At 51.9% G+C, this 117,304-nt stretch overlaps 6 protein-coding genes and 1 long non-coding RNA gene across 8 annotated transcripts; 1 reads left to right on the top strand and 6 right to left on the bottom strand.

Moving 5' to 3' along the window:
- Positions 1-5,080: 5,080 nt before the first annotated feature.
- On the top strand, positions 5,081-8,709 carry LOC124090421 (alpha-1-antitrypsin-related protein-like). The gene is made up of 5 exons (XM_046441114.1): positions 5,081-5,334; positions 5,503-5,818; positions 6,299-6,618; positions 7,535-7,682; positions 8,518-8,709. Exons 1-5 carry the CDS (start codon positions 5,081-5,083, stop codon positions 8,707-8,709), a joined length of 1,230 nt encoding a protein of 409 aa, XP_046297070.1.
- Positions 8,710-11,122: 2,413 nt separating this feature from the next.
- Positions 11,123-14,081, bottom strand: LOC124090420 (ewing's tumor-associated antigen 1-like). The gene is given in 2 exon segments (XM_058577688.1): positions 11,123-12,776; positions 12,779-14,081. Coding segments are annotated over 2 exon segments (1,311 nt in total). The 5' UTR covers positions 13,635-14,081; the 3' UTR covers positions 11,123-12,321.
- A 16,465-nt stretch (positions 14,082-30,546) lies between these two features.
- LOC124090167 (alpha-1-antitrypsin-like protein GS55-MS) lies at positions 30,547-41,014 on the bottom strand. The gene is made up of 5 exons (XM_046440563.2): positions 40,883-41,014; positions 35,706-36,340; positions 33,693-33,963; positions 31,640-31,787; positions 30,547-30,823 (listed from the first exon to the last, which is right to left on the bottom strand). The coding sequence occupies exons 1-5, from the start codon at positions 40,987-40,989 to the stop codon at positions 30,632-30,634; spliced, it is 1,353 nt and encodes a 450-aa protein (XP_046296519.1). The 5' UTR covers positions 40,990-41,014; the 3' UTR covers positions 30,547-30,631.
- A 9,572-nt stretch (positions 41,015-50,586) lies between these two features.
- Positions 50,587-52,787, bottom strand: LOC131424006 (uncharacterized). Its single transcript, XR_009226353.1, has 3 exons — positions 52,500-52,787; positions 51,244-51,279; positions 50,587-50,868 (listed from the first exon to the last, which is right to left on the bottom strand). It is a non-coding gene; the product is annotated as an uncharacterized LOC131424006 (long non-coding RNA).
- Positions 52,788-63,027: 10,240 nt separating this feature from the next.
- Positions 63,028-71,667, bottom strand: LOC124090161 (alpha-1-antitrypsin-like protein GS55-MS). 2 transcript variants are annotated; one of them, XM_058577687.1, is made up of 5 exons: positions 71,554-71,667; positions 67,128-67,762; positions 65,117-65,387; positions 63,769-63,916; positions 63,028-63,303 (listed from the first exon to the last, which is right to left on the bottom strand). In XM_058577687.1, exons 1-5 carry the CDS (start codon positions 71,658-71,660, stop codon positions 63,112-63,114), a joined length of 1,353 nt encoding a protein of 450 aa, XP_058433670.1. In that variant the 5' UTR covers positions 71,661-71,667; the 3' UTR covers positions 63,028-63,111. The 2 variants fall into 2 exon arrangements, with proteins under 2 accessions (XP_058433670.1, XP_046296517.1); XM_046440561.1 differs by having other exon boundaries at positions 71,547-71,652.
- Positions 71,668-90,348: 18,681 nt separating this feature from the next.
- Positions 90,349-97,984, bottom strand: LOC124090162 (alpha-1-antitrypsin-related protein-like). Its single transcript, XM_046440562.1, has 4 exons — positions 97,345-97,984; positions 95,744-96,014; positions 94,682-94,829; positions 90,349-90,540 (listed from the first exon to the last, which is right to left on the bottom strand). Exons 1-4 carry the CDS (start codon positions 97,982-97,984, stop codon positions 90,349-90,351), a joined length of 1,251 nt encoding a protein of 416 aa, XP_046296518.1.
- An 8,195-nt stretch (positions 97,985-106,179) lies between these two features.
- On the bottom strand, positions 106,180-115,098 carry LOC124090160 (alpha-1-antitrypsin-like protein GS55-MS). The gene is made up of 5 exons (XM_046440559.2): positions 114,959-115,098; positions 110,672-111,306; positions 108,616-108,886; positions 107,264-107,411; positions 106,180-106,455 (listed from the first exon to the last, which is right to left on the bottom strand). The coding sequence occupies exons 2-5, from the start codon at positions 111,300-111,302 to the stop codon at positions 106,264-106,266; spliced, it is 1,242 nt and encodes a 413-aa protein (XP_046296515.1). The 5' UTR covers positions 111,303-111,306; positions 114,959-115,098; the 3' UTR covers positions 106,180-106,263.
- Between the last annotated feature and the right edge of the window lie 2,206 nt (positions 115,099-117,304).

Raw genomic sequence — 117,304 nt, 5'->3', positions numbered from 1 at the left:
CAAGTCACAACCAGTTAGATCCTGTGCCAGGGCCTGACCAAAGAGGTGGAGACTGTCCCTGAAGCCTTGGGGTAGGACTGTCCATGTCAGCTGTTGAGACCCAAAGGGTGTACGTCTTCCCACCTGAAGGCAAAGTGGTAAGAAGGGTCAGGATGGAGGGGCACTGTAAAGAAGGCAGCTTTAAGATCCAGGACAGTAGAGTGAGTGGTCTAAGGGAGAATATGAGAAGAGGAGTGTGGGGGTTGGGAACCACCGGGTGGATGGGAATAATCACCTTCTTAATTAGGCGAAGGTCCTGGAGTAAACAATAGGCTCCTGAGGGTTTGTGCACTGGCAATATGGGGGTGTTGCAGGGGGAGTCAGTAGGGATGAGGAGTCCCTGGGCAAGCAACCAGTCTATGATGGGTGTAAGTCCTTTCCTGTGGGTTTTGGAGATGGGAAATTGGGGACACGAAGGAAATTTAGTTTGAGGTCCAACTGGATACGAAGTAGCTTATGGTTGGAGTCTATGACGGGATTGGAGATGTCCCAGACCTCGGGATCGAGTAGGTCGGGGGCAATGGCATGGTAGGTACTGTTGGGTTATTAGAGAGGGTAAAGATGAGAGGCAGAAGAAGATGGGTGGTGGTATTCTTGGGGGCTAGTTGGAGGGTGGCTCAGTCCTCCAGCGCATCCTGGCTCCTCGTCCACCTGTCCTGCACCACAGCAGAGCCGAGGCTCCTCCCAGGGCTCTCCCAGTCACGTGCTGTCTGTGCCAGGGAGGCAGAGGTTGCTGTGCCCAGTTTCCTGCCAAGACTCCCGAGTAGCTGCACACTGGTTACCACGGACTTTGGCGGGTTCTTTGTCCCTGTGTCTTAGACACTATGTCCTCCAGGCTGTCAGAAGCCCCCAGTGAGTTGTGGGGGAATGACCTCCAGTCCCCCAGGCGCCCGGCTTGGACTCTGTCTTCCTCTTCGACCGTCCTTACAGGCCTTTGCCTTCCTTGGACTGAGATGTGGTTATAGCACCCATGATCCCACAGGAGAGGACACACGCAAGAGGCCAGGTGAAGGTGACTGGGTATGATCTAAGTCTTGTCCAGCTCTGAGTCAGCAAACCTGAGACACTGACAGAAACTGCACCACCTACCCAGGACAGGCAGGGATAGTAAAGGGACACTGTTGCTCCAGGTGCCCATACATTCATTTTGAAATACTTATGGTGTGTGCCTCCTGCACCGTGGAGAACATGGGACAATCGGAGCCACTCCTGCTTGCAGACTGCTTGGTGCAGAGTGTTGGCGTTTTCAAAATACTTCCACCCTGATTATCCACCCACTCAGCAGCCTCTACAAAAACCCCTCACCAAACAGACTGCATCTCAGAGACCCGGGCTCTGCCTAGTAATTGGAGAACATCTCTGCCTAAGACTGGAACCAGACAGGATCACCAGAAAAGAGTGCGTGAAAGGATGTCCCTCCAGGGCACAGGCCAGCTTAGCAGTTCCGTTTGGGAAGGAGGTTTGCCATCAATCCCCATAACCAAGACCTGGGAAGGAGACAGAGACCCAGAGTGGGCAGGCCAGATAGAATAGGTAATCCCCCATGTCCACAAGGAAGGTTATGGACTTACCCGCTACCTGGAGCCTTATCCTAGGCTCGGCAAGGGTTAAGGGGGTCCTCGAGTCTGGGCTTCTTCAGTCTTCTGCGAACCCCAATAGTTCAAGAGAAGGAACCTTATGCTGGTCATGCCCCATGTGGAGATGCCAAAGAAGGGCCAGCCATGGGGCAGTCCTCTTCTAATGTCCTGTCTGCTTACTGGTGGGGCTCAGCCTGGAGGGGGCGTGGCTTTGGGCATTGGCGAGCCCAGTGACTTCTCATCCACATTTGAAGCAAGCCCCTGGTGGAGAGGGATGCTGGCTTCCCCCGTGAAGCTCTTGCGGGAGCCGTGGGCCTCAAGGCCGCAGCCGAGGCCTGGGTTTGCAGTGTTACCTTTGTCTGCAATGGAGCCTGCCTGGCTGGTTCAGCCGATTCCTCCCGGGCATTACAGACTTTAGAGGCCGTTTTCACCAGATCTTGGATAGGGGTCTGAGGGCCCTCCTCAGCTTGATTGAGCTTTGGGTTAGCTGGTAAGATGACCTGGTGGGACCAGGTGTGGGCACTGATAGGAGAAGAGAGGATTGAGTGGGGGGAGGGATCCATTGAGGGGGAGGGGGAAGGCTTGTATCAGTAGAAGAGGTGGGTGGAGGAGTCATGACTGCAGGACAGGAGGAGGGAGAGCAGGGGGAGAGGGATGGAGGAGGGTTCTGCAGCAGGGGAGGAGGAGCTGTGGTAGCAGGAGGAGAGGGAGGGGAGGGTGCAGGTGTGGGAGGGGAGAAGGTCTATTTCCTAAGAGTGTCCGTTCAGCCTTTAGGTGGTCACTGGGACAGACGTAGAGATTAGGGACGAGGGCTCAGGAACTCCTGAGGATTCGTGGGACTGTAAGGTTGATCCTTCCCCAGTTGAACCCTGGGGCCTCTGTGCCACCTGGCACTGGGCTGTTATCTCCTCCTATGGCTTTAGAGCCTAGGGCACAGGAAGCTGGGGCAGGAGCACCGCAAGGTCCAGGCCAGCCTCAGCATCTTAGTGAGACTCTGTCTCAAAATAAAAAGTTAAAAGGACTGGGGATGTGGTTCAGTGAGAGAACATCCCTGGGTTCAAACCCTGGTACTAAAAAATAAGAAAGGAAACAGCCCTGCAACTTCAGGTGAGTAAATAGGTGAATGTGGACACAGATCAGGTGCAGGACAACACTGATTTGTTTGTTTGTTTGTTTCTTTTTTTTTTGTACCAGGGATTGAGCCCAGAGGCATTTAACTACTGAGCCACACCCCACCCCCACCTCAGCCTTTGTGTATTTTATTTAGACACTGGATCTTGCTTAGTTGCTTAGAGTCTTCCTAAATTGCTCAGACTGACTTTGAATTTGCAATCCCCCTGCCTCCGCCTCTTCGGCTGCTGGGATTACAGGCTTGTGCCAGCCGTCCAGCAGGACATGACTCTGAGCAGGACGTATCTGCTGCTTTCCCACACCTCTGAGGTGTGTCTCAGCAGAGGGGACCCCCAGGTCAGGGAGGGCCACTAGGCTCCTCCCACCTCCCCCTCCTGATGGCCTGGCACCAGCTGGTTCCACTGCAGCCCAGTCAGGGAGGACAGCAAGGCCTCAGGTGACAGGGGCACCTTGCAGGCAGACACCTGGCCAGCTTCAGGAGGTGCCCCAGGCTGATGTCCAGCACAGAAGGCTCCTGCTCCCACAGGAACTCAGTGTCCCCACACTCCTAAGGTGGACTATAAGTCCCCGAGGGGTGTGTGTGAGTGAGGGACAGCTCATGGTGCAGGGCATCCGGTGAGTCTCCCTGTGGCTCCCTGGGCTGCACAGTAAGTCCTCCCCCATCACCTCCTGAGCTGACTCGGGAAGTGCTCGCGGCCTCCTGCCTGCTCCAGCACCCGGGGTCCACCCAGGAGAAGCCGAGGAAGGCACAGCTCAGGACCACGGGCAGGTCTCATCTGAGCCCTGGTGCCTGGCCTTGGCCCTGCTGCTGGGAGACTCGGGGAGGGTGAGGGCCTGGCTCTGCCACCCCAGCACACAGTGGGCCTCGGGGTGAACACTGGGGCGGGAGCTGACCTGGTGACTTCTCCTGTGGCCCCTCCACACGTGCACTGGCTCTGAGCCTCCTGTCCTTGCTGGTCTCTGCCCTCAGAGGGTGGAGGAGGCGACCTGGGCAGCCCCTGCCCTCTTCTCCAGCTGGGCCTCTGCCCCTGACTTCTTACCCTGCTGCTTTGGGAATCCAGCCTGAGCCAGAGACCCAGACCAAGGCTCCTGCACTGCATGTCCCCAACCCCCTCATGGAGAAAGGGGGCCCTTGGAGCTCAGCCCATCAAGCTGGCTCCTCAGACCCCGAGGAGGTCCAGGGTCCTGTCCCCTGCACTCACTGACCCACCCTGCGGCCCCAGTGGCCTCTGCCCTTCATCTCCTGCTGGAGACCCAGGAGAGGTGTGGACCTAACTCCTCGGTGACCTGGCTGACCTTTCAGCCCTCTCCTTGCGCTTTCTCACTAGGTTCATGGCTTTGTGTCCCATGCGCCAGCCCCTCGCCATTCTGAAGGCTGTGGGTTCACAAAGCCCACCACCTCTGCCCCTAGGAACTGCCCTCCCAGGTCCTATCTGGATGTAAGTTTGGTATCGACCTTTATTTCATTTAATTGTCCCCATCCTTTTTGAAAGATAAGGTTCAGAGAGGTTCCACTGTGCCGTGTGGGTGGCACAGCTGCTCTTGGCAACCTGGATTAGAACTCGGGTCTGTTTAAATCTCTTCGTGCCCCAAACGCTGATCTTCCAGAGAGAAAGTCTCATCATGTCCCCAAAGGGTCTGGGACAATATTGGTGGCCAGGACAGAGCATTGGGCTGCTGATAGGACCTGAGCTATGTATATGCAGGGCCCTGACCCCTGGAGGCAGGTGCAGAACTGTGACAAGAAAGCCAAGCGTGAACACAGGTGATAGCTGGGCCGAGGTCACCAGAGGGACAGCATCATGTTCATTTTGATATTTGTCTGATTCTTTTCTGTGATGAGGACTGAGTGCATTCTGTGTTGGGTCGATCCTGGTGAGGACAGGTTTATTGGGACTCACGGCTCAGGTTCATGGCCAAGGGTCCATATCTACTGAGGGCTGTCTTGATGGCCAGATGTCATAAGGCGGCACGGGGGTCACGTGGCCAGACTCAGGGAGCAGGTGTGTGTCTCCCCTGGTGTCTCATCTAATTAGACCCCCAGATTCAATCGTGGGGCTGCACCCTGGTGGCCTTATCTAGACCTGCTCACCTCCCCAGGGCCTGGTCCAGGCTCTACTCTCTTGATAGCTCACCGTGGGGGTTAGACCCTGCTGTGCCTTTCAGGTGCACCATCATCACTGCTGATGAAGAGGTAGGCAGCACCTGTGTGGGCTGGGCACCTGGCACACGGGCAGTCAGCTGACTCTTTTGCTTGGTGTCCATCACTGGGCAGGGGAGTCGTCTTGGCCTGTGCTCAGGACATGGCCCTCCCTTCTCTGTCTTGCAGGACGATGCCATCCTCTGTCTCATGGGGCCTCCTCTTGCTGGTAGGCCTGTGCTGCCTGGCCCCAGGCTCCCAGGTTCAAGATCCCCAGGAGGCCCAATCATCTGATCATGGCCACGAGCATGAGGAACATTCAACCTGCCACAATGTCTCCTCCAAGGTCATTGACATGGCCTTCACCTTATACAGGGAGCCAGCCACATGGTCAAGACACAGCAATATCTTATTCTCCCCAGTGAGCATCGTGATGGCCTTTGCCAAGCTCCATCCAGGTGCCCACACAGGAGCTGCCAGTGATGGCTGGGGAGGGGACTGTCCCCTGCGCAGGGCCCTGTGCTACAGGCTCAACAGCTGTGCTTCCCATCAGTGTGAGCCAGGCTCAGGGAAGGGTGAGTGACAGGGGAGTGCACACCCAGAGACTGGCCTGAGGACTTCACTGCCCTCCAAGACTGACACTCACAACCAGATCCTGGAGAGCCTGAAGCTGAATCTCAGGGAGACTCCGGAGGCTAAGATCCACGAGTGCTTCCAGCATCTCCTCCAGAACTTCCAGAAGCCCAGCCAACAGTGCCAGCTGACCACGGGCAGCAGCCTCTTCATCCACAGCAGCCTAAAGCTCGTGGATCAGTTTGTCCAAGACACCAAGAATCTGTACCACTCAGCGATCGTCCCCGTCGACTTCAGGACCAACCAAGAAGCCAAGAAACAGATCAACAGTCACGTGCAGCAGAAAACCCGAAGGACAGCACCACCTCCTCCTGCCCAATGAGATATCGGGGCTCAGGCTTCCCTGTGGCACCTGCCACTCTGCTGCTAGTGAGGGTCAGGCACTGTTGTCCAGCACAGGGGGAGCTCTGGGCTTCACATAGGTCCAGGACGAGGACTTAGGGGTGTCCTGAATACAGACAAAACCATGTATCCACGAGGGACAGGGAACCGTTGGGAAAGAAGCACCCAGGGGCGATCCTGCCATCAGTGTTCTTAGCACCTCCGGGTACTATTAAATCCACATAAAATCCACCTAGAGCCATGTCTCTTTGGAGTCGGGTTTTCACATTAAGCCTGACTCTATCCAAATCCTAAAACCCCCTCTGGCTTTCCATTGTATCCATATAAACCTTCAGCAGCCTGTTTCCATCTTCATCCCATTTGACAGACACTGAAGCTGAGGCTCAGAGAGGAGCTTCACAGGAAGGGGGCTCAGGGCACCCTGGTGGCTGCCTAGTGCCCAACCTACATCTCACCCCCTCCCTCCCTGCCTCCCTCCCTCCCTCCAGGCAAATGGAATGAGGAGCCCAATGCTGAGCGGCACATCGTAGAGAACTTTCACGTGAACAGGAAGATGACCATCAAGGTGCCCATGATCCACTGCCTGGGCAACTTCTTCCTGCACCGCGACAAGGAGCTGTCCAGCTGGGTGCTGGTTCAGCACTACCTGGGTGACACCACCTTTGCCATCCTGCCGGACCCAGGGAGGATGCTGCAGGTGGAGAAAAAACTGACCCCCAAGCACTTTGAAGATATCCTGAGAAAGAGCGACCTCAGGTGATGCCCCGTCCAGGAGCCCACACAGGAGCTGCCATGATGGCTGGGGGGGGCCTGTCCCCTGCGCAGGGCCCTGTGCCACAGGCTCAGCAGCTGTGCTTCCCATCAGTGTGAGCCAGGCTCAGGGAAGGGTGAGTGACAGGGGAGTTCGCCCAGAGACTGACCTGAGGACTTCACTGCCCTCCAAGGTCAGCTCCCTGCCCCCCACCTGGGGCCATGAACAGCAATGCCAGCACGTTGTGTCAGGACCAAGGACAAAGGCCTCGGCCTGCAGGCTAGGGCAGCATGAGAGAGGACTTCCCGGAAGATGGGATGTGGTGCACAGGGGAAGTGCCTGCATGGAAAGGCCCAGAACAGGAACAGGCAGAGCTGGGAGCTCAGGGCACGTTCCCACAGGCTCCGTTTCTCTGTCGCATCTCAGGCTGCTTCATGGGCCCCAGAAGCCACAGAGCTGGGGCGTGAGGCACAGAGCAGGGCACAGGGGCACGGTAATGAGCCCAGCCCTGGCGCAGATGCAGGAGGCGCTGCAGGCAGACGTGACACCCGAACCTGCAGGTTAACAGCCCCTGGGTGGTCACCACCACTGGCCCACCCCGCCCTCCTGAAGCCACCACACCCAGGCTGGGAACAGAGCACAAGGCAGCCTGGCACTGGTCCCTGAGCTCAGGTGCCAGTGTGTGGCCTCAGCACAGTCCCTGGGCCTCACCCCATCCCTGGGGACAGGAGCCAAGCCTGCAGCACAGCAGGGGTCCAGGAAGCTAAAGCACACAAGCCAGTGACTTCCTATTCTGCTGAGGGTGGGCCAGGGCACTGAGTGGGAGAACCAATCAGGAGAGGAAACACTTTCACAGCACCGTGGGGCCCAGCAGAAGCCAGAAACCCTGTGAATCGCCCTCATTTCCCACCTTCATACCAGGCCAGCCAATTTACACTTCCCCAAACTGTCCATCTCTGGAACCATCGATCTGAAGCCCATCCTGAGAAGTCTGGGCATCACCAAGGTCTTCAGCCATGAGGCTGACCTGTCTGGGATCACGGAGGACGCTCCCCTGAGGCTCTCCCAGGTGAGGATGGCCGTGGTCCAGGGGTCTGCAGGCCAGAGTGGTGGGGGCCTGCTCAGGCCTGAGGCTGAGGGAGGGGCCAAGGGACTCAGCAAGGGCCAGGTGGGTCCTCCTGAGGATGCAGAGATTCACCAGCTCTGATGGGGAGGAGGACAGGGCCAGGGAGGTGGCCTCCGGTAGAGCTGGCCTTGCAGGGACCTCCCCTGAGGGGCCCCCTGACCCTTGGCCTCTTCCTTTCCCAGGGCCATTGAGTCCTTGGGCTTCTGTTTACCCACATTTACTCAGACAGGCTTAGGCTCAGTATCTTCAGAGAATGTTCTGGAATCTTCCACCTGTGACATTTAGAGCTACTTGTGATCTAGCAAATCTAAATTATTACTGAGTCCACTCAAATGGGCCACTTGCTCAGGAAAACAGGAGGGGACCAAGGGAAACTGCAGGTTCATGTGGGTGGCTCCCTCTTGGGTATCTGTGCACTGGGAAGGTCACCACCAGTGTCCCTGTGCCAAGGACCTCCTAGCCCTACAGGGGGAAGGGGATAAACGTGGAGGTGACACGGAGGCCTATGGTCTTCCTCTTGGGCCCCTGAGGTCACATCCAAGGGCAGAAGAGATGGAGGTCAGGAAAGGAGGGGGAGGGGAGCAGGCTGAGTCAAGAAGAGGGTGAGATGGGGTTAGGGGGACCTGAGTGACCCACAGGGAGGCCTAGGACAGGACAGGCTGGTCCAGCAGGAAGGCCCTGGTGAGGTCCTGTTGGTAGGAGGCTCCCACGTGGGGCCTTGCTGCAGCCTGGGGTGGGGCAGCAGGACCTCAGAGCCCTCTGCTTCTCTCCCCTCCAGGCCCTGCATAAGGCTGAGCTGACCTTCGACAAGGAAGTGACAGTGGCCACAGGGGATGCCAAATGGGAAGAAAACACCTTGTTTGAGGCCCCCACTGTCCAGTTCAACAGGCCCTTCTTGCTCATCGTTAGGGATGAGTACACCAACTTTCCCCTCTTTGGTGGCAAAATAGTGAATCCCATAGAGAAATAGCTGGTCTCGGGCTTCAGCCCCTCCCTTCCTGGCCAAGCCACCTACTTGGTGACATTAAACAGGTTGGTCTGGGCAATGTCTGCAGGTGGCCTGCAAATTCTGCACCTGTGGTCTCTGTGTCTCCCTGTGTCCTGAGGTCCCGTGAGGACTCCATGTCACAGCATCTCTCAGTGACACTGTGCCAGCTGTGTGACTGGCTAAGGCCATGACCTGTGAGCCCTGGGAATGTCCATGCCTCAGATTTCCAGTCCTGCCTGGGAATCCTGAGGGGGTCTGTGGCTCAATAGCAGCCCAAGGCTCAGGGTCCACCCAGCACTCCATGCCCCCTCCCACTATGTGGTGGCCACACTCACCCAACAAGCCTCTTCCTGTTGGTCAGCCTTTGTGCTCCTCTGACTAAAGACCCGACCAGGACAATTTCAGAGGAGGAAAAGTTTACTTGGGGATCACAGTGGCAGATGTCCATTCCTCAGGGCCCAAGGTGAGGCTTACCCACATGGAGGAAGGGTGGGGGGAGGGAAGCGGTCACGTGGGGATCAGGAAGCACAGAGAGACTCCACTGGCCAGACACAAATATAACCCCAGAGCCTTGTCCCCAGTGCCCTCCCCCTCCAGCCACACCCCATGTCCCCAGTGCCCTCCCCCTCCAGCCACACCCACCTCCCTCAGTGACCCCCAGGTAACCCCCTCAGGGAGGACTCACTGATTGGCTTTAGGTCCTCACAACCCTCACTTCTCCTCTGAACCTTCTGCAGTGTCTCCCTCATGAGCTTTGGGGACACCTCACATCCAACCATGACCCTCTGAGCCCCCAGACCTGGCCGCTCACACCCTGGTTTTGAGTAGCTGTGACTACTGCCACAGCAGGGAGGTGACCATGCCCCCTCTCACCACACTGTCCCCTCACCAGACCTGGCCGCTGGCCTCACAGGGCATGTCCTAGGGGGGTTGGAGGAGGTGGTGAGGAGCCTTCCTCAATGGGCTGGGCCAGGACCTGACCTCTGTCCTTGTCTTTCCATAGCTGCCCAGGAGGCTCACACGTCCCCTCTTGGAAGAGCCCCTGTCCCCAGTGAGCAGGAGGGGCTCTGTGTCACTGTCTCTCCCTCAAGCCCACCAGGCCCCCAGGTCCCCAGGCCACTTACCCTGTGTCCCCTCTCCCTAGTCCTGTGCCATGTCCCCAGGGATGGCTCCTAGAGGTCACGGCAGGCTGCGTTGGCTGTGGCAGGGCAAGGACAGCCCCCTGGAACCCCAGCCCTCCTGCCCTGCCTGGGCTCTCACTGGGGTAGTGCACCTGGCGCCTCCTCTAGGGTCCCCCTGGGTCCTCAGGACAGCAGGAGGTCTGGTGGGTGGCCAGGCTGTCCTGGAGCAGCCCTGCCATGGGGCGCCCTGGCCCCTTCCACCCTCAAGGCTGCTGGGCTGAAGTAGCGGGGTGCCCAGGGCTCGGGGTCTCCTTCTCCTGTGGCCACACTGACACCCCAGGGCCATCTCAGCATCACCCCCTCACCTTTCATGGGAGGAAGGTGGACATGACGCCCTAGGTGGAGTCCTGATGCAGGGTCCTCTTTACAGTCTGAGGAAACACACCACCTGTGCTGTCACAACAGAAACAGGACTGCATCGTGTAGGAGGCCCAGTCAGAATGGGTCAGACAGAACTGGACTTGGGCCAGAGGATAGGTGAGACTGTCCTTTGTTCCTTAGCAAAGGAAACCCAGAGTTACAGCAGCTATATTGGGAGGGTTTAATTTGGGTAAAAGTACTTATTCAAGGGGTACATTGGAAAGATAGGGCTAAAGAACCCACAAAAAGCAATACTATGCAAACCGAGATACAATCTGTCAAAATCTCTCCAACAGTATGAAGGAAGTTCTAAGAAAAATGTTTACAGCACCAAGTGCCTATGTTAAGAAAATATAAAAATTCCAAATAAATACTTTAATGTTGTACCTCAAGTCCCTAGAAAAGCAAGAACAAAAGACTTCCTAAACCACTAGAAGACAGGAAATATAATCAGAGCTGAAATTAATAAAATTGAAAATGAGAAAACAATATAAAGGATCCATGCAAAAAGAACTGGTACTTTGAAAAAATAAATGAGTTTGATTTTTTAAAAATTAACCAAACTAACAAACAAAAGAGCAGAACTAAATTTAAAGAGAGAGAGAGAGAGAGCGAGAGAGAGAGAGAGAGAGAGAGAGAGAGAGATAGGTGATAAAGGAGATATCACCACAGAAATCCAGAAAATCATTAGGAAGTATTTTGAAATTTTTTTTAAACCAAAGTGTTTTTATTTCTAAACCAAGCATATTCCTAGGAATATGGAAGTCTTAATTAAAAATTAGAAATGTATAAAAACCTTAAGCAATAGTTACTGAAAATGCCATAGACTATTTAACAAAAAATATTTGAAGCTTTGTATTAGAAGACACATTTTTGTAATTACATATTTTTGATGCTCTTCTGAAATCATGAAAATACAACCAGTTTCCTATGTATAATCTTAGTCCATAATTGCTAACTTTTCCAAACTTTCGTATAGATTCTCAAGGATAGGTTTCATCTACCATTGCAAACAATCATTTATTAAATAATAAAGTAGAAGTCCATGCTATATAAATAAGAATTCCTCACAGAGAAATCAAGAAAAAAATATTTCCTATCACAGAGAGTTATCATTAACCTATAAGTCTTCAAACCAGTATCTCATTGAAGAAATTAAGTGGGAGCTGAATTTATAGGTGATGCCTGTGCTTTGGCCATTCTTTGAGCCAGTGCTTCTTGTCTTTTTCTCTGAATTTCTTCAGAGGAATATTTCCTATTTTTTTCTTCTTCCTCTTTTGAAGATTGTTTCAAAGATTCAGAAATTTTCACCAAAGACTTCTGCTGATCAGCTTCCCCAAGTATTGAGTTCACAGTTTTCTTTTTCTCCAAACCCTGTGTAATTTTGGTAGTAGACATACTTGTTTCTATACAAATCTGATTAAGCTGACAAGTAACCTGAGGATTTTTTGTCTTTGCAAAAGTATACTTTGAAAATCTAACAGCTTTGTTAAACTCACTTTGTGCTTCATCTGTTTGTGGCCTATGGGAAAGTTGCTGAGTATTCAGTTTCTCATTACCAGCAATTACTGGGCTCACGTGATTTGAATTCACATTCCAACTTGAACTTCCTGCACAATTGATTTGGAACTGGGCACTTGCATTGGAACATCACTTTTGTTCCTATACACATGCAGATTATTCATCTGACAATTTGAGTTCTTACAGTACATAGTCAAGTTTGTTGTAGTACCCGAAAATTCTGAAGAATTTCCACTCATTTCCCTTTTCTCCATCTTCACTGATTTATTTATTTGTGTGCCAACTGTCAAGGAGGACGTCTGCACCTTAATGCTGCCCAGATTTAAATGATTTGATTGTGCCAACTGACTTCCTTGTTAAGATGTAGTAGATATATTTTTCACTCCATGTTTGGAACTATCATTGATCTCAAGTAAACTTTCTGATGTTTTGTTGTCCTTTAAAATGTCCGGTTGCTGAGTTAGTCTTTCAATATCATCACATGCTTGATACAACAAATCATCATCTACATTATCTGCTTCCCAAGAAGTCTCTAATCAATGACATGTTTCCAAAATTTCATTGGCAAGTGATGGATCATTTCAGTCATCAAAGAAAGAACCTGACTTTGATGCATTAGTCTGATCTGGTTTATTAACAACTGCTTCACAGTCCAAAGTTGAAGAGCCAAAGGGATCAATATTAACAGGTGCTTTGAAAGACTGATCAAAAATGGGCTTATTTTTTGTTCACTAGAATGTTTTGTGTTCAAAGCAGACTTCTTTTCAGAAGTATTTACATTAGAAGTAAAATTGATACAGATATCTTCTTTTCCTTTTGTCAGATTAAATGTAACTGCACAATCTTGAGTTTTGTCTTGAAAAACCATTTTACTTGAAGATTTCATTTTATTTCTAGTGGATGATAATTTGCTTGATTTATCATTTGGATTTGATGAAAATCTGTATTTTCCAGCATCTTTTAGTTCTCTGTTATGTGTTTTGGTAATACTTCTGAATCTCCTAACTTGGCATCTAGACTTTTATTTGTTCTTGATGTACTTCCACCATATTCACTAGTAAAGGTATAAATTCCTTTATGATCAGTAACCTGGGCAGTTTTAGAAGGGAAAAGTTCAGCTTCAACATTTTGCATAACAAAAGGTTCATTACTTAGTAGTTTTTCTCAATTGTCCTCAAAATCACTGGTGGTAAATGTACCAATGGGCTTACTAGAAGCTTCTGGCTCTTTACTATAGGGAGTCACGCATGATTTTGTCATTATGGGAGGATCTACCTGTAGATAAAGTGAATCTTGGGTTTTACTTGGCAGTTTTTCAGTGACCAGAGTACCATTAATAAAGATTTTCTCCTCTTTCAAAGCATTTTTTCTAGTGTTCAAAAGAGCATCTGCCAGATATTGGCTTAACCGTTCACTACATTTCTGGGTAGAACCATCAAAAAGGGCATTAAAGGCTGCTTCAGCATTTTGGTCAAATGGCTTCTGACTGTTGCTTTGATCATTTGCCACAGATATGCTGGTGTTTCCTTTCATTGGTTTCTTTATTAAGGCATTATCTATAATTGGAACTATGTCATGTAAGGGATGCATCTGTACATAATCATTACAATTATGTGAAGTCTCTGCTTCTGAAATCTCCTGGATAAAATCATGATTCCTCTTGTTTTGCTCTTGAGCCACATCTAGCTCTTCCATATTTTTATCAAATTGTTCAGCTAATTTCATAAGTTCTTTTTCTCGATATTGTGTTTTTAACTTTGTATGGCTAATTTTTACTCTTGATTTTTCTTTCCCTACACTTAGAGTATAAGGAATAGCAGCTGCACCGATCCACATGCCCAGCATGGAGTTTCTAGTGTTCAAAAAAGCATCTGCCAGATCTTTGCTGGCTTCTCATCCTGAGGAGCAACACGATTAACGATGTCTGATATCTCATCACTACCTGTGGTGTAAATCTGTTTTTTTCTTCCTTTACCTAATTGTTTTGTCACTGGAGAATTCTGATCCCCAAAGATATCATTCTGTCCATCTGGATCATTTGGAGAACTGAAGGTACATGATAACAAATCCATTTTCAGCACTCTCTTTGGTGCTTCCTGCCTTTCCTCGGGGTTACTGTTAATGCATGAAGCGGATGCTGGACGCTGCTCTTGCTGCCACACCCGCCTGGGAGGGCCTTCCCAAGCCCCATGGAGAACCAATCCACGGGTGGACTTCAGCCCTGCTCCCTGGCTCTACCACGGAGCTGCAGTCCTCAGTCGCCGCCTTTCTACGCGGCATGTTCTTCGGGGCAGTGCTGTCCCCATATTTCCTCTGCAGACTCATTCCTACGACCTCCTCCCACTCCACCAGACATTTCTTTCACATTTTGCTGTATTTTGAAAATTTATATTCCAATAAATTGGAAAATATAGAAGTCATTGATGAATTTCTAGATACACGTGACCTACCCAAATTGAACTGAGAAGTCATAGAAAGCCTAAACAGATCCATGTCAAGCAAGAAGATTGAAGCTGCAATTAAAAGTCTTCCAATGAAGGAAAGCCCAGGACCAGATGGAGTCTCAGCTGAATTTTACCTGATCTTTAAGGAACTAACGGCAATCTTCTTCAAAATATGCCATGAAACAGAAAGGGAAGGAACACTCCCAGATTCATCCTATGAAGCCAGTTTCACTCTGACACCAAAGCCAGACAAAGAAACATGACAAAAGGAAACTACAGACCAATATCCCTGATGAACATAGATGCAAAAGTAATTTGGATGTTTAGCGTTCCATTCTGAATTGTCCAGGAAAGTTTAAGAAGCCACTCTGAGCACCAGTTGGGATAGTTTCCCTGGAGCCAGCTCAGGTTGGTGGAACCACGTTATTATGGAAGGAGATGGAATTCACCAGGGAAAGAAGCTGTGTCTTTCCCCAGACGTCTTGCATAAAGATTTCTCTTGCATGCTTCGGAGCATCGAAGGCCTGGGTTCATCCTGCCTCCACTTCTTAGCTCTTCTATTGGACCTGCCTTCTCACCTCCTTGAAGTGCTACTCCCTTATCTAATTGTGGAGAAAACAATACCATATAGCTAGGTTGGAAAGGCATAGCCAACTTACACAGAGCTTGGGACTGTGGGGGCAAGTCACATCACAGCCAAGCAGAGGGTGTGGGTACTCTGCCTGCCCACCTGCCAGGTCATAGATATCACCTCCTGCAATCTCTGGAGCTTCTCACTCATGCTCCCTAGCAGCCTGATGCTTTCAGCCTCATCCCATTTTGCAGACGTTGAAGATGAGGCTTAGAGAGGAGCCTCGAGGGACACTTACTCAGGCCTTACTTGCTCACTTACCTGAACCTTCACTTTGCCCCTGGCTGATGGGCCCCCTTCCCTCTCTGCAGGCCAATGGAATGAGGAATTCCAGGCCGAGCACTTGAGGTCCCCAAGATCTCTCGCCTGGGTGGACACGTGCACTGGGACAGCAGCTTGCCAGCTGGATGCTGGGGGAGCACTATGTGAATGACATCATCGCCTTCTTCATCCTGCTGACCCAGAGAAGAGGCAGCAGCTGGAGGAACAACTGACCCACAAACACCCCAACAGCATCTAGAAGAGCATTGATGTAAGGAGATTCCCAGACCAGGACTCCCCCCAGCAGCTGCCCAGATCTCTGAGTCACATTAGGACCACGGCCTCACCAAGACTGGCCAATGTCTAGTGAGGATGGATCCTATCCCTTGGGCCAGAGCTACTGGGCATGACCTTGCATTTCCACAGAGTGCTCACTGCTCAGTCCCTCTGCTATTGTCCAGGTCCTGTGAGGTCCAGTGCTCAGCCCAGCGAGGCAGAGATCACATCCTTGGAGACTTCCCTCTTCAGCACATTCTCTTCCATAGATAAGTGCCCAGGCAGGGACAGCTACACCAGCACTTCCTACGGCATAGCCAAGAATGAGGGTGTGGACTTTCAGGCAAAAAGTTTCATGAGAGTTCAAGAACAGATTGTCCATGGATGAAGCCAGCTCAAATAACAACCCGAGATTCTCCAAAGAACAGTGGTAACTTCGAGAATAGCACAACACTGCAGCCACAGGATGCTTGACATGTTCATCTATGGGCTTCTTCAAGGAGGTTGAGGAAAGGGCAAGTTTTCAAGGGTCACAGCCTTGACTGACATAAGCTTCTTGGACACAGAAAATGGAGGAGGCCTGAGGCAGGTGTTGGCGGTGGATGCGTCCTTGCTGGGACAGTGTTCTGTGGAGAGCACCTTGTCTTGATTGTTATAGTCTTAGAAATGCTAAAGACCTTTGTTTCCACCTGTGTGCATCCATGGGAGGCCCGCAGGCACCGTGGAGAGAGGAGGAACATCCTGTGGTCTTTCTGAAGCAGGCAGGAGCCCTCCCTCTCCATCCCTTGCCAGCCCTAATTTTCTCTGGGCCTGAGAACGATTTCATCTTGGTCTCATGAATATGAACAGCGGAGTTGAGGGAGCTCTGGTAGAAAGGCCCAGAATAGGAATGGGCCAGCACTGGAAGCTCAGGGCACGTTCCCGCAGGCTCCATTTCTCTGTCACATCTCAGGCTGGTTCACTGGGACCCAGGAGCCACACAGCTGGGGCACGTGGCACAGAGTAGGACACGCTTGCACTATAATGAGCCCAGCCCTGGGCGCTGGTGCAGGAGGCACACTGCAGACACATGTGACACACCCTTGCACCTGTGTCACCACCCTGGCCCACCCTGCCCTCATGAGATCCCTGCACCCGGGCTGGGAACAGAGCACAAGGCAGCCTGGCACTGGTCCCCAAGCCTGGGTGCAAGTGTGGCCTCAGCACAGGCCCCTGGGCCTCACCCCATCCCTGGGGACAGGAGCTGAGCCTGCAGCACAGCAGGGTTCCAGGAAGCAGAATGGATATTTCCAGTTTTTGATGAGGACTTTTAGGCAGAGGCATCAAAGTCAAACTGAAAGGCTCCTATACCTTCTGTCCTATGTGACACTGCAATAGTCACCTGCCCTCTGGCAACTTGTGACCTTGCTGGGCAGTGGTCTGGCCATGGGGAGAGCAGTTTCCTCTGACTCCTGTGCTGAAGACCCACCAAGCGACCTCCAGGAAGCCACTCAGGTCCACACAGAGGCCGCCCTGGCTGCGTGTCTGTGCGCTGGACGGGCTGTGGGGCCCGTGGACACTGACCCAGGTCGACAGCAAGAGTCCTCAGCTGGGTGCTGGGGTTGGTGTGGTCTCTTGGTGATGGACTTTTTGTAGGGACACACGAGGCAAGGCACCGAAGACACCAGGAAACCCTTTTATTTGGCTGCAGCCAGGTTCAGAGGGCACAGCTTTGGCTGTAATCAATCAATCCCCCGAACCCCGAGTTCAGGAAGTCTCAGAGTTTTACACCCAGCAATTAAGGGGAGGGGCTCAGAAGTTCACAGTCTGCAGAAGTTCACATAAAAGCAGCTTTTTCTCTCACTGTTCTGAGCAAGTTAACCCTTCAAGGACCACACCTGAGAAGGGGGGAACTTCTTCTCCCCTTTCTTTCTTCCCCTGCCAGCTGTTACCAGGGAGCCCAATTGTAACTTATCTTCAAAATGTAGACATCTCTGTGAAGCCCAGCCCCAGGCCAGAGGACTTGTTTGCACATTTCTACAAACCATTATACTGGATATGTTTGTGAAATCTAGTAAGCAGAAGTCGAACACCCGGAGTGCTGGTTATCTTCCCGGCCAGTGGCCAAGAAAAACAGGGCAACACAAAAATAGGAAGTTTATCTACATTGAACTCTTTTTCAGAGACTCTTTTGCTAAGAATCCCCAAATAAGCCATGGTGAAGACTTCTGGAGAAATCCACGTTAGTCTTTTCTGTGGAGAAACGGGGTGTCATTATAATTTCCCCCTTTAATGATGCTCCCCATAATTTAATCCAATAAATTTAGAGCATTATTACCATTATCTTGGCTTACAGCCTTATATAATGCCAAAACCGTAGTTGTTGTCATCCTTTCAACAGCAGCTTCTATAGTGGACCCAATAGTTTTAATGCACAGTGGAGCCAAACATGGGAGCAATAAACAGGTTAACAGCAGAATACCCACTACACCAGTTAAGCTTTTAAATCCACCAAGAGTTGAAAACCTTCTCTGGTAAAGCATGGTTGGGACCCAAACTTTAATGCCCTTCTAGGTATGAAGTAGCACGTGTGCTAGTTGCTAGTTTTCTTGTGTTGTTGGCTATATCCTTAACTGTTGTCTATTGTCATCATTTGGATGCAACAATCTGCGCTGTTGAACTCTCTCTCTCTCTCTCTCTCTCTCTCTATATATATATATATATATATATATATATATATATATATATATATATATCTCAGCCAGTAGATAATCTAATGCCAAGCAATTTTGATAGCTAGCCACTCACATCTGGGTCTGTTGTGTGGTTAGGAGGTCAAAGTCTGTGGCATTCTGATTACTAATCATTTCTAGTGCAGCTTGTAAGTGAATAATTCTGTTTAGCATGTAAATAGAAGTTTCATAGCTCCAACTGCCATTTTGTGCTCAGGTAGCAGGATCATTAATGGCAATATTCCTCTGGGGTGGTCATTTACCTTCATCTCAAGTTTGGTGACCTTCTAAATTATGTTCCTTCCCAATGGACCTCTTTTTTCTTTCCAAATAGTCATCCATCTATAGCATTCCTCTGGCAGGACAGTCCTAAATATATGTCTTACCACCTCTTGGTTACAGTAGATTGTCTTGACACATGGTCACATGATCTCCGTGGATGGAATAGGAGTAGGGCAGAACCCCTTAAGGTTGTCAAAGGAAACCAAACTGAGTAATAGACTACCATTTTGGTTAGCATAGGTTAAACAGCATAAATCAACAAATCCAAACTAATAACATCCAACAAATCCTAGAAAACTTATATAAGATAAAAAAAATAAGTATAAATAAAATTTTGTTACACAGAGTCCAGTCAGTACAAGATACTGTTATCAAACCAGTAGCAAAAACAAAACAGACAACTGTGTATATATTAGAAGCAAGGGGTGGCCATGCATTAGAGTGTAAGAAGTATCTTAGAGGTTGAAAGAGTCCATTAGTCCTGGTGGGAAATTGATCTTTCACCATGCATTGATCATGTATTGAAGGCTAAAATGGAGGTGGATCGACGCCACCATCTTGGTCGATTTCCTCCCCTGCCACGTGGTCTCTAGCCCTATAATGGCAATGATGTGAAGCAGGAAGAACCCCGGCCTTATAATGCTGGGTTTCGTAGTCTTGCGCAAAATGACCATTTCTCCTAGAATTAAAACACTGTCCGCAGGATTAGCATACTGGCTACTGCAGTTGAAATGCTTGTTTTAAGGCGGCCCCAAGGGAAAAAAACTTGTAATTGAGCTGGGCCAATATCTGAACACAAGCGCATAAATTCTGAACTGTTCCTTTTTCCTCTGGGATCTCAGAACATCCTGACAAAGTTTATTTGCATTTTCAAATGCTGTTTAACGATAAATTCACAAGCACCTGGGTCTCGGATTGATCTGTTAGCCATTTGATATAGTCTGTCTATAAAGTCTGAGTTTAACTCGTCTGCACCCTTTTTAACCTTAGTTATAACTAAACTAGACTGGTGCCTGGAGTTAATTTGACGGCATGCGCTTAGCACATGCAGTTATTTGATTGTAGACTGCAAATTCGTAATTCAACTTTCTTTACAAATCCACAAATTCACCTGTCCCCAAAAACATGTTTATGGTGTTGTAGGGACAAACGAGGCAAGGCACCGAAGGAAACAGTTTTATTTGGCTGCAGCCAGGTTCAGAGGGTACAGCCTTCGCTGTAATCAATCAATCCCCTGAACCCCGAGTTCAGGGAGTTTCAGAGTTTTATACCCAGCATATAAGGGGAGGGGCTCAGAAGTTCACAGTCTGCAGAAGTTCACATAAAAGCAGGTTTTTCTTTCACTGTTCTGGATGTTAATTCTTCAATGACAACACCTGAGAAGGGGGAGAGCTTCTTTCTATCCTCCCCCTGCCAGCTGTTACCATGGAGCCCATTTGTAACTTATCTTAAAAATGTAGACGTCTCTGTGAAGCCCAGATCAAGGCTAGAGGCCTTGTTTGCACATTTCTTCAAAGTACTATACTGGATACGTTTGTGAAAAACTAGTGAGGGGGTGTCCAGCACCTGGAGTGCTGGTATCTTCTCTGCCAGTGGCCAAGTAAACAGGGTGACATGAAAATAGAAAGTTTATCTACAATGGACTCTTTTGCTGACAGTCCTAAAATTAGCCATGGTGAAGAGGGCTTTTCTGTGGAGGAAGGGGGTGCCACTTCAGTGGGGGTTTGAATAACCTGCCTTTGATTTCTTTCTGCTTGCTCTGAACAATAATTGGACCAACATGACCTCCAAAGCAAAAAATCTCCACTGCTCAAACAAGAGCTCATGATAGACACCCAGTCACTGGTAGGAAATGGCTGATGACAGATTGTTTTGAGTAAGCTTTGCACAAATGGCTAATTAGGTCCATATATATCACAAGTATTTTTTAACTCCTTAATAGTGTTAAATGGAATTACAGCATGGAAGCAGACATGCTGGTCTTGGTCGTTAACCTGTACAAAAAATGGGAAAAACTGAAATCCACTAAAGTCCTCCTAGGCTTCCTGAGCCTTCCTAAATCTGCATTGTAATGGTGTGAGAAAAGTCATTGCTAGCTCAGAGTATGTGTTAAAATTTGTCCTCCTAACTGGAAGTGGCCAGATTTGAATGGCTGAAGCAGGTCCTGCTAGACGTAATCTGTTAAAATTTCCTGGTAATTCCTGGATTTCAATGTCATCTCCCTCGGTCTGAGACTCATCCAGGTGTCCTTCCTCGCCTCCATCTTGGCTTGGTTTCCCAAAGCCTCGAGGAGGAGGAGGAGGACTCTCTACCTCTCCATGAATTTCCTCTGGATTCTCCTCTCTATGAGCGGGATTATCTACCCCTCTAGAGGCTTCTTCTCCATGGTTTTCCTCCTGACTAATCCAGTCGGGTTCAGGTGGAGTTAATCTCTCAGTTCTGGGTCTGGCTCCAAGGTTACCCGCCTGATGGGTAATTTGAATGGAATTGGATTCTGCTGTCAACCTCGGCAAAGGAAGAGAGACTCTTTTAGCCTCAGGCAATTTTTCCATTTGTATAGATTTGATGGCTCTCTGAATACCTTTCAATAGATCTTCTGGGGGCCAAGGACTCTGACCCAAGTTATCAAAAAGGCAAATTTCTAATGCAGTCCAAACCCTCTGAATATTATCAATAGTACTGTTAGGCAACTCATAGAAAGACAAGCTTTATGTAATTTTCTTCCTAATCTCTCCCAAGAACATAAATCCTTAAATCTGGTAAATCTTGATCACAAAACCTTGGACAAAACTCGCCCAGCATCTTTAAGAACTGTGCTAGCTTGGTCCTTTTGACCTGTTTTCCCTTTGATTAATTACAGTCTCTAAAATAGTTAAATATATGTCCTTATCTGTAGAAGTTGAATTTCCCATTATGAATCTTTAATGTCCTTGGCTCCAAATCATCTGCTACCTCCGTGACCCTACAAATATGTCATGATCCACTAAATTTATATAGTGCATATACAAATATGTCATGATCCACTAAATTTATATAAATCCTCAACCTAGAGGATTTTACCCATGTGCCCCTCCTTCAAAGGGGCCACATTTAGTGCACAGCCAGTGCAGACAGTATAAACAGTTTGGCAATGTGGGAAAATTCCAAAGGAGTTTAAATTAAAGGCATAGACTTCAATTACCTTTAAACCAGCTCCAGGATAGCTCCTCCAGCCCCCAGCCTCAAGCTACCCAGGGATATAGTGAGGTTTACTGAAGAGGCTATAGAGAGAGTAAGCACACCAGGGAGAGGGCTTTTATTAGGGAACAAAGAATTCTGGGGGAAATACCATCTAATGAAGGTCAAGAGGGGCAGTGTGGCAAGGTCAGGTGGGATGATCTTCAGGGGCAGTGGTGAGACACAGACAAGCCCTTGGACCCATGAAGGGTGGGGAAAGCTCCAACACCTAATAAAAGTGTCTGAGCACCTCACACCCAGCCAAGGAGGTAACTCAATCACGTGCAAGGATGGCCTCCCACACCTGAGGGGCTGGTCTGCCAGGTCTGGTCTGCTAGAGAACATTCCATCCATGATTTCAATGCAGTTGTGATCAGGTTGTCCAGGTCCTATGGGCAGCAAGGTTGCTGAGTTCAGAGTCCAGATGACTTCAACATGGATACATGGGTTTTCACATAACATGCCTTGGTATTACCCAGTCTCTCATTAGTCAACCAATATTTCTTTTGTACTCTAAAAATGTTAAAATTAAATGAGGAACCCTGAAAATCAATTTTTGTCCCATAGCCAGTTTATCAGCTTCCAACACCAGAAGATATGTGGCTGCAAGGACCTGTAAACAAGGTGGCCAATCTTGGGCCGCAGAGTCCAGCTGTTTGCATAGATGTCCATGTCCCCAGCACCTGAGTCAAGACTCCTTCAGTCACTTCAGACTATTCATGGATGTACAGAAAGAAAAGTTCTGTGAGGTCAGGGAGCCCTAGTCCAGATGCACTAGGAGTGCTTATTTAATGTCTTCAAAGGCCTTTTGCTTAGTTGGCCCCATATTAGAGGATCCCATTCTCTCCCTGTAAGGAATGGTGGAAAAAGCTCCATAAACTCAACAAACCAAAACAATTGTTTACCTGTCTGAGATTTTATTAGCAGGACTGTAGCGGGCAGTCGCAGAAGAGAAGGGGGGGGGGAGAGAGAGAGAGAGAGAGAGAGAGAGAAGGGAGAGAGAGTGAGAGAAGAGGGAGAGAAGAGGGGGAGAGTGAGAGGGAGGGGGAGAGTGAGAGGGAGGGGGGAGTGAGAGGGAGGGGGAGAGTGAGAGAGAGGGAGAGTAAGCTCAACCCCACCATTGCCAAAGAAATAAGCCCTTGGTTTTCAGCTTTATATGTTCTAACCTGCCTTCTCCTGGGAATAGGCCTTTTTTCTACCAGACCTACAGACTGGACAACATGCCAGAAATTAATGCTGTTTCTTTTCATAGTTGCAGGGCACATTCATGGATTTCTCCCCAGAGGAAATCCATGCCTTCAGCGCATGGATATGGGGCCTCCTGGCCCTCCTTCTCCAACCAACTGACCTCCCTTCTTCCCTCTAAATGACGCCCCTACTCAGCAGGAAGTAGCCAGATTGAGTATGGCACCACCCAACAAAAACAAAAAGATGGCGCCGGAGCACTTCTCTTCTGGGAGCTCAGGTCCATGCGCACTGAATGGCGCGCGAACCATCACCTCCAATACCTGTGAATGGCACAAACTTTGAATGGTGCACCTCCAATACCTGAAGTGGCTCGAACTCTCAGCCAATGATGAAGTAACAACCCACTCGCCTTGCTCCTCCTCATCCTGCGTTGAGCCCATAAATATCAACATCCTGTTCATGCGCTCTCTCTTACTCTCTCCCTCTCACCCTCTCTCTCTTCTCTCTCTCTCCCCCCTCCCCACCCCCACTTTCTCTTCTGTGACTGGCTGCTAGAGTCTTGCTAATAAAATCTCAGATAGGTAAACGGTTGTTTTGGCTTGTTGAGTTTATGGAGCTTTTCCACCATTCCTTACACTCCCCTTCGTGGCTTCACGGAGGGGTTTTGCCATTGAAAGTTGGGGATCTGTATATGGCTGAATCCAGTAGCCCCCAAGAATTCTCTGTCTGATGGCAGGTTGAAGGGACTGGAATTGAGCAGATCTCCTGTTTCTTTTGAGGCCATTTGGTGTTGTCTGTTCTGTTGCTGAGTCAGATGGTAACCAAGGTATTTGACTTTTTCCTTGATAGATGTGGGCTTTTAAGTCAGAGTCCAGTGCTGTCCCAAGAATGGTGGACTCAAGCCCCTGGGAGGAACTGTCATTTAGGAAAGCGAAGTGCACATAGAGCCTCTGGCACTTTAAGATGCAGGAATTTTTTTCTTGTTGTTGTTATCTCCTGGTGCAGGATCTTGGCTGCTGGGATTCTCCAACTCTTAAATCTAGTGTAAGTCTTAGCAGAGACTGATGACCTGGGACATCATTTGTATAAAAGGCACCTATGTGAATCTCACCCTGGGCTGTCTGCTGAGGTTGGAGGGCAGCAGTGTGGTCACTGCAGGTCCTGGTGAGGCAGCCCCATTGTGCCCACCTAGGTGTTGCTCTTTGTCTGCGTGGCTTCCTCCTCCTGCCAGGTGGGAGCCTGCTCTAATTGTCTATATTAGCTGCCCCTCTTGTGTTTTTGTTCACTATGCCTGGGTGCATGGGACTCTGTGGCCCTTCCTGTTGGTGGCTCATGGCGTGTGGCTTGGAGCCAGGGTGGCATGTCCTTTTGGAGTGAGCATCCTATGGTCCACTAGTGGCTGTTAACATAAACATTTTTCTGGTTATTTTTTGGGGGGGAGGAGTTGCAGCAGCTGAGTCCTCCTGAGGCCCTGGGTCCCCTGCATCAGATAGAGCTGTGTGTCTATGGGACCCCTACCATATCTGTTAATCAACAACTTCTGAGCAAGTGGGAAGAAACTGAAAAGAGGGTGAAAAGTAGGGCTGGGGCCAAAGGCTGGAGGGAAAGGTTTCGCTCCTTCTCTGCGCAAGTCCTAGCTTCTGAGCATGGCAGTGGATACTTGCCCGACAGGGCGACTGGAGCCCCCCCTTTTGTCTGGCCACACTTTTTTTTCCTTATAAACATTTGGACCATTGGCTTTGTTCTAGTGAGACCCCCCCTTTGAGACCCATCCTCCTTTTTATCCTTTTGAGTCTGCCTGTCTTTGAGCCTCTGGGTCTCAATTGATGAAAACCGTGATGGCCCCCTAATCAGCTCTTTGACACACTTCTCAGTTAAGCCTCTAGGTTTGTAATTTTTAGCACATGTCACTCTGAGCCTGTCCCACAAAGGCTGCATTGGTCACCTGTTGCTTGCGTCTGTGCTTCTCTTCACTGACAAACTTGCATTGTGGCTGCTGTGTTGGTATGTGCCCCTCTTCCCCTGGATGCCTCTGGGCAGGGAGAGGGTGGCAGCAGCAGTGGCCTGGACACTCAGCTCTGAGTCAGTTGGGCACAGCTCTTTTGGTTATTGCTGCCAGTTTCATAGGGCAGAGGGGCCTTAGGCAGATGTGGGGCTGAGAGAAATGTTCCGGGCTATCCAGGGTGTGAGAGGGAGGTGCTGGAGCAGTGGGAGGCTTACTGGGCTCTGTTTGTCTGCAGATGAGCTCTGGTTAGGCTAGGGCTCAGGGCTGGCTCCGATTCCTTCTAACTCTTGGGCACAATTTTTTTTCTCTTAGACTTCCGAGGAGGGCTTCTTGATATCTTTTACCTTTAGATTCTCTTCTTCATTGGGGCCCATCCTAGGTCTGGATAGTGGGCTGCATCAGATCAGTCATGGCCCAGGGTTTCTCCGTGTAGGAGGGAGACTGATTGTTCCAGCTTATGAGCTCAATGGTGGAGAGAGGCTGGCACTCAAAACTGCCTTGTCTCCCTCAGACGTCTTCCTCTGGTCAACATGGGCAGGTCCTTTAGTCCCTTGCAGGGGCATCTGGAAGGCTCTCATCTGGGTTGTGGCTCTGGTCTTGAGACAAATCTCCCACCTTAATCTTGGGAGGTAAACAGTCTGGTCCTAGGAAGCCTTTGGCTCCTAGGCCATCAAGGGAGAAGGAAGAGCCAGTACTGGGGGCCATCATTTGTTGCCTCTGAGGACTGGGGGTCTGAGGGGACAGTCTGCTGTCCCAGTGGTCTTGGCCAAGTTGGGTGGAGTGGCACATAGGTGGCGGGTCTTCTTCTGGCTCAAGGGGAAAACTGTTTCCCTTCCTGTCTTTTGTCTGTCAGGTTCTCTTTTTAGCTGCTTTCCGCTGGGTCTTAGAGACCACTATGCTCCTGACTAACATCAGCTTGGACCGTCCATCTAGACAGGCTCTCAACCAAGGGGGCTGTTTCTTGCTACCAATCAATATAAGAGAATTGGTTCAGGGGTTCCAACAACAATCAAAAGGACCTCAGCAATGACTCTCTCATCTAAAGATCCTTTTGGTGGCCAGCCCATATCTTGATGAGCCACTCTAATTCACAGAATATGCAACCTTTGTGGTGTGAGACTCACCCCACAGTTACCAGGAAAACCTTCCTAAAGGTTTCTAACACACATTTCAGTCGGCTCAGTTTCCTTAGTGTGCCTCCCATGTTCCACCTTGCATCTGTGTCGCACATTTAGGACAAGACTGGCTTCATCCATCTCTGGCCACTCCCCTCAAAGGGACTTAGGGCCCTCTTAGCCTTGCGAGTCGGTATCAACCCCCAACCTGGAGCTTTCCCCTAGACGTTGGTTGGTGAAATTCCGCCATAGACTGTCTGAGGTGCCAGGGAACCGAGGATCAGGACTCTGCACTTGCTCTGGCCCTCGGGTTGGGTTGGAACCCTTCCCCTTGTCCATGTCAATCACACACTTTCACACACTTTCCCACAGACATGGCCAGAACCAAATTTCTGTACCGCCCAAATTACAACAATTCCAAACCACACAAAAAGGGAGTCCCAGTTTCCCTTGTGCTCAATGACCCTGAAAGGAGACTACTTGGGTAACTCCCTGGGTCTGTTTCAGCTCCAGCCACTTCAGAGGTTGATCAAACCTCTCTTTCACCTGCTTAGGTCTCTAAGGGGAAGTCAGGTGGGCTGCCAAGACAAATGGACCCAGGTCCTACCTGTTCAGCTGGGCGGTGCTCCAAGACCCTAATTTGGTTCCTGCTGCCGGTGGGTTCCCTTGTGCTCCATGGTGGCAGCCCCAAGGCGCTGGCTGAGTGGATCCTCCTTCAGGCCAAGAGTAGCCTGGGCATGCCAAGAGGAACACTGTCCCCCATCACCCCAGGGAAAGTGGTCCCTGGAGACAAGAGCAGCAGAACAGCCATCCCTACCTCCTCGGTCCCATCTGGGTGGCCAAAAATGTTGCAGGGACAGACGAAGCAAGGCACCGAAGATAGCAGGCAACTGTTTCATTTGGCTGCAGCCAGGTTCAGAGGGCACAGCTTTCAGGTAGTTTCAGAGTGTTATGCCCCCAGCATGTAAGGGGAGGGGCTCAGAGTTCACAATCTGCAGAAGTTCACATAAAAGCAGCTTTTTCTTTCACTGGTTTGGGCAATTAACCCTTCAAGGACCACACCTGAGAAGGGGGGAGCTTCTTCTCCCCTTTCTTTCCTCCCCTTGCCAGCTGTTACCATGGAGCCCAGTTAGAAACTTCTCTTATCTTAGGAATGTGGACATCGCTGTGAATCCCAGCTCCAGGCCAGAGGCCTTGTTTGCACATTTACAAACTGCTATACTGGATACATTTGTGAAAAACTAGTAAGGGGGTGTCCAGCACCTGGAGTGCTGGTATCTTCTCCGCCAGTGGCCAAGTTAACAGGGCGACACGAAAATAGGAAGTTTATCTACATTGGACTCTTTTGCAGAGACTCTTTGGCTGACAGTCCCAAAATCAGCCATGGTGGAGATTCCTGGAGAAGCCCAGTTAAGACTTTTCTGTGGAGAAAGGGGGTGCCACTACAGAGTCTAGGGCTCTGGAGGGCTCTGTGTTGCCCACTGTCCCTGTGGCAGCCTCCTCACCTACCGACGTCCACCAACACTGAGCAACACGTCCAGGGTGAGACCAGCCTCATTCCCTGTCCCCAGAGGGGCATGTGTGTGTGTGTGTTGTTTCAACAGCCCCCCAACCCCACCAACCCCAGCTTGAGGGGTGGATTATTAGACAACAATTAAGGAGACAGTTGTTCTGGGCTGAGCTCCTGCACCAGGTCCCAAGAGGCCACAGAATAGATGCCACATAATCAGAAGAACTTTACAGAAGCAGATAAATACCCACAGAGCAGTATTTCCTGAGAACAGACCCTAGTCCACCAGAGTCAGCTGAAGAAGGAAGGACCCTCTGCCTCAACCCTGAAAAAGAAAGGGGACTGAGTAACCTGATCCTACCCAACCCAGGTCCCCATGGGTTCTGCTTCCTGGGTGGCATGTGACACTGCAGGGCGTGGACTGGGTGGTGTGAGCCTCGGGTGGCCAGGCCACCAGGGAGGAGCCCTGCCCTCTAGGCCCAGCTGGGCTGGCACGTTAAGCCGGGACCCAGTTCCTTCTGTAATTTGGGAAAGTGTCCCAGCCTGAGTCCTTCAAGCACTGGCTTTAGGCCCCTGTTGTCTGTGACAGGCAGAGCCAGAGCCCAGGACTGAGGCCATCATGCTCCTCTGCAGGACCGCCCAGAAGCTCTGCCCATCCCCAGCGGGTCCCTCCTGGTTCCCACCAAGCTGGTGAAGTCCCCTCTGGGGCTAATTCTCCCAAATAGAGTCATAAGCCCTTTAATGACAGTTTTTAGAATTTAAAAGATGGGGTCAGAGGTCAGAGGCTCTGGCTTCTTCCTCCCCTTCCCTCCCCTGAACCCTCAGGTGGCAGCTGACCAGGTCCTCTCCTGTCCTCTCCCACACAATGCCAGGGCGAGGCCACATTGAGATCTGTGGGCGGCTCCCCAGGGCTGTGGGCTGCTGAGGCAGGGGGAGGCCACTCCTTGAGAGCACAGGCTCTTCCTAGGGAAGCACCGGGTGCCACGAAGCACAGGTGCCAGCGATTCTCGTGGTTTAGGAGGAATTACTGCTCATGAGTCCAGGGAGGGACAGAAGAGTGGGTGAGGGTTGGAGGAACAGGGTGAGCCATGAGGTCAGGTTGCCACTCACTAGCCATGGGACGGTGACAGTATACGAGACAGGTAGCCGCCGTGAATCTCGGTTTTCTCCTTGGGGCTTGGAAAAGCACAGATATCTGCTGAGGGCATCACGGTGCTGCCACTAGGATTCAGGGGACAGACACTGGGACAGCACTGACCAAGGAGTGCCCTTGTCCCCACCTGCTCTATTCAGGGAGGCCTAAGGCCTTGTGTGAGATGACTCCCAGGCCAGCTCCAATGTGGGCTGTACTGGCAGCAATGAGTTTAGGGGCTCAGAGAGGTCTGACAACCTCACTCAGGTCACACAGTTGCTATGTGTTAAGATCCAGGTCTTGGGACACTCACGTGTCACTTCATTCTGGGTGAATGATGACGTTCATATCATTGGAAGTGTATGTGCAGGTTGGAGGTCCCTATGTGAAACCTAGAGATCCTGTTTCTTCTTCAGGGAGAGTTCAGACCCATTGATAGGTGGTGCCATGTGATGGCAGAGATGTGACTGTTCTGACTGTAAAGAGGACCCTGTGTCAGGACTCCACCTAGGGCATCATGTCCACCCTCCTCCCATGAGAGGTGAGGGGTGATGCTGAGATGGCCCTGAGGTGTCAGTGTGGCCACAGGAGAAGGAGACCCCGAGCCCTGGGCTCCTAGCTACTTCAGCCCAGAGCCTTGAGGGTGGAAGGGGCCAGGGCGCCCCATGGCAGGGCTGCTCCAGGACAGCCTGGGCCACCCACCAGACCTCCTGCTGTCCTGAGGACCTGGGGGAACCCTGGAGGAGGGGCCAGGTGCACGTGCCCCAGTGAGAGCCCAGGCAGGGCAGGAGGGCTGGGGTTCCAGGGGGCTGTCCTTGCCCTGCCACAGCCAACGCAGCCTGCCGTGACCTTTAGGAGCCATCCCTGGGGACATGGCACAGGACTAGGGAGAGGGGACATAGGGTAAGTGGCCTGGGGACCTGGGGGCCTGGGGGCCTGGTGGCCTTGATGGGGAGACAGTGACACAGAGCCCCTCCTGCTCACTGGGGACAGGGGCTCTTCCAAGAGGGGACGTGTGAGCCTCCTGGGCAGCTATGGAAAGACAAGGACAGAGGTCAGGTCCTGGCCCAGCCCATTGAGGAAGGCTCCTCACCACCTCCTCCAACCCCCCTAGGACATGCCCTGTGAGGCCAGCAGCCAGGTCTGGTGAGGGGACAGTGTGGTGAGAGGGGTCATGGTCACCTCCCTGCTGTGGCAGTAGTCACAGCTACTCAAAGCCAGTGTGTGAGCGGCCAGGTCTGGGGCCACAGAGGGTCATGGTTGGATGTGAGGTGTCCCCAAAGCTCTTGAGGGAGACACTGCAGAAGGTTCAGAGGAGAAGTGAGGGTTGTGAGGACCTAAAGCCAATCAGTGAGTCCTCCCTGAGGGGGTTACCTGGGGGTCACTGAGGGAGGTGGGTGTGGCTGGAGGGGGAGGGCACTGGGGACATGGGGTGTGGCTGGAGGGGGAGGGCACTGGGGACAGGGCTCTGGGGTTATGTTTGTGTCTGGCCAGTGGAGTCTCTCTGTGCTTCCTGATCACCACCTGAGCTGCTTCCCTCCCCCCCACTCTTCCCCCATGGGGGTCAGCCTCACCTTGGGCCCTGAGGAATGGACCTGGCTGTGTGTGCACTATGACCTCTGCCACTGTGAGCCCCAAGTAAACGTTTCCTCCTCTGAAATTGTCGTGGTCGGGTCTTAGTCAGAGGAGCACAAAGGCTGACTAACAGGTGGGGCTTCTTGGGTGGGTGTGGCCAGCGATGGGTGGGAGGGGCCATGAGGTGCTGAGTGGACCCCAGGCTTCGGGAAGCTGTTGGGCCACAGACCCCCTCAGAATTCCCAGACAGGACTTAAGTTCTCAGGATGGACATGCTCAAGGCCCAAAGGACATGGTTTCAGCCAGTCACCATTGACCAGCACACACCTGACACAGTGTCACTGAGAGGTGCTGTGACCTGGAGTCCTCTCATGACCTCAGGACACACAGGGAGACACAGAGACAACAGCGTCAGGGTTGGCCAGGCCAACCATTGTTTAATGACATCTGGGAGGGGCCCAGCAAGGCAGGGACCAGGGTCTGGCACCCAAGGTGGCTAATGTTGTGTGGGGTTCACCACCTTCCCCACAAAGAGGGGGCTCTTGGTGTAGTGCTCAATGATGACCATGAGGAAGGGCCTGTCGAATTTCACCTCAGGGGGAATAGAGTGTGGTGTTATTTCCATAACGGTGGCCCCCGTAGCCTCTGTGCCTTTCTCATCGATGGTCAGCACAGCCTTATGCAGGGCCTGGAGGGGAGAGAAGCAGAGGGGCTCTGAGGTCCTGCTGCCCCACCCCAGGCTGCAGCAAGGCCCCACGTGGGAGCCTCCTACCAACAGGACCTCACCAGGGCCTTCCTGCTGGACCAGCCTGTCCTGTCCTAGGCCTCCCTGTGGGTCACTCAGGTCCCCCCACCCATCTCAGCCTCTGCCTGACTCAGCATGCTCCCCTCCCCCTCCTTTCCTGATTTCCATCTCTCTGGGCATTCAATGTGACCTCAGGGCACAAGAGGAAGACCATCAGCCTCCATGTCACCTCCACATGTATCCCCTCCCCCTGTAGGGCTAGGAGGTCCACAGCACAAGGACTTTGGTGGTGACCTTCCCAGTGCCCAGACCCCTATAGGAAGCCACCCACATGGACCTGCAGTTGCCCTTGGTCCCCTCCTGTTTTCCCCAGCAAGTGGCCCACTGGACTCAGGAATGGTTCAGATTTGCTGGTTCACAAGTAGCTCTAATGTCACAGATGGAAGATTCCAGAACATTCTATGAAGATACTGAGCCTAAGCCTCTGTGTTAATGTGGGTAAACAGAAGCACAAGGACTCCATGGCCCTGGGAAAGGAAGAGGCCGAGGGTGACTGGGCCCCTCAGGGGAAGTCCTTAAAAGCACAGGAGGCCACATCCACGGCTCTGTCCTCCTCCCCTGTCAGAGCTAGTGAATCTCTGCATCCTCAGGAGGACCCACCTGGCCCTTGCTGTGTCCCTTGGCCCCTCCCTCAGCCTCAGGCCTGAGCAGGCCCCCACCACTCTGGCCTGCAGACCCCTGGACTATGGCCATCCTCACCTGGGAGACCCTCAGGGCAGCGTCCTCCGTGATCCCAGACAGGTCAGCCTCATAGCTGAAGACGTTGGTGATGCCCAGACTTGTCAGGACAAGCTTCAGATCGATGGTTCCAGAGATGCTCAGTTTGGGGAAGTGTAAATTGATGGAGCTAGTATGAAGATAGAAAATGAGGGGTTCACAGAGTCTCTGGGGTTCTGCTGGACCCATGGTGCTCTGAAAGTGTTTCTATTCTGATTGGTTATCTTGCTTAATGCCCTGTCCTCACCCACAGCCATCGAAGTCCTTTGACTTTTACCTTTAAAGTAAGAAGTCCTTTTACCTTTAGCTTCCTGGACACTTGGCATGGAGAATGTTCCCGTCAGTGGGAACATCTTGTCCTGTGGCCCCTTCTCACCCCCTCCCCCAAGGAGTCTTCCAGGTAGTTTCAGAGTGTCCTCCCGGAAGCAGGTGTCATCCTGTAGCCCATGGTCACACCAGTCTGCCCAGCCAGAGCCTCCCTGGGGACTGTGGCCCAGGGCATCATGGGTCAGTGCTGCAGGACTGAGGGACACAGGCTCCATGAGGGAGAGGATTGTCACCTCCAAAACCCAAGGATGCAGGCTCATCTGCTTGTCCCCAGGGACCTGTGCAAAGCCCAGGGGCCTGTGCTGAGGCTGCACACTGGCACCGAGCCTCAGGGACCAGTCCCAGGATGCACTGCACTCTGTTCCCAGCCCAGGTACAGGGACCTCAGGAGGCTGGGTGGGCCAGCAATGGTGACCATTCAAGTGCAGCTTAACCTGGACGTGTGTGTCACATCTGTCTGCAGTGTGCCTCCTCCACCAGTGGCTGGGCTCAGGACAGTGCACCTGCTCTGTGTCACATACCCAGCTGTGTGGCTCCTGGGACAAGTGAAGCAGCCTGAGATGCGACAGAGAAACAGAGCCTGTGGGAACGTGCCCTGAGCTCCCAGTGCTGCCTGTTCCTGTTCTGGGCCTTTCCATGCAGGCGCTTCCCCTGTGCACCTCGGCCGGTCCTACAGCAAGTCCTCCCTCTTGCTGCCCTAACCTGCAGGCCCAGGCCTTTGTCCTTGATTCTGCCACAACATGTGCTAGTGAAAAACCAGCCTCTACCTCAGAGCAAAGCCTGTCCAAGAAAGGGGGTGTGACCCTTGTCCTTGGAAAGACCCACAGAGCTCTCCTAGGCACATACCCACCCTGCTGAGTTGTTTATCTACAAATAGCAGGAGAGATCTGCTGAGCCAGGTGTCCCTAAGTCAGTCAGGCTAGGTGGGGATCCATAGCAACCCCCTAGCAGCCACCAATCAGCATGAGACAGGGAAATACCTGGGATGCCAGATGACCCTCCCAGTAGTTTATGGTGGTTGATAACGTGTTGGGAAACCATGTAGTTCAGCACGTACACCCCTCTTGGCTTAAACCAATCAGTTCAAATGAACACCCCTTTTGTACTAGCCAGTCACCCCTACCCAACTTGTTGCTGTCAGTGAATGTGCTAATCATATTTCAGAGTTCTTGTTTGATTTTCCCGCGGTGTGTGATGATTTGCTAAGAGATGCTGTGATGTATGTGGGGGGGTCCCTGCCTTCCCCAAAGAATATATAAAACTGCTGCAAACCCTGGGCTTGGGACCTCTCAGCATCACCAGTTGCTGTGTGCACGCGGAGCACTGAGCTAGCTCGCAATAAATGCCTCTTACATCTTGTTGCTGTCATCGATCTTGGTCTCTGGTGGTCTTTTGGGGATCCCAAATTCAAGCATAACACTAGTGTCAGTGCCCCAGCGAGGCCCTGGATATTGGGAGGGGACCATGTACATTCTTGGGAAGAAAGTCTCCCCTCCAGCTGGATCTGTGTCCTGCTCTTTGACCACTGTCCCTTCTCAGCTGCTATCTGACCTGAGCCCTGGCATTTCCTGTAGCACAGGGTCATTCACTGTAGCTGTGGCCCCAGGGATGGTCCCCCCTGCTGCCCGTGCTGTCTTCTGATGCATTGGTCCTGAGGGACCTTGAGGTCTGTGCCTGTGCCGTCCAGCGGGTCCCTGCCTGGACTCACCTGCTCTCCCTGTTCTTCAGGAACTTGGCGAGGATTTCCTTAGTGATGGTGTCCTCCAGGTGCTGCAGTTTCCCCTCGTCGGGCAGGAGGAAGATGGCGGTGGCGTTGCCCAGGTAGTCCATCTGCAGCACCCAGCTGGCCAGTGTGGGGCAGTAGTGCAGGTCGAACATGCCCTCGCGGTTCATCATGGGCACCCTCACGGTGGTGGTCTCGTCCACATGGAAGTCTTCTTCCTTGGTGTGATCTACCTCGAAGGGTTTCTCCCATGTGCCTGGACAGAGGCAAGGTGGACGGCAGCGGGTGGGATGGAGGCTTAGGTGTGAGAGGAGAGCAGAGGCACCCTCAGCCTGCCTGGTGGGAAGCTCCTCACCCACCTCTGCTCCATCCTGGGCAGGAGGGCCTCCAACCCCTCCAGGATGGGGATAGAGAGAGGGGTGTTCAGGACTAGAGGATCAGCCGGGATTTCTAGCTCCTGCAGGCTGCCATGGAGACGCCTCCTGACTGTGCCCAGTGAGCATTTGATTAAAGTTATATTTTTATTGAAGGGCGGCTTGGGATTAAGTGAAAAGCTCTGGTCCTAGTCCTACAGTGGGACCTCTTCTCCTGGACCTCAGGATGCTTGTTGATTGGCAGTTCAGTTGTCACTCAGGGCAAACATTCAGGGCACCCTAAATCTGTGTCCTGGACCATGTGAGAAGCCCAGACAGCGCCACAACCCACCACTGCTGGGTAACAGCTCCTCACCCTCTGGGCCAGCAGACTGTGGGTAGGGGACCCTGAGCCCACATGTCTCAGTGGGGAAGACTGAGACCTGCCCTAAGTCCAGCAGAGCTGGCCCTTCAGTTGTGCTGATGGTGGCCTGGGGCTCTGCATTGTAGAACTCTGCCCAGGAACAAAGGAGCCAGAGTGGGTAGGAAGTCACCTGGTCTTGTGCTATTGTTTAGATGTGGTGTCCCCCATGATTGGGCCACAGCCTTAACCTAATCAGTAAATTAATCCCTGATGAGATTAACCCAGTGGTAACTAGAGGCAGGTGGGCTCTGGCAGGAGGTAGTGGGTGGTTCGGGGTCCTTGGGGGTGTGGCTATGGGGTGTATATGTTGTCTCTGAAGAATGGAGTCTCTCTCTGCTTTCTGATCACCATGTGAGCTTCTTTGCTCTGCCACACTCCTCTGTCATGATGTCCTGCCTCACCCGGAGCCTGAAGGAATGGAGCCGGTCTTCTATGGACTGAGACCTCTGCAACTGTGAGTCCCATATAAACTTTTGCTCCTCTAAAACTATCCTGGTTGGGTTTTTAATTCACAGTGATGAAAAGCCCAATAAAACACCTTGACTTCTCAGGAATCCCTGAGGCCATTGTCCTGGGGCAGTGGAAGCTGCCTTAGGACCTGGGTCCTGTGGAGTCCTAGCAGGTGGGCAGGCTGAGGGTCCATGGCAGCTGCTCAGCTCAGACGGTCCTAAACAATCCGATGTGTAACTTGGGTACTCCTTTCAGACCTCACAACATTGTCCATGACAAGATAGGACAGTCACATCCCAAAGAGGTGAGATGGCTCATTCAATGACAAGGCCATTGAGTGGGGTAGGCAGGATGTGGACCCAGGTCCTGCACACCCCCAGCTGCCACACTCCACATCAAGAGTTGTTCCAAGGACTTTCCATGAAAGGCCACTCCCTCCCACCACCTGCCACAATGTGCATCAGTGGCTCTCTAGTTAGGAAACATTACAGGTGTCCCTCCCTGCTGGGGTCCCCAGTGAGCAGGAGGACAGTCAGGACTCTGATGCGTCCTGCAGAAAAGTCAATGATTTTGAAAGTTTTATCAACTCTTCCCTAACTTAACTGATGGTGGAAGACATTTCAGGGCTTAGACATGGAAGATTGAGGAGCCACTGTGAGAGGCCCTGCCACAGCGCAGACAGTGCTGCCAAGGAAAGTTCCAGAACTGGTGGATGGAAAACAGCTTTGGGGTTTCCATGGGAACCCACTCAGGCTGATTGACTCATCTTACCTTTGAAGAAAATGTAGTTCACCAGGGCGAGAACTGAGCCTCTGTCCAGATCTTTCACCAAATCCACAATTTTCCCTTGGGTCCCTTTCTCCACATAAGTGTTGATCTGCTTCTTGGCCTCTTCAGTGTTTGTGAAGTTGGTGGAGAAGGCCTCTGAGTGGTACAGGTTCTTGACATCCTCCAAGAACTTGTCCAGCAGCTTCAGATTGTGGTCAATGAAGAGGCCGCTGCCGGTGGTCAGCTGGAGCTGGCTGTTGGGCCTATTGAGGGTTTGGAGAAGATTCTGGAAGCCCTGGTGGATGTCAGCCTCTGAGGTCTCCGTGAGGTTGAAGCCCAGGCCCTCCAGGATCTGGGTGTGAGTGTCAGCCTTGGTGCCCAGCGAGAGCGAGGCCAAGGCCGTGGCGATGCTCACAGGGGAGAAGAAGATGTTGGTGGTGTTGGACTCATGGGCCAGCACACGGTAGAGGCTGAAGGCAAACTCGGCCAGGTTTGGGGCAATCCTGTGGGAGGCTGGGTGCTCCTGGACGGGCTTGGATGCATCTGTCTCCTGAGCATCTTCAGCCAGGGAGCCAGCAGCCAGGTAGCTGAGGCCGGCCAGCAGCAGGAGGCCCCACGAGATAGAGGACGGCATCGTCCTGCAAGGCAGAGGAGGTCAGAGGCCTGAGTTAGGCCACAGTGACTCTCTCTGGCTTGGACGGACACCATGCAGAGCCACCAGGGTGTAGTGAGCTCCAAGATGGCCCAGCCTGTGCCAAGCCCTTCCTCCACCTGCATCACTGCAAACCCCCAGGGAGATGCAGAGCTGCCCTGAGCCCTAAAGGGTGTGAATTCTCTGCTTCCTTCACAGTCCTGTGGGGACAACTGCTATCCTCCAAAGCCTAGAGGGGTTCAGGTGCACGTACAGGGTTGGCCAGCAAGTGGACTAGGGGACCAGCTCAGGCACTGGCCGGTAGGGTCCTGAGCCCACCCCCTTGTCCCGTCCACTTGGCAGCTGCAATGAACTTGAGGCCGCGTCTTGTGGGGAACATGCTGCCTGCAGAGGAAGCACCTTGCACTTGGACCCTTTGAGAACATGGTGGAGCTATGCTAGAGCCCCCAGGGGCTGTCCCCACTTGACCCTGACAGAGCCTCAGCCTGAGTGAAGAGGGGCATGCCTAGGCTGCTCTGTGACCTCAGCCCCAAGGTGGGCGGGCATCCTGTGTGGTTCACCTGCTGACACTGGGGGAGCTAGAGGGCCCTGTCCCTCCCCAGCTGTGTGGGCCAGGACAGGTGATTTGAACTCTCTGCTCCTTGTGTTGCCCACATATAAAGTGGGGGTTCTTGGGACAATTCAAGAAGTCTCAACCCCAAAAGTGCACTGAAGGGCTCCGAGGGAGTGTCCCCTTGAGGGAGGGGCTGGCAGGTGTTTCCACCTCAAAGCCTTTGGGTGACAGGCTGTGAGGGTCTGTGATTCATGGCTGAGGATGAGGCAGTAGCAAGGGGAAGGGCCTGTGGCTGGACCAGGGGGAGGAGGCTCTGCCTAGAGGTGGTGGAGGGCAGTGTCACCCTCAGCCACATGTGGACAGCCATGGAGCCCTGACCCCAGAGCTCCCAAGGCTCTTCTGTCCTCATCTGCCCTGTCTGGCCTTCTGTCCTCATCTGCAGAAGGGGAACCCGATGGCTGAGCTCAGAGAAGCCAAGGGCAGCCCTTAACTAAAGTCACCATCTGAACATGGTTGAGAGAAACGTGTGTCCCTGACTTTGAGGCAGGAAAACCTGGTGGGAAGGAGTTGGGAATGAGAAACCCTGAGCTTCCCTCGTTGCCGTGACCTTTGGAAATGCTTCTTTCCACCCAGACATCAAAGGGAAGTGACAGCTGTTTTTCCACCACCTCTTTTCCTGGCCTTCATGTCTGAATAATCCAGAGAGAGCCAGCCACACGCTGCGCAACACACCTTTGTCTTTTTCGTTAACTAGCTGGATGTCAGCACTAAAGATGGTGCTAAGAGGGGTTGTACGTGTCCCTGTGCTGCCCGGCTGGGCTTGGCTGAGCCTTCATGGTGGTGGAAGTCACCATCTTTCAGAGCCTGAGGTCAGAAGATGGGTGGGTCTCAGCAGGGTAGGGACATGTGGTGAGAGGCCTCAGGGCCAGAGGCTGTGGTGTCAGGCCTGGGCAGGGCCACTGCTGTACCATTGGCCTTGAGCAAGGGTATGAGCCAGCACCGGCCCATAACCTCACTCTCAAGTTGGATGAAGGGGAGTTGGGAGAGACCCAAATGAATGATGTCTTCTGTGCACAAACCTTGGGCTCTAAATTACAGGGGTGTCTGTCAGGAGGTGAGAGGGTGCAGGGGGGACGTGGGGGAAGGTTTCCGGCCCAGGTGAGCACCTCCATCCACCTCCCATGTCACCTAACCTCCTCTGATTTCTTCCTTTTAGAGTGAGGGTCTGAGGCCCAGAGAGGGTCAGGGCCTGGCCAAGGCTGCACAGAGAAACTGAGGCAAAGGTGGAACAAGCCTTGGTTTTCTCCTCTGGGACCAGGGGCTGAGACAGTCCTGCCCTTGGGTTCCAGGCTTCATGGATGTCAGACCCAGGCCCTGACAGTGACCCCAAGCTTCCTGCTGGGTTCCCTCTATTTCCTGGCCTGTTCCTGAAAGCCTCAGGTGCCCAAGACCTGCTCCCCCTGGGCTGCTACTGCAAGCAGCACCCTGCAGCCCCAAAGCCTTGAGCTGGGCAGGCCAGCTGCAGAGGGTGGACTGGAGCCCCTCAGGTACAGACACGGAGGCCAAGCCTTCAGGAAAGGACTGGAAGTGGCACCCTGATGGTTCTCGAAGGGGGTGTGGGTGGGAGCAGTCAGTGTGAGGCAGGGGAGAGGGAGGACCCCCCAACCCAGCTCATCTCACACCATTTCGTTGTTGACCCAGAGCAAGGAGGCTGGGTCTAGGAAGGAGCCCTGACCTGAGGTCACAATCCATGGAAAGCACCAAAGCCCAGCATGAGCCAGCCCTGCCCCCTGGTGACAGTGGCCTTGGTAAATGACTTCCACTTTTGTCCTTACAGTGGGGAGGAGAACCTCTGAAGGAAGAAGTGAGGCACAAACAAGGTGACCAGAGGTGGTACTGGCCCTGGGGAAGCGCCCACTCCTGCAGGTTACCTGCTGGTGGTCACTTGCCCCAGAGCAGGCAGGGGCTCTGCTCAGCAGTGAGCTGCTTCTGAGGGGGCATTTCCACCTGTCCCCACCTGTCTGCACATCCCCTGCCTGCTCATCACTCTATGGCAGAGCAGACATCAGACAGGATCACTATCATTGTCACATTTACTAAATGTCATAGTTTTTGTTGCTTTGTTTTTGGTGTGTGTGTGTGGGGGGGGGTGTTGGTGCTGGGGACAGAACCCAGGTTCCTTGCTTGCTAGGTACATGCTCTACCATGGAGCAGGTCCCGCCCAGCAGCATGTGTTTCCAGGTTCTGTGCCATCTACTCCTCCCTCAGAGCTGACCCTGGCAGGAGGAAGTTAGGGGAATTCCCATTTCATAGGTGGAAGATTTGAGGCCTAAACTTGTCAGGTAGCATACCAAAATCCACAGAATCAGTTGCTCACAGAACTGGGATTTGTTCCTAGATGTATTGACTCCAGACCAGATATTTTAACCCTTTCTCTATGTATAAAATTGAAACCAGAAGGAGAAACAGAAAACCTCAGGATGGCATGGTCATGAAGACAGGAAGGTCCTGTGGCTAAAATGAGAGCTCTGAGGCCAGATGCTAGAATTCCACCATATATTCACTACGTGACCTTGGATATGTTACTTCACTTCTCTGAAACTCAGTCTCCTGCAGATGATAAGGAAGCACTTCTTCATAGAGCTTTTGTACAAATTAAACATGCATAGAGTGTTCAGAAATACTGTTACACTTAAGATGTCCCATTGGGCTGGGTGTAGTAACACATGCCTATAATCCCAGTGGCTCAGGAGGCTGGGACAGGAGGATCACAAGTTCAAAGTCAGCTTCAGCTACAGAGTGAGGCCCTAGGCATCCTAGTGAGACCCTGTTTCAAAATAATTTTGTTTTAGAAAAAAGGCTGGGAATATGGCTCAGTGGTCGAGTGCCTTGGGTTCAATCCTCTTAACTAAAGAAACGCAGAATCTGATTAATTTGGTGTGGCTCTTTCCCAGGCATTGTATGGCAATGTGGCCTCCTTGTTACTGGTCATCTTCCCAGCCCCCATCTCCAAAATCCAGTGGTAGAAAAACCTAACCAAACACTCAGGCTGGTGACAATGAGGTAAGAGGAAGAAAACAGTTTTCTAGGCTTTGCTCCATGGCTCCAGAGGCTGAGCTACAGTCCAAGGTCACAGAGCAGCTGAGAGGCCTCCAGGCCAGACCAGGCTTCCTATTCTCCAACTAGGGCCTGAGCCACGAGAGAAGCATTCAACACTAGACCCAGGTCAGCAGCATGGGCTCTGGAGCCCAGTGCCTGAGTTTGAGTACTGGGCACTGAGTGATCTGGAGCAAGTTTTCTACCTCTGAGTTCCCAGTTTCCTCATCTGTAAATGGGAATGACCACAGAACCACCTCAGAGGGGCTGTGAGGCTGAAATGTGTTCTTATGTGCACTGAGCTCAGCGGCGGCTGGCTCAGAGTGGTCACTGGGGAAGGTTAGCTCTAACCCCATGAAGGTGACCTTCCCTGGGCTCCCATTCCCCTGGGTGCACAAGGTGGGCTCAGAACCACGGCCCAGGGGAGCTTGTTCTGGTTCTGTCCCTGGGCGCATCTGGAGGGGATGGAAGGTGCCAGCCGGCTCCTGGCTGCCCTGTCTGGCCTTCTGCAAAAGGGGAGGAAGGTCCTCACCCAGGCAAAGGGGCTGTAGGTGCTGCTGAGAGATAGTGGCGGGAAAGGCCAGGTCACCAGAGCCACTGTTCCGCGGCTGCTGTCTGCATCTTGGCTCCCCAGGGCTGTGAGCTAGATGCCCTCTGCCACTGCTCAGGAGGGCTGGTGACCCTGACCCACCAGAGGTACTGCCTGGCTCTGGGGTGGCTGGGAGAGAAGGAGGGGACCTTTGGGGCCGCTGTGGCTAAGAAAAGAGGAGGCCCAGCTATAGCCTGCCCCGTCCACCCTGCTTGGGTCCTGCCTCTCCCTTCCCAGGACCCAGAGGCTCCCACAGGCTGTTCCCAAGGAAAGGCATAATCACCACTCACCGTCCCAGGACCAGTGTGGTGACAGGGGCTGAGGAGGCAGAGCCCTGTCCTTGTCTGTATTTAAGCAATGGACACAGAGGGGCGATGGGGGAGGCTGCAGTGGACATGAGCCAAGGTCACCCTGGTTATCGGAGAAGCAAACAGTAAGGGACTAAGTCCATCGGCCAGATCCTAGCTGCCACCCACGCTGCCATCGGTGCTGCCTAGGGGGTGCACAGCCTCTGCAGTGTGACCACCTCTCGGCCACAGCGCCATGAAACATGTCTCTCAGGCTCCTGAAGCACAGAAGGGAGGTGACAGCCCAGGCCAGGTGGCACGGGTGCCCGTGGGTTCAACTGGGGAAGGATCAACTTAAGAGTCCCACGAATTCTTAGGGGATCCTGAGCCTCGTCGTTAATCTTACATCTGTTCCCAGTGTCCACCAAAAGGCCGAACGGACGCTCTTAGGAAACAATGAGTGTCCTGCAGTGCACGGGGCCTTGGAAAGGGGAACTGCCTTCCCTGGGGGCCACAGGAGCCTTGAGGCCCAGGGAGCTTCAGGAGGACACAGGGGCTGTGTGACCCAGCGAAGGTTGTCTAAGGTCATGGCAGAGTCAGCAGCCGTGGTCGCAGAGCCAGGGAAGAGCCCCAGTGCCCAGGACCCTGTCCCTGTGGACCCATGAAGTGAGATGTGCTTTGGAAAATATCCTGTGAAATTTCCAGTTATCACTCAAATAAGACTTGAGAGCCTTAGGGCCTTCCTTGATTTTGGTTCACACTTGTAAACCACACTCAGACACACACATGTGGAGACACACACACAGGAACACGTAGACACACGACAGCACACTCTTTCCTGTCTCACCAGGCCGCACAAGCACCACGAGAGGCCACACCTAATGGTCTTCCGAGTCAGGGGCTGGACAGGGAAGGCCAGCCATGACCTGGGGACGGGGTGCTCTGCACAGGGTGAAGATGGGGATTCTCTCCTCATGTTGCTAGGGAGGGCAGCAAGGATCAGGAGAGTGACTCGTCCGCCTTCCTGCAAGGCCACAGCATCATGACTACTTGCAGGCCCGGGCCAGGCCCTCCCTCAGAACTGACCCCCGTCTGCCTCCCCAGCAGTCCCTGAGCTCCTGACCTCTGTGTCTCTCTCTGAGCCCCAGGTTCCCACACATAAAGGAAGGGTACTGCCTGCCCGGCCTCCCCTGCCGAGGGGGACCTCGTGAGTGGGGAAGAGTTATGAGCACCTCAGCCTCTGTGCAGGGTCATTAGGACGGCCCTCTGCCTGCCTTGGGGGGGCCCCATGATGTCACATCAGCCTCCTGTACTTGGGCATGAGCAGGTTCCAGCCCCTTTTGTGTGTCCAGAGAGGAGCCCACAGAGGAGAAGCCCAGGAAGCTGGGGCCAGGGGCAGGGAGAAGCCACCTTAGACCAGGTGGCTCTCAGTCAGCGCTTCCTGCTCTGGGACCCCAGGCCTCTCTCTGCTCGGAACAGACCTAGGAACCATGGCCAGTGTCCACAAGAGGGCCTGAAAGTGTCTGTGCGCCCACAGCCCAGGCCCCTCCTGAGACCACGTTTGATGCCGAATCTGCCTGTTGGCCCAGGTCTGTGCACAGGTCTCTGGTCACCTGCCACCTGAGTACCCCCAACTGTGTGGGCTCCCTATGGAGATTTGTAACCCTCAAGGAGGTGAACCTGCCCTCCAGGTCTAATGGCCCCTCTATGCCCACTTCCAGAATAAAGACCGAGTCATTTCTCCCCATCCCTGGTGACCAGGCTCCTCAGACACCAGCTCATCAGGTCACTCAGGAATGTGTGCAGCTCAGGGGGTTATTTCTGAGCTGGTTTGTTCCTGAGTAACCAAAGACAGGGAGCAGGCCAAAGCCAGACCCTTTCTCAGGGACGCCTCTGTCTTGATGACAGTTTCATGGTTGGCTAAGTGATAAGACAGAGCACATTGAGGACATCTGACAGGTGGGTCTCCTGCTTCCATCCTGCCATTGGGAGGCTGGGCAGGGGAGGCCTTGGGCTCCTCAGTGTCCTGGTCAGTGGGAGGCAGAGTTGGGGCTCTGGGGTCCCAGCCCTGTCACACCTCACTTAGTGACTTCCTCCTGAAAACATAATGCTCAAGGTCACCTTGGAAATTCAGGCAATTACATGAATAACTCTCAGGGTTTATTCTGAGAAGACTGGCTGTGGACTCAGCAAGAGGTTTTTACTTATTATGTGCCTCTAACTCCTGTTCCCTGGGTTCTTTGTTCCAGTAGCACAAGGAAATCTCTATGACAAAGGTCTGTTATCTCTGATCACTATGTTGATTCTCAGTGTTCCCAGATGACACTGAGTAATTAGCAGCCCCAGAACTATTGGTCACGGACAGGAGGGTGAGGGACATAGCCTGCTGGTCTTTCCTGCTCTGTGCCTGTGTCCCCCACATCTTCCTGGCACCTTCTCTCCAGGGGCCCAGAAGCATGTGCTGAGCCCATGTCACCAGCCTTTCCTAGAGCAGTGCCTCCTGCAGCCCCTCCCTGCCTCTTGTGCCTCTCAGGTCCCAGGCTCATTCCCGGCCACTGTGGGAGGTGAAGATTGAGTGACGTTCACGAACTCTGGTTGCACTGGTCAGAATTGGAGGGACATGCTGCAACCACCAAGAAGCCCACAGCTAAAGGCTTGACCCATCCAAGGTGGACTTCTCCTCTCTCAATCTGCTCCTGTGGGAGGGACAGTGGCCTGTGCTATCCTGGTGACCCGCCAACCAGGCTGAGAGAGGCTTCGTCAGCTCCGTCCCTGACTGGGACCTCCTTACTGTGGGTCCTCTGGGCATTCCTGATGCCACAGCACCCGTCACTGCTGTGATGCCAACAACGGCTGTGGGAGCTCCAGACATCTAGGGCCTGTGTGGGCACCTTTGAGCTCCACTGACCAGCCCTGTGCCCTGCCTGGGGACAGCACTAGAGGGAAAGGACCAACATGGAGCACTTCAGGTTTTATTGCAGTGTGGGCATGTGGTTATGCCCCAGGGGCTCTGGGCTTCCAGTGCTGCACCCCCTCAACGCAGGTGGGTGAGCCCCACCCCGCCCAGCTCGGGGCTCCAGGAGGCTGTCTGGGCTGGGCATGACCAGGATAGGGACTCTAGAGAAAGGGGTCCTGTTACTGTGTTTTCGTGGAGACACTGCAGAATGGAGATTTCCAGTTTTTGATGAGGACTTTTAGGCAGAAGAATCAAGTCAAACTCGTGGTCACTGACCCAGGACGACAGCAAGAGTCCTCAGCTGGGTGCTAGGGGTATGTGCAGTCTCTTGGTGATGGACTTGTTGTAGGGTTAGAGGAGTAAAGGCACTGTAGCCAGGTTCAGAAGGCACAGCCTTTGCTGTAATCAATCAATCCCCTGAACTTCAAGTTCAGGGAGTTTCAGAGTTTTACACCCAGCATGTAAGGGAAGGGGCTCAGAAGTTCACAGTCTGCAGAAGTTCACATAAAAGCAGCTTTTTCTCTCACTGTTCTGGGCAAGTTAACTTTCAAGGACAACACCTGAGAAGGGAGGAGCGTCTTCTCCCCTTTCTTTCCTCCCCTGCCAGCTGTTACCGTAGAGACCAGTTGTAACTTATCTTAAAAATGTAGACATCTCTGTGAATCCTTGGTGAAGCCCAGAGGTCTTGCTTGCACATTTCTAGAAACTACTATACTGGAAATGTTTGTGAAATCTAGTAAATGCGTGTTCAGCACCTGGAGTGCTGGTAACTTCTCGGCCTGTGTCCAAGTAAAACAGGGTGAAACGAAAATAGGACATTTGTCTACATTGGACTCTTTTGCAGAGACTCTTGCTAACAGTCCCAAAATCAGCCATGGTGAAGATTTCTGCAGAAGTCCTGTTTAGACTTTTCTGTGGAGAAAGGGGGTACCACTATATTCCCCCCTTTAATGATGCTCCCCATAATATAATCCATTAAATTTACAGCATTATTACGTGATCTTGGCTTAACGCCTTATATAATGCAAAAATCCTTAGTTGTTGTCATCCTTTTAACAGCAGCTTCTACAGTGGACCCAATAGTTTTAATGCACAGTGGAGCCAAACACTGGACAATAAACAGGTTAACAGCAGAATACCCACTACACCAGTTAAGCTTTTAAATCTACCAAGAGTTGAAAACCATCTTCCAGAAGCATGGTTGGTACCCAAACTTTAATGCCCTTCTAGGTATGAAGTAGCACGTGTGCTAGTTGCTAGTTTTCTTGTGTTGTTGGCTATATCCTTAACTGTTGTCTATTGTCATCATTTGGATGCAACAATCTGAGCTGTTGAACTCTCTCTCTCTCTCTCTCTCTCTATATATATATATATATATATATACTTTTTTTTTTCCTCAGCCAGTCGGTAATCTAATACTAAGTGGTTTTGATAGTTAGCCACTTGCATCTGGGTCTATTGTGTGGTTAGGAGGTCAAAGGCTGTTGTGTTCTGATTAATAATAATTTCCAGTATAGCTTGTAAGTGAATAATTCTGTTTAGCATGTAAATACGAGTTTTATAGCTCCAACTGCCATTTTGTGCCCAGGTAGCAGAACCATAAGTGGCGATATTCCTCTGGGGTGGCCAGTTACCTTCACCCCAAGATTGGTGACCTTCTAAATCAAGTTTCTTCCCAATGGACTTCTATTTTCTTTCCAAATAGTCATCCAACTATAGCATTCCTCTGGCAGGAAAGTCCTAAATATATGTCTTACCACCTCTTGGTTACTGTAGATGGTCTTGACACATGGTCACATGATCTCCGTGGATGGAATAGGAATAGGGCAGAACCCCTTAAGGTTGTCAAAGGAAACCAAACTGAGTAATAGACTACCATTTTGGTTAGTATGAATTAACAAAGCCAAACTAATAACATCCAATAAATCCTAGAAAACTTATATAAGCAAGATAAAAAAATAAGTATAAATAAAATGTTGTTACCCAGAGTCCAGTAGGTAGAAATTACTGTTATCAAGCCAGGAGCAAAAACCAAACAAAGAACTGTATACACACACACACACACACACATACATACATACACAAGGGGTAGCCATGCCTTATGTGGTAAGAACTATCTTAGAGGTTGAAAGAGTCCATTAGTCCTGGTGGGAAGTTGATCTTTCACCATGTGTTGATCAGCCAGTCCCTCCTGTGTGGCTGAAACAGGGCCATAGTCTCTTAAAGCTTTGGCCTTGTGTAGACCAGTCAGCTTCCTGAGTGACTGGAGCAGGGCTGTTGTCCTTCTGATCCCCGAGCTTCTCCACTGCTCCTTTTTCTGGATGGTCAGTGTCCAAGGCGTAGCAGCATCTGGAGAGCACTCCCAGTCCTCAGCTGCAGGCTTGAGTCTGGTGTAAGGAACCCAGGGACCTGTCTCTGCAACCTTACCTCCATTGGGGTGGATAAAATAACAGTGAAAGGACCCTTCCAAAGAAATTCAGGGGTTGAATATTCCATTCTTTGACCCAGACTCAATCTCCAGGCTTGAAGGAGTGTGCACCTGGGTCAAACTTAGTGGCAATCTTCTCTAACCCATTGTTTGAGAACCTGTTAATTTTCCCCTAAGGCCTGAAGCTGCAGTCTCAGGGTAAATTCTCCTATCTCTCTTAAGTCTCCCTGTAGTCCCCTAGTAAGAGGGAGTGGCCTCCCATACATTATCTCAAAAGGACACAATCCGTCCTCCTAGTAGGAGTGGATCTAATCCTCAGGAGTGTAATATTGAGAAGATCATCACAATGTAAGTGAGTCTCCTGACACAGCTTACCCAATCAAGCCTTAAAGTCCTGCTCATCCTTTCCACTTTACCAGAACTCTGCAGCCTATAGGCTGTATGTAACTTCCATCCCATAGTTAAACTCTTAGTCAGTAATCATATCACCTCTGCCCAAAAGTTGGCCCATTGTTTGAGCCAATAGTTATTGGGACACCAAATCTCAGAATAATTTCCCAGGGAAGCATTTTGGTTACCTTCCGAGCCTTTTCAGTGCGGGTGGGAAAGGCCTCCACCCAGTCAGAGTAGGAGCACACAAAAACAAAAAGTTACTTATAGCCCTGTGAGCCATAGCCAAGTAGGAAGGATGCATGGCATTTTTGGTTGAAAGGTGATGCCAGCAAGCCATTGAGATGATAATGATTATGTTAAGATGTGCATTCAATTGGAGATTAGACCCCTGCTGTCCGCCTAGGCCTGCTACTTTGGAGCTCTCCCAGGGAATCCCGGAGAGTTCCCATTGTTTGGGAAAGTGCAGTAGGAGGGATTTCCGGTTGGTGTGTGTGTCCCCAGAGAAGGCCTTGTATGTGGCGTTCACAGGAGTTTTGGAAATAAAGTTTGTTCCTGCTTGAGTGGCTCGTGATTTTGTGCCCAGCCATACTGCGGCCTTTGGTGGCCCGTGCAGGTAATGCTTGAATCTTGAGGGTAGGTGAAATCGCTCGCCCATGAGGGAGAGCGAGAGAATGGGTGACCATTTCAAAAAACAATGTGTTCTTGTTTTGATCCATTTGGTTTTTGTTTCAAGTTGCCTATCCCTAGAACTTTCTCAGGCAAACTGGGAAAAATGGTTGGCTCCAGGTTTGAAGTTGTTCGGCCCTGAAGAAGAGAAAATTGATACAATGATTTTTTGTTCCGTTTTTGTTTCATTTTGCTTCGGTTTTGTTTTGAGTTATCTGTTTGAGTTGCGTTATCCTTGTAGCAGAAATATGGGGTTAGAAATTACCAAAAAACAAACCGAAAGAATGTTAAGTAAATTGTTAGAGGAAGGAGGCACCCCAGTAAAACCAAAAAGAGTCAGGGCATATGTTGATACAATACAAAAAGGTAGCCCATGGCTTTTTAAGGAGGAGTTGTTGAATATATCACAATGGGACCATCATGGTGAAGATTTAAGGGACAGGGAAAAGAAAAACCCAGGAACTCTGCCAGTTGGCACATTGCCATTGTGGATGATGATACGATTTTGTTTGCCTAGTGCAAACCTTTCAGTTCAGATTATGGTAGAAGACATATTAGATCAAGAAGAAGAGGAGGCCTCTCGAGATAGTCAGAAAGAGGAAGAAAGTTTAGGGCAGAAAAATCCATCAGGGAAAAAGTTACAACAGAAGGCTGCTACTAACACCTTTCTATCACCAGAGGGCAGAAGTGTTCAACCAACAGTGCTGCCTATGGGACCCTCAACCCCCGTAGTTGATAAATGGGATCCTGAGACAGGACCTCAAAGATTAGCATGCCCTGTATTTGAGGCAGCAGGAGGGCAGCAAATTCACCATGTTTTAGATTTCAAAACAGTGAAGCAGCTAAAAGAGGCTGTAACAACCTATGGTCCCCAAGCACCCTTCACGGTAAGCATGGTCGAACACATCACCAACTTGAACATGACGCCAGCCAGATTGGGCTAGCATGTGTAAAGCTGTGCTAAATGGAGGACAATACCTGTTATGGAAGGTTGCCAATGAGGAATTTTGCATGGAGACGGCTAGGCAAAATGCAGCAGCTGGTTACCCTCAGAGAAATCTAGATATGTTGTTAGGAAAAGGACCTTATGAAGGTCAGCTGCAACAAACTGCATATGATCCTGCTGCATATGCACAGATTGCTGCAGATGCGGTTAGGGCATGGAAGACTTTACAAGGACATGGAGATTTACAAGGTCAATTATCTAACGTAATACAAGGAGTTAATGAACCTTACGCTGAATTTGTAGATAGGGTTATTCAAACAGTTACCAGAGTTTTGGGGGATACAGAGCAAGCAATGCCATTAATTAAACAGCTAGCCTTTGAACAAGCAAACAGATAGTGCAAGGAGGCCATTAGACCACGGAAACATGGAGATTTAAACACATATATCAAATTATGTAGAGACATTAATGAACAAGGGCAAGTCCTGGCAGCTGCAGTACAACAGGCTTTAGATGCCAGGCCGAAAACATGCTACAATTGTGAACAAACAGGACATTTTAAAAGGAGTTGCCCCATAGGAGGAGGGTTTAACAAAGCTAGGTATCAAAGGGGTAGAATACCGGGTATTTGCCCACAATGCTGTAAAGGGAGACATTGGGCTAATGAATGCCATTCGCAAACCACCATAGAGGGTACTCCATTATCAAAAAACGGACAAGAACCAGGTGTTTACCCACGATATCATGGAGAAAAACATCGGGCTCCATTGCCAAAAAACCGACTGGGGGGCCCAATGCTCCGGGGCCCACAACCACAAATATACAGGGCAATGGAGGAACCCAGCAACACCATCAGGGTAGTGCCCAGAACACATTATCCATTAGATCTCTCATCAGACAAACCAGAGGGAGCACAGGGTTGGACATCTGTGCCTCCACCAGAGCAGTACTAACTCCAGAGATGGGAGTTCAAATCATTCCCACAGGAGTAAAAGGACCTCTTCCCCAAGGAACAGTAGGCTTATTATTGGACGCAGTTCTTCTACACTAAAAGGACTTATGATAAGTCCTGGGGTAATTGATCCTGATTATGAAGGTGAAATAAAAATTATAGCTAGTTCTCCAAGAAGTATATCAGTAATTTCACCAGGAGATAGAATAGCACAGTTATTAATAATACCCAGCCTGCATGATAAATTTTCCAGTTGTACTGTAGAAAGAGGTTCCAGGGGATTAGGCTCCACAGGTGTAGATTGGGCTATGCTGTATTTAAATTTAGATTCTCATCCAATGCTAAAACTAAATATTCAAGGACACGAATTTAATGGGCTACTGGATACAGGTGCAGACCTTAGCATCATATCTCGTCAAGAATGACCAAAACATTGGCAGTTAAAACAAGCCACTCAAACGCTTCGAGGCCTAGGAGTGGCGACTAATCCCCATAGAAGTGCAATGGTATTAGATTGGAAGGATCCTGAAGGATGTGAAGGAACTATAGAGCCATATGTATTGGATCATCTTCCTATAAATTTATGGGGACGAGATATCCTAGATCAATTAGGTTTGACATTAACAAATAACATCAATCCTAATGCGCCCACTACTAGGGCTAGACAAGGTTTTAGGAAAGAAAAAAGATTAGGAGAACAGGAACAAGGTATAGCAGCACCAATTCAAATAGATCAAGGAATAAATAGACATGGATTGGGTTTTCAGAAGGGGTCACTGAGACAATAAAAATTATTTGGAAATCAGAAAGACCAATATGGGTTTCTCAGTGGCCCCTGACTAAAGAAAAGATTCAAGTAGCCCATGACCTGGTCAAACAACAATTAGCGGAGGGACATATACAACCTTCTGTATCTCCCCATAATACTCCCATTTTTGTCATCAAAAAGAAATCTGGTAAATGGAGATTATTGCAAGATTTAAGAGCCATTAATAATGACATGGTTATTATGGGACCTGCTCAATCGGGGATTCCCCAATTGTCTGCTTTGCCAAAAACCTGGTATGTTTTAGCTATAGATATTAAAGATTGTGTTGTTTTTTTGTCAATTCCAATTCATCCTGAGGATAGTCCAAGTTTTGCATTTACTATCCCTGCACTGAATCATGAAGGTCCTGATCAGAGATATGAATGGAAAGTACTCCCTCAAGGGATGGCTAACAGCCCAACTATGTGTCAAATTTATGTTAACAAAGCAATCCAGCCACTTAGAAATCAGAATCCTGAACTACAAATATTTCACTATATGGATGATGTATTATTAGCACATAAAGATAAAAACACATTGCTAGAATGTTATGCCACACTTACAAATTTATTAAAAAATATAATCTAGAGATAGCAATAGATAAAGTACAATTAAATCTTCCAATTAATTATTTAGGAGTTCTATTATCCTCAGCCATGGTCCATCCACCAAAAATTCAAATATGAGTAGATCAACTCAAATCACTTAACGACTTTCAAAAGTTATTAGGAGACATAAATTGGATAAGACCTTATCTAGGCATACCAACAGGAGAGTTGGGACCTTTATTTGATATCCTAAAAGGTCCATCAGATCCAAATTCACCCCGCGTGTTAACACCTGAAGCAAGAAAGGCATTAAAAATTATTGAAACATATATGGAAAATATGCATTTGAATAGAATTGATATAAGTTTGCCTTTATTATTTATTGTAATACCAACAAAAAATATTCCTACAGGAGTATTTTAGCAAGAAGGTCCATTATTGTGGATACATTTATCTTATTCTCCTAATACTATTCTTACTAGGTATCCTGAGGCTGTAGGACAATTAATACTCAAAGGAATAAAAGCAGCAAAGGGAGTGTTTGGAATTTCTCCCAATAAAATTATTACTCCATATATAATGGATCAAATTGATGAGTTAGCTAATGAGTTAAATACTTGGGCAATAATCATGTGTAAATCTAATATTTCATTTGATAACCACTTACCATCTAATCCATTATTGTCTTTTTGGTCTTCTCATCCTGTAATTTTTCCAAAAATGACAAGAAAAACACCTATCATGAATGCTCCAAATATATTCACTGATGGGTCAAATAACGGTACAGCAGCAGTAGTTACCCCTGATCAAACTTTTACATTTTTAGTACCCAAACAATCAGCTCAAAAGGTAGAGCTTAATGCAGTTTTACAAGCTTTTGTGATGTTTAAAGTTCTGTATTTAATTTATTTTCTGATAGTCAATATATAGTTAATGCTATAGTATCCCTTGAAGATGCTTGTAGGATTTCCCCTTCCTTTACTGTTTTCTCTTTGTTTTCCACTATAAAAAGTCTAATCTGGGACAGATAAGATCCATTCTTTATAGGACATACCAGGGCACATACAGGATTGCCTGGAGCCCTTAGTTTGGGCAATGATTTAGCAGATAAAACTACACATGACATACATATTTTCTCCACAATAGAAGAAGCTATAAATTTTCATAAAAGGTTCCATGTCAATGCTAATACTTTACAAAAGCATTTAAAAATAACTAAGGACCAAGCCAGACATATAATAAAACAATTTCAAAATTGTGTGACCTTTTTACCACAAGTTAATCTTGGAGTCAATCCTAGAGGATTGATACCTAACCATATTTGGCAGATGGATGTCACACACTTGCCAGAATTTGGAAAATTAAGATACTTGCATGTTACAGTTGATACTTCTTCTGGATTTTTGATGGGCTCCTTTCATGCTGGAGAAAAAACTAAAGATGTTATAGCTCATTGCTTACAAAATTTTACCACTGTGGGCGTTTCAAAACAGTTGAAAACAGATAATGGTTCTGGTTATACTTCTACCTCTTTTAAGCAATTTTGCTCATCATTTGGCATTACTCATATAACAGGAATCCCATACAATCCACAGGGACAAGGCATAGTTGAAAGAGCTCATCAAACTATTAAAATGTACTTATTAAAACAAAAAGAGGAAATTGGAAAGGGGTATATATCCCCCAAAGATAAACTTAAAACAACCCTTTTTACTCTAAACATTTTAAATTTGGATTCATCAGGGCTTAGTGCTGCAGAAAGGCATATGTGCCCAAAAAATGTACATAAGCCTAAGGTACTTTGGAAGGATATTCTAACGGGGAATGGAAAGGTCCTGACCCAGTGATTGTCTGGAGTCGGGGTTCTGTTTGTGTGTTTCCACAGAGAGAACAACAGCCAATTTGGATTTCAGAGAGACTAACCAAAGCGATTTCCATAGACCAAAAAGAAGATGATTTGACTCAAATCCATAACAGCTGATATCCAGAGCTCCAGCTTGGCTAGTCTTGATCTGCAACAGTGGTTCTCCCACACCTGGAGGCTAATGAATAATGAACACCATTAAAGCCTATTTCAAATGTAAAAAACCTTGGGGCTTGCTTGTGGGAATACCTTCAGACCCATTATGCAAGTTACAGGAAAAAGGATGGGATATCCAAATAAGAGTCAAACCCAGGTGGTAACCAGGATGCTTTTTTCAATATCTATTTTATTATTGCCCTTTCCCACATCATAAAGTTCTATTTTATTTTTTGAGCTCATTCAGACCTAGGTTAATGTTTTTCCGATAAGTTTTATTTTTTGACTGTGGAGTTTTTAAACATTGCAATGGAGATTTCACCTGTGTAAAGCTACAAGGCCTTTACTATTGTCTTATGTGTTGTATGTTATGTGTGCACACTTGTGTTTTGTGTTGTATGTCTGTATGTGCATATGTCCATAGATCATATATGAGGCGTGCTCATGAAAAAATGGATCCAAATATTTTTATTATTCACGTGATTTAAATGGTTTAATTTAAATTGGGTAAACAGCTGTTGAGGATTGTTTTAAATGTGAACAAATAAGGAGGTTAACAGATCTGTTTGTTTACTTTCACCTTTCCTTTTCATTATATTTAATAATTCTGCTCAGGATAATGTAAATTGTTCAGAAAATTGTTTTCTTAGTAACTGTTGGAATGTTACATATTTTTTTAGCCATCATTGCCAGAATTCCTATCTTCATCCCAGTACTGGTGAAGACAAAGATAAAACTAAACTACAGCTTCTTTGATAGCTATCTCAGTAAACTGTATAAACTGATGCATCAATGAATAATAATAAAAAAAATCAACAAGTAATGCTCAATCAAGGAGTCTATTTACTTTGGGAGGAAATGAACATATTGATAGATTCCTCTGCTTTGAACTGCTTGCAGAACTTGCCTGGACTATGTATCACTTGTATACATTGTGAACTATCTGTTGGTGCAGCGAATTGTGGTAATGCTGGAGTATCTTTGTTGATGGTGTCACTGGTGGTACAATTTTTCAAAGGAGCCGTCAATTGGCTTAGTGTTGTGGCATTTCTGTATCCTCCTCCCTTCTGCTAATGATGGTCTAAAATTTGGGGGCCAACAGAGGTGAGGCAAAGAGCCTCACCCCCCCACTGGCACCAAGGCCAAATTTGGGGGCCAACAGATGTGAGGCAAAGAACCTCACCCCCCTACTGGCACCAAGGCCAAATTTGGGGGACAACAGAGGTGAGGCAAAGAACCTCACCCCCCACTGGTGCAAAGGCCAAATTTGGGGGCCAACAGAGGTGAGACAAAGAACCTCACCCCCCCACTGGTGCATAGGCCTATCCACAAGTATGGCTGTATGCTGGACCGGTAGTCAGTGACGGGTATGATCCAATTGCAGTGGTACCAACCTAAGACAGGAGGCTGACGCCTTGAGGTCAGCTCATCCAATGACGGGTAAGGACCATATGTAGTATTGGACAGCCTAACAGGCAGGGTCCCTAAGCCACATGATTGGTGCTTAATTAAACAGAAGGGGGGAGATGCTGAGAGCCATAGCCCAGTAGGAATGATGCATGGCATTTTTGGTTGAAAGGTGATGCCAGCAAGCCATTGAGATGATAATGATTATGTTAAGATGTGCATTCAATTGGAGATTAGACTCCTGCTGTCCACCTAGGCCTGCTACTTTGGAGTTCTTATGGGGACTCCCGGAGAGTTCCCATTAGTTGGGGAAGTAAGGTAGGAGGGATTTTCGGTTGGTGTGTGTGTCCCGGGAGAAGGCCACGTGTGTGGCGTTTGCGGGAGTTTTGGGAAATAAAGTTTGTTCCTGCTTGAGTGGCTCTTGATTTTGTGCCCAGCCAGACTGCAGCAGTAGTTCAGTGAAGTCTACTTCCAAGTCGTCAAAAGGTGCTCCTCCTATAGTTTGGACTCCTGGTGGGAGCTCTGGCCCCTGACAAGGATTGTTGTGAGCACACACCTCACATTGTTTGCTGATCATCTGGCTGTTGCTTGTGAGCCAGGGGACATAGAAATGTTGACACAGAACTGTCTCAAGTGCTGTATGTTCAAAGTGCTCTCCTGGGGAACTGTCGGATAAAGGCTGGGGCTAGACTCTCCATGTTGGCTTTGCAGCCATCAGAAAATCTCCACCGTCCACCCTGGAGAAATTCTCTTTTTCAGTCTTGTATCACTTCCTTTCATGCTGGGAATAGGTTGGTTCCCATTCTGTTAGACAGTCGGTCAGGCAGAAGGGCAGCATTTAAACCTGGGACTGGATTTTCTTCTTATTTCTGGCAGTCAGCTAACCTGGCCTCTGTCAGGTCTCCAGTTGCCCTGAGCAACCACAGTGTTTCCCTTTTGATGACCTTGGCAATACATAATCACAACCTTCCTGGGAGCCCATACTGCGTCCAAATGTTAAGAATTTCTTGCCCATCCATTATGTTTTTTTTTTCCTCCTGAGTTAATTAGCCCCGTTTCCTTACATAAGGCCCTATGAACATGAAGGGTAGTGAACACATATTTTGAGTCTGTGTAAATATCCACACAGACTCCTGCTGTCAACTGAGGTACTTGAGTGAAAGCAATAAGCTTTGCTTTTTGTGCTGAAGTTCCCTGAGGAAGAGGTTCTGCCTTGACAGTGGAGTCCAGAGTGACCACTGCCTATCTAGGAAAACACACCCCATCTTTTATAAACCTGCTTCCATCTGTGAAGAACTGCACATCAGGGTCCCTGAGGGCTGGTCTGCCAGGAGTGGTCTGGAGAACACTTCATCCATGACTTCAATTCAGTTCTGATCAGGTTGTCCAGGTCAGAGGGATAGCAAGGTTGCTGGGTTTAGAGTCCAGATGACTTCAACATGGATATGTGGGTTTTCATATAACATGCCTTGGTATTGACCATTCTCTCATTAGTAACCAATAGTGTCCTTTGTAGTCTATCAATGTGAAAATTGAATGAGGAACCCTGAAAAACAATTTTTGTCCCATAGTCAGTTTATCAGCTTCCAACATCAGAAGATCTATGGCTGCAAGGACCTGTAAACAAGGTGGCCAATCTTGGGCTGCAGAGTCCAGCTGTTTGCATAGATGTCCATGTCCCCAGCACCTGAGTCAAGACTCCTACAGTCACTCCAGACTGTTCATGGATGTACAGAAAGAAAAGTTCTGTGAGGTCAGGGAGCCCTAGTCCAGATGCACTGGGAGTGCTTATTTAATGTCCTCAAAGGCCTCTTGCTTATTTGGCCCCATATTAGAGGATCCCATTCTCCTCTCTTTGTGGCTTCATAGAGGGGTTTTGCCACTGAAAGTTGGGGGTCTGTATATGGCTGAATCTAGTAGCCCCCGAGAATTCTCTGGTCTGATGGCAGGTTGAAGGGACTGGAATTGAGCAGATCTCCTGTTTCTTTTGAGGCCAGTTGGTGTTGTCTGTTCTGTTGCTGAGTCAGATGGTAACCAAGGTCTTTGACATTTTCTTGATAGATGTGGGCTTTTAAGTCAGAGTCCAGTTCTGACCCAAGAATGGTGGACTCAAGCCCCTGGGAGGAGCTGTCATTTAGGGAAGTGAAGTGTACACAGAGCCTCTGGCCCTTTAAGTTGCAGGAATTTTTTTATTATCTCCTGGTGCAGGATCTTGGCTGCTGGGATTATCCAACTCTAAAATCTAGTGTAAGTCTTAGCAGAGATTGATGACCTGGGACATCATTTGTATAAGAGGCACCTATGTGAATCTCGCCCTGGGCTGTCTGCCGAGGTTGGAGGGCAGTGGTGTGGTCACTGCAGGTCCTGGTGAGGCAGCCCCATTGTGCCCACCTAGGTGTTGCTCTTTGTCTGCGTGGCTTCCTCCTCCTGCCAGGTGGGAGCCTGCTCTAAGTGTCTATAGTAGCTGCCCCACTTGTGTTCTTGTTCACTATTCCTGAGTGCATGGGGCTCTGACGCCCTTCCTGTTGGTGGCTCACAGTGTGTGGCTTGGAGCCAGCGTGGCATGTCCTTTTGGAGTGTGCGCCCTATGGCCCACTCACGGCTGTTAACATGAACTTATTCCCAGTGTATTCTTGGGCTTGCAGCAGCTGAGCCCTCCTGAGGCCCTGGGTCCCGTGCATCAGATGCATCTGTGCGTGTCTATGGGACCCCTGCCATTTTCTTCAGTCATCAACTTCCTAGCAAGTGGGAAGAGACTGAAAGGAGTGGCTGGGGCCAAAGGCTGGGGGAAAACATTCGCTCCTTCTCTGCTCAAGTCATAGCTTTTGAGCGTGGCAGTGGGTACTTGCCCGCCGACGCCACTGGAGGCTTCCCCTTTTGTCTGGCCACATTTTTTTTCCTTTAGAAACTTTTGGATCACAGGCTTTATTCTAGTGAGACCCTCCCCCGCCCCATGAGTGACCTCTAGGTTTGTGGTGAGGGCAGCTGTAACGGCATCCATCTTCCTCTTTATCTTTTTGGTCAGCCTGCCTTTGAACTTCTGGGTCTGGATGGATGAAAACTGTGGTGGCCGCCTTAGTCAGTTTACGGGCACACACCTCAGTATAGCCCACTAGTTTTGTAATTTTTAGCACATGTCACTCTGAGCCTGTCCCACAAAGGCCGCATTGGTCACCTGTTGCTTCCATTCACTGACAAACTTGCATTGTGGCTGCTGTGTTGGTATGTGCTCCTCTTCCCCTGGATGCCTCTGGGCAGGGAGAGGGTGGCAGCAGCAGTGGCCTGGACACTCAGCTCTGAGTCAGTTGGGCACAGCTCTTTTGGTTATTGCTGCCAGTTTCATAGGGCAGAGGGGCCTTAGGCAGATGTGGGGCTGAGAGAAATGTTCCGGGCTATCCAGGGTGTGAGAGGGAGGTGCTGGAGCAGTGGGAGGCTTACTGGGCTCTGTTTGTCTGCAGATGAGCTCTGGTTAGGCTAGGGCTCAGGGCTGGCTCCGATTCCTTCTAACTCTTGGGCACAATTTTTTTTCTCTTAGACTTCCGAGGAGGGCTTCTTGATATCTTTTACCTTTAGATTCTCTTCTTCATTGGGGCCCGTCCTAGGTCTGGATAGTGGGCTGCATCAGATCAGTCATGGCCCAGGGTTTCTCCGTGTAGGAGGGAGTATGATTTTTCCAGCTTATGAGCTCAATGGTGGAGAGAGGCTGGCACTCAAAACTGCCTTGTCTCCCTCAGGTGTTTCCCTCTGGTCAACATGGGCAGGTCCTTTAGTCCCTAGACTTGTGGCTCTAGTCTTGGGACAAATCTCCCACCTTAATCTTGGGAGGTGAAAGAGTCTTTGGTCCTAGGAAGCCTTTGGCTCTGAGGACATCACAGAGGAAGGAAGAGCCAGTACTGGGGGCCATCATTTGTTGCCTCTGAGGACTAGGGGGCTAGGGGACAGTCTGTTGTCCCCTTGGCAAAGTTGGGTAGAGTGGCACATAAGGTGGTGGGTCCTCTTCTGTCTCATGGGGAAAACTGTTTCCCTTCCTGTCTTTTTGAGTCAGTTTTCTATTTAGCTGCTTTCTGCTGTGTCTTAGAGACCACCATGCTCCTGGCTAACATCAGCGTGGGCATCCATCTAGACAGGCTTTCAACCAAGGGGGCTGTTTCAGTACTATCTCTTGCCAGCAATCACTATAAGAGAATTGGTTCAGGGGTTCCAACAACAATCAAAAGGACCTCAGCGATGACTCTCTCATGTAACAATCCGTCTGGTGGCCATCCCACATCTTGGGTGAACCATTCTAATTCACAGAGTATGCAACTTTGTGGAGTGAGTCTCACCCACAGTCACCAGGAAAACCTTCCTAAAGGTTTCTAACACACATTTCAGAAGGCTCAGTCTCCTTAGTGTGCCACCCATGTTCCACCCTGCATCGGTGTCGCACACTTAGAACAAATCACACTTAGGACAAGACTCGCTTCATCCATCTCCGGCAGCTCCCCTCGCGGGGACTTAGGGCCCTCTTGGCCTTGCGGGTCGGTATCAACCCCCAACCTGGAGCTTTCCCCTAGACGTTGGTTGGTGAAATTCCACCATAGACTGTATGAGGGGCCACAGAACCGCGGATCAGGACTCCGCACTCGCTTCGGCCCTCAGGTTGGGTGGGAACCCTTCCCTTTGTCCGTCTCATTCTCACACTTTCCCACACTTTCCCACAGACATGGCCAGGACAGGATTTCTGTACCGCCCAGATTCCAACAGTCCCAAACCACACAGAAAGGGAGTCACGGTGTCCCCTCTGCTCGCTGACCCCAAACTCAGACTACTCGGGCGACTCCCCGGGTCCCTTTCAGCTCCAACCACTTTGGAGGGCACTCAGGACCCAACAGAGGGTGATCAAGCCTCTCTTCCACCCGCTTAGGCCTCGAAGGGGAAGTCAGGTGGGCTGCAAAACCAAATGGACCCGGGTACTACCTGTTCAGCTGGGCGGTGCTCCAAAACCCTAATTTGGTTCCTGCTGCCTGTGGGTTCCCTTGTGCTCCATGGTGGCAGCCCCAGGGCGCTGGGTGAGTGGATCCTCCTTCAGGCCAAAAGTGGCCTGGGCGCGCCAAGGGGACCACTGTCCCCCATCACTCCAGGGAAGCCGATCCACAGAGACAAGAGCAGCAGAACAGCCATCCCTACCTCCCTGGTCCCATCTGGGTGGCCAAAAATGATGTAGGCACAGATGAAGCAAGGCACCGAAGACAGCAGGAAACAGTTGTGTTTGGCTGCAGCCAGGTGCAGAGGGCACAGCTTTTGCTGTAATCAATCAATCCCCTGAACCCCGAGGTCAGGGAGTTTCAGAGTTTTACACCCAGCAATTAAGGGGAGGGGCTCAGAAGTCCACAGTCTGCAGAAGTTCACATAAAAGCAGCTTTTTCTCTCACTGTTGTGGGCAAGTTAACCCTTCAAGGACCACGCCTGAGAAGGGGGGAGCTTCTTCTCCCCTTTCTTTCCTCCCCTTGCCAGCTGTTTCCATGGAGCCCAGTTGGAAACTTCTCTTATCTTAGGAATGTAGACATCTCTGTGAAGCCCAGCTCCAGGCCAGAGGCCTTGTTTGCACATTTCTACAAACTACTATACTGGATACATTTGTGAAAAACTAGTAAGGGGGTGTCCAGCACCTGGAGTGCTCGTTATCTTCCTGGCCAGTGGCCAAGTAAAACAGGGTGACAGGAAAATAGGAAGTTTATCTACATTGAACTCTTTTGCAGAGATTCTTTGGCTGACAGTCCCAGAATCAGCCATGGAGAAGATTCCTGGAGAAGCCCAGTTAAGACTTTTCTGTGGAGAAAGGGGGTGCCACTACAGAGTCTAGGGCTCTGGAGGGCTCTGTGTTGCCCACTGTCCCCATGGCAGCCTCCTCACCTACCGACGTCCACCAACACTGAGCAACACGTCCAGGGTGAGACCAGCCTCATTCCCTGTCCCCAGAGGGGCATGTGTGTGTGTGTGTTGTTTCAACAGCCCCCCAACCCCACCAACCCCAGCTTGAGGGGTGGATTATTAGACAACAATTAAGGAGACAGTTGTTCTGGGCTGAGCTCCTGCACCAGGTCCCAAGAGGCCACAGAATAGATGCCACATAGTCAGAAGAACTTTACAGAAGCAGATAAATACCCACAGAGCAGTATTTCCTGAGAACAGACCCTAGTCCACCAGAGTCAGCTGAAGAAGGAAGGACCCTCTGCCTCAAGCTTTAAAACAAAAGGGGACTGAGTATCCTGATCCTACCCAACCCGGGTCCCCAGGGGTTCTGTTTCCTGGGTGGCATGTGACACTGCAGGGCGTGGACTGGGTGGTGCGAGCCTCGGGGTGGCCAGGCCACCAGGGAGGAGCCCTGCCCTCTAGGCCCAGCTGGGCAGGCGCGTTAAGCCGGGACCCAGTTCCTTCTGTAATTTGGGAAAGTGTCCCAGCCTGAGTCCTTCAAGCACTGGCTTTAGGCCCTTGTTGTCTGTGACAGGCAGAGCCAGAGCCCAGGGCTGAGGCCATCATGCTCCTCAGCAGGACCACCCAGAAGCTCTGCCCTCACCCAGCGGGTCCCTCCTGGTTCCCACCAAGCTGGTGAAGTCCCCTCTGGGGCTTTACTCTCCCAAGTAGAGTCCTGAGTACTTTAGTGACAGGCAGGTTTAGAATTTAAAAGATGGGGTCAAAGGTCAGAGGCTCTGGCTTCTTCCTCCCCTTCTCTCCCCTGAACCCTCAGGTGGCAGCTGACCAGGTCCTCTCCTGTCCTCTCCCACACAATGCCAGGGCAAGGCCACATTGAGATCTGTGGGCAGCTCCCCAGGGCTGTGGGCTGCTGAGGTGTCAGGGGGTGGGGTGTGTCCACTCCATGCTGGGCACAGGCTCTTTCTCTGGAAGCACCAAGTGACACCAAGCACAGGTGCCAGCGATTCTCGTGGTTTAGGAGGAATTACTGCTCATGAGTCCAGGGAGGGACAGAAGAGTGGGTGAGGGTTGGAGGAACAGGGTGAGCCATGAGGTCAGGTTGCCACTCACTAGCCATGGGACGGTGACAACATAGGCAACGGGTAGCCGCCGGGAACCTCAATTTTCTCCTTGGGGCTTGGAAAAGCACAGATATCTGCTGAGGGCATCACAGTGCTGCCACTAGGATTCAGGGGAGAGACACTGGGACAGCACTGCCCAAGGAGTGCCCTTGTCCCCACCTGCTCTATTCAGGGGTCTGGGAGGCCTGAGGCCATGTCTGAGGTGACTCTCAGGCCACCTCCAATGTGGGCTGTACCATTAGCAATGAGGAATAGGGGCTCAGAGAGGTCTGACAGCCTCAGGTCACACAGCTGCTATGTGTTAAGATCCAGGTTTGGGACACTCACGTGTCACTTTATTCTGGGTGACTGATGACGTTCAGATCATTGGAAGTGTTTGTGCAGGTTGGAGGTCCCTATGTGAAACCTAGAGATCCTGTTTCTTCTTCAGGGAGAGTTCAGACCCATTGACAGGTGGTGCCATGTGATGGCAGAGATGTGACTGTTCTGACTGTAAAGGGGACCCTGTGTCAGGACCCCACCTAGGGCGTCATGTCCACCCTCCTCCCATGAGAGGTGAGGGGGTGATGCTGAGATGGCCCTGAGGTGTCAGGGCGGCCACAGGAGAAGGGGACCCCGAGACCTGGGCTCCCAGCTACTTCAGCCCAGAGCCTTGAGGGTGGAAGGGGCCAGGGCGCCCCATGGCAGGGCTGCTCCAGGACAGCCTGGGCCACCCACCAGACCTCCTGCTGTCCTGAGGATCCGGGGGGACCCTGGAGGAGGGGCCAGGTGCACGCGCCCCAGTGAAAGCCCAGGCAGAGAGGAGGGCTGGGGTTCCAGGGGGGCTGTCCTTGCCCTGCCACAGCCAACGCAGCCTGCCGTGACCTTTAGGAGCCATCCCTGGGACCATGGCACAGGACTAGGGAGAGGGGACATAGGGTAAGTGGCCTGGGGACCTGGGGGCCTGGGGGCCTGGTGGCCTTGACGGGGAGACAGTGACACAGAGCCCCTCCTGCTCACTGGGGACAGGGGCTCTTCCAAGAGGGGACATGTGAGCCTCCTGGGCAGCTATGGAAAGACAAGGACAGAGGTCAGGTCCTGGCCCAGCCCATTGAGGAAGGCTCCTCACCACCTCCTCCAACCCCCCTAGGACATGCCCTGTGAGGCCAGCGGCCAGGTCTGGTGAGGGGACAGTGTGGTGAGAGGGGGCATGGTCACCTCCCTGCTGTGGCTGTAGTCACAGCTACTCAAAGCCAGGGTGTGAGCGGCCAGGTCTGGGGGCACAGAGGATCATGGTTGGATGTGAGGTGTCCCCAAAGCTCAGGAGGGAGACACTGCAGAAGCTTCAGAGGAGACATGAGGGCTGTGAGGACCTAAAGCCAATCAGTGAGTTCTCCCTGAGGGGGTTACCTGGGGGTCACTGAGGGAGGTGGGTGTGGCTGGAGGGGAGGGCACTGGAGACATGGCTCTGGGGTTATGTTTGTGTCTGGCCTGTGGAGTCTCTCTGTGCTTCCTGATCCCCACGTGACCGCTTCCCTCCCCCCACCCTTCCTCCATGGGGGTCAGCCTCACCTTGGGCCCTGAGAAATGGCCCTGGCTTTGTGTGCACTATGACCTCTGCCATGGTGAGCCCCAAGTAAACTTTTTCTCCTCTGAAATTGTCCTGGTTGAGTCTTTTATTCAGAGGAGCAGAGGAAAACCAGAGGGTCAACGTTGAGTGGGCATGGCCAGCGTTGGGATGGGGGTTGTTGCAGGGGGCAGTATGAGTGGTGAGGAAGGGGTTCTGGGTGGACCCTTGACCTCGGGCTGCTGTTGAGCCATAGACACCCTCAGGATTTGCATACAGCACTAGAGTTCTCAGGCATAGATATGTCCAGGCTGGACAAGATGTGGCCTCAGCCTGTGACCGTTGACCAGCACACACCTGACACAGTGTCACTGTGAGGTGCAGTGACCTGGAGTCTTCACAGAACTTAAGGACACAGAGGGAGACACAGAGACTACAAGGTCATGGTTGATCAGGCCAACAATTGTTTAATGTCATCTGGGAGGGCCCAACAGGGCAGGAACCAGGGTCTGGCGCCCGAAGTGGCTAATGTAGTGTGGGGTTCACCACCTTCCCCACAAAGAGGGGGCTCTTGGTGGAGTGCTCATAGATGACCATGAGGAAGGGCCTGTCGAATTTCACCTCAGGGGGAAGTGACACGGGCATGATTCCCATAACCGTGGCCCCCGCAGCCTCTGTGCCTCTCTCATCGATGGTCAGCACAGCCTTATGCAGGGCCTGGAGGGGAGAGAAGCAGAGGGGCTCTGAGGTCCTGCTGCCCCACCCCAGGCTGCATCAAGGCCCCACGTGGGAGCCACTGGACTCAGTAATGGTTCAGATTACTGGTTCACAAGTAGCTCTAATGTCACAGACGGAAGATTCCAGATATTCTCTGAAGGCTCTGAGCCTAAGCCTTTCCTTGTTAATGTGGGTAAAAAGAAGCCCAAGGCCTCAATAGCCCTGGGAAAGGAACAGGCCAAGGGTCAGTGGGCCCCTGAGGAGAGGTCCTTGGAAGGCCAGCAGCACAGGAGGCCACTCCCCAGCTCTGTGGTCCCCCACCCCATCAGAGCTAGTGAATCTCTACATCCTCAGGAGGACTCAACTGCCCTTGTTGTGTCCCTTGGCCCTTCCCTCAGCCTCAGGCCTGAGCAGGTGTCCCCCACTCACTCTGGCCTGCAGACCCCTGGACCATGGCATTCTCACCTTGGAGACCCTCAGGGGAGCGTCCTCTGTGATCCCAGACAGGTCAGCTGCGTTGCTGAAGACCTTGGTGATGCCCAGACTTGTCAGGACGGGCTTCAGATGGATGGTTTCAGAGATGTTCACTTTGGGGAAGTGCAAATCGACTCTCCTGGTGTGAAGATAGGTGATGAGGGGGTTTCACAGCATCTTTGGGGTCCTGTTGGGCCCCATGGTTCTGTGAAAGTGTTTTATCTCCTGATTGGTTCTCTGGTTAGTGCCCTGTCCCCACCCACTGTATTGGAGAAGTCCATTGGCTGGTTTTACTTTAGCTTCCTGGACACCTGGTGTGGACATCATTCCTACCAGTGGGCACATCTTGTCCTGTGGCCCCTGCACATCCCTGCCCCCAAGGAGCCTTCCAGGCAGTTTCAGAGTGTCCTCCTGGAAACAGATGACATCCCCATTGGTCACACCAGCCTGCCCAGCCAGAGCCTTCCGGAGCCTGTGTCCCAGGGTACTTTGGTGAGTTTGGCAGGACTGAGGGATAGAGGCTCAGTGAGGGAGAGGATTGTCACCTCCATAACCCCAGGCTGTAAGCTTAGCTCCATGTCCCCAGGGATGGGGCGAGGCCCAGGAGCCTGTGCTGAGGCCACATACTGGGTCCAGGGCTAGGGGACTGTGCTTTGCCTGTGCTCTATTTGGAACAAGGGTGAGGAGATCACAGGAGGCTGGGTGAGCAAGTACTGGTGACCCAGGTTCAGCCTAACCTGGACGTGTGTCACATCTGTCTGCAGTGTGTCTCCGTCACCAGTGGCCAAGCCTGGGCTCAGGACAGTGCACCTGCTCTGTGTCACATACCCCAGCTGTGTGGCTCCTGGGACAAGTGGACCAGCCTGAGATGCGACAGAGAAACGGAGCCTGTGGGAACGTGCCCTGAGCTCCCAGTGCTGCCTGTTCCTGTTCTGGGCCTTTCCATGCAGGCGCTTCCCCTGTGCACCTCGGCCAGTCCTACAGCAAGTCCTCCCTCTTGCTGCCCTAACCTGCAGGCCCAGGCCTTTGTCCTTGATTCTGCCACAACATGTGCTAGTGTCAGTGCCCTGGTGAGGCCCTGGATATTGGGAGGGGACCATGTACATTCTTGGAGGGAAGTCCCCCTCCAGCTGGATCTGTGTCCTGCTCTTTGACCACTGTCCCTTCTCAGCTGCTACCTGAGCTGAGCCCTGGCATTTCCTGTAGCACAGGGTCATTCACTGTAGCTGTGGCCCCAGGGATGGTCCCCCCTGCTGCCCGTGCTGTCTTCTGATGCATTGGTCCTGAGGGACCTTGAGCCTGTGTCTGTGCCGTCCAGCGAGTCCCTGCCTGGACTCACCTGCTCTCCCTGTTCTTCAGGAACTTGGCGAGGATTTCCTTAGTGATGGTGTCCTCCAGGTGCTGCAGTTTCCCCTCGTCGGGCAGGAGGAAGATGGCGGTGGCATTGCCCAGGTAGTCCATCTGCAGCACCCAGCTGGCCAGTGTGGGGCAGTAGTGCAGGTCGAACATGCCCACGCGGTTCATCATGGGCACCCTCACGGTGGTGGCCTCGTCCACGTGGAAATCTTGCTCCCTGGTGAGAACTTCCTCGAAGGGTTCCTCCCATTTGGCTGGACAGAGGGAAGGTGGATGGCAGTGGGTGGGATGGAGGCTTAGGTGTGAGAGGAGAGCAGAGGCACCCTCAGCCTGCCTGGTGGGAAGCTCCTCACCCACCTCTGCTCCATCCTGGGCAGCAGGGCCTCCAACCCCTCCAGGATGGGGATAGAGTGAGGGGTGTTCAGGACTAGAGGATCAGCCGGGATTTCTAGATCCTGCAGGCTGCCATGGAGACGCCTCCTGACTGTGCCCAGTGAGCATTTGATTAAAGTTATATTTTTATTGAAGGGCGGCTTGGGATTAAGTGAAAAGCTCTGGTCCTAGTCCTACAGTGGGACCTCTTCTCCTGGACCTCAGGATGCTTGTTGATTGGCAGTTCAGTTGTCACTCAGGGCAAACATTCAGTGCACCCTAAATCCGTGTCCTAGTCTATGTGAGAAGCCCAGATGTCGAGGCAGCCCCCTCTGTGGGGTAACAGCTCCTCACCCTCTGGGCCAGCTGACTGGGGGTAGGGGACCCTGAGCCCACATGTCTCAATGGTGCGGGGAGGACTGAGACCTGCCCTAAGTCCAGCAGAATTGGCCCCTCCGTTGTGCTGATGGTGGCCTGGGGTCTGCACTACAGGACTCTGCCCAGGAACAAGGGATCCAGGGTGGGTAGGAAGTCACCCTGGCCTTGTGCTATTGTTTGGATGTGGTGTCCCCCATGATTGGGGCACAGCCTTTACCTAATCAGTAAAGGAATCCCTGATGGAATTAACCAGTGGTGGCTGGAAGTAGTTGGGCTGTGGCTACAGGAGGTGAGTCCTTAGGATTAATTTGGAGCGTGGCTATGGGGTATAGATTGTCTCTGCAGAGTGGAGTCTCTCTCTGCATTCTGTTCACCATGTGAGCTGATCCCTCCCCCACACTCTTCTGCCATGATGTCCTGCCTCACCCTGAGCCCCAAGGAGTGGAGCTAGCCTTCCATGGACTGAGACCTCTGCAACTGTGAGGCTCAAATAAACGTTTCCTTCTCTAAAATTATTCTGGTTGGTCTTTAAGTGACAGTGGTGAAAAGCTCAGTAAAACACCTTGACTTCTCAGGACACCCTAGGCCATTGCCCTGGGGCAGTGAAAGGTGCCTTAGGTCCTGGGTCCTGTGGAGCCCTGGCAGGTGGGCAGGCTGAGGGTCCCTGCCAGCTACTCAGCTGTGACAGATCCCCACAATCCCATGTGTGACTTGGGTACTCCTTTCAGACCTCACAACATTGTCCATGACAAGATAGGACAGTCACATCCCAAAGAGGTGAGATGGCTAGTCCTATGAAAAGACCATTGAGTGGGGGAGGCAGGATATGGACCCAGGTCCTGCACACCCCCAGCTGCCACACTCCACATCAAGAGTTGTTCCAAGGACTTTCCATGAAAGGCCACTCCCTCCCACCACCTGCCACAATGTGCATCAGTGGCTCTCTAGTTAGGAAACATTACAGGTGCCCCTCCCTGCTGGGGTCCCCAGTGAGCAGGAGGACAGTCAGGACTCTGATGCGTCCTGCAGAAAAGTCAATGATTTTGACGGTTTTATCAACTCTTCCCTAACTTAACTGAAGGTGGAAGACATTTCAGGGCTTAGGCATGGAAGATTGAGGAGCCACCGTGAGAGGCCCTGCCACAGCACAGACAGTGCCGCCAAGGAAAGTTCCAGAACTGGTGGATGGAAAACAGCTTTGGGGTTTCCATGGGAACCCACTCAGGCTGATTGACTCATCTTACCTTTGAAGAAAATGTAGTTCACCAGGGCGAGAACTGAGCCTCTGTCCAGCTCTTTCACCAAATCCACAATTTTCCCTTGGGTCCCTTTCTCCACATAAGTGTTGATCTGCCTCTTGGCCTCTTCGGTGTTTGTGAAGTTGGTGGAGAAGGCCTCTGAGTGGTACAGGTTCTTGACATCCTCCAAGAACTTGTCCAGCAGCTTCAGATTGTGGTCAATGAAGAGGCCGCTGCCGGTGGTCAGCTGGAGCTGGCGGTTGGGTTTGTTGAGGGTTTGGAGAAGATGCTGGAAGCCCTGGTGGATGTCAGCCTCTGAGGTCTCCGTGAGGTTGAAGCCCAGGCCCTCCAGGATCTGGGTGTGAGTGTCAGCCTTGGTGCCCATCGAGAGCGAGGCCAAGGCAATGGCGATGCTCACAGGGGAGAAGAAGATGTTGGTGGTGTTGGACTCATGGGCCAGCACACGGTAGAGGCTGAAGGCAAACTCAGCCAGGTTCGGGGCAATCCTGTGGGAGGCTGGGTGCTCCTGGTCATGCTTGGATGCATCTGTTTCCTGAGCATCTTCAGCCAGGGAGCCAGCAGTCAGGCAGCTGAGGCCGGCCAGCAGCAGGAGGCCCAATGAGATAGAGGACGGCATCGTCCTGCAAGGCAGAGGAGGTCAGAGGCCTGAGTTAGGCCACAGTGATTCTCTCTGGCTTGGACGGACACCATGCAGAGCCACCAGGGTGTAGTGAGCTCCAAGACGGCCCAGCCTGTGCCAAGCCCTTCCTCCACCTGCATCACTGCAAACCCCCAGGGAGACGCAGAGCTGCCCTGAGCCCTAAAGGGTGTGAATTCTCTGCTTCCTTCACAGTCCTGTGGGGACAACTGCTCTCCTCCAAAGCCTAGAGGGGTTCAGGTGCACGTCCAGGGTTGGCCAGCAAGTGGAGTAGGGGACCAGCTCAGGCACTGGCTGGTAGGGTCCTGAGCCCACCCTTTGGCCCGTCCACTTGGCAGCTGCAATGACCTGGGTGCTGCATCCTGTGGGGAATGTGCTCCCTGGAGAGGAAGCACCTTGCACTTGGACCCCTTGAGGACATGGTGGAGCTGTGCTAGAGCCCCCAGGGGCTGTCCCCACTTGACCCTGACAGAGCCTCAGCCTGAGTGAAGAGGGGCATGCCTAGGCTGCTCTGTGACCTCAGCCCCAAGGTGGGCGGGCATCCTGTGTGGTTCACCTGCTGACACTGGGGGAGCTAGAGGGCCCTGTCCCTCCCCAGCTGTGTGGGCCAGGACAGGTGATTTGAACTCTCTGCTCCTTGTGTTGCCCACATATAAAGTGGGGGTTCTTGGGACAATTCAAGAAGTCTCAACCCCAAAAGTGCACTGAAGGGCTCCGAGGGAGTGTCCCCTTGAGGGAGGGGCTGGCAGGTGTTTCCACCTCAAAGCCTTTGGGTGACAGGCTGTGAGGGTCTGTGATTCATGGCTGAGGATGAGGCAGTAGCAAGGGGCAGGGCCTGTGGCTGGACCAGGGGGAGGAGGCTCTGCCTAGAGGTGGTGGAGGGCAGTGTCACCCTCAGCCACACGTGGACCGCCATGGAGCCCTGACCCCAGAGCTCCCAAGGCTCTTCTGTCCTCATCTGCCCTGTCTGGCCTTCTGTCCTCATCTGCAGAAGGGGAACCCGATGGCTGAGCTCAGAGAAGCCAAGGGCAGCCCTTAACTAAAGTCACCATCTGAACATGGTTGAGAGAAACGTGTGTCCCTGACTTTGAGGCAGGAAAACCTGGTGGGAAGGAGTTGGGAATGAGAAACCCTGAGCTTCCCTCGTTGCCGTGACCTTTGGAAATGCTTCTTTCCACCCAGACATCAAAGGGAAGTGAAAGCTGTTTTTCCACCACCTCTTTTCCTGGCCTTCATGTCTAAATAATCCAGAGAGAGCCAGCCACACGCTGCGCAACACACCTTTGTCTTTTTCGTTAACTAGCTGCGTGTCAGCACTAAAGATGGTGCTAAGAGGGGTTGTACGTGTCCCTGTACTGCCTGGCTGGGCTTGGCTGAGCCTTCATGGTGGTGGAAGTCACCATCTTTCAGAGCCTGAGGTCAGGAGATGGGTGGGTCTCAGCAGGGTAGGGACATGTGGTGAGAGGCCTCAGGGCCAGAGGCTGTGGTGTCAGGCCTGGGCAGGGCCACTGCTGTACCCTTGGCCTTGAGCAAGGATCTGAGCAAGCAGTGACCTAAGACTAGACTCTCAAGTTGAATGAAGGGGTGTTGGGAGAGACTTAAATGAATGACGTCCTCTGTGCACAAACTTGGACTCTAAATTACGGGGTGTCTGTCAGGAGGTGAGAGGATGCAGGGGGGGAGGTGGGAGAAGGTTTCCGGCCCAGGTGAGCACCTCCGTCCACCTCCCATGTCACCTAACCTCCTCTGATTTCTTCCCTTTAGAGTGAGGGTCTGAGGCCCAGAGAGGGTCAGGGCCTGGCCAAGGCTGCACAGAGAAACTGAGGCAAAGGTGGAACAAGCCTTGGTTTTCCCCCTCTGGGTCCAGGGACTGAGACGTCCTGCCCTTGGGTTCCAGGCTTCATGGATGTCAGACCCAGGCCCTGATGGTGACCCCAAGCTTCCTGCTGGGTTCCCTCTATTTCCTGGCCTGTTCCTGAAAGCCTCAGGTGCCCAAGACCTGCTCCCCCTGGGCTGCTACTGCAAGCAGCACCCTGCAGCCCCAAAGCCTTGAGCTGGGCAGGCCAGCTGCAGAGGGTGGACTGGAGCCCTCAGGTACAGACACGGAGGCCAAGCCTTCAGGAAAGGACTGGAGGTGGCACCCTGATGGTTCTGGAAGTGGGTGTGGGTGGGAGCAGTCAGTGTGAGTCAGGGAGAGGGAGGACCCCCCAACCCAGCTCATCTCACACCATTTCTGCTCCTCGTTGTTGACCAAGAACAATGAGGCAGGGTCCAGGAATAACCCTGACCTGAGGTCACAACCCATGGAAAGCACCAAAGCCCAGCATGAGCCAGCCCTGCCCCCTGGTGACAGTGGCCTTGGTAAATGACTTCCCCTCTTTGTCCTTACAGTGGGGAGGAGAACCTCTGAAGGAAGAAGTGAGGCACAAACAAGGTGACCAGCAGGTGGTGGCATTGGCCCTTGGGAAGCGCCCACACCTGCAGGGTCCCTCTGGTGGCCACTTGCCCCAGGGCAAGCAGGGGCTCTGCTCAGCAGTGAGCTCCTTCTGAGGGGGCATTTCTACCTGTCCCCACGTTTCTGCCTGCCTACTCCTCACTCTATGCCAGAGCAGACATCAGCCCAGGGTCAACATCATTGTCACATTTACTAAATGTCATAGTTTTTTTTTTTTTGGTGCTGGGGACAGAACCCATTACTCAAAAAAAGCATCAGCTGATTGATTTGGTGTGGCTCTTTCCCAGGCATTGTATGGCAATGTGGCCTCCTTGACCCTGGTCATCTTCCCAGCACCCATCTCCAATCCAGTGGAAGAAAAATCTAACCCAACACTCAGGCTGGTGACAATGAGGTAAGAGGAAGAAAACCAAGAGTTTTCTACGCCTTGCTCCATGGCTCCAGAGGCTGAGCTACAGCCCAAGGTCACAGAGCAGCTGAGAGGCCTCCAGGCCAGACCAGGCTTCCTATTCTCCAACTAGGGCCCGAGCCCCGAGAGAAGCATTCACCAGTAGGCCCAGGTCAGCAGCATGGGCTCTGGAGCCCAGTGCCTGAGTTTGAGTACTGGGCACTGAGTGATTTGGAGCAAGTTTTCCACTTCTGAGTTCCCAGTTTCCTCATCTGTAAATGGGAATGACCACAGAACCACCTCAGAGGGGCTGTGAGGCTGAAATGTGTTCTTACGTGCACTGAGCTCAGCGGCGGCTGGCTCAGAGTGGTCACTGGGGAAGGTCAGCTCTAACCACGTGAAGGTGGCCTTCCCAAGGCTCCCATTCCCCTGGGTGCAAATGGTGGGCTCAGAACCACGGCCCGTGGGAGGGTTGTCCCGGTTCTGTCCCTGGGCACATCTGGAGAGGATGGAAGGTGCCAGCCGGCTCCTGGCTGCCCTCTGTGGCCTTCTGTCCTCATCTGCAGAAGGGGAGGAAGGTCCTCACCCAGGCAAAGGGGCTGTAGGTGCTGCTGAGAGACAGTGGCAGGAAAGACCAGGCCACCAGAGTCACTATCCCCGTGGCTGTTGTGTCCACACATCAGCTCCCCAGGGATGTGAGGTAGGTGCCCTCTGCCACTGCTCAGGAGGGCTAGTCACGCATCAGAGGTACTGCCAGGCTCTGGGGTGGCTGGGGGAGAAGGAGGGGACCTCTGTGGCTACTGTGGCTAAGATGAGAGGAGGCCCAGCTGCAGCCTGCCCTGTCCACCCTGCCTGTGGTCCTGCCTGTCCCTTCCCAGGACCCAGAGGCTCCCAGAGGCTGTCCCCAGGGAAAGGCATACTCACCACTCACCGTCCCAGGACCAGTGTGGTGACAGGGGCTGAGGAGGCAGAGCCCTGTCCTTGTCTGTATTTAAGCAGTGGACACAGATGGGCGATGGGGGAGGCTGCAGTGGACATTAGCCAAGGTCACCCTGGTTATCGGGGAAGCAAACAGACAGGGACTAAGTCCATTGGCCAGATCCCCAGCTCTGTGCACCTGCTCTGCCTAGGGGGTGCACAGCCTCTGCAGTGTGACCACCTCTTGGCCACAGTGACATGAATCATGTCTCTCAGGCTCCTGAAGCATAGGAGGGAGGTGACAGCCCAGGCCAGGTGGCACAGGGGCCCCTGGGTTCAACTGGGGAAGGATCAACTTAAGAGTCCCACGAATTCTTAGGGGATCCTGAGCCTCGTCGTTAATCTTACATCTGCTCCCAGTGTCCACCAAAAGGCCGAACGGACGCTCTTAGGAAACAATGAGTGTCCTGCAGTGCACGGGGCCTTGGAAAGGGGAACTGCCTTCCCTGGGGGCCACAGAAGCCTTGAGGCCCAGGGAGCTTCAGGAGGACACAGGGGCTGTGTGACCCAGTGAAGGTTGTCTAAGGTCATGGCAGAGTCAGCAGCCGTGGTCGCAGAGCCAGGGAAGAGCCCCAGTGCCCAGGACCCTGTCCCTGTGGACCCATGAAGTGAGATGTGCTTTGGAAAATATCCTGTGAAATTTCCAGTTATCACTCAAATAAGACTTGAGAGCCTTAGGGCCTTCCTTGATTTTGGTTCACACTTGAAAACCACACTCAGACACACACATGTGGAGACACACACACTGGTGACACATATGGTCTTCCAATTCTGGGACCTGGCCAGGGGCCACAGAAATGCTACAAAGTCCATACATAATGGGCTTCTGAGGCTGGGGCTGGACGGGGGAAGCCAGCCATGACCTGGGGACGGGGTGCTCTGCACAGGGTGAAGATGGGGATTCTCTCCTCATGTTGCTAGGGAGGGCAGCAAGGATCAGGAGAGTGACTCGTCCGCCTTCCTGCAAGGCCACAGCATCATGACTACTTGCAGGCCCGGGCCAGGCCCTCCCTCAGAACTGACCCCCGTCTGCCTCCCCAGCAGTCCCTGAGCTCCTGACCTCTGTGTCTCTCTCTGAGCCCCAGGTTCCCACACATGAAGGAAGGGTACTGCCTGCCCGGCCTCCCCTGCCGAGGGGGACCTGGTGAGTGGGGAAGAGTTATGAGCCCGTCAGCCCCTGTGCAGGGTCATTAGGACGGCCCTCTGCCTGCCTTGGGGGGGCCCCATGATGTCACATCAGCCTCCTGTACTTGGGCATGAGCAGGTTCCAGTCCCTTTTGTGGGTCCAGAGAGGAGCCCACAGAGAAGAAGCCCAGGAAGCTGGGGCCAGGGGCAGGGAGAAGCCACCTTAGACCAGGTGGCTCTCAGTCAGCGCTTCCTGCTCTGGGACCCCAGGCCTCTCTCTGCTCGGAACAGACCTAGGAACCATGGCCAGTGTCCACAAGAGGGCCTGAAAGTGTCTGTGCGCCCACAGCCCAGGCCCCTCCTGAGACCACGTTTGATGCCGAATCTGCCTGTTGGCCCAGGTCTGTGCACAGGTCTCTGGTCACCTGCCACCGGAGTACCCCCAGCTGTGTGGGCTCCTATGGGGAGTTCTACCTCTCCAGGAGGTGAACCTGCCCTCCAGGTCTAATGGCCCCTCTATGCCCACCTCCAGAATAAAGACCGAGTCATTTCTCCCCATCCCTGGTGACCAGGCTCCTCAGACACCAGCTCATCAGGTCACTCAGGAATGTGTGCAGCTCAGGGGGTTATTTCTGAGCTGGTTTGCTCCCGAGTAACCAGAGACAGGGAGTAGGCCAGGGCCAGACCCTTTCTCAGGGACGCCTCTGTCTGGATGACAGTTTCATAGTTGGCTAAGTGATAAGAAGACAGAGCACATTGAGGACACCTGACAGGTGGGTCTCCTGCTTCCATCCTGCCATTGGGAGGCTGGGCAGGGGAGGCCTTGGGCTCCTCAGTGTCCTGGTCAGTGGGAGACAGAGTTGGGGCTCTGGGGTCCCAGCCCTGTCACACCTCACTTAGTGACTTCCTCCTGAAAACATAATGCTCAAGGTCACCTTGGAAATTCAGGCAATTACATGAGTAACTCTCAGGGTTTATTCTGAGAAGACTGGCTGTGGACTCAGTAAGACGTTTTTGCTTAATATGTTCCTCTAACTCCTGTTCCCTGGGTTCTTTGTTCCAGTAGCACAAGGAAATCTCTATGACAAAGGTCTGTTATCTCTGATCATTATGCTGATTCATGGTGTTCTCAGATGATACTGAGTAATTAGCAGCTTTGACTCTGGAGAGCACAGGGCTCTGGAAACTATTGTACAAGGCCAGGATGTTGTAGGGACAAAGGAGGCAAGGCACCAAAGACAGCAGGAAACAGTTTCGTTTGGCTGCAGCCAGGTTCAGAGGGCACAGCTTTTGCTGTAATCAATCAATCCCCTGAACCCCGAGTTCAGGGAGTTTCAGAGTTTTATACCCAGCATATAAGGGAGGGGCTCAAAAGTTTAGAGTCTGCAGAAGTTCACATAAAAGCAGCTTTTTCTTTCACTGTTTTGGGCAAGTTAACTCTTCAAGGACAACACCTGAGAAGGGGAGAGCTTCTTCTCCCCTTTCTTTCTTCCCCTTCCAGCTCTTACCATGGAGAACAATTGGTAACTTCTCTTATCTTAGGAATGTAGACATCTCTGTGAAGCCCAGCTCAAGGACAGTGGCCTTGTTTGCACATTTCGGCAAAGTCCTATACTGGAAATGTTTGTGAAATCTAGTAAGGGGGTGTCCAGCACCTGGAGTGCTGGTATCTTCTCGGCCAGTGGCCAAATAAAACAGGGCGACATGAAAATAGGAAGTTTATCTACATTGTATTCTTTTGCAGAGACTCTGTTGCTAACAGTCCTAAAATCAGCCATGGTGAAGATTTATGGAGAAGCCCAGTTAAGTCTTTTTCTGTGGTGAAAGGGGGTGTCACTTCAATTCCCCCCTTTAATGATGTTCTCCATAATTTAATCATTTAAATTTAAGAGCATCATTACCATTTTATTGGCTTAAAGACTTACATAATGCCAAAACCTTAGTTGTTGTCATCCTTTCAACAGCAGCTTTTCTAGTGGACCCATTAGTTTTAATGCACGATGGAGCCAAATATGGGAACAATAAACAGGTTAACAGCAGAATACCCACTACACCAGTTAATCCTTTAAATCTACCAAGGGTTGAAAACCATCTCCCCAAAGCATGTTTGGGACCCAAACTTTAATGCCCTTCTAGGTATGAACGAGCACATGTGCTAGTTTTCTTGTGTTGTTGGCTATATTCTTAACTGTTGTCTATTGTCATCCATTTGGATGCAACAATCTGAGCTGTTGAACTCTCCACGTATATTTTTTCCTCAGCCAGTTTGTAATCTAATGCCAAGTGGTTTGATAGTTAGCCACTTGCATCTGGTCTGTTGTGTGGCCAGGAGGTCAAAGGCTATGGCAGTCTGATTATTATTAATTTCTAGTGTAGCTTATAAGTGAATAATTCTGTTTAACATGTAAATAGGAGTTGTATAACTCCAACTGCCATTTTGTGCCCAGGTAGCAGGAGCAAAAGTGGCAATAAATCCTCTGGGGTGGCCAGTTACCTTTACCCCAAGATTGGTGACCTCCTAAATCATGTTGCTTCCCAATGGACCTCTTTTTCCTTTCCAAACAGTCATCCATCTATAGCATTCCTCTGGTGGGACAGGTCCTAAATATATGTATTACCACCTCTTAGTGGATTGTCTTGACACATGGTTCACATGATCTCCATGGTTGGAATAGGAGTGGGACAGAATCCCTTAAGGTTATCAAAGGAAACCAAACTAAATAATAGACTAACATTTTGGTTAGCATAGGTTAAACAGCATAAAATAACAAAGCCAAACTAATAACACCAAACAAATCCTAGAAAACTTATATAGGCAAGATAAAAAAGTATAAGTGAAATGTTGTTACCCAGAGTCCAGTCAGTAGGAGTTACTGTTATCCAACCAGGAGCAAAAACCAAACAGAGAACTGTGTATGTATCTAGAAGCAAGGGGTGGCAATGCATTACAGTGCAAGAACTATCTCAGAGGTTTAAAGAGTCCATTAGCCTGGTGGGAAGTTTATCTTTCACCATGCGTTGATCAGCCAGTCCCTCCTGTGTGGCTGAAACAGAGCCGTAGTCTCCTCAAGCTTCGGCTGTGCGTAGACCAGTCAGCTTCCGGTGTGACTGGAGCAGGGCTTCTGTCCTTCTGATCCTCGAGCTTCTCTGGTGCTCCTTTTTCTTCAGGATGGTCAGCTTCAAGGGCGTAGCAACATCTGGAGAGCATTCGCAGTCTGCAGCTGCAGGCGTTGAGTCTGGTGTAGTGAATCCAGGGACCTGTCTCTGCAAACTTAACTGCAGTTGGGGTGGATAACATAAGTTCAGGGGTTGAATATTCCATTCTTTGACCAAGACTCAATTTCCAGTCTTGAAGGAGTGTGCACCAGGGTCAAACTTAGTGGCAATCTTTCTCTAACCCATTGGTTGAGAACCTGTAAAGTTTTCCCTAAGACCTGAAGCTGTCGACTCAGGGTTAATTCTCCTATCTCTCTTAAGTCTCCCTGTAGTCTCCTAATAAGAGGGGGCCTCCCATACATTATCTCAAAAGAAAAGAATCCAGTCCTCCTAGTGGGAGTAGATCTAATCCTCAGCAGTGTATTAGGGAGAAGTTCATCACAATGTAAGTGAGTCTCCTGACACAGCTCACCCAATTGAGCCTTAAAGTACTGTTCATCCTTTGAACTTTAGCAGAACTCTGCAGCCTATAGTCAGTAGTAACTTCCATCTGATGTTTACACTCTTGGGCAGTAATCATATCACCTCTGCCCAAAAGCTGGCCTATTGTCTGAGCCAATAATTATTGGGACACCAAATCATGGAACAACTGTCTCATGGCCAGTTAATCAGCTTCCAACACCAGGAAACCATGCTGGTTATCTCCCTTGCCTTTTTAGTGCAGGTAGGAAAGGCTTCCACCCAGTCAGAGTAGGAGCACACAAAAACCAAGGTTATTTATAGCCTCGTGAGCATGGTAGATCAGTGAAGTCTACTTCCAAGTCTTCAAAAGGTGCTCCTCCTATAGTTTGGATTCCTGGTGGGAGCTCTGGCTCCTGACAAGGATTGTTGTAAGCACAAACCTCACATTGTTTACAATCATCCCAGTGTTGCTTGTGAGCCAGGGGACATAGAAATGTTGACTCTGAACTGTCTCAAGTGTTGTATGTCCAACATACAACGTGCAAAGCTTTCTGATAAAGGCTGAGGCTAGAATCTCTGGGATAGCTATGCGGCCATCAGAAAATCTCCACCATCCACCTGGGAGAAAGTTTCTTTTTTGCCGCAGTCTGGCTGGGCACAAATCACGAGCCACTCAAGCAGGAACAAACTTTATTTCCGAACTCATGAGAACACAACCCACGCGGCCCATCCAGGAACCCCACACACCAACCGGAACTCCCTCCACCAGAACTTTTCCAACCAACAAGAACTCTCCAGGAATCCCCGTGAGAGCTCAACCGGAACTCAATGGGAACTCCGCGAGAACTCAAAATAGTGGGCACCAGAGGCAGCAGGAGCTGCCCTATTGCCAGACAGCAGGGATCTAATATACAACTGAATACACAGCCTGTTTCAATCCAGCATCATCCAGTCACAGCAATTATACACAGCTTAACTTAATTATCATCATCTTAATGGCTCCCTGGCATCACCTCTCAACCATTACTTCTGGCAAAATGCCAGGGGCTATTCCAACTCAGCTGTGGCTCTCATTATCGCCCCCTTCTGTTTAATTAAACAACAAGCATGTGGCTTAGGGACCGTGCCTGCCTTAGGTTGTCCAATACTACATACGGTCCTTACCCGTCATCAGATGAGCTGACCTCAAGGTGTCAGCCTCCTGTCTTAGGTTGATACCATTGCAATTGGATCTTCCCCATTATTGACTACTGGTCCAGCACACAGCCACACCTGTGCATAGGCCTTTGCACCCGTGGGGGGGGGGGTGAGGTTCTTTGCCTCACCTCTGTTGGCCCCCAGATTTGGCCTTTGAACCAGTGGGGGGGTGAGGTTCTTTGCCTCACCTCTGTTGGCCCCCAAATTTTAGCTGAATGACCATCAAAAGCAGAAGGGAGGGGGATACAAAAATGCCAGGACACCAAGCCAATTGACGGCTCCTTTTGGAAAAATTGTACCATTGATGACACCATCAGCAAGGATACCCTGGCACTACCACAATTCGCTGCACCAACAGATAGTTCACAATGCATACAAGTAATACATAGACCAGGCAAGTTCTGCAAGCAGTTCAAAGCAGAGGAATCTATTAATATGTCCATTTCCTCCCAAAGCAAATCGACTTCTTGATTGAGCATCACTTGTTGAGTTACATTATTCATTGATGCATCAGTTTATGCAGTTTGTTGTGATAGCTATCGAAGAAGCTGGAGTTTGATTTTATCTTTGTCTTCACCGGCACTGGGATGAAGATAGGAATTCTGGCAATTATGGCTAAAGAGAAATTATGTAACATTCCAGCAGGCACTAAGAAAACAATTTTCTAAACAATTTAGTATCTTGAATAGAATTAGATATAATGAAAAGGAAAGGTAAAAGTAATCAAACAGATCTGTTAACCTCCTTTTTTGTTCACATATTAAAACAATCAACAGCTGTTTACCCAATTTAAACTAAATCATTTAAATCACATGAAAAATAAAAAAAATATTTGGATCCATTTTTTATGAGCGTTCTTCATATATGATATATGACATACACACATACACACATACAACACAAAACAGAAATGTGCACACATAATATACAACAAATAAGACAATAGTAAAAGCCTTGTAGCTTTTCACAGGTGAAATCTCCAAAGCAATGCTCAAAAACTCCACAGTGAAAAAATAGAACTGGTCCGAAAAACATTAACCTAGGTCTGTATGAGCTCAAAAAATAAAATAGAACTTCATGATGTGGGAAAAGGCAATAATAAAACAGATATTGAAAAAGACATCCTGGTTACCACCTGGGTTTGACTCTTTTTGGGATATCCCATCCTTTTTCCTGTAACTTGCATAATGGGTCTGAAGGTATTCCCACAAGCAAGCCCCAAGGTTTTTTACATTTGAAATAAGCCTTAATGGTGTTCATTATTCATTAGCCTCCAGGTGTGGGAGAACCACTGTCGCAGATGTAAGAATAGCTAAACTGAAGTTCTGGATATCAGCTGTTATGGAGTTAAGCCAAGTCATCTTCTTTTTGGTCTGTAGAAATTGCTTTAGTTAGTCTCTCTGGAACCCAAACCGGCTGCTATTCTCCCTGTGGAAACACACAAACAGACCCCCGACTCCAGACAATCACTGGGTCAGGACCTTTCCATTGTCCTGTTAGAATATCCTTCCAAAGTACCTTGGGCTTATGTACATTTTTTGGACACATGTGCCTTTCCGCAGCACTAAGCCCTGATGAATCCAAATTTTAAAAGTTTAGAGTAAAAAGGGTTATTTTAAGTTTATCTTTGGGGGATATATACTCCTTTCCAATTCCCTCTTTTTGCTTTAATAAGTACATTTTAATAGTTTGATGAGCTCTTTCAACTATGCCTTGTCCCTGTGGATTGTATGGGATTCCTGTTATATGAGTAATGCCAAATGATGAGCAAAATTGCTTAAAAGATGTAGAAGTATAGCCAGGGCCATTATCTGTTTTTAACTGTTTTGGAACGCCCACAGTGGCAAAATTTTGTAAGCAATGAGCTATAATATCTTTAGTTTTTTTCCAGCATGAAGGGAGCCCATCAAAAATCTGGAAGAAGTATCAACTGTAACATGCAAATATCTTAATTTTCCAAATTCTGGCAAGTGTGTGACGTCCATCGGCCAAATATGGTTAGGTATCAGTCCTCTAGGATTGACTCCAAGATTAACTTGTGGTAAAAAGGTCACACAATGTTGACATTGTTTTATTATTTGTCTAGCTTGTTCCTTAGTTATTTTAAAACACTTTTTTAAAGTATTTGCATTGGCATGGAAGGATTTATGAAAATGTGTAGCTTCTACTAGCGTGGAAAAAATATGTATGTTATATGTAGTTTTATCTGCTAAATCATTGCCCAAACTAAGGGCTCCAGGCAATCCTGTATGTGCCCTGATATGTCCTATAAACAATGGATCTTTTCTGTCCCAGATTAGACTTTGTATAGTGGAACACAAGGAGAAAACAGTAGAAGAAGGGGAAATCCTACCAGCATCTTCAAGGGATACTATAGCATTAACTATATACTGACTATCAGAAAATAAATTAAATACAGAATCTTTAAACATCACAAAAGCTTGTAATACTGCATTAAGCTCTACCTTTTGAGCTGATTGTTTAGGTACTAAAAATGTAAAAGTTTGATCAGGGGTAACTACTGCTGCTGTACCATTATTTGACCCATCAGTGAATATATTTGGAGCATTCATGATAGGTGTTTTTCTTGTCATTTTTGGAAAAATTACAGGATGCGAAGACCAAAAAGACAACAAAGGATTAGATGGTAAGTGGATATCAAATGAAACATTAGATTTACACATGATTATTGCCCAAGTATTTAACTCATTAGCTAACTCATCAATTTGATCCATTGTATATGGAGAAATAATTTTATTGGGAGAAAATCCAAACACTCCCTTTGCTGCTTTTATTCCTTTGAGTATTAATTGTCCTACAGCCTCAGGATACCTAGTAAGAATAGTGTTAGTTGGGCTGGGGACGTGGCTCAAGAGGGTAGTGCACTCGCCTGGCATGCGTGCGGCCTGGGTTTGATCCTCAGCACCACATACAAACAAAGATGTGTCCGCCGAAAACTAAAAAATAAATATTAAAAAGTTCTCTCTCTCTCTCTCTAAAAAAAAAAAAAAGAATAGTGTTAGGAGAGTAAGATAAATGTATCCATAAAAATGGGCCTTAGTGCCAAAATACTCCTGTAGGAATATTTTTTGTTGGTACCACAATAAATAATAAACGCAAACTTATATCAATTCTATTCAAATGCATATTTTCCATATATGTTTCAATGATTTTTAATGTCATTCTTGCTTCAGGCGTTAACATGCGGGGTGAATTTGTGTCTGATGGACCTTTTAGGATATCAAGTAAAGGTCCCAACTCTCCTGTTGGTATGCCTAGATAAGGCCTTATCCAATTTATGTCTCCTAATAACTTTTGAAAGTCGTTAAGTGATTTGAGTTGATCTACTCGTATTTGAATTTTTGGTGCATGGACCATGGTTGAGGATAATAGAACTCCTAAATAATTAATTGGAAAATTTAATTGTACTTTATCTATTGCTATCTCTAGATTATAATTTTTAATGTTTGTAAGTGTGGCATAACTTTCTATCAATGTGTTTTTATCTTTGTGTGCTAATAATACATCGTCCATATAGTGAAATATTTGTAGTTCAGGATTTTGATTTCTAAGTGGCTGGATTGCTTTGTTAACATAAATTTGACACATAGTTGGGCTGTTAGCCATCCCTTGAGGGAGTACTTTCCATTCATATCTCTGATCAGGACCTTTATGATTCAATGCAGGGACAGTAAATACAAAACATGGACAATCCTGAGGATGAATTGGAATTGAAAAAAAAAACAATCTTTAATATCTGTAAATAAAACATACCAGGTTTTTGGCAAAGCAGACAACTGAGGAATCCCCGATTGAGCAGGTCCCATAATAACCATCTCATTATTAATGGCTCTTAAATCTTGCAATAATCTCCATTTACCAGATTTATTTTTGATGACAAAAATGAGAGTATTATGTGGAGATACAGAAGGTTGTATATGTCCCCCCGCTAATTGTTGTTTGACCAGGTCATGGGCTGCTTGCACCTTTTCTTTAGACAGGGGCCACTGAGGAACCCATACTGGCCTTTCTGATTTCCAAGTAATTTTTATTGTCTCAGTGACCCCTCCTGAAAACCCAATCCATGTCTCTCTGTTCCTTGATCTACTTGTATTGGTGCTGCTATAACTTGTTCTTGTTCTCCTAATCTTTCTCCTTTCCTAAAACCTTATCTATCCATAATAGTGGGCACATTTGGATTGATGTTATTTGTTAATGTTAGTCCTAATTGATCTAGGACATCTTGTCCCCATAAATTTATAGGAAGATGATCCAATACATATGGCTGTATATTTCCTTCACATCCTTCAGGATCCTTTCAATCTAATACCATTGCACTTCTATGGGGATTAGTAGCCACTCCAAGGCCTTGAAGCATTTGAGTGGCTTGTTGTAACAGCCAATGTTTTGGCCATTCTTGACGAGAGATGATGCTAAGGTCTGCACCTGTATCCAGTATCCCATTAAATTCATGTCCTTGAATATTTAGTTTTAGCATGGTGCGAGAATCTAAATTTAAAGACAGCATAGCCCAGTCTACACCTGTGGAGCCTAATCCCCTGGAACCTCTTTCTACAGTACAACTGGAAAATTTATCATGCAGGCTGGGTATAATTAATAACTCTGCTATTCTATCTCCTGGTGAAATTACTGATATACCCCTTGGAGACCTGGCTCTAATTTTTATTTCACCTTCATAATCTGGATCAATTACCCCGGGACTTATCATACGTCCTTTTAGAGTAGAAAAACTGTGTCCCAATAATAAGCCTACTGTTCTTTGGGGAAGAGGTCCTTTTACCCCTGTGGGAATGATTTGAACTCCCATCTCTGGAGTTAGTACTGCTCTGGTGGAGGGGCAGATGTCCAGCCCTGCGCTCCCTCTGGTTTGTCTGATGAGAGATCTAATAGGTAAGGTGTCCTGGACACTACCCTGATGGTGTTGCTGGGTTCCTCCAATGCCCCATATATTTGTGGTCGTGGCCCCGGAGCATTGGGCCCCCCTGTCTGTTTTTTGGCAATGGAGCCTGATGCTTTTCTCCATGATATCGTGGGTAAACACCTGGTCCTTGTCTGTTTTTTGATAATGGAGTACCCTCTATGGTGGTTTGAGAACAGCATTCATTAGCCCAATGACTCCCTCTATGGCATCATGGGCAATTAGCCAGTATTCTACCCCTTTGATCATATCCAGTTTTCATAAACCCTCCTCCTATGGAGCAACTCCTTCTAATATGTCCTGTTTGTCCACAATTGTATCGTGTTTTTGGCCTGGTACCTAAAGCCTGTTGTACTGCAGCTACCAAGACTTGCCCTTGTTCATTAATGTCTCTACATAATTTAATATATGCGTTTAAATCTTCATGTTTCCATGGTCTAATGACCTCTCTGTACCATTTGTTTGCTTGCTCATAGGCTAGCTGTTTAATTAATGGCATTGCTTGTTCTGTATCCCCCAAAACTCTGTAGCTGTTTGAATAAGTCTATCGACAAATTCAACATAAGGTTCATTAGCTCCTTGTATTACCTTAGATAATTGACCTTGTAAATTTCCATGCCCCTGTAAAGTTTTCCATGCCCTAATCGCAGCTGAAGCGATTTGTGAGTATATGGCAGGATCATGTCCAACTTATTGCAGCTGACCCTCATAAGGTCCCTCTCCTAACAACATATCTAGATTTCTCTGAGGATAACCTGCTGCTGCATTTTGCCTAGTCATCTCCATGCAAAATTCCTGATTGGCAATCTTCCATAACAGATATTGTCCTCCATTTAGCACAGCTTTGCACATACTAGTCCAATCTGCTGGCGTCATGTTCAAGTTGGTAATGGATTCGACCATGCTTACAGTGAAGGGTGCTTGGGGACCATAGGTTGTTACAGCCTCTTTTAGCTGCTTCACTGTTTTGAAATCTAAAGCATGGTGAATTCGCTGCCCTCCTGCCTGCTTAAATACACGGCATGCTAATCTTTGAGGTCCTGTCTCAGGATCCCATCTATCAACTATGGGGGTTGGGGGCCCCCCAGCATATGTTGTCTCCATAGATGGAGCTGTTGGTTGGACACTTATGCCCTCTGGTGATAGAAAGGTGTTAGTAGCAGCCTCCTGTTGTAACTTTTCCCCTGATAGCCCTTCCTCCTTTAAATTTTCTTCCTCTGTCTGACTAGCTCAAGAGACCTTCTCTTTTACTTGATCTAAAATGTCTTCTCCTTGACTAAGCAAACAATATTGTACCAACGTTCATAACAGTAATGTGCCAACTGGCAGAGTTCCTGGGCTTTCCTTTTCTTTCCTTTTTAAATCTTCAACGTATGTCCTAACTGTTCTTGATTTTACTGGGGTGCCTCCTTCCTCTAACAATTTACTTAACACTTTTTCGTTTTGTTTTTTACTAATTTTTAATTCCATATTTCTGCTATGAAAATAATGCAACCCAAGAAGATAACACAAAAAAAAAACCAAAGCAAGACGAAACAAAAATGGAACAAAAAATCGTTGCATCGGTTTTTCTATTTTCTTGATATGTGTATCCATGGTTTATCTCTGTCTCTTCCTCAGGGCTGAACAACTTCAAACCCTGAGCCAACCCCTTTCCCCAGTTTGCCTGAGAAAGTTCTAGGGACAGGAAACTTTCAATAAAAACAAAATAAATCAAAACAAGAACACATTGTTTTTTGAAATGGTCACCCATTCTCTCGCCCTGCCCTCAGGGGCGAGCAATTTCACTTACCCCAAGCTTCAGGCATCCCCTGCACGGGCCACCAAATGCAGCAGTCTGGCTGGGCACAAATCACGAGCCACTCAAGCAGGAACAAACTTTATTTCCGAACTCACGCAAACGCCACCCATGCGGCCCTCCCAGGAACCCCACACACCAACCGGAACTCCCTCCACCAGAACTTTTCCAAACAATGAGAACTCTCCAGGAATCCCTGTGAGAGCTCAACCGAAACTCAAGGGGAACTCCAGGAGAACTCAAAAGTAGCGGGCACCTGAGGCAGCAGGAGCCGCCCTATTGTTGGACAGCAGGGGTCTAATATACAACTGAATACACAGCCTGTTTCAATCCAGCATCATCCAGTGACTGCAATTATACACAGCTTAACTTGATCATCATCATCTTATTGGCTCTCTGGTGTCACCTCTCACTTCTGGCAAAATGCCAGGGGCCATTCCAACTCAGCTGTGGCTCTCAACACTTTTTATGTCTTAAGCCATTTACCTTCATGTTGGGAGTGTGTTGGCTCCCATTCTGTTAGCTAGTCGGCCAGGCAGACCTGGGACTGGATTTTCTTCCTGTTTCTTGCAGACAGCTAACCTGGCCTCTCTGTCAGCTCTCCAGTTGCCCTGAGAAACCACAGTGTTTCCCTTTCGATGACCTTGGCAATATATAATCACAACCTTCCTGGGAGCCCATAGTAAAAGTTTAAGATTCTCTTGCCCATACATCATGCCCCCCCTTTTTTCTCTCCTGAGTTAATTAGCCTACATAAGGCCCTATGAACATGAAGGGTAGCGAACACATATTTTGAGTCTATGTAAATATGCACACAGACTCCTGCTGTCAACTGAGGTGCTTGAGTCAAAGCAATAAGTTTTACTTTTTGTGCTGAAGTTCCCTGAGGAAGAGGTTCTTCCTCGACAGTGGAGTCCAGAGCGACCATTGCATATCCAGCAAAACATACCTCATCTTTTATAAAACTGCTTCCATCTGTCAAGTACTCCACATCTGGGTCCCTGAGGGCTGGTCTGCCAGGTGTGGTCTGCTGGAGAACATTTCATCCATGACTTCAATACAGTTGTGATTGGGTTGTCCAGGTCTGAGGGGCAGCAAAGTTTAGAGTCCGGAGTCCTCAATGCAGATAAGTGTGTTTTCACATAACATGCCCTGATATTTGACCATTCTTTCATTAGTCAACCAATAATGTCCTTTATATTCTAACAATGTCAAAATTGAATGAGGAACTCTGACAACCAGTTCTTGTCCCACGGCTACTTTATCAACTCCCAACACCAGAAGAGCTGTGGCTGCAAGGGCCCGTAAACAAGGTGGCCAGCCCTGGGACCCAGATGTGGAGTACTTCACAGATGTACTTCACAGATATTTGGACAAATATGCCACTGGATGGTGCCATGTCCCCAGCATCTGAGTCAAAACTCCCACGGCCACTCCAGACCGGTCATGGACATTCAAAAAGAAAGGCTTTGTGAGGTCAGGGAGCCCTAATCCAGACGCACTGGGGAGTGCTTGTTTAATGTCCTCAAAGGCGTTTTGTTGTATTGGCCCCCACATCAGAGGATCCCATTCTCCCCCCCTTTGTGGCTTAATAGAGGGGTTTTGCCATAACTGAAAGTTGGGGATCCGTATATGGTTGAACCCAGTAGCCCCCGAGAGTTCTCTGGTCTTTTGGCAGGTTGAAGGGACTGGAATGGAGCAGATCTCCTGTTTCTTTGAGGCCCAGTGGTTGTTCTGTTCTGTTGCTGAGGTGTTCTATTGCAGATGGTAACCAAGGTATTTGACTTTTTCTTGATAGATGTGGGGTTTAAGTTAGAGTCCAGGGCTGTCCCAAGGATGATGTACTCAAGCCCCTGGGAGGAACTGTCATTTAAGGATGGGAGACATACATAGAGCCTCTGGCAATTTAAGATGCAGGAAATTTTTTGTTATCTCCCAGTGCAGGATCTTGACTGCTGGATTCTCCAACTCTTAAATCTAATGTAAATCTTAGCAGAGATTATGACCTGGGGCATCATTTGTATAAAAGGCACCTATGTCAATCTCGCCCTGGGACATCTGCCATGGTTGGAAGGCAGAGGTGTGGTCCCATGCAGCTCCCATATGGCAGCCCCATTGTGCCCACCTAGGTGTTGCTCTTTGTCTGCGTGGCTTCCTCCTCCTGCCAGGTGGGAGCCTGGTCTAATTGTATATAGCGGCTGCTCCGCTTGTGTTTTTGTTCACTATGTCTGGGTGCATGGGGCTCTCTGGCCCTTCCTGCTGGTGGCTCACAGCTTGTGGCTTGGAGCCAGGGTGGTCTGTCTTTTTGGAGTGAGCACCCTGTGGCTCACTACTGTGTGCTAACATGAACATATTCCTGGTTCATTTTGGGGCAGGGGCTTGCTGCAGCTGAGCCCTCCTGAGGCGCTAGGTCCCGTGCATCAGATATAGCTGTGTGTCTATGGGACCCCTGCCATATTCATCAATCACAGACTTCCAAGCAAGTGGGAAGAAACTGAAAGGAGGGGCTGGGGCCAAAGGCTGGGGGAAAAGCATTCGCTCCTTCTCTGCTCAAGTCCTAGCTTTTGAGCATGGCAGTGGGTACTTGTCTGCCTGGGCCATTGGAGCCTTCCCCTTTTGTCTGGCCGCAATTTTTTTCCTTATAAACATTTGGACCACTGGCTTTGTTCTAATGAGACCCCCCCCCCCTTTCAGATCCATCCTCCTTTTTATCCTTTTGGGTCCGCCTGTCTTTGGACCTCTGGATCTCAATTGATGAAAACCGTGATGGCCACCTTAATCAGCTCTTTGACACACTTCTCAGTAGAACTTCTAGGTTTGTAATTTTTGGCAAATGTCACTCTGAGCCTGTCCCACAAAGGCTGCATTGGTCACCTGTTGCTTCCATTCACTGACAAACTTGCATTGTGGCTGCTGTGTTGGTATGTGCCCCTCTTCCCCTGGATGCCTCTGGGCAGGGAGAGGGTGGCAGCAGCAGTGGCCTGGACACTCAGCTCTGAGTCAGTTGGGCACAGCTCTTTTGATCATTGCTGCCAGTTTCATAGGGCAGAGGGGCCTTAGGCAGATGTGGGGCTGAGAGAAATGTTCCGGGCTATCCAGGGTGTGAGAGGGAGGTGCTGGAGCAGTGGGAGGCTTACTGGGCTCTGTTTGTCTGCAGATGAGCTCTGGTTAGGCTAGGGCTCAGGGCTGGCTCCGATTCCTTCTAACTCTTGGGCACAGTTTTTTTTCTCTTAGACTTCCTAGGAGGGCTTCTTGATATCTTTTACCTTTAGATTCTCTTCTTCATTGGGGCCCGTCCTAGGTCTGGGTAGTGGGCTGCATCAGATCAGTCATGGCCCGGGGTTTCTCCGTGTAGGAGGGAGTATGATTATTCCAGCTTATGAGCTCAATGGTGGAGAGATGCTGGCACTCAAAACTGCCTGGTCTCCCTCAGACGTCTCCCTTCTGGTCAACATAGGCAGGTCCTTAAGTCCCTTGCAGGGGCATCTGGAGAGTTCTCATCTGGGTTGTGGCTCTAGTCTTGGGTCAAATCTCCCACCTTAATCTTGGGATGTGAAAGAGTCTTTGGTTCTAGGAAGCCTTTGGCTCTGAGGACATCACACAGGAAAGAAGAGCCAATACTGGGGGCCATCATTTGTCACCTCTGAGGACAAGGGGGCTGAGGGGACAGTTTATTTCCTCCCCTTCTCTTCCCTAAATCCTCAGGGCGGCAGCTAGCCAGGTCCTCTCCTGTCCTCTCCCACAGAATACTATGGGCAAGGTCAGTGGAGCTCTGTGGGCGGCTTCCCAGTGTTGTGGGCTGCCCAGAAGGGCTGGGAACTGCAGGGACACTCCATGCTGGGCACAGGCTCTTCCCAGGGAAGCACCAGGTGCCACCAAGCACAGGTGCCAGCAATTCTCATGGTTTAGGAGGAATTACTGCTCATGAGTCCAGGGAGGGACAGAAGAGTGGGTGAGGGTTGGAGGAACAGGGTGAGCCATGAGGTCAGGTTGCCACTCACTAGCCATGGGACGGTGACAACATAGGAGACGGGTAGCCGCCGGGAACCTCGGTTTTCTCCTTGGGGCTTGGAAAAGCACAGATATCTGCTGAGGGCATCACGGTGCTGCGACTAGGATTCAGGGGAGAGACGCTGGGACAGCACTGCCCAAGGAGTGCCCTTGTCCCCACCTGCTCTATTCAGAGGTCTGGGAGGCCTGAGGCCATGTCTGAGGTGACTCTCAGGCCACCTCTAATGTGGGCTGTACTGGCAGGAATGAGGAATAGGGGCTCAGAGAGGTCTGACAACCTCACTCAGGTCACACAGCTGCTATGTGTTAAGATGCAGGTCTTGGGACACTCACGTGTCACTTCATTCTGGGTGACTGATGACGTTCATATCATTGGAAGTGTATGTGCAGGTTGGAGGTCCCTATGTGAAACCTAGAGATCCTGTTTCTTCTTCAGGGAGAGTTCAGATCCATTGATAGGTGGTGCCATGTGATGGCAGAGATGTGACTGTTCTGACTGTAAAGAGGACCCTGTGTCAGGACCCCACCTAGGGCGTCATGTCCACCTTCCTCCCATGAGAGGTGAGGGGTGATGCTGAGATGGCCCTGAGGTGTCAGTGTGGCCACAGGAGAAGGGGACCCCGAGACCTGGGCTCCCAGCTACTTCAGACCAGAGCCTTGAGGGTGGAAGGGGCCAGGGCGCCCCATGGCAGGGCTGCTCCAGGACAGCCTGGGCCACCCACCAGACCTCCTGCTGTCCTGAGGACCTGGGGGAACCCTGGAGGAGGGGCCAGGTGCACGTGCCCCAGTGAGAGCCCAGGCAGGGAGGAGGGCTGGGGTTCCAGGGGGCTGTCCTTGCCCTGCCACAGCCAACGCAGCCTGCCGTGACCTTTAGGAGCCATCCCTGGGACCATGGCACAGGACTAGGGAGAAGGGACATAGGGTAAGTGGCCTGGGGGCCTGGGGCCTGGTGGGCTTGAGGGGGAGACAGTGACACAGAGCCCCTCCTGCTCACTGGGGACAGGGGCTCTTCCAAGAGGGGACATGTGAGCCTCCTGGGCAGCTATGGAAAGACAAGGACAGAGGTCAGGTCCTGGCCCAGCCCACTGAGGAAGGCTCCTCACCACCTCCTCCAACCCCCCTAGGACATGCCCTGTGAGGCCAGCGGCCAGGTCTGGTGAGGGGACAGTGTGGTGAGAGGGGGCATGGTCACCTCCCTGCTGTGGCTGTAGTCACAGCTACTCAAAGCCAGGGTGTGAGCCGCCAGGTTTGGGGGCACAGAGGGTCATGGTTGGATGTGAGGTGTCCCCAAACTCAGGAGGGAGACACTGCAGAAGGTTCAGAGGAGAAGTGAGGGCTGTGAGGACCTAAAGCCGATCAGTGAGTCCTCCCTGAGGGGGTTACCTGGGGGTCACTGAGGGAGGTGGGTGTGGCTGGAGGGGAGGGCACTGGGGACATGGCTCTGGGGTTATGTTTGTGTCTGGCCAGTGGAGTCTCTCTGTGCTTCCTGATCACCACCTGAGCCGCTTCCCTCCCTCCCACTCTTCCTCCATGGGGGTCAGCCTCACTTTGGGCCCTGAGGAATGGACCTGACTGTGTGTGGACTGCGACCTCTGCCACTGTGAGCCCCAGGTAAACGTTTCCACCTCTGAAATTGTCCTGGTCGGGTCTTAGTCAGAGGAGCACAAAGGCTGAATAACAGGTGGGGCTTCTTGGGTGTGTGTGGCCAGCAATGGGTGGGAGGGGGCATGGGGTGCTGGGTGGATCCTGGGCCTCTGGCTGCTGTTGGGCCACAGACCCCCTCAGGATTCCCAGTCAGGACTGGAGATCTCAGAATGGACATGCTCAAGTCCTGCAGGACGTGGCCTCAGCCAGTCACCATTGACCAGCCCACACCTGACACAGTGGCACTGAGAGGTGCTGTGACCTGGAGTTCTCTCATGACCTCAGGACACAGGGAGACACAGAGACCACAGGTGCAGGATTTGCAGGCCACCTGTAGACATTGCCCAGACCAGCCTGTTTAATGTCACCAAGTAGGTGGCTTGGCCAGGAGGGGAGGGGCTGAAGCCTGAGACCAGCTATTTCTCTATGGGATTCACTATTTTGCCACCAAAGAGGGGAAAGTTGGTGTACTCATCCCTAATGATGAGAAAGAAGGGCCTGTTGAACTGGACAGTGGGGGCCTTAAACAAAGTGTTTTCTTCCCATTTGGCATCCCCTGCAGCCACTGTCTCTTCCTTGTCGAAGGTCAGCTCAGCCTTATGCAGGGCCTGGAGGGGAGAGAAGCAGAGGGCTCTGAGGTCCTGCTGCCCCACCCCAGGCTGCAGCAAGGCCCCACGTGGGAGCCTCCTACCAACAGGACCTCACCAGGGCCTTCCTGCTAGACCAGCCTGTCCTGTCCTAGGCCTCCCTGTGGGTCACTTAGGTCCCCCCAACCCCATCTCAGCCTCTGCCTGACTCAGCCTGCTCCCCTCCCCCTCCTTTCCTGACCTCCATCTCTTCTGCCCTGGGATGTGACCTCAGGGGCACAAGAGGAAAACCATCAGCCTCCATGTCACCTCCACATGTATCCCCTTCCCCCTGTAGGGCTAGGAGGTCTGTGGTGAGCCGCTTCTGCCGTTTCTGCAGACTATGGTCGCCATTACAAGATGATGCTGGCTCCGCTGTGGTCTGTGACAAACAACTCCTTATCTGGGAAAGTTGGCACATGATTTTTCACCACCCTGTGAGAAAGCTCCATGCGGCAGCTTTGCATTGGGGCTTGGGATGCTTTATTAAGGCTGGGAGGGGCATCAGAGAGAGAGAAGAAGAAATATCAAGGGCCTGAATAAACTGCTGAAAGAAGATTCCTGAGTTGCGTCTTCCTTGCGGGCAAGGGGTCGCGACAAGTGGTGCCGAGACCCGGGAACCAGAACTTTCAACAGTCAGGGGTGGTGCACCGGTTAGTCCCAGGTAAGTGGGATCCGCGATCAAAGCGGGGTTAGTCCCAGGTAAGTGGGATCCGCGATCAAAGCGGGGTTAGTCCCTAGTAAGTGGGATCCGCGACCAAAGCGGGGCAGCTCCTCTGTAATGAAAGAGAGAGCCTTACATTTTATTGCAGCTGCACTGTGTACTTTCGCTCCTACTTTCGCTTTCTTTTTTTTGTGCTTCCTTTGTTGTTGTGTCATGGGTGCCGCATCTTCAAGTCCGCTTCTCCTGGCCCTAGATGGCCTGTTACGTTCCAAGGGACTGGAAGTGAAACATAGTACTTTACAGAGATTTTTACAGAAGATAGATATCGCTGCACCGTGGTTTGCATTTTCGGGCAGCCTTACTGTGCCTAGTTGGGATAAATTAGGCAAAGATCTTGACTTTGCTTCTGAGCAGGGCATATTAGAGGGTGGGGTGATACCCCTTTGGAAAATGGTCCGTGGTTGCCTTACAGATGGTAAATGCCAGGAAGCTGTGAGTGAGGGTCAAGCTATTCTTGAACAACTGCATGAGGAAAAATCTGAAGGATCATGTAGTGAAGTGGCAGAGAGTATTAAAAGTAACAGTAGTGAGAAGGCAAAAGAGCCTGAAGATAAAAATAGGAGAAGGCTCTACCCAGACTTGACCGCATTAAAAACGCCTGAGAACACAAGCGACTCAGAGAGTTCTGAGGACCTTGATATATTGTTACAACAACTACATAAGATAAAAATGAAAAAGAAGAAAAAGGAGACACAGGGCACGCAGGCCTACTGTAAGAAGGGGAAGGGAGTTAACATCGGTCAACAAAACTCTGAGGAGGAGGAGGTAGAATATCTAGAAGAAGATATGGTGCCGATTGCCCCACCTCCGTATGTGGGGGGAGCCAAGGTTCCGGGAGATCTTTTCATGCACAAGTTTGGAGGACAGTTAATACAGATATGGGACTTGCATACCCTGTATTTCAGGACAATAACAGGGGAAGATATCATGAGCCTTTAGACTTTAAGCTAATTAAAACCTTGGCAGAATCTGTCCGCACTTATGGCATAGATGCCGCTTTCACTCTCACTCAGGTGGAGGGACTTACTAGATTTTGCATGACTCCCTCAGATTGGGCTAGTCTAGTCCGCGCTTGTGTTTCCCCAGGGAAATATTAGGAGTCCAAAGTTGGCTGTTTAATGTTTCTGGCAGTACCCAAGACTCGGAGCGAGGTAGGAGGCTTAAAATTTCTGCAAATAATTCACAATTATCTAATGCTACATTACCCTCCGCAGCAGTCCGTCTCCAATCTCCGTTCCTGTTTCTTTTGGCTAATGTTACATTACAGGGGATGCTTAATTGCTCTAATATTACCTGTTATTTGTCTGAGTGTTGGAATTGATCCTGGACTACGGCAATGGTTATGAAAATTCCAACTTTTGTCTCGATCCCGGTTACTGCAGATACAGAGTCTTTTCCTATTGTTGAACTGATTAGAGCCCGTAGAGATTTTGGAATTACGGCAGCTATAGTGACAGCTGTGGCGGTGTCTGCTGCTGCAGCAGTTATAGCTGGAGTAGCCATGGCCAGCCAGGTACAAACTGCTGCCACTATTAATCAGGTTATTCAACAAACATCCACCATACTTGAATCTCAAAGTAGAATTAATCAACACACTTTATCTGGGATTCTAGCTGCTAATCAAAGGATAGATCTGCTTCAAGCTCAAGTTGAGGAATTGTCTGACCTAGTACATTTGGGTTGTGTTGACCAACGTGCACATTTATGTATAACCTCTGTCAGATTTTATGATTCCAGAAATGCCTCCCGCATCATCGGGGAATATTTATCCGGAACCTGGTCCATGGAAGCAGAAAACTTGATCCAGTCTCAACTAACTCAGATTGCTGTTCTGAATAGCACCCGTGTCGAACCAGTGACTTTGGGTCAATTCACCAGTTGGCTATCCTCTGCCTTTTCCTTTTTTAAGGAATGGGTGGGAGTGGGCATTTTTGGTGCTATGTGTTGCTTCAGTGTTGTACTTTGTTTGTGGCTTCTCTGTCGCCTTAAAACTCGCCATGCACAAGAAAAGGCTATGATCATACAAGCTCTTGCAGCTTTAGAAAATGGCAACTCGCCTCAAGTCTGGCTTGCGCATCTTAAGCAGTAAACCTTTGTCATGGTCGTTACACCCCAAGTTATTATAACATTGCACTGGGATCGACATGACTTTCCTTGTTATTCTCTTAGTGTTGGAAAGCCCTTGCACTCTGCCGGTCTTACTGCCATTGCATGCAGATGGGTTTCCACACTAGTGCTTTTCTATCACCTTAAAGTCTGTGCCTTTCTTTCAGGGTGCTGTCAACTTGTTTGTCGTTATAAACAGCCACAGTTCAGCCTCAGCTATCCCCCTTCGTCCACCATCGTCACAATACAGGATGCGAGGCAAGGCACTGCACTTGAGTGATCCTTGACGTGGACCTCAAGGAGAGCATGTCCTATTGCATGCGGGTTAGACGCGTCCACGCCCCGCCCCACGAAAAAAGGCGTCGGCTGATATGGCCTCAGATCTGGGGAAGGGCCCTCCTTAGGACTGAGTCATACTATGCAGCCACTTCTGCACAGTGGGATAGGACCTCTACTCTCGCCTGTATTGTTTTAAGAAAACAGAAAAGGGGGAACTGTGGTGAGCCGCTTCTGCCGTTTCTGCAGACTATGGTCGCCATTACAAGATGATGCTGGCTCCGCTGTGGTCTGTGACAAACAACTCCTTATCTGGGAAAGTTGGCACATGATTTTTCACCACCCTGTGAGAAAGCTCCATGCGGCAGCTTTGCACTGGGGCTTGGGATGCTTTATTAAGGCTGGGAGGGGCATCAGAGAGAGAGAAGAAGAAATATCAAGGGCCTGAATAAACTGCTGAAAGAAGATTCCTGAGTTGCGTCTTCCTTGCGGGCAAGGGGTCGCGACAGAGGTCCTTGGCACAGGGACACTGGTGTTGACCTTCCCAGTGCCCAGACCCCAAGAGGGAGCCACCCACATGGACCTGCAGTTTCCCTTGGTCCCCTCCTGTTTTCCTAAGTGGCCCATGTGAGTGGACTCAGGAATAATTCAGATTTGCTGGTTCACAAGTATCTCTAAATGTCACAGGTGGAAGATTCCAGAACATTCCCTGAAGTCATTGAGCCTAAGCCTCTCTGAGTAAATGTGGGTAAACAGAAGCCCAAGGACTCAATGGCCCTGGGAAAGGAAGAGGCCAAGGGTCAGGGGGCCCCTCAGGGGAGGTCCCTGCAAGGCCAGCTCTACCGGAGGCCACCTCCCTGGCCCTGTCCTCCTCCCCTGTCAGAGCTGGTGAAGCTCTGCATCCTCAGGAGGACCCACCTGGCCCTTGCTGTGTCCCTTGGCCCCTCCCTCAGCCTCAGGCCTGAGCAGGCCCCCACCACTCTGGCCTGCAGACCCCTGGACCACGGCCATCCTCACCTGGGAGAGCCTCAGGGGAGCGTCCTCCGTGATCCCAGACAGGTCAGCCTCATGGCTGAAGACCTTGGTGATGCCCAGACTTCTCAGGACGGGCTTCAGATCGATGGTTCCAGAGATGGACAGTTTGGGGAAGTGTAAATTGGCTGGCCTGGTATGAAGGTGGGAAATGAGGGCGATTCACAGGGTTTCTGGCTTCTGCTGGGCCCCATGGTGCTGTGAAAGTGTTTCCTCTCCTGATTGGTTCTCCCACTCAGTGCCCTGGCCCACCCTCAGCAGAACAGGAAGTCACTGGCTTGTGTGCTTTAGCTTCCTGGACCCCTGCTGTGCTGCAGGCTTGGCTCCTGTCCCCAGGGATGGGGTGAGGCCCAGGGACTGTGCTGAGGCCACACACTGGCACCTGAGCTCAGGGACCAGTGCCAGGCTGCCTTGTGCTCTGTTCCCAGCCTGGGTGTGGTGGCTTCAGGAGGGCAGGGTGGGCCAGCGGTGGTGACCACCCAGGGGCTGTTAACCTGCAGGTTCGGGTGTCACATCTGCCTGCAGCACCTCCTGCATCTGCGCCAGGGCTGGGCTCATTACCGTGCCCCTGTGCCCTGCTCTGTGCCTCACACCCCAGCTCTGTGGCTTCTGGGGCCCATGAAGCAGCCCGAGATACGACAGAGAAACGGAGCCTGTGGGAACGTGCCCTGAGCTCCCAGCTCTGCCTGTTCCTGTTCTGGGCCTTTCCATGCAGGCCCTTCCCCTGTGCACCACATCCCATCTTCCGGGAAGTCCTCTCTCGTGCTGCCCTAGCCTGCAGGCCCAGGCCTTTGTCCTTGTCCTGACACAACGTGCTGGCATTGCTGTTCATGGCCCCAGGTGAAGGGCAGTGCACTGACCTTGGAGGGCAGTGAAGTCCTCAGGCCAGTCTCTGGGAGCACTCCCCTGTCACTCACCCTTCCCTGAGCCTGGCTCACACTGATGGGAAGCACAGCTGCTGAGCCTGTAGCACAGGGCCCTGCGCAGGGGACAGGCCCCCCCAGCCATCATGGCAGCTCCTGTGTGGGCTCCTGGACGGGGCATCACCTGAGGTCGCTCTTTCTCAGGATATCTTCAAAGTGCTTGGGGGTCAGTTTTTTCTCCACCTGCAGCATCCTCCCTGGGTCCGGCAGGATGGCGAAGGTGGTGGTGTCACCCAGGTAGTGCTGAACCAGCACCCAGCTGGACAGCTCCTTGTCGCGGTGCAGGAAGAAGTTGCCCAGGCAGTGGATCATGGGCACCTTGATGGTCATCTTCCTGTTCACGTGAAAGTTCTCTACGATGTGCCGCTCAGCATTGGGCTCCTCATTCCATTTGCCTGGAGGGAGGGAGGGAGGCAGGGAGGGAGGGGGTGAGATGTAGGTTGGGCACTAGGCAGCCACCAGGGTGCCCTGAGCCCCCTTCCTGTGAAGCTCCTCTCTGAGCCTCAGTTTCAGTGTCTGTCAAATGGGATGAAGATGAAAACAGGCTGCTGAAGGTTTATGTGGATACAATGGAAAGCCAGAGGGGGTTTTAGGATTTGGATACAGTCAGGCTTAATGTGAAAACCCGACTCCAAAGAGACATGGCTCTAGGTGGATTTTATGTGGATTTAATAGTACCCGGAGGTGCTAAGAACACTGATGGCAGGATCGCCCCTGGGTGCTTCTTTCCCAACGGTTCCCTGTCCCTCGTGGATACATGGTTTTGTCTGTATTCAGGACACCCCTAAGTCTTCGTCCTGGACCTATGTGAAGCCCAGAGCTCCCCCTGTGCTGGACAACAGTGCCTGACCCTCACTAGCAGCAGAGTGGCAGGTGCCACAGGGAAGCCTGAGCCTGATATCTCATTGGGCAGGAGGAGGTGGTGTTGGGCGGGACAAGAGCTGCCCTAAGTCTCCGAGAGCTGGCCCCTCAGTTGTGCTGCCAGGTCCTGGGGCTCAGCACGGGATTCCGCCTAGGAACAAGGGAGCCAGGGTGGGAGGAAGCCGACCCTGGCCTTGACTCTGCTGGCCTCCCCTGGCCATTGCCCTGGGTCAGTGGAAGCTGCCTTAGGACCTGGGGCCCTGGAGTCCTGGCAGGTGGGCAGGCTGAGGGTCCATGCCAGCTGCTTAGCTGTGATGGGCCCCCACTGTGCCATGCTCTGTGTGACTTGGGTACTCCTTTCAGACCTGACAAGATAGGACAGTCACATCCCAAATGATGAGATGGCTCCTCCAATGTCAAGGCCATTGGGTGGTGCAGGCAGGATTTGAACCCAGGTCTTGCACACTCCCAGCTGCCACACTATACAAGAGTTGTCCAAAGTACATTTCATGAAAGGGCCCTCCCTCCCTCCACCTGCTACCACTTGCATTTGTGGCTCTCTAGTTAGGAGCCATCACATGTGTCCCTCCCTCTTGGGGATCCCCAGTGAGCAGGAGGACAGACAGGGCTCTGACAGGTCCTGCAGAGAAGATGACCCATGACCAGGTTGAGCTCGTCCCTCCCGAGCCTCCTTGGTTCACAGAATGGATTGAATCGTGTCCTAGTGGAAACCCGAGGAGGCCAAGTGGAGAGGCCCTGCCCTATTCCTTTCCACATCATCGTGAAGGAGAGTTTAACAAGAGGGAGCCTGAAGGACACTTTGGATTATTTCACTGGAACCAGCTCAGGCTGGAGGCACCTCACCATGGAAGGAAATGTAGTTCAGCAGGGCAAGAGCCGTGTCGTTCTCCAGATGATTGACCAGACCCATTACTGTCCTTCGGGTTTTCTGCTGCACGTGACTGTTGATCTGTTTCTTGGCTTCGTGGGTGTTCCTGAAGTCGACGGGGACGATCTCTGCGTGGTACAGATTCTTGGTGTCTTGGACAAACTGATCCACGAGCTTTAGGCTGCTGTGGATGAAGAGGCTGCTGCCCGTGGTCACCTGGCGCTGTTGGCTGGGCTTCTGGAAGGTCTGGAGGAGATGCTGGAAGCACTCATGGATCTTAGCCTCCGGAGTCTCGCTGAGATTCAGCTTCAGGCCCTCCAGGATCTGGGTGTGAGTGTCACTCTTGGTCCCCAGGGAGAGCATGGCAAAGGCCATCGCGATGCTCACTGGGGAGAATAAGATATTGCTGTGTCTTGACCATGTGGCTGGCTCCCTGTATAAGGTGAAGGCCATGTCAATGACCCTGGAGGAGACATTGTGGCAGGTTGAATGTTCCTCATGCTCGTGGCCATGATCAGATGATTGGGCCTCCTGGGGATCTTGAACCTGGGAGCCTGGGGCCAGGCAGCACAGGCCTACCAGCAAGAGGAGGCCCCATGAGACGGAGGATGGCATCGTCCTGCAAGACAGAGAAGGGAGGGCCATGTCCTGAGCACAGGCCAAGACGACTCCCCTGCCCAGTGATGGACACCAAGCAAAAGAGTCAGCTGACTGCCCGTGTGCCAGGTGCCCAGCCCACACAGGTGCTGCCTACCTCTTCATCAGCAGTGATGATGGTGCACCTGAAAGGCACAGCAGGGTCTAACCCCCACGGTGAGCTATCAAGAGAGTAGAGCCTGGACCAGGCCCTGGGGAGGTGAGCAGGTCTAGATAAGGCCACCAGGGTGCAGCCCCACGATTGAATCTGGGGGTCTAATTAGATGAGACACCAGGGGAGACACACACCTGCTCCCTGAGTCTGACCACATGACCCCCGTGCCACCTTATGACATCTGGCCGTCAAGACAGCCCTCAGCAGATATGGACCCTTGGCCATGAACCTGAGCTGTGAGTCCCAATAAACCTGTCCTCACCAGGATCGACCCAACACAGAATGCACTCAGTCCTCATCACGGAAAAGAATCAGGCAAATATCAAAATGAACATGATGCTGTCCCTCTGGTGACCTCGGCCCAGCTATCACCCGTGTTCACGCTTGGCTTTCTTGTCACAGTGCTGAGGGGAGAATTGTGACTACTTTCTGTTACTAAGGAAGCTGAAGCCCAGAGAGGTTAAGGCACATAGATGTCCAAAGTCAGCCAGCAAGTAAAATGGCAGAACCAACTCAGGCAGCAGGCAGGCTGGGTCCTGAGCCCCTGCAGTGACCTTGAGGTGCAGGTGCCCCAGACCCCATTCTACAATGAAAAACCTGAGGCACAGGAAGCCTGAGAGTTACCCAGCAAATGGACTCTATCAGATCAGGGAGGACTTTGAAGCATCCGAAATATTTCTGCAGGCTCCCACTGATCCCATTATACAATAGACAGAGCAGTTGCTGCCCAGAGAGGGCAGGATCTCGTGCCAAGACCCACAGCCAAAACACAGAGCAGCTATGGTCATCCACAGCTGCCTGATTCCAGCCCATGCTCCCCAGATCCCGAACACTCCAGGCATTTCCCTCTTCTCGCAACTACGACAGCCCTCACTTTGTAAGCCACTTGAATTTGATATTTTTCTGAGTCCCATGGCATTCCTAACCTGGGAATTGCCACTGATAAAGAGCCTATGGGATCACCCTGGTCCTTGACACTTACAGTCACTGGCTTTGGTCTCAAAGCATGTCTTATTCTACTTTACAGGGTGGGGGAAAGCAAGGCTTAGAGTGGTTCTAGTAACTCACTTAAGACCACATGGCAGTTCAGACTGAGCTGGAGCCAGACAGGTCTGCAGTCCGCTGTGGTGCTCTGTGGGCAGCTGGGGCCGTTCCTATCGTTCTGAGTCCTCTGAGGTTGGGAGTGTGGCTACTGTTCAGGCTGAGCACCCAGGATGGCAGAGTTCCGGGTCCTGGCAGTGTGGACATATTGAGCTGGGGGATGCTTTGCCATGGGGGACTGCTGCAGGATTTGTGGCAGCCGAGAGAACACCAGATGTCTGTCATGACGCTGCGGCCCCCAGGTGTGGCAATAAAATAATCTCCAGACATTGCTGAGTGTCCCCTGCGGAGCACCATTGCTGAAGAGCTTTGAGCACCCCAGCCAGTTTGTCCTCTTTCTGGACTGGACAGAAGCTCTCCTTTGCAATGTGGGTTCAATCTGCCACATTGGAGCCAAAGTGTGCCCAAGACCCAGGCATTTGGGATGTTTCTCCTTCCTGACCTGAGGGCTGTGTGGGGTCCCAGGATTCCTCTGAGGCTGCTGTGCCCACCCTCCAGGACACTATAGCTGGTCTCCCACACATCAAGGTGCACCTCAGAGCCGCAGGGTCCACAGTTCATGAGAGTGCGATGCCCCCGGCTCGGGGCAGTATCCTTGGACTAACCTGCTGCACCTGTCTCCAGAGGTCAGGGCCCTGCATATACATAGCCAAGGTCCTATCAACAGCCCAATGCTCTGTCCTGGCCACCAAGGTTGTCGCAGACCTTTTGTGGACATGATGAGGCTTTCTCTCTGGAAGATCAGCATTTGGGGCAGGAAGAGATTTAAACAGACCCGAGTTCTAATCCAGGTTGCCAAGAGCAGCTGTGCCACCCACACGGCACAGTGGAACCTCTCTGAACCTTATCTTTCAAAAAGGATGGGGACAATTAAATGAAATAAAGGTCGATACCAAACTTACATCCAGATAGGACCTGGGAGGGCAGCTCCTAGGGGCAGAGGTGGTGGGCTTTGTGAACCCACAGCCTTCAGAATGGCGAGGGGCTGGCGCATGGGACACAAAGCCATGAACCTAGTGAGAAAGCGCAAGGAGAGGGCTGAAAGGTCAGCCAGGTCACCGAGGAGTTAGGTCCACACCTCTCCTGGGTCTCCAGCAGGAGATGAAGGGCAGAGGCCACTGGGGCCGCAGGGTGGGTCAGTGAGTGCAGGGGACAGGACCCTGGACCTCCTCGGGGTCTGAGGAGCCAGCTTGATGGGCTGAGCTCCAAGGGCCCCCTTTCTCCATGAGGGGGTTGGGGACATGCAGTGCAGGAGCCACGGTCTGGGCCTCTGGCTCGGGCTGGATTCCCAAAGCAGCAGGGTAAGAAGTCAGGGGCAGAGGCCCAGGGGCTGCCCAGGTCGCCTCCTCCACCCTCTGAGGGCAGAGACCAGCAAGGACAGGAGACTCAGAGCCAGTGCACGTGTGGAGGGGCCACAGGAGAAGTCACCAGGTCAGCTGCAGCCCCAGTGTTCACCCCGAGGCCCACTGTGTGCTGGGGCGGCAGAGCCAGGCCCTCAGCTTCCCGGAATCTCCCAGCAGCAGGGCCAAGGCCAGGCACCTGGGCTCAGATGAGACCTGCCCATGGTCCTGAGCTGTGCCTTCCTCGGCTTCTCCTGGGTGGACCCCGGGTGCTGGAGCAGGCAGGAGGCCGCGAGCACTTCCCGAGTCAGCTCAGGAGGTGATGGGGGAGGACTTACTGTGCAGCCCGGGGAGCCACAGGGAGACTCACCGGATGCCCTGCACCATGAGCTGTCCCTCACTCACACACACCCCTCGGGGACTTATAGTCCATCTTAGGAGTGTGGGGACACTGAGTTCCTGTGGGATCAGGAGCCTTCTATGCTGGACATCAGCCTGGGGCACCTCCTGAAGCTGGCCAGGTGTCTGCCTGCAAGGTGCCCCTGTCACCTGAGGCCTTGCTGTCCTCCCTGACTGGGCTGCAGTGGAACCAGCTGGTGCCAGGCCATCAGGAGGGGGAGGTGGGAGGAGCCTAGTGGCCCTCCCTGACCTGGGGGTCCCCTCTGCTGAGACACACCTCAGAGGTGTGGGAAAGCAGCAGATATGTCCTGCTCAGAGTCATGTCCTGCTGGACGGCTGGCACAGGCCTGTAATCCCAGGAGCCGAAGAGGCGGAGGCAGGGGGATTGCAAGTTCAAAATCAGTCTCAGCAACTTAGGAAGACTCTAAGCAACTAGCAAGACCCAGTGTCTAAATAAAACATACAAAGGCTGGGGTGGGGGTAGGGTGTGGCTCAGTAGCTAAATTGCTCTGGGCTCAATCCCTGGTACAAAAAAAAGAAAGAAAAAAAATTAGTGTTGTCCTGCACCTGATCTGTGTTGACATTCACCTATTTACTCACCTGAAGTTGCAGGGCTCTTTCCTTTCTTATTTCTCAGTACCAGGGTTTGAACCCAGGGATGTTCTCTCACTGATCCACCACCCCAGACCTTTTAACTTTTTATTTTGAGACAGAGTCTCACTAAGATGCTGAGGCTGGCCTGGACCTTGCGGTGCTCCTGCCCCAGCTTCCTGTGTCCTAGGCTCTAAAGCCATAGGAGGAGATAACAGCCCAGTGCCAGGTGGCACAGAGGCCCCAGGGTTCAACTGGGGAAGGATCAACCTTACAGTCCCAGGAATCCTCAGGAGTTCCTGAGCCCTCGTCCCTAATCTCTACATCTGTTCCCAATGTCTTAGGAAACAATGAGTGTCCTGCAGTGCACGGGGCCTTGGAAAGGGGAACTGCCTTCCCTGGGGGCCACAGGAGCCTTGAGGCCCAGGGAGCTTCAGGAGGACACAGGGGCTGTGTGACCCAGTGAAGGTTGTCTAAGGTCATGGCAGAGTCAGCAGCCATGGTCGCAGAGCCAGGGAAGAGCCCCAGTGCCCAGGACCCTGTCCCTGTTGACCCATGAAGTGAGATGTGCTTTGGAAAATATCCTGTGAAATTTCCAGTTATCACTCAAATAAGACTTGAGAGCCTTAGGGCCTTCCTTGATTTTGGTTCACACTTGAAAACCACACTCAGACACACACATGTGGAGACACACACACAGAAACACGTAGACACACGACAGCACACTCTGTCCTGTCTCACCAGGCCGCACAAGCACCACGAGAGGCCACACCTAATGGGCTTCCGAGGATGGGGATGGACAGGGAAGGCCAGCCATGACCTGGGGACGGGGTGCTCTGCACAGGGTGAAGATGGGGATTCTCTCCTCATGTTGCTAGGGAGGGCAGCAAGGATCAGGAGAGTGACTCGTCCGCCTTCCTGCAAGGCCACAGCATCATGACTACTTGCAGGCCCGGGCCAGGCCCTCCCTCAGAACTGACCCCCGTCTGCCTCCCCAGCAGTCCCTGAGCTCCTGACCTCTGTGTCTCTCTCTGAGCCCCAGGTTCCCACACATGAAGGAAGGGTACTGCCTGCCCGGCCTCCCCTGCCGAGGGGGACCTGGTGAGTGGGGAAGAGTTATGAGCCCGTCAGCCCCTGTGCAGGGTCATTAGGACGGCCCTCTGCCTGCCTTGGGGGGGCCCCATGATGTCACATCAGCCTCCTGTACTTGGGCATGAGCAGGTTCCAGTCCCTTTTGTGGGTCCAGAGAGGAGCCCACAGAGAAGAAGCCCAGGAAGCTGGGGCCAGGGGCAGGGAGAAGCCACCTTAGACCAGGTGGCTCTCAGTCAGCGCTTCCTGCTCTGGGACCCCAGGCCTCTCTCTGCTCGGAACAGACCTAGGAACCATGGCCAGTGTCCACAAGAGGGCCTGAAAGTGTCTGTGCGCCCACAGCCCAGGCCCCTCCTGAGACCACGTTTGATGCTGAATCTGCCTGTTGGCCCAGGTCTGTGCACAGGTCTCTGGTCACCTGCCACCTGAGTACCCCCACCTGTGTGGGCTCCTATGGGGAGTTGTACCCCTTAAGGAGGTGAAGAGGCTTTGCCTGCTCTGTCCCTGCCTGGGACCTCCTCACTGTGGGTCCTCTGGGCATTCCTGATGCCACAGCACCCGTCACTGCTGTGATGCCAACAACGGCTGTGGGAGCTTCAGACATCTAGGACCTGTGTGGGCACCTTTGAGCTCCACTGACAGCCCTGTGCCCTGCCTGGGGACAGCCACTAGAGGGAAAGGACCAACATGGAGCACTTCAGGTTTTATTGCAGTGTGGGCATGTGGTTATGCCCCAGGGGCTCTGGGCTTCCAGTGCTGCACCCCCTCAACACAGGTGGGTGAGCCCCACCCCGCCCAGCTCAGGGCCCCAGGAGGCTGTCTGGGCTGGGCATGGCCAGGACAGGGGCTCTAGATAAAGGGCCCTGTCACTGTGTTTTCATGGAGACACTGCAGAATGGAGATTTCTGTCCTATTTTTGATGAGGACATTGATGCAGAGGCTACAAAGTCACAAGGGTCAGTTACCTTCTGTCCTACGTGACACTATAATAGCCAGAGCTCTGCCCACACCCAGCGGGTCCCTCCTGGTTCCCACCAAGCTGGTGAAGTCCCCTCTGGGGCGAGAATATCTCCCAAGTAGAGTTCTGAGTCCTTTAGTGACAGGCAGGTTTAGTATTTAAAAGATGGGGTCAAAGGTCAGAGGCTCTGGCTTCTTCCCCCCTTCCCTCCCCTGAACCCTCAGGTGGCAGATGGCCAGGTCCTCTCCTGTCCTCTCCCACACAATGCCAGGGCAAGGCCACATTGAGATCTGTGGGCTGCTTCCCAGGGCTGTGGGCTGCAGAGGCAGTGGGAGGCCACTCCTTGAGAGCACAGGCTCTTCCTAGGGAAGCACTGGGTGCCACCAAGCACAGGTGCCAGCGATTCTCGTGGTTTAGGAGGAATTACTGCTCAGGAGCCCAGGGAGGGACAGAAGGGTGGGTGAGGGGTTGGAGGAACAGGGTGAGCCATGAGGTCAGGTTGCCACTCACTAGCCATGGGACGGTGACAACATAGGAGACGGGTAGCCGCCATGAACCTTGATTTTCTCCTTGGGGTTTTGAAAAGCACAGATATCTGCTGAGGGCATCACGGTGCTGCCACTAGGATTCAGGGGAGAGACACTGGGACAGCACTGCCCAAGGAGTGCCCTTGTCCCCACCTGCTCTATTCAGAGGTCTGGGAGGCCTGAGGCCATGTCTGAGGTGACTCCCAAGCCAGCTCCAATGTGGGCTGTACTGGCAGCAGTGAGTTTAGGGGCTCAGAGAGGACTGACAACCTCACTCAGGTCACATAGGTGCTATGTGTTAAGATCCAGGTTTGGGACACTCACGTGTCACTTCATTCTGGGTGACTGATGACGTTCATATCATTGGAAGTGTATGTGCAGGTTGGAGGTCCCTATGTGAAACCTAGAGATCCTGTTTCTTCTTCAGGGAGAGTTCAGACCCATTGATAGGTGGTGCCATGTGATGGCAGAGATGTGACTGTTCTGACTGTAAAGAGGACCCTGTGTCAGGACCCCACCTAGGGCGTCATGTCCACCCTCCTCCCATGAGAGGTGAGGGATGATGCTGAGATGGCCGTGAGGTGTCAGTGTGGCCACAGGAGAAGGGGACCCCGAGCCCTGGGCTCCCAGCTACTTCAGACCAGCAGCCTTGAGGGTGGAAGGGGCCAGGGCGCCCCATGGCAGGGCTGCTCCAGGACAGCCTGGCCACCCACCAGACCTCCTGCTGTCCTGAGGATCCCGGGGGACCCTGGAGGAGGCGCCAGGTGCACTGCCCCAGTGAGAGCCCAGGCAGGGCAGGAGGGCTGGGGTTCCAGGGGGCTCTCCTTGCCCTGCCACAGCCAACGCAGCCTGCCGTGACCTTTAGGAGCCATCCCTGGGACCATGGCACAGGACTAGGGAGAGGGGACATAGGGTAAGTGGCCTGGGGTCCTGGGGGCCTGGGGCTGGGTGGGCTTGAGGGGTAGACAGTGACACAGAGCCCCTCCTGCTCACTGGGGACAGGGGCTCTTCCAAGAGGGGACGTGTGAGCCTCCTGGGCAGCTATGGAAAGACAAGGACAGAGGTCAGGTCCTGGCCCAGCCCACTGAGGAAGGCTCCTCACCACCTCCTCCAACCCCCCTAGGACATGCCCTGTGAGGCCAGCGGCCAGGTCTGGTGAGGGGACAGTGTGGTGAGAGGGGGCATGGTCACCTCCCTGCTGTGGCTGTAGTCACAGCTACTCAAAGCCAGGGTGTGAGCCGCCAGGTTTGGGGGCACAGAGGGTCATGGTTGGATGTGAGGTGTCCCCAAACTCAGGAGGGAGACACTGCAGAAGGTTCAGAGGAGAAATGAGGGTTGTGAGGACCTAAAGCCGATCAGTGAGTCCTCCCTGAGGGGGTTACCTGGGGGTCACTGAGGGAGGTGGGTGTGGCTGGAGGGGGAGGGCACTGGGGACATGGGGTGTGGCTGGAGGGGGAGGGCACTGGGGACAGGGCTCTGGGGTTATGTTTGTGTCTGGCCAGTGGAGTCTCTCTGTGCTTCCTGATCACCACCTGAGCCGCTTCCCTCCCCCCCACTCTTCCCCCATGGGGGTCAGCCTCACCTTGGGCCCTGAGGAATGGACCTGGCTGTGTGTGCACTATGACCTCTGCCACTGTGATCCCCAAGTAAACGTTTCCACCTCTGAAATTGTCCTGGTCGGGTCTTAGTCAGAGGAGCACAAAGGCTGACTAACAGGTGGGGCTTCTTGGGTGTGTGTGGCCAGCGATGGGTGGGAGGGGGCATGGGGTGCTGGGTGGACCCTGGGCCTCTGGCTGCTGTTGGGCCACAGACCCCCTCAGGATTCCCAGTCAGGACTGGAGATCTCAGAATGGACATGCTCAGGTCCCGCAGGACGTGGCCTCAGCCAGTCACCATTGACCAGCACACACCTGACACACTGTCACTGAGAGGTGCTGTGACCTGGAGTCCTCTCATGACCTCAGGACACAGAGGGATTCACCAGAACCACAGGATCAGGGTTGGCCAGACCACCCATTGTTTAATGTCATCTGGGAGGGCCCAGCAGGCAGGAGGGCAGATTCCAGCACCCGAGGTGGCTATGGTTGTGTGGGGTTCACCACCTTCCCCACAAAGAGGGGGCTCTTGGTGTAGTGCTCAATGATGACCAGGAGGAAGGGCCTGTCGAATTTCACGTCAGGGGGAAGAGACATGGGCATCATTTCCAAAAATGTGGCCCCCGCAGCCTCTGTGCCTCTCTCATCGATGGTCAGCACAGCCTTATGCAGGGCCTGGAGGGGAGAGAAGCAGAGGGGCTCTGAGGTCCTGCTGCCCCACCCCAGGCTGCAGCAAGGCCCCACGTGGGAGCCTCCTACCAACAGGACCTCACCAGGGCCTTCCTGCTGGACCAGCCTGTCCTGTCCTAGGCCTCCCTGTGGGTCACTCAGGTCCCCCCAACCCCATCTCAGCCTCTGCCTGACTCAGCATGCTCCCCTCCCCTCCTTTCCTGACCTCCATCTCTCTGGCCATTGGATGTGACCTCAGGGCACAAGAGCCTCCATGTCACCTCCACATATATCCCCTCCCCCTGTAGGGCTAGGAGGTCCTCAGCACAGGGACACTGGTGGTGACCTTCCTAGCGCCCAGACCCCTATAGAAAGCCACCCACATGGACCTGCAGTTGCTTTTGGTCCCCTCCACCTTTTTCTAGCAAGTGGCCCACTGGACTCAGGAATGATTCAGATTTGCTGGTTCACAAGTAGCTCTAATGTCACAGATGGAAGATTCCAGAACATTCCCTGAAGTCACTGAGCCTAATTCTCTCAGTGTTAATGTGGGTAAACAGAATCCCAAGGACTCCATGGCCCTGGGGAAGGAAAAGGCCAAGGGTCAGTGAGCTCCTCAGGGGAAGTCCCTAGAACAACTGCAGCACAGGAGGCCACCTCCCTGGCTCTGTCCTCCTCCCTGTCAGAGCTGGTGAATCTCTGCATCCTCAGGAGGACTTGACTGGCCCTTGCTGTGTCCCTTGGCCCCTCCCTCAGCCTCAGGCCTAAGCAGGCCCCCACCACTCTGGCCTGCAGACCCCATGGCCATCCTCACCTGGGAGACCCTCAGGGGAGCGTCCTCCGTGATCCCAGACAGGTCAGCCTTTTCGCTGAAGACGTTGGTGATGCCCAGACTTGTCAGGACAGGCTTCAGATCGATGGTTCCAGAGATGTTCAGTTTGGGGAAGTATAAATTGACGGAGCTAGTATGCAGATAGGAAATGAGGGGTTCACAGAGTCTCTGGGGTTCTGCTGGACCCATGGTGCTCTGAAAGTGTTTTCTCTCCTGATTGGTTATCTTGCTTAATGCCCTGTCCCCACCCACATCCATCGAAGTGCTTTGGCTTACTTACGTTTAGCTTCCTCGACACTTGGCATGGAGAATGTTCCCGTCAGTGGGAACATCTTGTCCTGTGGCCCCTGCACACCCCCTCCCCCTAGGAGTCATCCAGGCAGTGTCCTCCCAGAAGCAGGGGTCAGCCTGTAGCCCGTGGTCACACCAGCCTGCCCAGCCAGGAGCCTCCCTGGGGACAGTGGCCAGGGTATCATGGGTCAGTGCAGCAGGACTGAGGGACACAGGCTCACTGAGGGAGAGGTTTGTCACCTCCAAAACCCAAGGCTGCAGGCTCATCTGGTGTCTCCAGGGACAGTGACAAGACCAGGCACCTGTGCTGAGGCTGCACACTGGCAGCGAGCCTCAGGGATCAGTCCCAGGATGCATTGCACTCTGTTCTCAGTCCGGGTGCAGGGACCTCAGGAGGCTGGGTGTGCCAGCAATGGTGACCATCCAAGTGCAGTTTAACCTGGACATGTGTGTCACATCTGTCTGCAGTGTGTCTCCGTCACCAGTGGCCAAGCCTGGGCTCAGGACAGTGCACCTGCTCTGTGTCACATACCCCAGCTGTGTGGCTCCTGGGACAAGTGGACCAGCCTGAGATGCGACAGAGAAACGGAGCCTGCGGGAACGTGCCCTGAGCTCCCAGCTCTGCCTGTTCCTGTTCTGGGCCTTTCCATGCAGGCGCTTCCCCTGTGCACCTCAGCCGGTCCTACAGGAAGTCCTCCCTCTTGCTGCCCTATCCTGCAGGCCCAGGCCTTTGTCCTTGATTCTGCCACAACATGTGCTAGTGTCAGTGCCCCGGCGAGGCCCTGGATATTGGGAGGGGACCATGTACATTCTTGGAGGGAAGTCCCCCTCCAGCTGGATCTGTGTCCTGCTCTTTGACCACTGTCCCTTCTCAGCTGCTACCTGAGCTGAGCCCTGGCATTTCCTGTAGCACAGGGTCATTCACTGTAGCTGTGGCCCCAGGGATGGTCCCCCCTGCTGCCCGTGCTGTCTTCTGATGCATTGGTCCTGAGGGACCTTGAGCCTGTGCCTGTGCTGTCCAGCGGGTCCCTGCCTGGACTCACCTGCTCTCCCTGTTCTTCAGGAACTTGGCGAGGATTTCCTTAGTGATGGTGTCCTCCAGGTGCTGCAGTTTCCCCTCGTCGGGCAGGAGGAAGATGGCGGTGGCGTTGCCCAGGTAGTCCATCTGCAGCACCCAGCTGGCCAGAGTGGAGCAGTAGTGCAGGTCGAACATGCCCAGGCGATTCATCATGGGCACCCTCACGGTGGTGGCCTGGTCCACGTGGAAGTCTTCTTCCTTGGTGTGATCTACCTCGAAGGGTTTCTTCCATTTGCCTGGACAGAGGGAAAGTGGACGGCAGCGGGTGGGATGGAGGCTTAGGTGTGAGAGGAGAGCAGAGGCGCCCTCAGCCTGCCTGGGGGGAAGCTCCTCACCCACCTCTGCTGCATCCTGGGCAGGAGGGCCTCCAACCCCTTCAGGCTGGGGATAGAGAGACAGGCGTTCAGGACTAGAGGATCAGCTGGGATTTCTAGATCCTGCAGGCTGCCATGGAGACGCCTCCTGACTGTGCCCAGTGAGCATTTCTGTTACAATTACATTTTTTATTGAAGGGCAGTTTGGGATTAAGTGAAAAGCTCTGGTCCCAGTCCTACAGTGGGACCTCTTCTCCTGGACCTCAGGATCCTTATTGATTGACAGTTCAGTTGTCACTCAGGTCAAACATTCAGTGTACCCTAAATCCTTGTCCTGGACTCACATGAGAAGCACAGATGTCCAGGCAGCCTGCCTCTTCTAGGCAAGAGCTCCTCACCTTCTAGGCCACCAAATTGGGAGGGTAGTGCAGGGAACCCTGAGCCCACATGTCTCAATGGAGTTGGGAGGAATGAGACCTGCCCTAGGTGCAGCAGAGCTGGCCCCTCAGTCGTGTTGATGGTGGCCTGGGGCTCTGTACGGTAAGACTCTGCCCAGGAACAAGAAAGCCAGGGTTCAGAGGAAGTCACCCTGGCCTTGTGCTATTGTTTGGATGTGGTGTCCCCCAAAAGCTCACTTGTGAGACAATGCAGGGTGCTTAGGAGGAGAAATGACTGGGCCATAGCCTTAACCTAATCAGTGAATTAATCCCTGATGGTAACAGGAGGCAGGTGGGCTGAGGCTGGAGGAGGTGTGTATTTGGGGGTCGTTGGGGGCGTGGTTATGGGGTATATATGTTGTCTCTGCAGAGTGGAGTCTCTCTCTGCTTCCTGATCACCATGTGAGCTGCTACCCTCCCCCACACTCCTCTGCCATGATGTTCTGCCTCACCCTGAGCCCCAAAGAATGGAGCTAGACATATATAGACTGAGACCTCTGTAACTGTGAAGCACAAATAAACCTTTCCTCCTCTAAAACTGTTCTGGTTGGGTCTTTAAGTGACAGTGGTGAAAAGCTCAGTAAAACACCTTGACTTCCCAGGACTCCCGAAGCCATTGCCCTGGGGCAGTGGAAGCTGCCTTAGGTCCTGGGTCCTGCGGAGCCCTGGCAGGTGGGCAGGCTGAGGGTCCCTGCCAGCTACTCAGCTGTGACAGATCCCCACAATCCCATGTGTGACTTGGGTACTCCTTTCAGACCTCACAACGTTGTCCAAGACAAGATAGGACAATCATATCCCAAAGAGGTGAAATGGCTCATTCAATGACAAGGCCATTGAGTAGGGTAGACAGGATGTGGACCCAGGCCTTACACACCCCCAGCTGCCACACTCCACAACAAGAGTTGTTCCAAGGACTTTCCATGAAAGGCCACTCCCTCCCACCACCTGCCACAATGTGCATCAGTGGCTCTCTAGTTAGGAAACATTACACGTGCCCCTCCCTGATGGGGACCCAGTGAGCAGGAGGACAGTCAGGACTCTGATGCGTCCTGCAGAAAAGTCAATGCTTTTGAAAGTTTTATCAACTCTTCCCTAACTTAACTGATGGTGGAAGACATTTCAGGGCTTAGACATGGAAGATTGAGGAGCCACTCTGAGAGGCCCTGCCACAGTGCAGACAGTGCTGCCAAGGAAAGTTCCAGAACTGGTGGATGGAAAACAACTTTGGGGTTTCCATGGGAACCCACTCAGGCTGATTGACTCATCTTACCTTTGAAGAAAATGTAGTTCACCAGGGCGAGAACTGAGTCTCTGTTCAGATCTTTCACCAAATCCACAATTTTCCCTTGGGTCCCTTTCTCCACATAAGTGTTGATCTGCTTCTTGGCCTCTTTAGTGTTTGTGAAGTTGGTGGAGAAGGCCTCTGAGTGGTACAGGTTCTTGACATCCTCCAAGAACTTGTCCAGCAGCTTCAGATTGTGGTCAATGAAGAGGCCGCTGCCGGTGGTCAGCTGGAGCTGGCTGTTGGGCCTGTTAAGGGTTTGGAGAAGATGCTGGAAGCCCTGGTGGATTTCAGCCTCCGGGATATCCGTGTTGTTGAAGCCCAGACCCTCCAGGATCTGGGTGTGAGTGTCAGCCTTGGTGCCCAGCGAGAGTGAGGCCAAGGCCGTGGCGATGCTCACAGGGGAGAAGAAGATGTTGGTGGTGTTGGACTCATGGGCCAGCACCCGGTAGAGGCTGAAGGCAAACTCCGCCAGATTCGGAGCAATCTTGTGGCAGGCTGGGTGCTCCTGGTCGGGCTTGGATGCATCTGTCTCCTGAGCATCTTCAGCCAGGGAGCCAGCAGCCAGGCAGCTGAGGCCAGCCAGCAGCAGGAGGCCCCACGAGATAGAGGACGGCATCGTCCTGCAAGGCAGAGGAGGTCAGAGGCCTGAGTTAGGCCACAGTGATTCTCTCTGGCTTGGACGGACACCATGCAGAGCCACCAGGGTGTAGTGAGCTCCAAGACGGCCCAGCCTGTGCCAAGCCCTTCCTCCACCTGCATCACTGCAAACCCCCAGGGAGACGCAGAGCTGCCCTGAGCCCTAAAGGGTGTGAATTCTCTGCTTCCTTCACAGTCCTGTGGGGACAACTGCTCTCCTCCAAAGCCTAGAGGGGTTCAGGTGCACGTCCAGGGTTGGCCAGCAAGTGGAGTAGGGGACCAGCTCAGTCACTGGCTGGTAGGGTCCTGAGCCCACCCTTTGGCCCTTCCACTTGGCAGCTGCAATGACCTGGGTGCTGCATCCTGTGGGGAATGTGCTCCCTGCAGAGGAAGCACCTTGCACTTGGACCCCTTGAGGACATGGTGGAGCTGTGCTAGAGCCCCCAGGGGCTGTCCCCACCTGACCCTGACAGAGCCTCAGCCTGAGTGAAGAGGGGCATGCCTAGGCTGCTCTGTGACCTCAGCCCCAAGGTGGGCGGGCATCCTGTGTGGTTCACCTGCTGACACTGGGGGAGCTAGAGGGCCCTGTCCCTCCCCAGCTGTGTGGGCCAGGACAGGTGATTTGAACTCTCTGCTCCTTGTGTTGCCCACATATAAAGTGGGGGTTCTTGGGACAATTCAAGAAGTCTCAACCCCAAAAGTGCACTGAAGGGCTCCGAGGGAGTGTCCCCTTGAGGGAGGGGCTGGCAGGTGTTTCCACCTCAAAGCCTTTGGGTGACAGGCTGTGAGGGTCTGTGATTCATGGCTGAGGATGAGGCAGTAGCAAGGGGCAGGGCCTGTGGCTGGACCAGGGGGAGGAGGCTCTGCCTAGAGGTGGTGGAGGGCAGTGTCACCCTCAGCCACACGTGGACAGCCATGGAGCCCTGACCCCAGAGCTCCCAAGGCTCCAGCTCTGCCCAAGCCATGACCCTCCAGCTCTGTGGGGAGAACTGCCCTCCTGCAGCCCCTCAGTCAACCTGCTCTCCATACAGTCGGGGAACCTGAGGGCTGAGCTGCAGAGAAGCCATGAGCAGCCCTTAACTAATAGGGTGGAGAGACCTGCACCCCTGACTTCGAGGCAGGAAAACCTACGGAGAAGGAGTTGGGAATGAGAAATCCTGAGCTTCACTCGTTGCCGTGACCTTTGGAAATGCTTCTTTCCACCCAGACATCAAAGGGAAGTGACAGCTGTTTTTCCACCACCTCTTTTCCTGGCCTTCATGTCTAAATAATCCAGAGAGAGCCAGCCACACGCTGCGCAACACACCTTTGTCTTTTTCGTTAACTAGCTGGATGTCAGCACTAAAGATGGTGCTAAGAGGGGTTGTACGTGTCCCTGTGCTGCCCGGCTGGGCTTGGCTGAGCCTTCATGGTGGTGGAAGTCACCATCTTTCAGAGCCTGAGGTCAGGAGGTGGGTGGGTCTCAGCAGGGTAGGGACATGTGGTGAGAGGCCTCAGGGCCAGAGATTGAGGCATCAGGCCTGAGCAGGGCCACTGCTGTACCCTTGGCCTTGAGTAAGGGTCTGAGCAAGCACTGACCCAGGACACGACTCTCATGTTGGATGAAGGGGAGTTGGGAGAGACTCAAATGAATGACGTCCTCTGTGCACAAACCTTGGGCTCTAAATTACAGGGGTGTCTGTCAGGAGGTGAGAGGATGCAGGGGGGGAGGTAGGGGAAGGTTTCCAGCCCAGGTGAGCACCTCCATCCACCTCCCATGTCACATCACCTCCTCTGATTTCTTCCCTTTAGAGTGAGGGTCTGAGGCCCAGAGATGGTCAGGGCCTGGCCAAGGCTGCACAGAGAAGCTGAGGCAAAGGTGGAACAAGCCTTGGTTTTCCTCCTCTGGGACCAGGGACTGAGACAGTCCTGCCCGAGGGTTCCAGGCTTCATGGGGGCCCTGACAGTGACCCCAAGCTTCCTGCTGGGTTCCCTCTATTTCCTGGCCTGTTCCTGAAAGCCTCGGGGGCCCAAGACCTGCTCCCCCTGGGCTGCTATTGGAGGCAGCACCCTGCAGCCCCAAAGCCTTGAGCTGGGCAGGCCAGCTGCAGAGGGTGGACTGGAGCCCCTCAGGTACAGACACGGAGGCCAAGCCTTCAGGAACGGACTGGAGGTGGCACCCTGATGGTTCTGGAAGGGGGTGTGGGTGGGAGCAGTCAGTGTGAGGCAGGGAGAGGGAGGACCCCCAACCCAGCTCATCCCACACCATTTCTGCTCCTCGTTGTTGACCCAGAGCAAAGAGGCGGGGTCCAGGAATAACCCTGACCTGAGGTCACAACCCATGGAAAGCACCAAAGCCCAGCATGAGCCAGCCCTGCCCCCTGGTGACAGTGGCCTTGGTAAATGACTTCCCCTCTTTGAGTGTCACTTCCTGTCCTTACAGTAGAGAGGAGAACCTGTGAAGGAAGAAGTGAATCACAAACAAGGTGACCACCAGGTGGCACTGGCCCTGGGGAAGCGCCCACACCTGCAGGATGCCTGCTGGTGGCTACTTGCCCCAGGCCAGACAGGGGCTCTGCTCAGCAGTGAGCTGCTTCTGAGGGGCCATTTCCACCTGTCCCCACGTGTCTGCCTGCCTACTTCTCACTCTATGCCAGAGCAGACATCAGCCCAGGGTCACAATCATTGTCACATCATTGTCACCAACACTCCAGAAACCCAGGCTAGTGACGATGAGGTAAGAGAAGAAAACCAAGAATTTTCTATGCCTTTCTCCATGGCTCCAGAGGCTGAGCTACAGTCCAAGGTCACAGAGCAGCTGAGAGGCCTCCAGGCCAGACCAGGCTTCCTATTCTCCAACTAGGGCCCGAGCCCCGAGAGAAGCATTCACAGTAGGCCAAGGTCAGCAGCATGAGCTCTGGAGCCCAGTGCCTGAGTTTGAGTACTGGGCACTGAGTGATCTGGAGCAAGTTTTCCACCTCTGAGTTCCCAGTTTCCTCATCTGTAAATGGGAATGACCACAGAACCACCTCAGAGGGGCTGTGAGGCTGAAATGTGTTCTTATGTGCACTGAGCTCAGCGGCGGCTGGCTCAGAGTGGTCACTGGGGAAGGTCAGCTCTAACCACGTGAAGGTGGCCTTCCCAGGGCTCCCATTCCCCTGGGTGCACAAGGTGGGCTCAGAACTACGGCCCGTGGGGGGGGGGGGTTGCCCTGGTTCTGTCCCTGGGCGCCTCTGGAGGGGATGGAAGGTGCCAGCCGGCTCCTGGCTGCCCTCTGTGGCCTTCTGTCCTCATCTGCAGAAGGGGAGGAAGGTCCTCACTCAGGTAAAGGGGCTGCAGAGGCTGCCGAGACACAGTGGCAGGAAAGACCAGGCCACCAGAGCCACTGTCCCCGCGGCTGCTGTGGCCGCACCTCGACTCCCCAGGGCTGTGAGCTAGATGCCCTCTGCCACTGCTCAGGAGGGCTGGTGACCCACCAGAGGTACTGCCAGGTTCTGGGGTGGCTGGGGGAGATGGAGGGGACCTTCAGGGTTACTGTGGCTAAGACGACAGGAGGGCCAGCTGAAGCCTGCCCTGTCCACCCTGCCTGCGTCCTGCCTCTGCCTGCTTGGGACCCAGAGGCTCCTAGAGGCTGTCCCCAGGGAAAGGCATACTCACCACTCACTGTCCCAGGACCGGTGTGGTGACGGGGGCTGAGGAGGCAGAGCCCTGTCCTTGTCTGTATTTAAGCAGTGGACACAGAGGGGCGATGGGGGAGGCTGCAGTGGACATTAGCCAAGGTCACTCTGGTTATCGGAGAAGCAAACAGACAGGGACTAAGTCCATCGGCCAGATCCCCAGCTGCCACCCACGCTGCCATCGGCGCTTCCTAGGGGGTGCACAGCCTCTGCAGTGTGACCACCTCTCGGCCACAGCGCCATGTGTCGGAGGGTTGTGAGTCACTACTGTGAGTCTGGGACAGCACCATGGAGTTGCCCGGTGTCGCCACAGGGATTCTCGGGGTTGTCCCGCTGTTTATTGAGCCAGCTGCTTGGACATGCCTGGTGCTGGAACCCGGATGCCCTGGCAGTCAGAGCAGCATGAGCCCACCTGACGGATGGGGAACCTGAGGACCAAAGTAGTGAGGCAGCTCCTGCAGTCACCCCTCCAGCCTTACATGCAGACACTCTCTTGACTTCCCTGAAGGATGAATGGGGCATGACTGGGGGGGGACACAGTCGTGATACCCTGGCCATGGTGCCCGTCAGCCCAGCCAAGGGCTGCAGTGTCAAGAAGAGCTGTTCCGTCTGAGGCAGGCCTCTTCACCTCTCTGACCAAGGAGGCATTGTCAGTACGGGCTGGGAAGCCCCAATGCCCAATGAGGTTGTCAGGACAGACCTTGGTCCAGTGGTGGAACACAGTAGGCTTGTGGCTTGGATCTCTCTGGCCCTCTGTCCAGCCTGCCAACCAGTGGCCCTGAGCAGGAGGAGGTCAATCTCTGGCTGGTCCCAGGCCTGATTCTGCTTCTGGCTCCCAGAACACCTGAGTGACCCATAGAATTCACTTGAATTTTCCTGGGGAACTGCCCCTCACAGGTGGGCTGGGGGGTGCAGGGTTGAGGCTAATAGGGTCCCTCTTGATTGCAATCCCTTTCAAAACTTCGTCCAACCCTGAATCTCACACACCGCCCTCTGCAGTCTCTGAGAGAATGGTGGGTGCCCTCTGGCCCCCCTGTTGGTGTCCAGAGGACCCACAGGACTGTCTGGTACACTCAGGTCCAGGCCAGGGAGCCCATTCAAGTCCTTTAGCCTCTCTATGACTCAGTTTCCCCACCTCTAACATGGGGACCCCACCTCTCTGGCTGCCTTGAGGACTAGATGTGGCAGTCCCAGGTAAGCTCACAGCCTGGCCCTGGGGCTGCCCCTCACCAGCGGGTCTCCCTGATGTCACTGGGCCCGAGGGGGCGTTTCAGGAACTTTCCTCCTGGCGTTCTCAGTGACACTGTGAGGGAACATGCACCCCATCCCCCTGCAGGAAAGGGAAGCTGAGCTCAGCCCTCCTCCACCCTCGGGCCCTGGCCTCTCCTGAGGGTGCCGTGGCTGAGGGGGAGGCCTCCGTACTCCCTGGGCCTGTTTCCCCTTCCTGGGCCTCAGTGTTGGTGTCTCATCTGTACAATGGCCTCCCTCCAAGCCCAGCTGTCCCTCCCATCTGTCACTGTGCCAGATGCCCCACCTTCCCTGCTGCCCCTCTGCCCCCTCAGGTAGGTAAGTGTGTCAGCGAGAGGTGGCTGCCCCTCTCCCTGGGACTCCTGGCAGTGCCACCCTCCTGTGCCTGCGACTCCCTGGTGTGTTGGCAGGAGCTCCTGTCTCTGCCCCAAGGGAGGACGCTCCCGTGGTGGGGGTGCCACATCCAGCAGGGGCGAAGAGCCAGGGCAGGAAGGGGCCTTGCTCTGAGCCAGGGGGCCCAGGCCGTCCAGGGGGCCCAGGCAGTGCTGCGGGTCACCCACTCTGCTTCTGGGTCTAGGCCCTGTGATCCAGGATGTGTCACCCGCACTTGGAAGAGGAATGGTCCCCTGTACCTCTGTAGAGGGCACAGTCTCGCTGGCTGAGAGGGTTACGGGAACAGACAGGCCTCACTCACTGGCCCCAAGCCTGGCACCGACATCTCGGCAGATTTCCGAGGCAGCTGCAGAGGGGAGGGAGCAAAGTGCTCTGAAAGGCCCATCTGTGCCCCACGATGTCGCAGGTCCCAGAAGGGACCCCAGGGGTGTGTCGCAGGTCCCAGAAGGTGTGTCGCAGGTCCCAGAAGGGACCCCAGGGGGCCACTGTAGCAGTTGGAGGAGGAATGAAGAAAGTGGGGGGCCGTCAGGGCCTGCAAGGGGCTCAGATCTAGGGGTCGGGCCCTTGGGGTCAAGGGCTCGCCCTCGCCCTGTTCTGGACACCATGGTAGGAAGGAGGGGCTGGGAGGATCTGGGGAAACAGGCCAGAATTCCTAGGGGGTGTGGGGACCATGACCATTTTTGAA

The sequence above is a fragment of the Marmota monax genome, unplaced genomic scaffold (assembly GCF_021218885.2).
Source record: "Marmota monax isolate L192 unplaced genomic scaffold, Marmota_monax_Labrador192_F-V1.1 WCK01_AAM20220418_F8-fsc00017, whole genome shotgun sequence".
Lineage (NCBI taxonomy): Eukaryota > Metazoa > Chordata > Mammalia > Rodentia > Sciuridae > Marmota > Marmota monax.
This window is presented reverse-complemented; position numbering and strand designations above follow the sequence as displayed.

What these genes read in the sequence shown, in the direction of transcription:
- LOC124090167 (XM_046440563.2), bottom strand. Translation starts at nt 40,989, where the DNA reads ATGTCCACTGCAGCCTCCCCCATCGCCCCTCTGTGTCCATTGCTTAAA. An exon ending in ACCACACTGGTCCTGGGACG is followed by an intron (nt 36,341 to 40,882) that starts GTGAGTGGTGAT and finishes TCTGCCTTGCAG; the next exon opens with GACGATGCCGTCCTCTATCT. An exon ending in GAACTACATTTTCTTCAAAG is followed by an intron (nt 33,964 to 35,705) that starts GTAAGATGAGTC and finishes GCCTCTGTCCAG; the next exon opens with GCACATGGGAGAAACCCTTC.
- LOC124090161 (XM_058577687.1), bottom strand. Translation starts at nt 71,660, where the DNA reads ATGTCCACTGCAGCCTCCCCCATCGCCCATCTGTGTCCACTGCTTAAA. An exon ending in GAACTACATTTTCTTCAAAG is followed by an intron (nt 65,388 to 67,127) that starts GTAAGATGAGTC and finishes CCCTCTGTCCAG; the next exon opens with CCAAATGGGAGGAACCCTTC. An exon ending in CTCCCCTGAGGGTCTCCAAG is followed by an intron (nt 63,304 to 63,768) that starts GTGAGAATGCCA and finishes TCTCCCCTCCAG; the next exon opens with GCCCTGCATAAGGCTGTGCT.
- LOC124090421 (XM_046441114.1), top strand. Translation starts at nt 5,081, where the DNA reads ATGCCATCCTCTGTCTCATGGGGCCTCCTCTTGCTGGTAGGCCTGTGC. An exon ending in ATCGTGATGGCCTTTGCCAA is followed by an intron (nt 5,335 to 5,502) that starts GCTCCATCCAGG and finishes GACTGGCCTGAG; the next exon opens with GACTTCACTGCCCTCCAAGA. An exon ending in CTCCCCTGAGGCTCTCCCAG is followed by an intron (nt 7,683 to 8,517) that starts GTGAGGATGGCC and finishes TCTCCCCTCCAG; the next exon opens with GCCCTGCATAAGGCTGAGCT.
- LOC124090160 (XM_046440559.2), bottom strand. Translation starts at nt 111,302, where the DNA reads ATGCCGTCCTCTATCTCGTGGGGCCTCCTGCTGCTGGCTGGCCTCAGC. An exon ending in GAACTACATTTTCTTCAAAG is followed by an intron (nt 108,887 to 110,671) that starts GTAAGATGAGTC and finishes CCCTCTGTCCAG; the next exon opens with GCAAATGGAAGAAACCCTTC. An exon ending in CTCCCCTGAGGGTCTCCCAG is followed by an intron (nt 106,456 to 107,263) that starts GTGAGGATGGCC and finishes TCTCCCCTCCAG; the next exon opens with GCCCTGCATAAGGCTGTGCT.
- LOC124090162 (XM_046440562.1), bottom strand. Translation starts at nt 97,984, where the DNA reads ATGCCATCCTCCGTCTCATGGGGCCTCCTCTTGCTGGTAGGCCTGTGC. An exon ending in CTGAGAAAGAGCGACCTCAG is followed by an intron (nt 94,830 to 95,743) that starts GTGATGCCCCGT and finishes CCTTCATACCAG; the next exon opens with GCCAGCCAATTTACACTTCC. An exon ending in CTCCCCTGAGGCTCTCCCAG is followed by an intron (nt 90,541 to 94,681) that starts GTGAGGATGGCC and finishes TCTCCCCTCCAG; the next exon opens with GCCCTGCATAAGGCTGAGCT.